General features: G+C 41.3%; 2 protein-coding genes and 3 long non-coding RNA genes across 7 annotated transcripts in view; 1 reads left to right on the top strand and 4 right to left on the bottom strand.

The window, feature by feature from the left end:
• LOC120572686 (dynein heavy chain 2, axonemal-like) overlaps positions 1-26,562 on the bottom strand; it is a 102,324-nt gene extending 75,762 nt beyond the window's left edge. Inside the window, exons 1-21 of one of the 3 annotated variants that reach the window (XM_039822041.1) lie at positions 26,325-26,562; positions 20,317-20,413; positions 19,997-20,161; positions 19,470-19,698; positions 17,823-17,933; positions 17,325-17,563; positions 16,893-17,084; positions 14,361-14,518; positions 13,664-13,751; positions 12,974-13,179; positions 12,333-12,462; positions 11,822-12,004; positions 8,044-8,258; positions 7,635-7,781; positions 7,072-7,228; positions 6,607-6,716; positions 4,925-5,054; positions 4,380-4,568; positions 1,017-1,161; positions 589-781; positions 1-182 (exon numbers count right to left, since the gene is read on the bottom strand). The exon at positions 1-182 is cut by the window's left edge and continues 19 nt beyond it. In XM_039822041.1, the coding sequence (XP_039677975.1) occupies positions 1-182; positions 589-781; positions 1,017-1,161; positions 4,380-4,568; positions 4,925-5,054; positions 6,607-6,716; positions 7,072-7,228; positions 7,635-7,781; positions 8,044-8,258; positions 11,822-12,004; positions 12,333-12,462; positions 12,974-13,179; positions 13,664-13,751; positions 14,361-14,518; positions 16,893-17,084; positions 17,325-17,563; positions 17,823-17,933; positions 19,470-19,698; positions 19,997-20,161; positions 20,317-20,403 (3,256 nt within the window). In that variant the 5' untranslated portion in view covers positions 20,404-20,413; positions 26,325-26,562. Of the gene's footprint in view, positions 183-588; positions 782-1,016; positions 1,162-4,379; positions 4,569-4,924; positions 5,055-6,606; positions 6,717-7,071; positions 7,229-7,634; positions 7,782-8,043; positions 8,259-11,821; positions 12,005-12,332; positions 12,463-12,973; positions 13,180-13,663; positions 13,752-14,360; positions 14,519-16,892; positions 17,085-17,324; positions 17,564-17,822; positions 17,934-19,469; positions 19,699-19,996; positions 20,162-20,316; positions 20,414-20,873; positions 21,104-24,838; positions 24,866-26,324 lie in introns of those variants that run through there. The other 2 variants (XM_039822042.1, XM_039822044.1) reach the window with 2 other exon arrangements.
• Positions 26,563-44,079: 17,517 nt separating this feature from the next.
• LOC120572687 (dynein heavy chain 2, axonemal-like) lies at positions 44,080-73,983 on the bottom strand. Its single transcript, XM_039822045.1, has 4 exons — positions 73,969-73,983; positions 70,082-70,282; positions 66,720-66,788; positions 44,080-44,103 (listed from the first exon to the last, which is right to left on the bottom strand). Exons 1-4 carry the CDS (start codon positions 73,976-73,978, stop codon positions 44,090-44,092), a joined length of 294 nt encoding a protein of 97 aa, XP_039677979.1. The 5' UTR covers positions 73,979-73,983; the 3' UTR covers positions 44,080-44,089.
• On the bottom strand, positions 51,844-55,569 carry LOC120572691. Its single transcript, XR_005641472.1, has 3 exons — positions 55,530-55,569; positions 54,459-54,546; positions 51,844-51,928 (listed from the first exon to the last, which is right to left on the bottom strand). It is a non-coding gene; the product is annotated as an uncharacterized LOC120572691 (long non-coding RNA).
• A 1,917-nt stretch (positions 73,984-75,900) lies between the features above and the next one.
• LOC120572689 lies at positions 75,901-128,517 on the bottom strand. The gene is made up of 8 exons (XR_005641469.1): positions 128,426-128,517; positions 126,868-126,994; positions 125,609-125,714; positions 120,368-120,509; positions 95,267-95,419; positions 91,739-91,851; positions 85,055-85,191; positions 75,901-76,018 (listed from the first exon to the last, which is right to left on the bottom strand). It is a non-coding gene; the product is annotated as an uncharacterized LOC120572689 (long non-coding RNA).
• On the top strand, positions 110,522-130,277 carry LOC120572688. The gene is made up of 6 exons (XR_005641468.1): positions 110,522-110,632; positions 116,186-116,285; positions 117,051-117,201; positions 119,615-119,739; positions 126,898-127,017; positions 128,405-130,277. It is a non-coding gene; the product is annotated as an uncharacterized LOC120572688 (long non-coding RNA).
• Positions 130,278-144,179: the final 13,902 nt, after the last annotated feature.

Below are 144,179 nucleotides of genomic sequence, written 5' to 3'. Positions count from 1 at the left end.
GGGAGGCATGAAGTTCTTTAAGGCGGGTGCTAGCCATGTGGCTGAGCAGCTGAGTGAACTTGGTTTGCCACTCACTGCAGAGCTGCGCCAAGGAGGACTTGAGTGGTGAACAGTCCAGCATGACAAACCGGATGTTAAATACTGTCTCTTCCTGTTGAACACTGGAGGCCTTTTCTGTGTACCTGTGGTTCAACAATGGACAGGACACAGAAATGCAGAAGAGGGAGATTAATGCGTCTACACACTTCTTTATGGTAAACAACAACTTTTAAAGAATGTCTTACCACAAAATTAAAGAAAAGTTTACTTGGGGAATGGAAACAAATAAAAAACAGACACAATTAGAATGTAGGTCTGTAGTATGTGTATTTTAAACAGATTCAGCCACAAGGAACTACAATTTGCTTGCAAGCTGAAAAAGTTGGTAGTTTCCCCTTTTATAGCGTACATTGGCTGTAGTCTGCTGTAATGCATGCCACTTATAATGTACTCCAATGCTTTTGCAGAAAAAATAAATGCTTCATAGAAAGTTCCTAAACAGTTTAATTGAAGAATGATGTTTAGAAATTAGTTTTGATTGCACCGTGCCTGTGTATGTCTGCATCAAAAGTAGTGACTGGTGGGTTTAGTCTCCGGTAACGTTGTATAAAGGAGTCCTGGTTGTTTTCCCAGATATCCCTGTATTTGTCCCAGGTCTTCAGATAGGCCTGCAGGTGGCTTTCATTGGCTGTCATCCCTGTAGAAATTGCAGCCTGAATCTTCCTTATCTCCTCGTCTTGCTCTGAAATAACAAAGAGGACAAGGGTGAAAACACGGACAAGAAAGACATGGTCGCATATACAGTACATATACAACAGTTTAGTAATCCCTGTCCAAAATTCTGTAATTTCCCTACAAATCAGGTCTACATTTGCTCATCACCCAGTAAGGACAAATTGCATGTGCACACTGGTACTCTTTCTTGGGAAATGTAGATTCTTAAAATGAAAGATGATGTTTAAAAAAACAGATCTAACCTATGTTGATGTATATGGGGTTACCCTGTGACCGTTTGCAGGAGAGAACTTCAGGCAGTCGTTTAAATTCTGAAATGGTTTTGATGAGCTGAGGCATAATGTTCACAATCTGAGCAAGCTTTCCAAGCGTCGGTGAAAACTCGACCTGTCAAAACAAACAAACACAACAGACACACACACACACAGAGAACATATCCATACATGAAATCACGTACACATGATGATCAGCAAATACAACAAAAGCACACTATAACATAAGTACACACACACACACACACACACACACACACACACACACACACACACACACACACACACACACACACACACACACACACACACACACACACACACCAGGGTGGCTACAGGTATAAACAAGTTAAATTTAAGACTTTTTAAGACCACTTCTAAATGAAATTTAAGACTTGAATGCGGTGCGTTTGTAATTATGTTCAACGAGACACTGAACCAGACAACCAAAAGCAAACAACTTGACTTGCATGTACATTATTGGTTAAATGACCATGTCCAGTCAAGAATATATGGAGCAGTTCATGGGCCATGCAACAGCACAGGATCTACTTCAGCATTTCAAAGTAAGTGTGCCATAAATATATTTATTAACTAACCTCTTGTATGTTGTGTATCATATAGTTAAGCTTTACTGATTTGTCAAGTGAATAACAACTATGGATAGGGCACTACATGTTAATTAGACAAATTAAAATGAATGAATTAAAAACAGCCAAATTGAGTTTTAGAATGGTATTAGAGTCTGCTGTGCTGCTCATAAAAACAGCCCCACATCATCACATACCCTTCACCATACCTAGAGATTGGCATGGTTTTATTTCAGTTAGCCTCATAGCTGGTTTGATTGATTGAGAGATGATTTTATTGAAAGTGGCCCATCTCCAGGTATGGTGAAGGGTATGTCAGGATGTGGGGCTATTTTAATTCTAAAGGCCAAGGGAACTTTATCAGGATGCATTGTATCTGTAGCCCCCTGTATTTTAAGGAAGGGCATTTATTTATTTACGATGCATTATTTATTCACAAAGAAAATTGGTGTCTTAAAGATTGGACTTTTCCTACTTTTTTTAATTAAGGAATTAAGATCAATTTCCAAAAGATGATTTTTGTATTCCTCTTTTTAGTCAACTTATCATGGGTTCATAAACTTATGAGCACCACTTGTCATTTAACCAATAAAGCACATGCAAGTCCAGTTGTTTGCTTTTGGTTGTCTGGTTAAGTGTCTTGTCGAACATAATTACAAACGCACCGCATTTTTGGACTAAGGTGATGAGTTATTTTTTGATATGGCGCCAGTCCAAATTTAGCGTAACGTATCTTTCTTGTCCTTTCCACAGGTAAATGACTGTACAAGCCCCAAATCTGGAAACATTGCTTTGAACACTTCTTCAATCCCGTCATTATACCTGTAGGAATTGTGGCTTGTCACAGTCCTCAGCACCCAAATCACCTCTGCTCGGAGTGTTGGCATAGAGCCACAAATTGCTCGGCGGTCAGCTGGCATTGTTGGCTGTGGATTTCCCATCATAACATCCAGCGTTGTAGCGTTGACATCATTGCTAGCGGTAGAAATGGTGTAGCAGAAACTAGCAATTATGGGCTGCTGGCGAGCCTTTAAGTAGTACGTAGTTTACCAAGTTTGAAATTCTTCCGACGCATAACGCAGTTCACTTCATAAACATTCCCAGGCACCGACCTTAACCAATAATACTCGTTCTTTTCAAGCAATTTGTAATTGAACTTCCATTTCCCCATCTTTCTAGGTGGCTATCAACCATTGCTGTATTACCTGTATGCGGCGAAATTGCAAATCCCACTGACAATGGCCACGCCAAGACCCGCCCACGAAGCAGCTCGATTGGTAGGGGTAAGGCATTTTTACCTCGGTTAAGGTTAAGGTTGGGATAGCCGATTGGTCAGGGGATAGGTCATGTACAAATGGGGTTACCTTGCGTAAAAAATATTTGACCTGGCTGGCAGAACAGACTGCCTGCATTTTCGCGGTTGCATGACACAAACATATTTAAGACCTATCCTATCTGAATTTAAGACAATTTAATACTTTTTAAGGCCTTATTTTTAGGAAAAGTGATTTAAGACTTTTTAAGACTTTTTAAGGACCCGCGGCCACCCTGACACACACACACACACACACACACACACACACACACACACACTTGTCAAGCCAATTTAAATACTGCACATGTGTATTTGTAAGTGTGATAAACTATAAGTGCACCAAAACACAAGTCATACCATAAACACACAGCAGAGGCTTACACTACTGTAAGTGCACAGTGAAGACCATGCTTTAGAGTGTGGCATGTGTACCTGTGTGTGTGTTTGAGTTTATTATCACAGTCACAGGTTGTAATTTGTCCTAATGCTTGATTGCTGCATGTGGGCATATGTGTTTTATGCTGTTTGATCAGGAGAGGACAGCTACTGTATTCTTCCAGTATGGGTGTTGTCCTGTCTGCATGGGAATCTCAATTTGACCAACATGCAGTAACAGTACGTTTCCACAGGCAGTGTTTTTCAACTGTAACTCAAGATTTCAAGCGGAGTTGTGTCACCACAACATGATGCCGATGGTTGGTGTACACGTTTTGCAGACAATGAGTTGTTGGTGTTGAAATGCGTTTTCTATCACTTTATATCTGGCCTAAAACAACAGTTTGGTACGTTTTATACTCCAGTCACACACTTTGCTGCTTAAAAAGTTGTGTTTAGTTTAGTTCAAATAATGTTATATTATTAGCAACAAGCTAGTTGTCATTGCTACAATGCTAATGTTACTACAATGCTAGCTACTACTACTAAAACAAATACACTCAAACCCACCAACTGCCTGGACAACCTTTTCCCAAGCTAGCTGTTAACATCTCTGTAGTATCATAAAGTAGGCTATAGGAAAAATCACAATCTTTTGCAACTCAAGAGTCAACTTTGGGAGAGCGGTGAACATCTGGGAACTTCTCCCAATCAAACTGCCAACTAGGCAGCGCGATCATATATACGAATCACGATTCACCTCAAATGTTTTCAGAAACACTCCACGGCTATGATTGATTGTTTTCCTTATGCCAATAGAAGCACTAGGAGAAGGCAGAAGAACTGTCCCATGTAGTAATGTCAGGATATCTTGACAGTTTCAGCAAATATGACAAAATTATTTTTTTATAAAATTTACCAACTGAACATTTAAACTAGCAGCACAATGATACTTGTTGTATGTCAGCATATGGAGACATATTCTAACATATATGACCATACTTTATACTTAGTATCACATGACCCAATTGGATTAAGAGGGGTTGATTGTACCTTTGGTGTGGTTTGGGGAGTTGTCTGCCGCAGTGCTACCAGGACTTTGAACAACGGATTGGGCGATGTCTTGCTGTCTCCATTAATGGCCCTGGATAGCTTCTTCATGGAGCGCTTGATGTTGTTTCTTAGAGCTTCCTCTACCATGTGGTCCACTTTCTCGGTGTAGGTCACCCAGTGCTCCTGGACCTTAAAAACCATGGTAAAAATGTACACACATTACATGTAGGCTGCATCTGTTATCAAATAAAAAATGCAAAAGGCTTAATAAATCTGTGTCTCAATGTTTTTGCAAGAAGTAGGTCCTTGAGTGAGTTTTATTCCAGACATTTTCAATTCAATTCACCTTTTTTTTTTTTTTTTTACTAGTTTAACTACTAGTTGAACAATATATGTGGGTCGTTACTATTTTATCCAGCATTTTTGTACTGCTTTAAACTTCATCTCTAGAAAAAGAGGTGAACTACTGGCCATTTAACAGTTGCAAGAGAAACACCTGTCTAAACCAACCTCTACCAATACTGAAGGAGAAACAAAGCACAGACCTCAGCTCCATCATTAGAGAAGGTGTTATGGATGCGGGTCATAATATCAGCAATTCTCTGGTGTGCTGAGTGCAGTATTTGGAGCTGGCTCTGCTGGTGACTCTTCTGGTCATCCTCAAACTCCAGGTTCCTAAGAATTACAACAAGAGAAACACCCATGATGCAACCAACAAAGGAAACAAATATGCATTACTTGGAACCAAGATATAATTAAGAAGCAACCCATGTACATCGCATTAGACAATGTCAAGAAGTGGAGATACTTCCTCAGTGAGCTCAGCAATGTGGTAAGACTGGTCTGTAAAATTATTTGTTGGTTTTCTAGACAATAACCTTTACATCTGAACTGAGGGAATAGAGATTTCAAAGAACAAAAGCATAGATGAAATGTGAACATGTCTCCACTGAGTACAAGAATAAATGAATAAGAAGAATACAGTGATATGGTGGTGTTATGTTTAAATCTTTACCCACTGTTTATGAATATGCATTTTAAATAAATATACTTAATTTTAAATGTATGAACCATGTCATAAGAAGTGACATAAAAAAATGAAACAAAATATCTGCACACTTAATATTCTTTATAGGGCTGCACAATTAATCGAATTTTAATCACGATCACGATTTTCGCTTCCCACGATCAAATTTGCGTGATCGAGCGATATTTAAAATGCGTCATTCCGTTCATAGAACAGTTTTTGCAAAGCCAATCTAGCGCTCCATAAACCACTGTTTGATCACATGTCTCCATGAGCCAATCAGAGCTGTTCCCTGCCTGCACCGCGCAGCTTAGTTTCTAGATGTAGACAGTCACAGAGGACAGAGTAACGTGAGGAATATTCCACAACAGGTAGCAGTCGGTCATCATAAGCCGGTAACAATGTTTACCAGTTTACCAGTAAACGCAACGTTTTGTCCCGTCTGTGTTGTTTTTCAGACAACAGCAGTGACCAGTGCTAGTTTGTGTCTTTTAGCTCATAGCTTTAGCAGCAGACTGTTGGACGTCCCGCTGTTGGAATCCTACAGTGAAATACAGACACACTACACTGTTTAGCAGTCAGCATTTTAGCCGTGTTTAATCCAGTTACTACTGTGGCTAACGGTAGGCTAACGTTAGCTGCTGTATAACGTGTTATTAGTGTCTACTAGCGTGACATTCAGCGATGTTTATGTTGCCTCTAACGTGGGTTTCGGAGCATCAGAGCGCAACGCAGACATGTAAGTGGCAGTGTAATGAGCCACAGAAATCCGTGTAGCTATTTCGTCTGGTAGATACCGGGCACCATATGCGCCGTTAACGTGAACAGAAAATTGCGTTGCCTGTATCTTTCACGGCAAACATGCATCTGTGGAAAGCGGTCGCACAACAGCTGAAATGGCATACTCCTTCACAGTATCCTTCAATAAAGGAGGAATGTAGCACAATATGGATGTATTAGTAGGAATGTAGCACAATATGGATGTAAAAGCAGTTATAATTATATAATTATGTGACAATACAATTTTGTTTTGGCTAAAATCAACAAATAATCGTGATAATTAATCGTGATCTCAATATTGATCAAAATAATCGTGATTATCATTTTGGCCATAATCGTGCAGCCCTAATTCTTTATTTTGTGTATTTACTGCATAAGGCAACGCATGCAATGAGGAAGTAATCACATATGTGTTGTTACCTGTACACAGTCTTCCCATCCAGTCTAACCAGCAATGTTTCACTGATTTGGCGACAGAGGTTGGAAATGTTTAGATTAGATACTTTGTATCCATCAACTATCAACTGGACCTGGAGTGTAATGAGAGAAGAGGAGACACTCAATGACTGTAGTCCAATGTGGTTTGCCTACTGAACCAAGAATAGGTTACAGATCTGTTGAGGAGACTTTTAGTTACTTTTGTCCTGTTCTGGAACATACTGCCTGATGATCTAAGAGAACTGTCTCCATGTTCAAAAACCAAACTGAAAACAACTTTTCAATCAGGGGATTAAATCCATACTTTAATCCAAACTCTACATTCACCCACTTTTCTGCCACCAGTCTAAATCTCAAAAGACAGTGAGGAAAATAAAGGTTAATACAGTTAACAAAAACAAATGTACACCTGCCCATATCAGGAAGGGATGAACTTTGTGTTACAACCTTGTCAACATGCAGGAGACATTCACGGATGAAGACGTTAGAAGCTCCTTTAGAAAACCATAGGAGCTTGGTCAGCCCCGGCTGAATCTTCTTATCCATGAAACGAATTCGCTCCCGAAACAGATCAAACTCGTCAGGAGACAGCATTCCAATGATCCTTGTACACACACATACATTTACACACACACACACACACACACACACACACACAGGTTGGAAGGGCATTAAGTAAATATTAGTGAATTTGGTTTAGCGGATGAGTACTACTGGAACTGGCAAATTATCTACAATGACAGCCAGAACACTGTGTGAGTTTGTCAATGTGTGTGTTCATGTGTGTTTTCATTTCAAATACCCTGTGAAGTCCTATATTACAAGCTAAGAAACGAAACTTCTAAAAGTTTTACAGACTTGGCTTCATGATAAAACACACATCGGTATTTATGGTAAGCAAAGTATCTTCCAAAAAATTAATTCTGATGATATATGATATTATGAAATCGCTGTTCATTGTTCTATGCAGGTTTATTTTCCTCATCTGTGCGTGTGTGCATGTGTCAGACCTGTTGTAGTCCCTGATCAGCAGTAGTGCTCTCTCCCTCAGGCCTCTGAGGTCCTCCCTGTCCTGGTAAATGTCAGACACACATGAGGGGATCTCAAACTTTAGTCGATCCCAGTAGTGGATCTCAGAGAACAGGTTCAACAGGTTGCTGGACAAGAAAAAACATAAAAACACAACATAAATAATGAACACATGTATGTGTACACATGAATTTGTGTCTTTGTTGTTTCTACTGAGTGTATTCATTCCTCCTCTGTGAGCATGGATACAAAGTTAACTTACTGTATTGGTATAGGTTTTTGTGTGTCACAAGTACACAGAAAACAGTATGTAAGGCAGTGTTTGAATGTATAAATATACAATTTAATGTGAATGCCTTGTGTCTTCTGTATTCTGTTTGTGTCACCCACTTGTCAAAGTTGATGTCAAGCTTGGCGGTCTTGTCCTTGCAGCGCACCAAGAGTGGCTGCTCCAGTCTTTTAAGGTACTGTCCGTCCAGGTTCTGGATCCACTCATTGAAGTTCTTCCTCACCATCTCATCCAAAACCTGAATCATCTGGCCAAAGGTAATAACTACCTGCTTGCGGCTGTATGACTCCGGCATGAAGTGGGCCTTCTGAAGCACCTGGTGCGGAAGGAAAGGGGAGAAAAAAGCCGGGTTTTATTTTTAAAAATACTAGGTTTTGACACCTAAATTTCAGAAGGCTCTGGCTTGAAAATGGTTTGAGATAGAGACAAAGTGTAAATGAAACAAATATTCAGAATGACCTAACGCAGCGGTTCTCAGTGTGGGGCGCGCCCCACTGGTGGGGAATAGAGACGTGACAGGTGGGGCGCGCCAAACGGGAGGAAATGTTCCTTTTTTTTTTGCACAATGCATTCGTTCTAACTTCTGACTTTTAGAAGCTGGATATATAATTTGTTGCGTGTAAATATAAATGTGGATAATGTTAGTGATAGTGACATGCTTGCTACAGTTGCGTTTCTACAGATGAATCGGCGAAAACACGTTTTATTTCTCTGATTCACGGCTTTGTTCTAGCGCCGCTGGGCCTCCCTCTCTTCAGTCTCTCTCTATCTCTCTCCACCATATAACGCTCTCTCTCTTCAGTCTCTCTCTATGTCTCTCCACCATATAACGCTCTCTCTCTTCAGTCTCTCTCTATGTCTCTCCACCATATAACAGCTCTCTCTTCTGTCTCTCTCTATGTCTCTCCACCATATAACGCTCTCTCTCTCTTCAGTTCTCTCTATGTCTCTCCACCATATAACGCTCTCTCTCTTCAGTCTCTCTCTATGTCTCTCCACCATATAACGCTCTCTCTCTTCAGTCTCTCTCTATCTCGCTCCACCATATAACGCTCTCTCTCTCCAGTCTCTCTCTATCTCGCTCCACCATATAACGCCACCATGCTTTCGGGCAGTTGTTGAGGCTCCTCCGATGAGGATTTTAAAATGAATGCGCTGTCGATATCGTCTGTAACAGACGCGATGGAGGAATCTACACATCTCAGTTCTCCAGCGGCAGCCACCTGATGTAAACAAATTCAACCCAAGCGTTCTTTGGTGACGTGGTTGATTCTGTTACTGTTGATCATCTGTCCGACAATCTGATTGGTCCGAACAGATCCTGTTCGGGCAATAATTGCTTCTCAACGGAGCGAGTCCAGACCGAACTTCCCGACCTCGAATTTTGTGGGCGGGGCTAAGTTCGGCTGGCATCCAGGCTACATAACCACTGAAAACTGTCAAAAAAATCTAACCAGAAATGTGCTGATTGATCGTTGTTTTGGTACATTAAACCACGTTATAAAGCCCATGAGAACCGTTGGGAGTCAACCCACAGCCGCTGCACTGCCCTGCTGAAAATGTGAAGCAGAAACGCCTTAGATGTCAGATAACGTCCATAATAATTGGACTTTGGGTTCGATTTTCTGAAAGTTTTCAGTGGTTATGAGGAGCAATATGAGAGAGAAATTTGGTAATCACTGATCATTGTTTAAGTACATTAAATAATGTTTTTATTCATTAGTAAGCTACAGGACAGCGTCTTTCAAACATGACCTGCGCGAAAGAGAAGAAAAAAATAATGAATGCGTCATTGTACCCAGCACTTCTGGAAATGTACTTCCAAATGCGTCTTTGTCCCCAGCACATTTCAAACCAAACTGATGGCCATGGATTTACCCGTGACTCAATCTGGAAAATAATTCAATTTCGTATTTTTGACCCTCTGAATTTACCGTTGGATAAACCTAGGCATGATACAGGACAGCTTATGACGCTCCAGGCTGCAGCCATACCCGCCTCCACTAGACTAGAGAGTGACTGCACGTGTGTGTGTGTGTGTGTGTGTGTGTGTGTGTGTGTGTGACTATAAATGCAGCGCGTGTGAGAGCAAACCGTCCTTATAGCTTATTACACCGATCACCCCCGAAATTGTGCAATGCAAAACAGGCTCATTGCAGCCACTAATACAGGGAGAATAGACCTTTCTTGCCAAATGGATTTCTGTTCCTTTTTTTAACAGATTGCAAAGTGGCACTTTTATTTCTTTTAAATTTTTGAACTTGATACAAATTTTGACACAGCTGCACTTTTATTTTCTTTATTTTTGAACTTGCTGTTATTTGATGTAGATAGTTAGTTGCATTTCGATACAACTTGTTACTTCAATAAATTGGAACATTTTAAGCTTGTTGCGTATTTCATTAGCATTGTGTTGGGGCGATGGGGGCAGTTGGGGCTTGAAAATTCCCCCTTGTCCAAAGTGGGGAATGACCGAAAAAGTTTGAGAACCACTGACCTAACGTTTATCTAGGGAGTACATTTTTCCATCTAATTTGCATATTATGACGTCATATCGCGGCGGCCATATTGGATTATGTAAATTCCATGAAATACCTGATATTTTCAGAGAGAGTTGAATTTATTTCATCAGATTTACCCCCCTCCATCCATTTGTTATGTTGTCCACATATCAAATGAACAGGGAAAAAGTAAATTGTAAGCCAACAGTCGTAAACTACAACTATTACTATGCCACAAAACTCATGTAAACAGTTGCCGTTTTTTTAGGGGTTTTTTTGGACGGGGGAGGGGCTCACGGCAGCACCCGCTGCTCGTTGAGCACAGTAATTGTAGAGTGATACGTGCTTTCACGAGTCTCCAAACACCACAAAAGTTTCCAATAACACCAGAAAAAGTTGCTAGTCGCTTTTGACAAAAAAAGTCAAGTTTGGATGGGATTTCGTCGGACATTTTGCATTGAAGCATGATGTATTTCTGAGCTAAGGTCTAAGTAGTGGAGTGCTGTGTGTCTCCTCTCTGCTCTGACTGCAGGATGGGACTGCTGCGCGAGGCTACTGAGAGACTGACCGCCTGTGAGGCCTTTGGACGGGGGAGGGGCTCACGGCAGCACCCGCTGCTTGTTGGGCACAGTAATTGCAGAGTGACGCCCTATTCGGAGAAAATAGCTGATTGATTCAATACCGCGTCGTGTCCCTAATTATTTTGTGTAAGAGTGAAGAATCATTTACATTTAGCCTACACCCGCTCTGTAAGCCAGGGCAAGAACGGTGGCGAATAAGTGATTTAATGCAGCCTGGACGCGGAGTGGTGTGTGTCTCATCTCTGCTCTGACGGCAGGCTGGGGTGCTGCGCGAGGCTACTGAGAGACTGACCGCCTACGGGCTTTGGACGAGGGAGGGGCTCACGGCAGCACCTACACAGTAATTGTAGAGTGATACGTGCTTTCACGGGTCTCCAAACCTCCTCAAAAGTCTCCAATAACACCAGAAAAAGTCGCTAGTCACTTTTGACAAAAAAAGTCAAGTTTGGATGGGATTTCCTCAAACATTTTGCATTGAAGCATGATGTATTTCTGAGCTAAGGTCTAAGTACAGGATGTCTGCCAACTAGTGGAGGGGAGTATGAATGACATATAACACTCTATTCAGAGAAAACAGCGACTTTGGCGCTTAAAGGGTTAAAGGAGGGTTCAGTAAGACCATTATCTGTTTACCACAAACGGTTAAAATCCAACCAAAGCAGAACCAGAGTTCTTACTACACATCTTACTATACGTACTTACATACTACTTTGCACACTGCTTATGCGATGGCGTTAAGTAACTGGTGTGTACCAGGACAAAAAGGAATAGATTACCGTGTAATCTAATGGACTTACCTCCGTGGGACTCTCTAAGCGATGTTTGAGGGCTCTCATCCAGTGGGCCTGGCCTGCTATCCGGGGCATATGGTCAGGAGAAGACCAGGTCTTCTGGTTCAGCTCCTTGTTGGCCATTTTGAGCTCCTTGTTCAACATGTTGTACACTTCCTCCATCTTCTCCTCTATGGTGCGCTTAAAGGCCTGGGATGGATATTGGATGGAAGTGAATGAGTAGATGAATTGTATGGGAGTAGAAGAAGAAAACAAGACAGATGCATGAAAGTGATAGAAGAGCCAGTTCTCTATAACCTTAGCAGAAGAAACTTTACTTTGGTGTGGGTTAGTCATAGAAAAAACGCAGAGACCACAGGTATCCAACAATTAACCTATATAGCTATATGAACTGTAAAGTTTTAATATGGGCGAGATAATGTGTTCCATTCAGTAATGTATGTTTAATAAGTGGTGTAAAAGCAACTTGAGGACTTGAATGTATGTATGTGGGTTTGTGTGCGTTTGTAGGAGACACCTCTCGAGTAGACATAGGCCTAAAAATGTCCAGAAGCCGAACTCCTTCCTCTACAGTGTTCACAGTCTTGAACACTGAATTGATCAGGTTCTGCATCTTCATTTGCAGTTCCTTTATCAATGTACGAAACCTGTGAGTACACACACACAAACAAACAGAGAACATATCCACACATGAAATCACGTACACATGATGATCAGCAAATAAATACAACAAAAGCACATTATAACAGAAGCGCAACCGCACAAACACGCACACACACACCAAGTTCAACAGTAAAATCATTCTCAGGATGAGTCCTGGGCTCAATCATATCTCTCAATTCCTTCTGATCAGGACCAACATCAGCCTCTCTCCCTATGTTTCACCTCAGCTCATGTGAGTGGTCATTAAGGAAGCTCTGCCCGACTCCACCTGCTGATTCTGTATTCTTCCTCCGAATAATTAATGTATTCAGCCTCTCTTACCCCTTGCACCTATTTTTGCCTGGCTGCATCTGATTTAACACCTTTGGTTGCAAAAATGTGCCGATCATGCCCACTTATGTTTGCGTCCAGAGGTTTTTCTTGCATTTGCGATATGTACTTTCATACTATTATATTTAGTCTTAGTTTGAATGTGTTAAAGAGCAATATACCTACTTGTTGAATTCATTGCACCATGTAGTGCTTTCAACATCAAGAATGCCCTTGTCAAGAGAGTGCAGGTTTTGAAGGCCACGGTGGAATTTGCCCTCTATCTCCAGGAGGAGGCGGGTGAATTCTGGTCCCTGACAACCGCTGAAGCATGGCAGAGCCCTCTGCTGGCCATCCTCCCAACGGGCAAACTGATACTGGCAGTCACATACCTGACAGAAAGCAAGAGAAAATATGCAATGCATGCATTGCAATGCGACTTCACTCCAATCCTTGATATTATATACCTAATTCCAACCCAGCATTTGTCATGACGCAACACTTGTGAATTGTTTTTGTAATGGAGATAAAGAAACAATGACTAACTGCATTGTTGTTTAACTGTTAAGGCAGTGAAAACAAAGTGACATAACCTCGAAACCCACAAAATAAGTAGCCTTAATACCTTTAAAGAAGCTAAAGATTCTGATAAAGGAAGCAACTGTGACTGAATAAGATCCATTTTAGAAGCAACTCAAAGGACAGGATAGCACCATGCTGCATCAATTCCATTTTCTAAACACTGCCTGATAATCATGTACGTAATCTATTTAGTATCATTTCTTTCAACAGCATGAATTTACAGAGTTGTAATGTGCAAAAGTGTTTCTGTACATGCGTTAATGTCTCTGCATGTGTGAGTGAGGGAAAATTCACCTCAAGCAGCTCTCTGAACCTCTGAATGAAAACATCAACCAATACAAATATGCTGGTTTGGTCCAGGACCCAGCCCGTTTGAGAATATCTGATGTAAAAACAGAGGGGGGGATAAGAAACAGACAAAGAAGAGGACAGAGAAAGGAGGAAGGGTTAGAGAGTCAGAAATGAAGAGTCAGATAAGGACCTCAGTATTTTGTAACTATGTCTACAGCGGTCAATTATAGTAAAGTGTTCAAAAACAAAAATCAGGTTGTTACAGTAGCAAACAGCCATCCATTCAGGCTGAGCTCTAATGACACAGGACATCTATGATCTGCTTACGAGAAACCCTCTAAATCTATCCGGTTGTCTGGGATTGGTTTGCTTACCGTTGAAGCAAGTTGAAGCATGGTGAAACTGCCTTTTATGTATATGCACCACATATCTGGAACAAACTTCCAAAAAAGTCTTGTCTTCTTTGTTTTTTGACAATGCTCTTAAAGGGTGTATTTATTTCTGCATCGAAACCACAAGATATATTGCCCAACTTTACAACTTTGCTTTAACTAAATATCAATTCAATTTTACACTAAACCCATATATTCAATACCCAATACATTCACTTTTGATAATTTAAGACTTAAGACTTTTAAAATCCCCATGGGTACCCAGATGACAGTGTGTTGAGTCCCTACACAGGTGAGATTTCGCCTACTTGTGGTGAATCTGTGAGGCCTGCAGGTAAATTTCCTTCCAGGCCAGGCAGCACTGGATACAATCGCTGAGGTCTTTCTTGCTGGATAACACATAGCCCTTAAAGATCCTGTCCAGAGAGATGCTTTGGAAGCACAGGTTGATGATCTCATTACTCATCTGCAAAACAACAGAAAACAAACACTTTGGGTGACCAAGTTGCAGACACTCATTGTAGCGTTCACTACGTCACGGGTGTTCAACAGCAATGTAACGCAGGTTAATAGGTGGGAGGGACTCACCTGATTGAAGTACGGGCCAGTCAAGAGTTGAAACGCGGACCAGTAAGATCACAAAAGGAAAAAAGACGATGTGTTAGAATCCAGAAATGAAATGAGCCACGGGCTATAAACGGGAGCGAGTACTAGTTTCGACATGTTGTCTCGTCAGGAGAGATGCGCCACCGGTAAGCTGCTGTTTCTCTACATTGATCTGCGGTTTAAGTTTGTTTGTCTGTTGCGCTACTGCAGTGCGCGAGTTGTATGCTTGATAACTGTTACGTTGGTCACACTGATAAAACCTTATTTGCGGTCTGATGTTTAGCGCTGTCGGCTCGATAGTATCCGTGACTATATTCCAGTAAATGTTTGAAATTGGTGCGTTTCACTGTCACACAAGCTGCTTCCTGGTTGCGGTGCTGGATGGGAAATGTAGTCAATCGCTTTACATTGGTAATGGATTGCTGTGCACAGCGTCGTTATCTGAAACTACACTCACTGGTTTCACTTTAGACCAACATACACCTGTGTGGTTTTGGGCTACTGGTTTAATGTGTAACACTGATATTGATGTGCATTTCTGTGTTTAGATATATGTGCTTTGTTCAGTCATTTAGTTTAAACACTATGTATATTATAATATTAATAATATTAAGTACTGCCTAGATTGAAATTTATATTCTGTTTATATTTGTATATTATTCAGAATATGGTATATTATGTATGTGGCTAATATTGATGTTTACACCATAGCCTTTCTATTTCTACAGGTTTATAACCTGCTATTTGTGGACTAAACAACTGTATGTGGACAATCAATCAGTGTAAATAAAAAACCACAACGAGTCATAACAACGTGTCCTCTCCTGATGCCCCGTTTGGTGGGGAGATTCTTAAAGAACCGACCACTCATATTCACATTTACTATTAAGTGACCTAAGTAAACAACCGTAATGAAAGTAACAGGGAGACAGAGCAAGGATAGCCTGGATGCCAGCTGAACTTAGCCCCGCCCACAAAATTTGAGGTCGGGAAGTTCGGTCTGGACTTGATCCGTCGTGGAGCAACTATGCTCAAACCAGAGCTGTTCGGACCAATCAAATGGTCAGGGCGGGCTTTATACAATGATGGACAGATGATCAACAGTAATGTAATCAACCACGTCACCAAAGAGCGCTTGGGTTGAATTTGTTTACAACAAAGATGGCTGCCATCGCGTCTGTTATAGAAGATATCGACAGCGCATTAATTTTAAAAGAGGAACAGAGAACCGCGATTACATATGTATACACACTGCCACACCCGTCCGCACGACACGGAAAGCATTTTTCTGTCCGAGCCCGGCCCGCGTCTGACAGAGTAGTAACCAAACCCAGCCCGAGCCCGACAGGCATTAAAGGTGCTCTAAGTGATGTTACGTGTTTTTTAGGCTACAACATTTTTCGTCACAATACAGCAAACATCTCCTCACTATCCGCTAGCTGCCTGTCCCCTGAACACACTGTAAAAAAACGTGGTCTCTGTAGACAGCCCAGGCTCCACAAACGGCAACAAAAACAAACTGCGCCAACCTGCACCACGAACCATAACAAACAGTGTTCCAGCCAATAACCGACAAGAAGGAGCTGGTTGAGCCATCTCTGCAGCAGCGTTAGCACGTAGGCTACTTCCACAATCCGTATTCATGACTCAACTCATGGTTCATGGCGCAGTTTGTTTTTGTTGCCGTTTGTGGAGCCTGGGCTGTCTACAGAGACCGCGTTTTTTTACAGTGAGTTCATGGGACAGGCAGCTAGCAGATAGTGTGGAGAGGTTTGCTGTATGTGACAAAAAATTTTGTAGCCTAAAAAACGTGTCACATCACCTAGAGCAGTGGTTCCCAACCTTTTTTCCTTGGCGCCCCCCCTACTCATGTCTAAGAAAAGCTTTTTTCTCATACTAATGACACATGTACGTTTGTTTGTTTGGAAAGCCCACTTTTATTAAGCAACTGTAGGAAGGCATTCGGAAATGTCAACAGATGAGCACATTAGGGCACACGGGGCAACAAGCTCACGTTAACACAGGCGCGCACCTACATAATAAGCTTTTTAAAACTTAAAACGTTCAATGCCTTATCGCGCTGATGTGACCGAGCCCGACCCGAACCCGAACATCATTTCTAAATATCTGTCCGAACCCGGCCCGTCGGGTACCGACGGGCCATGACGGGCTCGGTTCGGGTATCCATCCTCTACACACCTCCCAATTACTTTGATGCCGTAAAAAGCAGGTACCTTGCGAAAGAGACCAAGGATCCTCTCACTGGTGTTGTAGTGAGATGAGTTGACCCAGATGATGCGAATGAGACTGACAATGTGTCGCAGCTTAGGAGCAAGTTGGCTAGGCTTGAGCTGGGCAAGCTCTTCACACGGCTCCTTCAGTATGGACAGGTAGGACAAGTTTGATTGGGCCTGCAGAAGGCAATCCTGGGCAGTACACACACACACACAAAGGAAAGATGATATTATGAATTATTATTATTTATCTTTTTTATAATGCTTTAGTCATGGTAACAAAATATTTAATGTCAACATTTTCTAACTTTCTAGCTCGGAAGCTAGTATTGTTACTGCAGTAATGTTGCAATAATGAGCAGCACCAGTGAGTAGCACTCCAGTAAGTAAGAATTGATCAAGAGGGGATTCTTGATTTGAGACTTTTAGTACCTGTATTCCCTTGGTCAGTTTGCTGAAGCGCTGTACATAGAGAGACTTGGAGAGCTGAAGGATGTTCTGGATGTGCCTGACCCCTGGCTTTTGCAGCTGCTGGCTGATGTTCAACAGCTTGGCAGAGTGACTCTGCCTGAAGGCTATCTCGTGCAGTGGGCCACAGTTGTCCCTCATCTTCATTATTTCTTTAGCATTCAGTAGCTCCTTGATCTGATCTGTCCAGTGGATCATAACAGCTAAAAACAGGAACAGGAAAAAAAAACAGAAGGACGTAGGGAGAAAAGAAGAGCAACGGTTGGAATAATATGAAAACTACTAAGTATGGGGGCGCCCTGCTAGTTCACCTGGTTGAGTGTGCGCCCCATATACCAAGGCTCAGAATCGCAAAAGATTATGAGACAGAAAGCCGATGCTGCAGTTTTTATGGAGTTTTAAACAGAAACTTACCACACTCACCCACCCAACATACACATATACAGAGCTCCCCAGACTTACTCTCCATTCTTTGTACGAGCTTCTTGTCCTTGCTGGCCTCCTCAGGGCAGCGCTGTAGGCCTTCCATTGGGATGTAGAGAACGGTGTTGCCCACCTTCTTATACACATCATCTGTTGAAAAATAAAATATTACATTACAAAATTCAGCAAGTTATGTTGGCCATCCTGTGAACACTGCCCCAGTTGACTTCAAATGTGTCTTGTACTTTTCATGATTCCTACTGCATAGTGCAACCTGTATACCAGGGCTTATAAAAATACCTTTGTCCTCCATGTACATACATATGCTGTAAACCCACCATTTGCAGTCACAGAGGAGCTTTACTGTTTTACTGTTAATCTCACATAGCCAGACCTATCTCCACAGCGCAGTGTCAGTGCTAGATTAGGGTCTAGCTGCACCCATTATCATTCTCTTATAGTGGAAAAACGCTTTGGCTTGTTTGTATTTCTTTAAAACAATCACATTTGTCTTGGGCGGCGCTAAGTCCAGGATGCAGCCAGAGTACCCTTGACAAAATAATATCGGGAGGGAACTTGTTTTTGGGGAACATTTGCATGTGGGGAGGCGAGCCCTGACATTAAAATTGGCAAATCCCTACAAAAGAGATTACATACATATTTTTGAATATTTTTACTACCATTCACAGAAAGAATCAAGCAGGCCTGCCTTATTGCTCAATCCAAATCTTCGTCAACATTTGCCATTTTTAGCATCTAGGTTGCTAGCTCGGAGGTTGTTGTTTTTGTTTCCCATAGCAAAGTAGATTTTTAAGAAATGGTAACACGCAGATAGCAGAAGAGGAGGAGAATGCCAATGGAGGCTTATACCCACATTCTACATCCATGAAATTTCCCTTTTGTAGGGGTACAGTTTTTGTTAACCATCTGTAAACAGAAACCAGGGTAAATACTTCCATACCACACCAAGTGCAAACAACCTACATAAAGTAATTTTTCTCAAAACCATCTTTAGGCTCCAGGCTGAAGTAGTCTAGTTTTAAATAGTCTACATGAGAAGTTGTTTTTATTTATTAATTCATTAATTTTGGGCAGCAGTAGCTCAGTCAGTGGGGACATGGCTTGGGAACCGGAGGGTCGCCAGTTCAAGTATGAAGTGTGGACTGGTAGCTAGGGAGTTGCAAGTTTGCCTCCTGGGCACTGCTGAGGAGCCCTTGATCAAGGTTCAGAACCAAACCGAAGCCCCCTCACCCTGACATCACTCCATTGTGCATGTATGTATTCGGCCATGTTTTAAAAATAGATTTTTTTTGGCTTTTATTGCCTTTACGGATTAAAACGGGGAGAGAGTTGGGGAATGACATGCAGCAAAGGGCCGCAGGTCTGGACTGAACCCGCAGCCGCTGCAACAAGGACTGAGTCTCTGTACATGGGGCGCATGCTTAACCAGGTGAGCTAACCAGGCGCCCCTGTATTCAGCCATGTTTGTGTATAATGTGTAAAATAACAGAGTGAAAAAATTCTTCTTCTAATGGAAGCTATACTGTACAGGTTGATAGAGTTTTACAGAGTGAAATCTCTGGGCCTTTACTGATGGAGTGGAGTCAAGACTTATTTTAGAACTACTACCTTGTATGATCTTGTTTAACAGTTAACAGTCTCTCTCTTTCCCTCTGAGGTACCCACCTGTGAGGTTTGCAAGAAAGCAGTGCATGTTGTTGACATAGTTGTCCTTGATGCTCTTCTCCCTCCAGGCGCTGAGGGCAACTGGGGGGGCATGCAAACAGGTCATGTCATGAAGCAGCCTTTGGGTGGGGTCGCCCCGCACTGTGCCAAACTGTACGGCCACCTCAAACGTCTCTGCTGTGATTATGGCTCCTGGCATGCGGCTAAAATAGGACAGCTGCTCTACCACCTGTCCCCATAAAAGATTTTAGTTAGGTGTGGTGGTAAAGAGGAGAGATGACAAATACAGGGAAGGAGCTGGATTTTAAAAATTAAACATGCTGTAAAGGAGAAGACAAGAGCACTCTAGCTTTTCAAAAAAAAGGTGGACAATGATGCTTTTTAGGAATGTGAAAAAGGCATTCAAACTGATTCAACCCATGGATGTATAAGCATTTCAAACACCTCTCTCTGACAGCATAGTGTTTATTAATCTATCTAATCTAAAACTGGTAAAAGATGAAAGTGGGGAGGAGAGTGTGCTTTACCGGTAAGGGCATTGAGTACTCCACCCGCAGCCTGGCGTAGGTGTCCATGTAGACCACCACGGCTGAGATAGCTGTGTCCACAATAAATTGATCCAAAGCCCTCTCATTCTCCTCTGTCCACATTTCTCTGGTTACACCAGAAAGAGCCACACAACGGATAAACAACTTCCATGGAGAGAGATGAAAGGAGGGGTCCAAGGAGAAAAGAAGAGAGGGAAGAGTGAGGTACCGTTAGTTATTTAGCAGGTAAATATCTTTGCACACCCCAGAGACCAAAGTAAAATTAAAATGAAATATTACAATCAATGACCCAGCTTTACCAGACGAATGGTCTTATAGTATTCCTCGTCCATTGCTGCCAAAGCTTGCATCTCAAAGCTTTCTTCTTTATGTCGTTGCCGAAGCATGTAACGTTAACTTTAGGCACAGAGAAAACACACAAGACATAGCTAACACGTTAACGTTACGAAAATGCAGTGACACACACACAGACACCAATTCATGATTTTAAACTTTAACATTTAACTGTCATTACTTATAAACTAACTTTATCTAAATTAGTATAACAACCATTGTATACAGCTTGGAATATAGATTAATGGTATAACGTTACAACGTTGGAGGAAACGTTAATTTGCTCTTGGGTAACGTTATAGACTAGCTAGCTTAAAACAATGTAGCCAGCTAGCTAACGTTTAGCAACTAGGTTAGCTAGGTAACGACAGGTTAACTCAACTGTCAACGTTACTGACCACCCCGAAGCCGTTAAGATCTTGCGAGCTAAAACTGCCAAAGATCAATATTTACTCTATTTAGCTACTTGTAAAAAAAATGTTTAAAATGTAATTTTTTACGATATCTAGCTACGTTACTTTACTTTTCTGTTACGTGTCCTTTACCATCCCTTCAGTCAAACCTGTGGTTTAGTGTGTATGTCTCCATAGAAACATTTGGTTGCCTAGGTAACTGCGGAGTAGGGTTGGGTCAGAGCCGTTGGGCTAGTGCTCTTTATATACAGATAGGGCGCTACGTTGGGCTAGTGTTGGGCTGTCCTTGTTCGCCATCCAGTGGCAGAATGATAAAATGCTGCAGGGATACAAGGGGAAAGACGTGTGGATATTTTTTTTTTTTTACCATTACTGTACATTTTAGAAAACAAATGCAACACTCCTCTCACACTACCGAACCGTTATTCAGAAATACAGCTGCCTAAATTAAAGTTAATTTAATACTTAGCAGATGTATGGCGGAAGTAGGCCTATGCTTTATAGCCTATTAAGAGATCTTAACTTCCATTTTCACTATGAGTTTATCTTACCTTTTATGAGCAATCCAAAATCTGCTATGGAGGTATAGGCCTAAATCTCTGTTAAAACTGCTGAACTACTGAATTTACTAAACACATAGCTAGGCCTAATATCCTACTAAAGCTTAGGAAATGTTGATGTGTTCGCCCATGGGCAAGGCATGACAGATAGACTTATCACTGATCTGGCATCTCTGCAGAATCACATTGCCTTTCTAAATTATTTGATTGCACAGCTCTTTTACCTCCTCTTATGTACACATCTAATAAAAAGTAGCCCTTTGGCTTCCATAATAAAACAGTAGATCCAGTTGCTCTAATTTAGTGCTAATGTAGTGTAAGTAGCCAAAAAAAATAAAAATGCTCCACGTGCACACACTTCTTATTCTGTTGCTTACTCAGATTTATTTTCGGACATTATATGCCCCTCCTCGATCACTGCCACCACACTGTACAACTAGCCCAAATTCCATGAAGCAATTGGCTTATTCGATGGAGAACAAATGGACCCCAGGTTTTACCCATTATACAGTAACAATAGTAGTAACTTAGAGCTAAAAGTCACTTAAAGAATCAAAAATTGTTCTTTGAAAATGTATAGTCATATTCCCATGTCCCTGTCTTTCCCCTAAAAACCTGAAACCGGAGCATGAGCATGTTGGGTAAAATTGGGTCAGTTCACTTGGCTCCTCGAGGTGCCTGAGGCAGCCAGTAAACTGCAGATTGGTTTAACTTCCGTGATGAAGCATTCAGTTGGAGTCTCATAACTTTTTCAATCGGGCGATAAACCATTTTCCAGTGAAGCCACAAAAAACATTTGCAAACAGGGGTCTACAGATCTAGTTTTAAGAGGTCTGTTAAATGAAAATGTTTGTAACTCACTGACTTTGACCGAATCACTGACATTAACTAAATATTTCCATAATCTTTTAAAAAGCAGGAATTTTTAGATAAACCCATACAGTTCTAAGTTGATAAGCAGACAGTAGGAGTTGACATCCAATGACCTAAAGAACAGATTATTTACATGGATGGGAAAGGGGATATTAAAATTAGACATCCACATGCTGGACACCCCTCTAACAAAGTGCTAAAAGAATTGCAGATTTGTATTACTCTGGCACTTTTCAAAAAGCATATTAGCCACAAAACAAACAGTATTCTTGTACTGGGATACACAATTATTATTCATGTATTAGACATGAAAGTGAATTATTACCCAATTATAAATAACATCTAAAAAACACACCGCATTCACAATCTAGTTAATTTCAGATGAATCTTTTATGCATAAAAAACACTTTCCAAGACTGATATTTTCGTTATAACCAGAATAACAACCAGCCTATTTGAATTTGAATTCAGCATTTTGCTACATGTCTCCCACCCAACAACATTTTCAGCAAATTAAAATATTCCTCTGTAATTATTTAAAATGACCAGTAACATAATTGGTTTGAAAGTGGAATAGAGGTGTGCAGGTGGGACAGAATAGGTGCACAGCCTGGACTAAGGTTCTGAAGATACACAAAAATATTAGATGCAAATACATGCATACAGCCATAATCTCTAGTGGTTATGCCATATAACCACTAACCATACAGCAGAGCCTTGTGAAGAAACCAGATAGAAAATGGCCAGAGACAGAGAGGCAGGCAGACCAAAATTAAAACCATTAGTCTGTGAGCTCAGAACTAATGACAGGCTGCCATGCCAAAGAGGGAGAAGAGAGGGATGAAGGGATGGAGGGATAAATAAGGACAGAAAGTCTATGAGGGGCTGTTGCTGCTTAGACCAGATGAGTCTGAAGATATACAGCATCACTTAGTAAAATAAGAAAAGATGGGGGAGTTGATGAGAGCCACAAGTATTTGTAGAAAGAAATTTTAGAGAGACAGAGGAACAGAGAGTTGTCTATTTTTTTCAGTTGGTCAATAGAATAGAGAAGCTCAGTTGAAGGCAGCAGCACTAATAGCTGTCCAATATTGCTATAAAAGGAAACACACACACACACACACACACACACACACACACACACACACACACACACACACACACACACACACACACACACACACACACCCACACACACACACACACACACACACACACACACACACACACACACACACACACACACACACACACACAATCCAGCAGTAATAAGCCGCTGTCTAAAGCACAATGAGCTTAGGGTCTTTTTAGGAAAGTGGAGCAGGCCTTGGAAGGTTTACTTTGCTTATTACACTACGATAAGTCTATAGACGGTGGCTTTGTTCAGCCACAGAGGGCCAAGGTATGTTTCACCTGATGAAAAGCTACTCATAAATACACACACACACACACACACACACACACACACACACACACACACACACACACACACACACACACACACACACACACACACACACAATCATTCATGCACAGCCCATAACGAGGCCAGAATCAGACATTTAAAAAAAACACAAACCGCCCTGCTCAGTTGACCAACACACACACACACACACACACACACACACACACACACACACACACACACACACACACACACACACACACACACACACACTCCACCTAGTCATACACTACACCCCCACACACACAGAGTTACACACACTAACTCACACAATTATACACACACATTTGAAGCCAGAATCTTGTTTAGCCCCTTGACCCAGGCTGACAGCACCCTGTGTTCTCTCCCCACTGTAAAGAGAGGTCCAGTGATAATGAAGCCAGAATGGAGTGTTTGGACAGAATTACAGCTGGAATGCTGCCAGAGTCACATCACTGTGTGTGTGTGTGTGTGTGTGTGTGTGTGTGTGTGTGTGTGTGTGTCTGGAGTTGAACAGAGGAGAACAATACGTGTGTGTCTGTGCAGCCAGGCAGAGTGATAGATAAATACACCTTTAATAACAGACCGTTGAGTCAGTACAGAGACAGGCCTGCAGCTTTTTGGCTGGCTGAAGGGAGCAGAATAGATTAGTGTTGATCAGATTGCAATCACAAAGATCAGCCCTAAATATTTAGGAATAACAAACTGTGTAAGTGAATGCTAAATGGTGGTACACCAGATCAAATGTTTGTATTTACATAAAGTGTTAATGATCAGGTAGGTAGTGTGTTGAAAAAAAAACCCCACACAAACAGAAAAGGGTGTAGCTGTAAATTAAGCTGTAACTCATGTTTTGCTACCACTTTAAAAGTATTGTTTCTTTATACTTTTACTCCTGACTCAGCATTTTGTCTTGTTTTTTTCAAGAATACTCATTCTCCAAAGAGTATCTGTCTCAATATTATTGATCCAAGCACTTCTTCAGTCTGTCTGTGTCTACCCACTTTATGAAGTGAGAAAAAAGGAAGGCAGCAAGTAAAGGAGTAGTATCACTATGAGAAGTTGAGAATTACACATTGTGATTTGAAAATTAATTAAAACACAAAAGCAGCAGAAACCTTGAATGAACTTGTTTTGGAAGGTGATGTTGTTAAAATGTGCCCATGCCTTGTGTGAGTTTGTAATGAGGGTATGGCACCTTTGATGACTTTTCCAGCTCCATCAGGGATGAACTAAAACACACACACACACACACACACACACACACACAGTCAGTTGCTAATCTGTCATCTTAACCCCTATTTATAGTGGCAATTTGGTTGCTACCATGTCTCACGCTGCCACTCTGGTAACAGTTCTGAGACACATAAACATATCCAACACTATTCCATATTTGCTGGATTATTAATGTTGTTTACTTGTGTTTATGTAAACAGACCTTGTCCATAAATCTTCACATTTCTTATCTTACTTGACAGCATGCACACACATAAAGACAACCTTCAAACATTCTGAACTTACACTTACCTGAAAACACAAATATATGTTCGCAAAGTTCCAATTTGATATTTGCTTCAGCAGCCTCTTCATTACCCATTCATAAAAAACAACAAAAGCTCAGGCATAGAGATAGTGATCCCCACCAGAACAAAGACACCCATCTACACTTTTATCTGTTAAAAAGAGCAGGTAAAATGTAGAAAATATCGACCTACCTACCTAAGCCTCTATAGCTGTCTTACACTCTTCACGTAAAGAGCACACAGTTGTCTACATCCTCCTTGGCCAATACAGCAAGTTAGCAGCAAATACATCTGTGATACATGAAAAATTTGTGGATGACACCAATATATTTTTGGATCTAGATATCATTTTACCTGGATGACTGAGAATCACATTTCGTCATTATTTATTTTGTTCCGGTAAAAATACATAATATAGTGGAATGAAAAGTTGCCAGGGTTCCATCCAAATATTATGGTGTACATTACAAGGTGTTTTTAGTGTTTTGGAAGCGGAGTTATTCATACGGTTTCACACCTTGATCATTTCGTGACAACATGAAGAAAAAAATTCTGAAAACCTCAATTCATCTGGCTTTTTGAAAATAACAAGTAGCATTGTATCTACTTTACCACCAGAATGCCCCAGCCTTAAATGTTTTGATAGTGGTTGGTTAGAAATAAAGGGGATACGGGTGCCTGTGCGCATTCGTGTAAGTGATTAAATGAAAAAAAGCATAGACTTAGTGTTCCTGTCAGTGTTCATCAGGGTGCCACTGTGTCTATATTTACCAGGTTGTAATAATCAGAGAGTCCACTTGGTGGTGCTGGCACTCTGTGACCATGAGGAGCTTCAGCAGGGAGTTGAAGTGGCCTCTGTCAGCTGTTGTGCAGCCGCAGTGCACTTCCTCAGAATTCTTTTTTTTTTTAAATCCGTGGACTGTGTGCATTTAGACATAAATACATACTTCCATTTATCTAAATTGAAGCAATGTACATTTTAAATATAGAATCTTTATACTGATAATTTATATTGTAGCATAGTTTAAGTTTTAAAGCCAGTTCATAATTTCCTCTGTATACATGGGGTGCCCATATTTTCTGACTTGAAGAGGGACTAGATGTAGTATCACATACATATACAAATGACATCATGCCCAAGTATGTGGGTGTGTGTCTTACCTGAAGAAAGGCTGGTTTACAGCAGCATCACAGAAGTAGTCATTGATGTATGTGGTTAGAAGACGTCTGTCCCAGTCATCTGTTACATGACCTCCATAGTTGACCCCAGCGATGAGGTACTTCAGTGCATCCCAGGGAATCTCCTCATACTCATCCAGGTACAGACTCCGCAGACTCTCACTCACCTAGGGTAGCATCACGGCGATAATATTAACAGACTGACTTTGAAATGCAAGATACAGAGCAAGAGCAAATAAAAATATCTGCTGCAGAAAAAGGACAGAAACAGTAAAGATAGAATGAGATGAAGACATTTTAACAAAAGCCATGTGTAGGATTTAGTGTCATACATTTGAAGTAGATTGCCATTATCCATTAGCCTAACTGGCCCTCACTCTGCCAGGGTATAAAATGGCCTTTCTGCTTGAGTTAAGTCTATATTGTGTTTTAGAGCAGATTAATGACAAAGAAAGAATCAGCCACACATAAGTTCCAATCAATCAAGACCGGCAGAACCACATCACAGTCGGCACTCAATCATTGAGCAGTTCCACGAACATCTTCACTGCGCTGGATGGCATTTTATCCAGTCTGTGATGGCACATATGCCAATATCTGTCACTGTTTAACTGTTTCCTTCAGTATCAGATGAGGTCTCAGACCTCAAAGTCAGAATCGTTGAAGCCATAGACAATGTTCCAGCCCAGCTGTAGAAATATAGTATCTTCCTTTCCAGCATGTCAGTGGTCATATTCATGCATGTTGGCTTTCACACCCTGACAGTGATGGGAGCAGTCTTAATACTATGGGGAAAGTTTTGTTTGGGATTGCTTTTCTCCCTTTCCATAAATGTACAGGTTTGAATTTAGATTGTCACATGTTCATATGGATTTTTATGGGCCTCAAGACATAGAACCACATGTATAGGAGGAAGTAGTCCATTCTGATAGATATTTCCTACTTGACCAAATGAGCTACCCTACTTGTATCTACCTTTATAGAGGAAGAAGGCCATTCTGATAATTTCCTACCTGACAGAATGAGCTAACCGACTTTTAGCTACCTTTATAGAGGAAGTAGGCCATTCTGATAGATATTTCCTACCTGACAGAATGAGCTTCTCTACTCTTAACCCAATTTATAGAGGAAGTAGTCTATTATCATAGATATTTCCTACCCGACAAAATAAGCTACTTTTTTTCATACCTTGCCTAATCTTCTTGTGATGCTGTGGTCATTAGGACTGACACTTGTGCTGCTGCGTTTTTCCATAGGTCTTGCTGTAGAGAGCTCAAGCATAACTATGTCTAAAAAATACGCCAACCACTGTTTTATACAAAGTGAGCGTGTGTGTGGGGGGGGAGCCAGTGTTGAGCTATCATTTTCTTGGTCGCGGTTGAACCAGCTAGCCAAATTTTCTTCTGTCTCCCAAGCAGGTGGAATTTAGAGTCATCATTAAGTAACAAAACAATCGGGTCAGTAAGAATTCAACATCCTATCACATCAGATATAATTGATATAAATAATAGTTGTTTTATTCCAAAACTCGTGCACCTGTTCACACTCCCAGACCATGTGCAGGAAAGTTCCAGTTTGTTCAGGTTGGCAGATGCAAGTGCAATAGGGAGTAGGAATGACTTTAGAGACGTATCTCTTCTGAGGAGTCCAATATGTCCTATGGCATATGTTGAAGTGGATCTGCTGGTGATTTGGGTTCTTGGAACAGTGGGAAATGTCCCAAACTGTCTCCCAATTAATTACGTTCCCCTCCAGGCTCAGCTCTCGCTCCCATTTCTTTACTATTGGGAGTTCTCCTACAGATACTTGCATCAGTTTAGCATAAATCCTGGACACTAATCCTCTCACTGGAGAATAAACAAGCCATTTAATGATTGGGTGCATCTCAAGACTGTTCCCCCATGGTACTCCATAACATTTTAGGGCTGATCTTAAGCGAAGATAAAGGAAGAAGGATGTCTTAGGGACCTCAAAGCTAGCTCTCAGGTCTTCAAATTGATTGAGCTAAATTCGTTAAAGATCTTAAGAATTTTTGGGACAGAGTCCTCAAGGTCAGAGATGTGCAGCAAAATATCATCTGCAAATAACGATATTGAATTGTTATTGGATTTAATCTGGACATTACATATTTTATTTTGCCTTATGGCTTAGGCTAACCGTTCAAGAGAGATTGCAAATAGCATGGGAGATAGTGGGCATCCCTGTCGCGAGCCCCGTGCGACGGGGAATGGCTATGAATGTAGGCCATTGGTTGAGACTATGGCTGTGGGACTCGCATATGAAGTACATACCATGTAATGAATTTGGCTCCCAAACCAAGCCTTTCCATTACTTGCCACAAGTAGTTCCACTCTAGGCGGTCAAAAGCCTTTTCCGCGTCCAGTGATAAAACTGCTGCCGTTGTTTGAAGGTTTTTGGCTTCTTCTATTACATGGAATAATCTGCGTACATTGTCTGCAGCATGACACTTTTGGTATAAACTCTGATTGGTCGGGGTGGACTAGCTTCTCAATAAAGCGTTCTAGGCGTAGTGCCAAGATTTTCGAATAGAGCTTAATATCCATCCCAATTAGGCTGATGGGCCTGTAGTTTGAACACTCTGTAGGATCTTTCCCCTTTTTGTTTTTGTGTTGTGATGAAAGGTGCCCCTCTCTATGGCCAAGGTTAAAGTTTGTAAAATTGTAGGTCCTAGTATGTCAAAATATTGTAGTAGAAGTTCTGATGGAATTCCGTCCAACCCCGGTGTTTTCCCTTTCTTAGCTGTTTTTAACGCTGATTTAAGTTCCTCTAACATTATAGGTTGACCCAGTTGTTCTGCTTCCTCTGGGTCAAGAAGAGGCAGGTTTAGCTCTTTCAGGAACTTTTGGCACTGTGTGTGGCATCCGGATTGCAGGAGGATTCATACAACTTTGAATAAAAGGATTGGAAAGTGGCTGTGATATCTTTAGGATTTGTTGAGAATCCTCTGTCTGTGCGGATGCTGTTGATAGCAGCTCTGGATTCGCTTTGTTTTAATTTCAAAGCAAGCAATTTTGCTTGTTTTGCAACCATTAAAATAGTAATTTTGCCTCACTCTGTGCATTATGAATTCAGCTCTCCTTCTTAGAAAATCATTTAGCTCTGCTCGATTTGTGACTAAAAGAGTATGTGTAGATTTAGAAAAAGACACCTTTAAAGACTGTTCTAATGATTTACAACGTTCTTCCAACTCCGCAATCCTTGCCTCTCTCTTTTCCTTCAAATTGACCGCAAAGGAAGATGTGAAATCTCTAATAAATCCTTTAGTGGCTTGCCAAATGTATGCTGGGTCCGAAACTGAGTCAGTATTGATTGATATAAACTCTGCCAACTTGGCTCTAAACTCTGTATCAAAAGCTATGTTTTGGAGAAGGGAATTATTAAATTGCCATCTCCTAGACCTTTTCTCCTAACATATCACAACAGAATGTGGTTATCAGCGCATTGTGATCAGACAGAATTGCTGGTTCTATTGCTATCGTGTGGAACATTGCCTTAAGCTCACTCTAGCACAAAATATAATCAATGCAGGAGTGGGTGAGGTGAGGTGTGGAAAAGAAGGTGTAATCCTTGCTAGTAGGATTGTGCATCCTCCGTATGTCTGTAAAATGGTGGGATTCCACAACTGCTTTAAACATGTCCGATATGTGTTTTTGGGCTTTTGTGTGATTGACCCCTGATCTATCCTGATTTAAATCAAGTACTGCATTCATGTCTCCCCCTATAATTAGTGAATATTCATTGAGAGAGAGCAATTCATTGGTTAGGCGTGGGAAGAAACTTTCATCATATGTAGACGGTGCATACACCGAGAGAAAGGCTATTTTCCTACTCCTTATCGTGGTACATATATAAGATATCCTGCCTGAAGAGTCTTTACTGCTTTTGAGTGCAGATTTCCGCGATAGCAACACAATGGAGCCCTTGGTTTTGGTGTAGTCACCAGATGAGGCAGCAACCTTAAAGTATTTATTTTGTAGATGATTTACATCTCTTTTACGTAAGTGTGACTCTTGTATATACCGCAGACCCCCTACTCTATTTGTAAGATGCGTGACCACATCAAACGCAGTTTGCGCAAAACTCCAGCTCAAAACTACACCTCCTGTCTTAAGTCACAGGTTAATTGAAACAGGTCTAGTGAATTCTTATGTTAAACATGAACAAAATTATAAACACCTTCAAACAATGTCTGGACTAAGCTGTGTGAGAAACCGACCAATCTAGTTGGAGCAACAAGCAGACTATGAGCTGAACAGACCGCATTCCCTCATGTTCTTTCAGTCTAGCTTAAATGTTAACAAACATAGACTGTAAACTGACCAGCTAGCACTTTTCATGTATTTTGTAAGTGTAAGTGTCCCTTTAAAGCTTAGTTATGAAACTTACATAGCGCATCCTCAGGATTCATCATGTTCCCCTTTTTTTCAGCCCGATTACATGTCCTCAAAAATATACTGTAGATTGTAGACTGAATAGCCAGCATTCATAATTCCTTACAGTCTGGTTAGATGCCCCTTCAATGGTTGGTTTTCAAAACTTACACACAGCGTCCAGCAAATACCGTTAGTCCACAGGTGCTGAGTCCTCCAGTATAATAAGTATCCCAGCATCGAAAGCAACGTCCCACTGTTGCTCTCCGGTTCCTTGCGGCGCGGGATGGTCCACGCATCCTCCTCCTCTTCTAATTCCAGCCAGAAAACACCGGGCTCCAAGTCCGAGTTGTGTTCAGCGTGCATTGCCAGCTCGTGTTATATCCCTTCAGGCAGCCGAAGCTGCTGGATCTTGAAAAGAAAGGCTCTTTTACAGAGTTTTTTTTAAATTGAAAATTATTTAAATTTAACAATATATAAACGTTTTAAAGTACTTAAATATATAATAAGTAAATCTAAGTCACCTAACACATAACTACAATAAATAACAGTTACACTATTAACAAGTAACAACAAAATAAATGTTAAGTTGGTATGCCAACCAGCTTCAAACTTTAGCAATTATTTTGCAGAAAAATGACCATATTTGCCTTCTCTGGCAAGATACTACACCTCTCCTGATTTTTACGCCCGTTTCGGAGCGTGTACAAAAAGCCGTCTATCAGCAGTAGAGTGCATGTCCAAGAATAGCGCGGACACGCGCTTCACACCGCGCCACTCGGCAGAAAAGGGAGAAATAAAAAAAAGATTCTGCCGCTGTCTGGAGCGATAGAGGGAAAATATTTCAGTCTGAACCAAAATGAGGAACCGAAATTTGCGTTCAAATCCGGTCCGAATACTACCGTTTGCGTAGGAACCGGTTCCATAGTGGAACCGGGTTTCGGTACCCAACCCTACTCAGGGCCCATTTTTCTGGCTGCAGTGGGACCACACTGGCCCCAAAAGGACATGCTTGGTAGTAGTCCATTCTGATAGATATTTCCTACCTGTCAGAATGAGCTATCCTACTTTTAACTACATTTATTGGAGGTATTAGTCCATTTTGATAGATATTTCCTACCTGACAAAATGAGGTACACTAATTTTAACTACATATATAGAGAAAGTAGGCCATTCTGATAGATATTTCCTACCTGACAGAATGAGCTACTGTACTTTTAACTACATTTATAGAGGAAGTAGGCCATTCTGATAATTTCCCACCTGACAGAATGAGCTACTCTACTCTTTACCACATTTATCAAGGAAGTAGTCCATTCTGAGAGATATTTCTTACCTGACAGAATGAGCTACCCTACTTTTAACTACATTAATAGGAGGTAGTGGTCCATTATGATTGATTTTTAAAACCTGATCGATTGAGCTACTCTACTTTTAACTACAGTTAAAAGTAGTACTACTACTTATAGAGAAAGTAGTCCATACCTGTGTGTTGTTTTAATTTAAACGATTAGGAAAACGTTTGTATGCAGAAGCATGTTTCATTAAATAAGTATACAACTTTTAGAATCAGTGTTCTGTAACATAACAGTAAGGGATGATTTATTGTTACATGGTAGTAGCTATGGAGTTGGCAGTTGGTTGTGTGCCATTTGTACCCAGGCCGTTGCGACTGTTATGCACCTAAGGCAAAGAAAGGAAGACATGGAAGGGTAAAAATGAATCAAAGTAAAGACAATAAAAATTGACTTCCCCAAACAAACAAATTGCTTGATGTATAACAGTGACATTTCCCTAGTTGCAGAGAGGCGTGTCTGAAAGGCAACAAAGCATAGAAACTGACAGCCAGGCCTCCACTGGTATAATAAATAGCTGCAAATCATGCCGATGAGCATGAGCAAGCAGGGAAACAGTGGGGTCGATACAGTGAGTGAAAGATTCATCTGAATAAACCAAATCAATCAAATATTCATCAAGGATTTTGTGCACTTTGTCAAGCGCAAATGACACTGGAACACTTGTGGGAGAAAAAACAACAACACTGCTAAGCAACAGAACAAATCAGAGACAGAGGAACCAAAGCAAAGATAGTGTCTTACCGTTCTTGAAGCCCTCTATCGTGCTCTTGGCAATGGGGACCTGTCCCTGACCCAGAGAGAGAGCATGGAAGTGCTTGCTCATACCAGAGGACTCAGCCAGCTGCATGTGGGGTCCACCCCAGGAGAACAAGGATCAGAGGGGTCCTGCTGGTGAATGGGGATAGGACAGAGAGAGTAGAGTCAGTGAAAATAGGTGAGCCAACAAGATGTAACTCACTTCACCCATAATTGAAACAATATCATAGGCTTTATGAAATTCAAAACAAAATTAGTTCTCAATTTAAACTCAACAGCTGAGAATTACAGCACAATTGCGACATCGCCTCAGTCTCTGGTTGCCATCTTAGCCATCAAATAGGTGCTTATGGTGGAATGTGGGTGGGCTCAGTCAGAAACAGAGAGAAAGAGAGAGAGAGAGAGAGAGAGAGAGAGAGAGAGAGAGGCAGTCACATGGATAGAAGACATAAGAAGTGACAGGGATAGATGGGATAACAGCTGACACTCACAGCTTGTAGAGCAGTAGAAAACAGGCGGCAACAATAAACAATGACACAGAAGGGGCTCTCAACATCTTCTGCAGCTTATTACAGCTATTCTCCCAATTACCAAGGAGGAGGAGCAACAAAGAAAGAGAGGGCAAGCGAGCAATTACAGAGAAGAAACTAAGTAACTAACTAACTGTTACGTGCCGTGTTTTGTTTTGTTTTGTTTTGCTGTGTTGTCTGCCTGTGTGTGTGATTCTCTTCAGGTGTGTGCTGGTGATGTCACTCCTGCAGCTGATCAGGGAAGGTGTTAACTGGTTGTGCCAAGCCAGAGTGAGGGTGAAGTTTCAGTGCAAGCCAGCAGAGCGAGCAGAGTTTGCCGTATGAGCAGTGTGAGTACAGAAGTGTTGCCCTGAGAAGCTATGAAAACCTGAATTGAGCCACTGACAAAGAGCCAGTAATCTTCTTCCTTGTGGAGGTTGCTTTCAGTTGCTTTGTGTTGCGGTTGTCCAATAAATTACCTTATTTACCATTTGTCTAGATCTCCCGGGTTTATTATTTTAAATTGTTTGCGTCCCCCACCCCTAGACAAATTAGGGACGTAACAGTTTTTTACTCTTATTATTACAGAGAAGAAACTAAGTAACTAACTAAAGGTCAGGGAATACATACTATAAGGAAGGTAAGGAGAAAGAGAAATAGGTAAGACAGTAGGGCTTATTATATGTTATCATTAAGAATATGTAGAGTGAAACTTTCCTTAAACTTGCTGAGTTAATACAAGTCATGAATCATGACCCTACATCATTAAATGAGTTACATAAACACTAGACTCAACTCTAAACTGAGGGGAGAAGAAATCTTGGCAGTAGCAAAATCCTCCTGTGATCACATTAATATTGAGCACAACTTTGTCAATTTGAATTCCCACTGATGGAATAAAGCAACGGAAGTGAGTGACAGATATCTACATACGGACACACTCTTCTCCCTTCAGTCAAGCAGCTATGAATAGATCCTCAGTTGTCAGAAAAAGCAGAGGAGAATACATGTATTCATCACCAGGGTATACTATATACACACTGGCAGGGGGCTGTTTTTTCAATCAAATACAGAAAGCATACAGCTGTTCTCAATTGTCAAGCAAAAACCTTGAAACTTTTCAGTACACAGCAGGAAACGCATGATCAAGACACCAACACACACAAGCTGCCTTTCTCAAGCACTCATACACCGGGGAGCAGTTTCACAAAGCAGAATATATAAATCCAGGATAACCAATAAAGCAAGGCTTGACCTAGTCTAATCTGTGCAGCCTGGATAGGTGTGTTTCACGACGGCCAAGCCAGGCTGAGGAGGAGACTAGGTCGAGCCAGGATGAAGTAATTTGGATAGATGCACGTTCACGGCTTTCCTTAACAGACCGCGAGGTCGATCACAGATTTACTGATGCTAAAATGGAGAATACGCATTGTACATACTTTATACCGAGTGAGCAGCAGCTTCTTGTGGAAGTATGATAACATGAAACATATTATTTGTTTAAAATAATAAAGAAACACGGCAGACCGACTGAATGCGTAAGTAGCCTAAATATATACAGTACTAATATTAACTGACCACTGCTCTGAATTGAAACCGTCATAATCACACCATTCAAGGATTAGGCTACTAATCATTTGCACAAATTAACAGTTGTACTCTTTGCCTTAAAAGTAAGCAGAAGATAATTTTACCATGAAGATCAATTTTCTACAATGATATGCGTAAATATCTCTTTCACTGATTCTCTCTCATGGGCTTAAATATAAATTACCTAAGTCATATTAACTTCCACTGCTCGTTTTTAATGCAAAGTGAACTATTCATTTTGCAAATGACAAGTGACTCACTGAATACTACTCAGTTAAGAGTAGTAGTTCGTAAATGTATATTCAACTCAATCATTTGCCATTCTTTTTCTCAGTTTATTTTTTATTTTTTACATATTACATGCTTTGCTCCCTCGTACGTCTATATGGACATAGAAAAGAAAGACACTGAAGAAATTGGACTCTAAAATCTAGAAACTATAAAGATAATTAAGTGACAAATTCCATGCACACTATAAAAATGAATGTAACAGAGTATATTCATCATTTTCTTCCGCCCAAGCTAAATATAAGGTCAAAAACCATTGTCCTCTGAGTGAAGAGAAAAGGCTCCAGGATTAAATAAATCCTGGCTGTTAGCCTGGTCAGGAGCAGGCTAGCTGCACAGAATAAATCTCCATGGTGCCTCTGCTTTTGTGAAACCGAGTCAAGGCCAAATTAAGCCAGGATAACTGGTAAATCCTGGCTTAATCCGCTATCTAGGTTTTGTGAAATAGCCCCCAGCTTTATACCTGTCTTGCAGCAGCAGTAAAACAATAAAAAACTCCAACAACACATAAAACCTGGTGGTAAAGCAAAGTTTCTCAGGGTTTGAGGGAAGTGGATAGAAATGTACATGTAAGTATAAATTGGGCAGCTCATCCAGCTCTATGATAGAAATCCATTGGCACAAAAAGCAAGATATATAAAAGTTATCTTCTAATGGCTGTGACACATACTACTTCAGAAAAAAACAGTGTAAATGAAGGGGGTGTCTTTGAGGGGAAGCATAACTTCTTCACATATCTACATTTGAATTTACAGTGGAATTCCTTTTGGGGCATTAAGCATGTTCCAATGAAATGTTTGTCCTGTTGGATTATCTCAAATCAAATAAGATGAAAGCAAGATGTTTGTGTGTGTTTTGTGTTTTCTTACAAGTCCTCCTTCAGAGGAAGAAGCTGGACTCAAACATGTTGAGTTGGCACACATCCTGGGCCAGATTATCCTTATATGGTATTGGGCGAGTGCCCAGGGGCACCAGCCAAGTTGCAGTGCTGAGGGGGCACCAAATGATTGAGACAACGACTAAACTTTTAAAATATTTGTGGGGCTGCATCAGTCTGGCCTGGCAGCCCTGACTCTCCGGGCACAGGTCTGGCTCAAAGCCAGCAGCCATGCCAGTTGCGTTCCAAGAGCAAACCTGACTAAAAACACACTATGGGCACAACATTAAATCAAACGTGAAATTGTAAGGAAAAAAAGTATGTAAGAATAACTGCCAATCTATGGTCTTTATACCCATATCATATTTGACTGGTTTACATGTAAAGTAGGAGGAGGGGGCACTTTGAGTGTGGTCACCCTTGGGCACCACACTGATTAATCCTGGCCTACATGCATCTGGAAGCTAAAGAGCAGCTTGAGGACCTCCAACCAGATGCATAACTATCGGTAAGCAGGGTAAGCGGTGCTTACGGGCCCGGACCAATCAGGGGCCCGCATCACTGGAAGATATTGATTGACAGCCGGGGCCCCCTATCACATTTTCTTTACTCGCGACAGCAGTCCCACGTGTAGCCACTGACCAAGCAGGAGTGAGAACGGGTCAAAAACATTTCAGACCGTCCTGCCAACCTGGATACTTTTTTACATTAATGTACACTGTAACGATTTTTCACTATAAAGTCAGCGGCTGCTGTTTCAATACTGTCGGCTCTCTGCAGCAGACGGGGCTGCTGCTCCATTCCCCCCGCGACTGATGCGCGCGCACATACACACACACACAATCACACATGATGGATGCAGGAACCTACAGGATGACCTAAATTGAGGACAGCTATGCTCGTTATTGTAAGTGCAATGATAAGTTAAAGTCCAATAAGTACTTTATCAAACCATATGAATGTGTGTATGTGTGGCCAGGATAGGAAATTAACTAACAATGTAAAGATCAACAAGCCACTGACAGTGACATATATGTTCATATTTGATTCATTCAATAAATTATTATTTTTTGTCTTAAATACACCAGCCATTTTCATATTATACCAACATTTGCAGCATCCTGAGCCTTTTTGGTAAGGTTCCTAGGAAATCTCAGCCCAGAGTAATTAATTAATAGTAATAATTATTATTCTCCCCAAAACAAGTTTCCTTTCTATTTTTAAAGAACTATCCAAAAAAATTGCTACTTTTTTTTGCAACTTTCACTGTCTTCTGCAACTTCATTGCAAAAAAAATACAAAAGACATTGCAACTTTTATCGCAATTTTTTACAAAAGCTCCCGTGAAATCAGGCATTTTGGGCCGGAACAATCTCAAAAAAAGGCCGCGAAATCCTGGAAGGACTGCCCTTGTGCGTTTTTTCATGTGTTATGGTGCGCATTCAACAGTGATCTTCTGTTGTTGTGGTGCGCGTAGGCTACTCCTGATTTTGTCAGTCATCTCATCTCTTATATGCTGTGTCTCTATGATCCTATCCTGTCCTATTCATGGTAGCCTACTCGTGGACATTGCGCCGTCATCACGTACTGTAGTAGGGGGGCTGCATTGATAATCCTGCATAGGGGCCCGGTGTTGGCTCGTTACGCCACTGCCTCCAACAGACCATGGCACGTGTATCTGCAGAAGATGAATACACACACCGTGTTACATACAGTAATGCCAAAGAATCACTATATATCTCCTACGTCAGTGTCACAACCTGGGGGGCAGGAACCCTACAACAGCAATCTGAGCAGGTAAATTAATGTAAAAAAAAAAAAAAAAAACATAATCCTGTTAGTATTCTCCTTTAATCATTGCTTTTTTTTAATCAGGCCTCTAAAAATTATTCAAATAAAACCAAGAATAAAAATCAATTGGTTGAAGTATACATAACTCACTGACATATGCAACCAGTAATAAGGGGTCTCCAACTAGACATTTCTTCATTTTAAGGGGTGACAAGCCAAAAAAGGTTGGGAACCAGTGTCCTAGAATGACATGTACCTCTTCTAAAGGAATATTTTATTCCGCTTACGATAGCTCTAAACATACACTGAATGTTCTGTAACTGTAAAGGCACATTATACAGTGTTTCCAAGATCAAAGGATTCAAGTTATGCTCCACATTTCTAAGGTTATATCTGAAACTTCTTAATTTCCTATTACCTCTTTTTCTCCCTACAGAGTTAAAGGTGCAGTAGGGTAAGCCTTATAAAACTAACTTTCTGTCATATTTGGTGAAACTGATCCTATGTTCGAGTAGAACTACATGAAGCAGGTCATTTTAAAAAGAAAATCTGGCTCCTCTGGCACCACCTACAGCCTGTAGTGTAATTTGCAAAAAGCCACAGCTCCCTGTTCAGATGCACCAATCAGGGCCAGGGGGTGTGTCTAACTGCGTGTCAATCACTGCTCATGCACACGCATTCATTCTACCTAAACCTTTTAGGTTTTCAATTTTGACTGCTTATATTACGGTATATTTGGTAGTTTATTTTTTCATGACCAAACCTAAGGCTAAATCAACCAAACTGAACACAGCTACACAACCCAGTGCAATACAAACCACCCCAAAGAAAAGGTAAACTAAATATAAATATTTAATAATACCACAATTAAATAACCCAAACCAAACCAAGGCAAATCTAATCCAGGGTCTAGTCACAAAACAATTACTGCCTGATACCGAAATTTCCCCCAGACATGTACTGTAGATACTAGTGGAGCATGTAGTGCTATAACTCAAGTGCATGTATTGTACATGCAGTTTGGACATTAGTATTGCCTAGGGTCTACTGGCCAAAGCTTTCCCTGTAATTTTAAGAACACGCTGACTTAGAACAAAGTCGGAGCTAAAAGTTTGATCCCAGCAGAGAGCTTAGGAGAGGTTGAGAGAGGGTAAAGAAAGAAAGGTAGAGAGGCAGAGAAAAGAAACAAAGGGGAAGCAGCTAATAGTTTGGAGGATCTAGGAATAAAACATTTATAGGGTAAAATAAGGTTCCTTTAGTCCATCCGTCAGCATTGCTGCAGTGGAAATTAGTCTTTGCTCGAGTCTACTTCATACAGAGTGCACTCCTACAATACCCAGTTGTGTTAAATAGTTATTCTCTTTGGAATCTTTGGTCTGTATTATTGGGTTGCAGACCTTGCATGTCCTTTTCATTTTGTGTCAATATTTCCTACTGTTTTAAGTCTGTATAACAATTCACAAGTGAATTACTATTTTATATTGTCTATACAGTCTATAAAAAAGAGTGCAATGTACAACTCTGTAGCAGAGCACCATGTGAGTACAGAGTCTTCATTTGTCTTGACATATACATTTATGTATTACAAATTTATTATGAAATGTTTCCTGGTCCTTCTTCAGCTCTCCCCTTTCTCTTTGTCTCTGTCTTTAGCTTTTTAAACTAGTTATTTACTGACCTCAGCACTCCTTTTCATTTCAATTAGTCCCCCTTTCCACACCTTTCTCTTCTCTCATCCCTCTTCCTTCTATATACGTCCTCCTGCTATGGCTCCATGCCATCCCCCACCCTCTGTCCTCCTTCACTTATTTGTCTATTTTTCCCCCTCCTCCCTCACCTCATTTCTCTTCTTTTCTTAAATGCTCATCCCTCTTCCCCCTTCATCTTTCCCTGTCCCATCTCCTACTGCCTCTTACTAAGATCGTCATCTCCCTATACTCCCCCACTTTGTCCCATCTTCCTCTGTATCTCCCCGCATCAATCAAATACAATTCAAAGCTACAGACAAATCATCAGCATCACTATCAGAACCGTTCCCAGAATCAAACTTCAGAGCTGCCACATAGCCGAAGTATAAGATGCAGCGTTTGGAAGAATTAACAAATACCATCAATTATGCTGCTCTCTACCTAATCCACACATATTCATAAATAACGTGCTTTATCATTCTCTGCTTATCTGACGCACAAACATAAACACACACACACACACACACACACACACACACACACACACACACACACACACACACAGAGTTGACTCATTGTTAATATCAATATATAAAAATGATTGACATAGAAAGAAATACAAATGTTCTATCCTCTTTGCATCCAGTTACCACTTATTAATCTTTGTAGCAATAACTGTGATGTCACAGTCAGCACTAGTGTGTAATAGTGGCCGCATATATATTTGAGCATATTTAGTAACTGTTCTAGACCAGCACTGCAGGGAAAAATATAACCAAATCATATGCATATATACATGAAATAATTATGAGATTACCAAAAATATAACATTTAACAAGCATTTAACTACCCAGATAAGTCATCCACACATTTTTTTTAAGGATTGGATAATATCCTGACGAGGCTCATTACATCTACCCTGTAGAACCTCTCCTCCCCCACTTCCTTCTCCTGCTTTTCTTTCTACTTATTTGCGCAACCTTTTCTCTTCTTCTGCCCTCTTCTGGTCCTCTCTGAAACTTTTTTCAATCCCTTCATTTTCTCCTTCCCTCTTTGCCTTCTAGAGCTGCAAAGATGAATTAATTAATTGTCAACTATTAAATGAATCACCAACTATTTTGATAATCTAATAATCGGTTTGGTCATATTCTATGAAAACATTATCTGATTGCAGCTTTTTAAAAGTGAATATTTTCTAGGTTCTTCACTCCACAGTGACAGTAAACTGAATATCTTGGAGATGTGCACAAAACAAGACATTTGAGAAAGTCACCTTGGGCATTTATCACAATTTTGACATTTTATAGACCAAACAACTAACTGATTAAAAAAAGAAAATAATCAACTGTTGTCAAATTGTTAGTTTCAGCTATACTCCCTTCATCCTCACACCTCACCTCTGTGGTAGCAAGCTGATCTTAATGATGGGGGGTTTGTTGTTTACATATGTTTTAAACATATGTACAATGGTGACAAAAAGAATAATTGTAAAATGCCTTTTACTACTGTGTTTGCTTAAGTACTGAAAAAGTCAAGTATATTGAGTTTACCAGAAAGAGCTGAAATGAGGTATAATCCATAGTTATAGGGTGATGTAAAGCACAGCAGGGTTTGTCTCTGTGTGTTCATTTTCATAATCACATGAATTGGCTTGGACTTTTCCCATTGGTAAAAAAAACTTAAGCATTTATTTATACTTTGGGTAAATGTGTTCTTAAAATGAATTTTGTTGTACTTTATGAGAATTGAGGTTATACTTGTACCACAATGGATGGGTATATAGATGAACAAATACACAGAAAGGGTTATTGATTATCATCGTCAGAAGGAACAGACGACTCGGCTATTAGACAAATACATCACTCTGAAACGCTGCAGTCGCAATCTATAACTGCCACAACTCAATTGTCCCTAAATGTCACACTGTGGCTACATTGTTAACTGGCAGCTGAATGAAGTGGGAGCAATGAAGCAGAGCAAGGTCCTAGAGAGAATGAAAGGGCAGAAAGACCAAAGAGGAAGAAACTGTCTGAAAGGCACCCACTAGGAAGAAATTGGCCAGAGAAAAGAAAGTAGAGAGAGGCGAGGTTTTGTGGAGACGGACCTTTTGAAAAGAAGGTGGTGTAAGAGAACGACGTTGACCTAAAGATCGGGATGGAAAAATAGTTAGGTGACTTACTAACTCATTCTCCTTTGCCCTCTCACTCTCGCTCTTTGATAGTCCAGCCACCTCTCTCTCTCTCTCTCTCTCGCTCTCTCTCTCTCTCTCTCTCTCTCTCTCGCTCTCAGACGACACATTCAGGACCTAAAGGAATATGTACATACTGTAGTACTTCAGGGTCCAGGGTTGTTTTGCGTTTGTTACCTAAACAGCAACAGCATCAGAAAAGTTCAATTAAGATGTAGTTTCTAATGTTAAGAGACCAGTAAATCAATTTGAGAGTGACAGAAGAGTTCAATCTTTAATTTTGGTAGTCGGATGACACCTTTCTTTACATTTGGATCCCAGTTTGTGCCTTTAAAGTGTCCTGTTTCCTTGCCCCACACTCAGTAATCAAAAATCTGTCATGCATAAGGCCATCACATTCAGCAATTTACCTCAAGCAAACTAATGCTTAAATTATTGGAAATTACACTATGTTACACAAATTGTAAAATCTTTAAACCAACCATTTTAAAATTCAGAATTTCGTAATGAGCTAATTTGATACAATGAGGCATTTGTTATTTTGATTGAGCTCTTATTTTATTTAAATAAACTGCTCCATGTAAATGCAGCTACCAACTAGAGAGGAAATAAAAATGACCATAATGCACTTCACTGCAATGCAATTAACAGCATAAGGCAATCTGGTTTCCATTATAAATGTGTCTATACAGGCTCATGTTCTCATGCCTGGCAACATGTTTTCAATACATTGATTACTTTCCTCAACCTGTTAATGTTTGAGGCTAAACTGCTTTACAGAGAGAGAGTGTGGTGAAAGAACATGGGAGGTAACTAGTGGCAGAGGCAACTTTAGTGATTGCCTAGAGTGGCAAACGGAGGAATGGTGCCCCCCTGATTATATCAATGGATTTAAGCTGCAGCAGTTTCCGTTCCCTGTACAAAGCATTCTGTAAACACTCTCAACTGCTCCAAGTTTTCTATTTGTTGCTACCTGCTGGGTAGCAAAGCAACATTTAAAGCTTGCAAGAAATGCATAGGAAGTCGATGGAAATATGCAGCCAGAGGCAAACATATGTATATATTTGGCCTACAGGGGACAAAAATTGAGTTGTACACGTCATGAAAAACAATGGGGGAATGCTACTTGGGTCTGACTGTAATGTAACACAAAGCAGTCTACATAAAGGGAATGGATTTCCCAACAGTTTAATGGCATAGCCATGATAATAAAGGCTTTTCAACTTGTGCATGTACATTTAACACACGCTCATTGACACTATCAACCAGTAGCAACAATGGGAAGAGAAATTTCACTTTGCATACTATTTTAATGCAGGCATAAGGGATGAAGTGATATCAAGATAGAACATTGCTGCTTTTAAAAAGCTGCTTCCACTCCACACATACAGTACACTTAGATAAATGTTTCCCTATTACAACTGTGGAACCCATTCATAACTAAGTATATTAATTCATTCATTCCTCATTCCATTCAATCTCAACTAACTTCTTGTTGAAATGTTAAGTCGTCACCCAGTATCCTCTGTGTACACCTTACCTGTGCTGCTAAATGTACAACACTCGATGAAAACAGTCATCAACTGCAACAAATTAAAAAAAAATAATAATAAATACAAATACCAAAATGTGTTTTGTATAGTTAGATTCTAGTCCATGTCTAATTTGAATAGAATTCCCTGCATTTCCTTGATTTTGCTACAGAAATGCAACTTTGCAACAGTATAGAGACAGATCAATAGTAATGTATAGATCAGCTAAGCCAAGACTTACTGTTTTCATCTCCACTTCAGAGCTTGGCCTTGAAGGTCCATCATCAGCTGCCATCTTGAAAGGGGAAAACGCAACATATAGTAACATAATAAAAGCAACTTCTGTTTGTGTATAACACTGAGTACAAAATAGCAATACATGAAAAACAAAGCTGAATGTAGCACAATGATTTCACGAAAAACACACTGCACAGAGAAAAGCTATACAAGTCATATAATAATAAAAGCTAAAAATGTTTTGTTCACTTCTCCTACTTGCTGTCACTCAGAAGGACAGAATATTAGAGTATATATGTGGAGGACTCTGCACCTCTGTTTGCTTCGCTGATAACAGTTAAGTCATATTGTCATCAACAAATGCAGGAAGGCCAAAGTCGCACAGAGTGCAACAAGGGGATGTTCTGTTTGCTCAGTCAATAGACTTAAATGTACTGTCCGGTGAATAGTAGAGAATGTGTTAGAGGGCAGGCCCTGAATGCTCCAGTCCCTCACCGCCGTGGCCTTAGACAGGAAACTGAACTCTGGAGAAGTTGGGATCTTTATCTTAACGTACCTAAGGAGAGGGCAGACAGAGAGAGCACCAGTTACTGTACATAGGTGTGTTTGCATGTATGTGTTATTTACCGTATGATCTGACTGGTTCTGGCTGATTCTGGATTCAAGACAACATATTGTCTTTGTCAAAGTTTAAGAACATTTTCATTACGTTTACCTCACAATACATTTCAAGGGCACACAGACCAGGGGAAATATTCTTTTTTCGCTGTTACTTTCTTTTATAACTATCAGTTTGATTAATTTCCTAATCTGAGAAATGTTTTCTTGTTTTGTGACCTTCCTTGTGATTTCCCCAAATCATCGAGCTGCTTTGTGTTTTATGTCTTTTTATCTGTTTTTTCCAACGGCTCTACCGTTACAGGACTGTGATCATCAAGATGAAAATTTTGCTCAGTGAGTCAGAGGGGAGACATTTCACCTGTACGCTAGCAACCTTCATTATACTTGACAGCACTCAAGATAATTATTTTCCACAAATCACATATCTTCCTTTGTAAGCAGCATCAAATTAAAAAATGAACTTAAGGGAGGTATTATTGTGAATGTGTGATTTTGAATCTTAATTTCTTTATAGGGAATTTTCACCTGCTGTAATCCTCTTTGAAAAGCCACAATAACAAATATGTATTGCCAAATGAAAATGAGTGTGGTTCCAATCCACAGACATGGGGCGAGGAAAGAAGCACTTTAAAAGATTCAAAAGTGTTAGGTGTCAAACACAAGCAGAACAAGACAAACATGGCATCTGGGAGGTGTGTAAAGAGAAAGGCATAACATTAAGGGTAACTGGAGCGCTACTCATAAAAAATGCATTGGGACTTAAATGCTTTTAAATCTCTTGTTTTGTTGTTTTTCATAAACTGACAGATCAGTTCTTCCTAAATGATTGGAACTGGGTAAAGCTTATACAATTGCACCAATATTCCAAAGCACAACTCACATTTACAACAACAATTGCATAGGTGAAGAGGAGTTCGATGAAAGCAATCCTAATCATTCAGCTGACAAATTTGCTTCTACTCCTACAGAGATAATGGCCTCAATTAAATAATTCAACCAATCTATGGAAATGAATATAGCAAAAAAATAAACCCAAGGTTGAAAATAATACAATTGATCCTTTAGGTAACAAGATAAAGAAAATACAGTAGTTCACCCTTGTTTCTCTCTATATGTGGTGTGACTGTACACAATCTGTAGGTTGTACTCATTGCTCATTTCTAGGGTAATTTAGGGCTCCCATTTTCTCTGTTTCTTTGCCACAGCTCCCAATCTTCTCTCTGCCAGGGCCAAATGGCTCTGTCTCCCTGCATCTCTCCTTTAATTTCCTTCCCTTATTCATCCCATCATCCTGCTGCTGTCTCTCCCCCAGCTGGCTCTTGGCCTCCGCCCAGGTGGGCTCTTTGCCCTGGAGGATCATGATGGCCTGGACAGCCATGGGACTTGTTCATGCTCTTTTTATTCAGAGACTTCATACTAGATGAAAAAAGGACAGAAAAAAGGTGAAGGGATGAGGATTTACTTCTTGCTGAGTCGGATTCTAATTTATGAAGTTTGTTTTGGTAAAAAAGAAGGCCAGATACTTAGAGATTAATAAAATCAGCTGGCCATATTTTAGCTTCTTTGACTACCTCTGAAAAGGAGAATCCTTTTGCGATTCATGATTGTATCTGTAAGACTTGTCTTTCTGAATTTTGAAAGGATTCTCCTTAAACATGAGACAAACACTCACAGATTTGAAGAGATAAAAAGTTAAGGAAACACTTAAGTTATTACAATTCATCCTGTGGGGAACATGAATGCCCATGTATCCATCCAGCAGTTATTGAGACATTTCACTCAAAAACTGCATTTGTCAATCTCATTGTGGCGCTAGAGGAGAAGTCAGCCGATCACCAAACATGTGATCACTACTTTATGAGCAGCACATGATAGTTCTTCATAGTAACCAATGCAATGCTGTGCAAGGATATATTTTTTGTCTTGTCATATTGTTTAAAAAACATAATCGTCTTTCTCTAAGTTTGCCACAAAGGTCATAGGGTGTTTGATTAAAAAAGTAGAACAGCCAAAGGTTGCGAAAACAACTGACACCAAGGATTTCATGTAAAGGCTACAACATGGCAAGGTACTATCCAAGTCTTATCTTCTGCTGCTTGTTAGCTGTCTTCAGCTGTACAATGACAGACAGGTACTCGTCAATGTCTCTGGAACTCAGCCACCTGCTTCTTGCTCTCCAGCTGTACAGACATGGCCTCTACCTTCTCCCGTGTGTCACTGATCCTAAAAAAGCTGAAAGGCAGCTTGTTCGCCTGCTCCCCCAACTCAGTGCATTTCTCTACGAGCAACTTAGAAAGACACACTCTCTCTCTCTCTCTCTCACTCACTCACTCACTCACTCTCTCTCACACACACAAACACACACAGACGAGTGACAAAGTGGTTGTTATAGACACAGGTGTCTGGTAAATTGAATAGACAGACAGAGACACTTTAAGGAGAGATTTTCTGTGATTTTTTTTTTTCAAGTCTGTCATACAATTATATTAAATGAAATACTTACATGCCCAGATGTTTGTTGAAAGAGTTATTGGTTGCTGTAATTATTCCTCGTGTCCATACTGGCCGTGTAGTGATCCATTCCAAGCAGAAAATAAATGGAGAAGCAGAGCAGAGGCAATGTGCTCTTCTTTAACATAATGAAAAAGTAATTAAATAATTCTAAGCATTATTGATGCAACTGACATCAACCTACTGACATTAAAACTGAAGTCCAGCTGGTCAATATCAAAGCTAACATTTTGGGAAATACGCATATTCACTTCTTTGCTGAGAGAAAGATTGATACCACTCTCATGTCAAAATCAAATCAAATCAAATCAAATGTATTTGTCACATACACAATCATACACAGTACAATGTGCAGTGAAATTCATTGTGTACGTGTTCCGTCTCAATAAAAACAATAAAATCCATAAAAATAGTAAAATATACAACACGAGAAAATGAGGTGGTGGGTGGGGTATGGGCTGAAATATGTGCCACCAGAAACTGAATGTGAATCATTTATATTTGAATTTGAATTGCTAAACTTGAATTATTGCATTGAAAAACTGAATTTGAATAGTATAATTTGAAATTGAATTTATTCGTTTGTAACTGAAGTCCAATAAAATGTGATCCTCACTGAAAATTCAACTCTCTATATATCTTCACATTCAGTTCTCACAATTCAGAACAGGTAGATTATATTATCTATGAGTCTCCGGGTCAAGGCGAGGCAAGCACTTCTTCCTCGTTTCATGGTGGGTACTGTGTATCTGCGCCACTGAACTCTACCTATCGATCTGCGCTCGATTGCTCTTCCTTCATCCTCCAACTACCCGGATGTCTGTCACAGTAACTTGAAATTGAATTTTGAGAACTGAATGTGAAGATATATAGAGAGTTGAATTTTCAGTGAGGATAACATTTTATTGGACTTCAGTTACAAACGAATAAATTCAATTTCAAATTTCAAACGATTCAGATTCAGTTTTTCAATGCAATGATTCAAATTAAACAATACAATTTCAAATTATATGATTCAAATTCAGTTTTTCAATGCAATAATTCAAGTTTAGCAATTCAAATTCAAATATAAATGATTCAAATTCAGTTTCTGGTGGCACATATTTCAGCCCATAGTAGGGGGCTAGTCACAGTTCTCATTGAGCAGATGGACAGCCTGAGGGAAGAAGCTCCTTCTTGAAGGGTGAGTAACAGTGATCCAGGGTTCTCTCTCCTCTGGTGGGGCATGTGATGTGCTGTCAAAGGTCAGGTCTGACTCTCTTCAGGTTAGCACTGTTAAAATCCCCGGCTACGATGACAGCTGCATCCCGATGTTCAGCCTAGTGGTTTACGAGAGACTCCTCCCCTCGGCTTTCCGGACTCTCTCGTTCTGTCCATGCGGTGAACTGAGAGGTGATCCGCTGGTTGAATTGCATGGTCCAGTATCGAGGGTGTTAGCCATGTCTCAGTGAGGCAGATGATGTTGCAGTCTTGCAACATCCCTGCAAGTCCCTCTGGTATTTAATTCTGGCTCTGAGCTCGTCCAGCTTGTTTTCTATTGATTTGATGTTAGCTAGCAGGATGCTGGGCAGTAGTGGTGTGCGGTGTGCCCTGTTCCTCAGCCTGTTTCTGATGCCTGCCCGTTCACCTCTAGGCCTTCTCTGTGACCTGTTGCTAGTGCATCCGTTGTTGTTATTGGCTTTCCTCATGATCTCACTGGGCCAGGTTGGATTGGGAGTAAAACTTTCAGGGAGACGGCATGAGTCCTGTATATTTAAAAGTGTCTTTTTGTTGTATATAGATGACAGGTTTGATTAGTAGATTTAGTAAAAAAGACGGAGCAGGTACTACGGCTGCTGCACTCACCGGCAATATCTGTGTGTTAAATGTGATGCGTTTTTCCAACACTGCGTCGTGTTATGAACGTTGGGAAAACGTTACAAGACAGCCCAAGCTAAATCACGCATTGTGGAAAAGGGCTACAAAACCCTAATTTCAAATGAGGTCTGGTCGAGAGGCTTGCGAATGCAATTAAAGTCGGGTCATGTTTAATGGGCACGAAAATGAAAGCCTCCTGATGTGGAAAGCTGAAAAAAATCTCTCTGTTCCTGTTCAGCCATGTTCAGGTTACTGCCTTCACTCCAGACAGCACTCCTCTCCCAATCCCCTCTCTCTCTCCTCTCTCATTCAAAGGCTGCTGCACTCAGGTTGGCTCGCCTGGAGGCTCTGATGAGCCAGATGCATTTATTTATACGTAAGGCTCTTAAAGGCCTCATCATGTCAGAGGAAGGATGATGAGACTCTAGTCACACTGAGGTAAGAAACACCAGCCACTAAAACATTAGATCAGAACACCAGGAGGACATCATTGGGCGACTCACAGAAGCAGCCTGGTGCAGTTGACTAACACTGGGTACAGAAGGAGGCGGCTCCTGTTAGCAACACTAATTACAATCCCCATTACAGCCCTGTGAACACAGTCTGTTAAATGGTACAGGTAGGGATGAGGTTAATGTCTTACTTAAGGATTCTTAGGGTACCCAATTCAAAAGCACCACCTACAAATGTGGTAAAGCAGACTATGTGAGTCAGTGAGTTTAGCTGGTTAATTGGTGTAGCAGGACTCTCTGAGCTTTGGAATTGTGATATGGATCCTGCTAGCAGCTAGTGGTCAGAGGGCCAGGACGCCTCGTTACCCAGAGAATGGTGATTAGCTCTGTGTAATGGTGCCTGTCAGTCCAATTAGCGGTATTATGTGTGACCAGTACCCTATGCCACTAATTACAACCGGGCCGCGAGTGAATCAGAAAAAAGTCAGAGGGAAAGAGGTTTCCTGTGAGAAAGCATGTGTGTGTGTGAGACTGTGACATGAAGGAAGGAGAATGAAAAAATGTGTGTGTGTGTGTGTGTGTGTGTGTGTGTGTGTGTGTGTGTGCGCGCGCAGACAGATGACCCTCTCTGCCACAGCATCTACCCTGTCATTTCCAATTACAGCAAGCCTCAGGTCTTTGCAACAGCATCACCCAGCTTAGACCTCATTTGCTCGACACCAAGCGTCAATCAGCCATTAACACACCGATTCATGGTGGGACACGACCCACTGTCCTTAATGTAATATTAGGAGCTGCTGAGAGGAACTGTAGGGGCATAATTACATGTATCTGAGGGATGTAACGCCACAGTGCATTTCAATTGAGTCAACATTAAATGGGCATTATTATTACAGTGGACCCAATGAACAAAATGCATTAAGGAACATTAAGGAGCAGTGCTCCAAATATAGAAATTCTGCAAATACTAAAACATGCACAAAAGGCTAAATCGAAGTTGAAATATAGTATGCAGCAGAAGGTTCAACGAACCTGTTTTCACTTAGAAACGGGTGCTTCATTTTGTACAGCGCTGAAAACCATCACAAGTTTACAAAATTCCACAAAAAATACTGCTTTACATGACAGCTTATTCTCTGCAATTTAACATGTTTATCTGAATAAGGAAAAGGCTCAGTTCTGTTGTCTAACGTCATCCTATTCTCTGTAACAATCTTTCGTACCATGCTAAACACCCTTTCTGAACTTGCATTGCTATGGGGAATGCATAGTAAAGCCTTCATAAGTTTAGGCAGCGCACCGTCTCTGTCGTAGCGTCCATCATCCGTCTCTGTTTTTTTTTCTTTTTTTTCCCCGCGTTGTCACATCATCTGACCTCACACACTAACCTCGCAACAACTGCCACCTACAGCACCTGTAGTAGGCTACTGCAGGTGGCAGTTATCGCGAGGCTAGTGACAGAGCTCAGATTGGGAATGTTTTTTTACTCCGCTCAGGCCCGGGGTATTATTATTTTTTAATAACGCAGGTTAAAATACGGGAGATTTACGGGAAAATACTAATACGGGAGGACGGCGGGAAAGAAGAGTAAAATACGGGACTTTCCCGGCCAAAACGGGATACTTCACAGGTATGATACAGACTAACTTTTGAACATGAATGTACAACTGGTAAAATTTACTATTTAAATGGTATAAACAATTACAGTATGTTTTTCAGTGTGTGTTGTAGATCAGTTGCTCATCACAACCAGAGCCTACTTCATCACAACATGGCAATGTGACGTGCGTCCCTCCTTGCAACCCACCAGAGAAAAATCAGCTTTTGAGTGTGTGCTTTTTTTCGTGCTGCTGGTTTTTTTACCCCTATGTACTGGTGAAGTAGAGTTGTTTACTTGTGAGTTTTACTAGATCATAAAAGTGCTCCACAATGTATCAGAAATATACAATACCTGCATGTAAGCCCTTGTTGTTAAGGCAACAATTCACATCAGCAGCAGCGAGAGGAAAGCTGAAGTGCCGTTAAGTGCAGAGGCTCTTCAGCCTAGAAGCACTGAAATGTGATTCATACTGTGCTCTTTTTCATAAACCTGTGTGTCGACGGCTTGGAAGCTGGTGTATGTGCACAGTGAGTACTATAGCCAAACACATTAGCAGATGAAATTTTCTGCTCTAATTATGGTTGTACAGACACGGCTATTCATCTGTGTTAATGTACTCATGAAGGACTACAGGTCAGAACAGTGTGAAACAAGAGAGAACAGCATACTCAAAGAGATGAGAAGGTAAGGGCAGGGAGGAGAAAAAGGGGAGGCAGGAAAATATTGTGTACAAGCCAGTCCTGTATTTGTTTTATTTTATTTTTTAAGTGTTAATCTATCATTAAAAAAAAGAGAATAGGAAATAATGGAAATGTCATCTATATTAATATTCCATTCATATTCTCATTTTATATATATATATATATATATATATATATATATATATATATATATATATATATATATATATATATATATATTTTTGGACTGAATTCAGGGAGGAATCGGTGAAGTTAATTTAATGTTTTCAGAGTTGCATCAAGATGCAACTGTGCAATGTAATGCAATTATGTATATTCACAATATTTGTTTCTATGCAATGTAATGTATGCATGCAATGCATTTGTAATCAAGCCAATAAAACCAAAGCATTACACTAAGACTTAATTACACTTTTGTGCAAATGTGCCATCAAAAGGCATTGCACCCTGATGCTCCCCCATGGCGACGGGCCCTGTACCAACTGATACAGGACAAGAAACAATGTCAGAATCTACCTGAAGGGCTCTCCCACTGGTCTCACACCGAGGACTATGCTCAGGTTGTTCCTGACTCGCTCCATCAGGTAGCTGAACAGGGAGTCAGAAGTCTCTCCACCATATTGTCTTTGCATTGTATATCTAGAGGTATGAAGACAACAGAAACATGCTATAGAAATTAGTATTAATATATTTTTCTAAAGGATCTCACTAAACCCAGACCCAGTATGCTGCTGGTGGACCTAACGGTAGAAAAAATACAGCATCAGCTGTGTATAAAACTAAGCTGTAAAACATTTCAACCCATGATATGTAGCTCACCGTGTCAAGATTAGTCACACCTGTTGTTTTTAGCACTTCGAACTGTTCACTGCTTTTAATTCAAGGGGGTGGTACCGGCTTTGACTCCAGTACACTTTTTCCTGCTTCCTACGTTACATCCAACTTTACATGACTGCTGGATATACCAAACAAACTTTTCTTCACTTTCCAGGAGCACAAGCGGATAGCATACAGGAACATCGCAACTGTTGTGTAAGTTTGCCTCTAACTTTCACCACTTATAACTTTTGACATTAATACCGCCGTTTAAAAAAAGCAAATCATACGCCTATTACCAGGGTACCTGTAATGTTACACCTATAACGTATAGCTCCCTCACAAAAACCTAAAACCTGGCCAATATATTTATTACAGCCAATAGATTACTACAATCACAATAAAGTACTCAACAGGGGGAACAAACTTTGACACAACACCAAACACTTTAATGTATGTAACAGTCTTTCCCCTAGGTTGACTGCAGCAATTTAATTTTTTTTTGGCAACACTGTACAGTATTGGGGGGGGAGTTCAACAGCTTTGACTTTGACTGTTTTGGGTTAGTAGTAGTCTATACAGTGGAGTTGCATATGAAGTGCTTTGGGGTCCTTCTGTAAGTAATTTTGGGGTACAATTGCTTTTGAAGAATTCTACAAGCAGCACTACCACAGGCCAAGCAATCAGCCCGTTCCAAACAGGCACATTTTCAACAGGCACTGTACTAGATCTTGTTGATTTAGTGTGATTGTTATTTTTAACTTGTAAATGACCTGTTGATGCAGATGATCTGACAGTTAAACAAAGGCTGTATCAAACTAATCGATCGGACTGCAGAGGCTGACTTTCAGTTACAGTTTTTAGACACAGACAGTCTGAGAGGAAGTGTCTCGAATGACAATTTGATTCTTGCATATTTGTATTGTTTACTCTGTGGCCTTCGTAACTCACAATAATATTGTTGCTGCCAAGTGACAACCCTACTGTTAAAATTCAGAATTATTCAAGTAGCAAGTACTTGTCGAGTCAAACTCTTGGAAGTGTCAATCCAAATGAATAGAAACTTTATAAATTGGGCTTTAGGGCTAAAAGACCTTGGATAAGTAATTCCATGCAACTTAAACCAAATTGCTCTCGGTAGTGGGTACAATCTCAACCTGACACTTGTTGATTGTTGATTATGTAAAAAAGAATAAAGAAAAAAGTGCTTCTGGATGTCTGTTGGCAAGGACAGAAAAATCACCTTCTGAAATGCAGCTGACTGAAGAGGATGAGAGGAACTAACTGTACAAAGGCAGAGGTAATTCATCAAAATGGTAATTAAGGTCATTAAGTCAGGGGCCAAACTTCTTTATCCTGTTATTCCTTCAAATAACTGAGGAAGTCATTAACTACAAATTGTGTCTATTGTCTATTAAGCAGGTCTTTCATGGATCTTTCAGATTGGAGAATACATTTATGGGCTTTGGACGGTCTGCATCTTGCTTTTACACTACTGAAATGTCTTTGAGCCATTACTCTAACTGCTCTACTGGAGCTTGTCACCTTCAATAGCAGAAAAGTAGTATGAGGTACAGTAGTTCTCTGTTGTGGATACAAACAAGCTGCTCCTGCTGTACTCCTACTGTACAGCAGGAGTATGCTCCATCAACCTTTCCTGGATAAATAAGATTTGAAGGAAAACAGAAAGCCTGCTTATCTCAAAGAGATGAATAAATACAAATTACCTCTGTCTTCCCATACAAAATGTCACTTTGTTGATATTGGAGTCTTGAACAAAGATGCCGTTGGAAGGGAGCTACTTTTAGCAGGGGACCGAATATGAGATGACAGCAAATAACTGTGACAAATGGCGTCTGTGTAAAGTGTTCTATTTAGTGGAGATCAGCAACATAAGGGCGGCAGTCTGAGACAATTAATATTTAATGTTCAGACAGTTACAGCAATATAATTCACTACAATTATGCGCAAATTAATGTATTTTACTCAGTCTGAGGCACAACAATCTCTATGCTTCTGCTATATTGTAGTGCCGGTGATCATTCCACTTTCTTTGCAGAGAAAACTACTGCAGTGCAATATGTGGTGAAGAAGCAGCAGCGTTAAGAATGTGCGAGTGGAGCCATGGTCTTTTAACAGAAGACTGATTAAAGGTATATAAGCCCATGGTTCGATCTTATCTGATTTCATTTCCGTCTGTGGTTCCAGTTTTCCTTGTTTTAATTTCTTAAGAGGTTAGGGTGATTTCCTGAGTTGAAGGCATCAGATGTAGTCATGACATAAGTGAATGTGCAACACTGATGTAGTACCAGTGTGTGTGTGTGTGTGTGTGTGTGTGTGTGGGGGTTCTCACCTTGTCTGAACTGCATGGTGACTACTACTTGGAATAACTGGTGCTCAGATAGAGGTGGAATTTCTTAAGACAGGCTCTGTCTGCCCGACTGAGGGGTAAACACACACACACACACACACACACACACACACACACACACACACACACACACACACACACACACACACACACACACACACACACACACACACACACACACACGTGGATAAATAAACACTTGTTTTTGGCCTGTTTTTGACCTGGTTTTACCATCTGTCCTGAGTGATCCAATCACAAGTGGAAAGCTCTAAGTAAGTGTCTCTCACCTGGTAGTAGAATGTCTCCAAATGCAACCTGAGTGACCACTTCTGATTAGACCTCACTTCCCCGCTCTACTTATATGCATCTAGGCCCTCAGAGAAGGCCTAATATATTCTAAAAAATAATATTTAAAAAGTCGTCAGTTGTAAATTTATTTTATCAATTCATAATTTGACAATCAACATCTAAACAAAGTATTTTTAAGGAAATAACCCCCTGCCTATTCAGTTTGTGTTGGAATGTGAAGAGATAAATGAACTGTTGACCTATCAGAATTTTGCTGTCTCTGCAGTTGCTAGGAAGAAAATGCGATGCTTTCAGCTCTGTGATTGGTACTATGAATTTACAGAGGGCCAAGCAATAGTTTTCAATGTCAGTCAAATTGACCAATCATATCTTCACTCTAAATCACAAGCTAGCACTGCCAATATACTAGCTAGCTAGCCTGTTGGTTCACGATGGAAGCCAGAAGTAACGCTTTTGCTGGTGAGGAGGACCATAGCTATGAAGAGGACATTGTTGCGAATTTGTTATCCCTGCCCAGACCAGCTCCAAATGTGGTCTGAGTGATTGGATCTCAATACGTCCTGAGTGCATTTACACTTGAGCTGTCCACTTGTGATTCGATCACTCAGATCAAAACAAAACGGTCTTCACACACAGATACAGCAAGCATGCTGTTGAAAATATGGAAAGTAAACTAAACACTTGCACACTGATTCATTATCTTGGAAATGTACTTCCGTTGATGCAGACTAGGGTCTTACTAACATTGGAGGTGGCTGTGGCTCAGAGGTAGAACGGGTTGGCCCTCAACCACAAGATTGGTGGTTTGATCCCAGGCTCCTCCGGGCCACATGTCAAAGTGTCCTTGAGGGTGTCCACTGCTCCTTAGGATGGGTTAATGCAGAGTCTGTAGTCACTACATTGTACTGTACGATTGTATGTGACGAATAATACAGTTTCTTTCTCCTTATCATCAAAGACACTATATTATTTAGCATGCGATAAAATCTGCAAACAGTTTTGATTAACTGCCAAATTCCTTAAAGGGATACTTCACCGATTTAGCATTCAGCTTTGTATCAGTAGAAACCCGATAGTATTTCTGAATGACCGTGCCTCCCTCCCTCATGTCCCCCTGAGACGAGAGATTTCTGCATTTGGGGCCTGGAAAAAATCTTCCGATGACGTAAAATGACGATTTTTGCGTCATTGGAAGATTTTTGGGCCAGAGGCAAAGGACTACAGCCAGTAGTAGGATCTACTTCCGTATGTTTTCAACACGCACACAGGGGGTTGGACTGCCGAGTCTGGCCGAGGTATTCCGAATGAAAACGACTGTCAGCCATCTTGAATCTTCGCTAAACAGGCTTTCGGTTTTCAGCAGAAAACATTTACAACAATTATCTGCATTCAAACTACCGGACGTGTGTACCACCGGGATACATCGGTACAGATCGGAGAATATGGAGGAAACGTTATTACAGACGCAATACTCGGCACACTACGTGAGCTTCGCCTGCACGGAGACCAGCGCTGTCGCTCAATTGCCGCTCCGGCTAGGGGACATCCTCATCGGCTAGGTGGAAAGCTAACGCTAGCTGTCCACCTGTCCCAGCCATCCTGCTTGCAAGTGTCTGCTCATTAAACAACAAGCTGGACTACATCCTCCTTCAACGAAAATCCCAACGCGTGAGTTCAGTGACTGCTGTGTTTTTGTTGTTGTGGAAACATGCCTGAACAACAGTGTACCGGAACCGGGACTATCCAGCTACCAGGCTGCTCTCGCGCCCGTGGAGGTGGGCTGTGTTAAACGGACTGGTGTAGAAATAAAATCCAACTAGCTACTGCTAACTGCTGGTGGAGCTTGTGACTGTTAAATGCCGACCATTCGACATTCCACGGTAATTCACGGCTGTGTTTATACTCTGTGTTTAGCTACACCAATGCTAGTGTACCGTTAGCTGAACTTTACGGATCTTGCTTGCAAGTGTCCGCTCATTTAGACCACAAACTGGACTACATCCAACTTCAATGACACTCCCAACGTGAGTTCAGAGACTGCCGTGTTTTTGTTGTTGTGGAAACCTGCCTGAATAGTGTACCGGACTGTCCAGCTACCAGGCCTGCTAGCCCTCCGAGCTAGAGATGCTCTGTCGCCAGGTAAAAGAGGTGGGCTGTGTTAACACCGAGTGGCGCAGAAATGTGGTGATTTGTATCCATTTAACTGCTAACTGCTGGTGGAGTTTGTGACTGTTAAATGCCGACCATTCTACATTACACACTAATTCACGGCTGTGTTTATGCTCGGTGTTTACAGCCCACCAAGCGCTAATGCTAGTATGCGTTAGCTGAACTTTACGGAGCCTATAAAGTGTGTGTACTAAATGTAGCCTGTTTCGTATGTCGTTTTTATATAATGTCGTTTTTATATAATGTCGTTTTTATATAATGTCGTTTTTATATCTGTTAAATGTGTAACACCACTTGAGTCACGATGAAACGTTGTTCTTTTTCTAACTTCGTTCGGTGTTTCACTATGGGAATCGCCTCGGCGTGACCAACTAAGGAAGCTCCAATGACACCACGTCTGTCCATGACAGACAGGTCGAACTGTGCTAGGGCCACGCCCCCTCATATAATCACAGTCGACCGGCTCCTTGCAAATCATTCTCGCTTTCTTCGTGGAAGAAAACTATAAGCTCCCTCAGCGCTTCTGGGCTAGCTTGGTTGGTTATCTGCTAACAGTTCACAGACGGACCGTTAAGGACTACGTCGCCGAACGCAGTTCCCGACCCAGTCTGGATTCGCTGAGTAAGTACTTCGCAAGAAGTTTTACCTTGTGGTTACACACTTGAAGCAGTGTCCCCGTCAAGGCGAACTGCTTCTTCTTTGGCTAGTCGGTATTTGTTTATCGCTAGCTAGCTGTGTAACTCATTTACCCTCTGGCTAACGCGTTACGGCGAGCCTCCCTGGGTTCTTTTGTTAGCATTTGTTTGTTAGCCGAACCCGGTACCGGAGTGAGCTAACGTGTTACGACGAGCTAACTCTTACGGTACACTGATAACGTTGGCTCGGGCTAAACCCCGTGTGCTAATCTTGTCGACAGGCTAACGTGTTACGACACGCCTGCTAAGGTTGTTTATTTACGCCGATCTTCTTCCTTTCCAGTACCATGTCTTCAGCAGCGGCCCCCGCCAAAGGGCCGGAACCGAAGGCTATTGAGGCTGTATCCCGCCTGTGCCCCGCGTCATGCGGGGCATCCATCTCGGGCAGGGACCCTCACCCGATGTGCATAGCCTGCATGAGCATTAAACACGCTCAGGCAGCGCTGGCTGACCCCCAGTCGTGCGCCCACTGCGCGTCAATGACGGAGAAGATACTGGAAAGGCGGCTGAGAGTGGCCGTGGCCAACAGTCATGACCCATGTCTGTCGGGAACCACCCCAAAAGCCACAAGCAGTACCCATCAGCCGCGAGCTACACCTAGCTGGGCGGACATGATGGACGAGGAGTCCTCTGCCATGCCTCCACTTTTCGAGGACCTCCTCGAAGTGGAACCGGGCGGCGAGGACGCAGAGGGTGATGCCATCTCTGATATCCTCGACATGGATGGGATGGAGGACGAGGAGGAGGACTCCACATTCCCCATTCCACAGTCAAGGCCTCCTAGTGCAACCGACACTGCTCCCCCAGTGGACAGCAGCTTGTACGAGGTCTGTAAGCGGGCCGCGGCCAAATTGGGAATACAATGGCCGGCAGCTCAGGACCCCGAGGGGGAGGAGAGAGACCTATACGACGGCAAGAGGCTCCCACCTGCCCAGCCGCCTGCCAAACAGCTTCTGCCGGCGGTGCCTGCCTGCATGAAGGAAATGAGCCGGTACTGGTCCAGCCCATTTAAGAGTAGGCTCCCGACTAAGGGCTGCTCTAAGCTGGAGATTCACGGGATGGAGGCACTGGGGCTGACCGAACCCCCAGTGGTGGAGCCTTCAGTGGCTCATCACCTCCACCCAAACCGCCGCTCTCTCTCAGCTTCCCACAGCATTCCTCTGCCTAACAAAATGGAGCGCCTCACCGCCTCCATGTTTCAGAGGATGTACAGGTATGCAGCGCAGTCTGTGTGCTCTCTAAACGCAATGACTCTGCTGGCTGCGTACCAGGCTGAAATCCTTGAGGAGATGGGCCGTCAGCTGGACTCAGGGGCTCCTAACCCGGTCCTCTGGGACGAAATCTGTGTGGTCAACGACCTGGTGCTGCGCTCCTCACGGGGTGCGGTGCAGGGCTGCGGCCGTGTAATGGGGCTCGCAGTCGCAGGTGAGAGGGCCTTGTGGCTGAACCTGTCGGGCCTGAGTGACACACAGAAAGCAGAGGTTATGGACGCAACATACGACCCCACCAAAGGTCTGTTTGGCCCAGCTTTGGAGAAGATGAGAGAGGCCAGCACCCTCAGGAAACAAGAGGGTGAAGCCTTTGACCTCTGTCTACCCCGAAAACACACACCCCGGCCCCAGCAGGGTCAGAGGGGTGGCTTTGCCGCAGCGGCAGCGAAGGCAAAGCAAGGGGCTGCAAAGCCACATAGACAAGCCGCTGGTCAGCAGACTAGCCAGCAGTCTCGGTCGGACAATCCCAAGCCGTGGGGGAAACACTCCTTCGCGGCTGTGGCGGCAAAGAGCCGCAACTCCCACCCCGGTGAGGGGAAGAAAAAGCGGCCGTCCTAACCCCCCCAGCTTCTCCCTCCACCCCTTCTACAAAGAGGAGGAAGGTTGGAGAGGTAGAGCAGAGCCCCGAGGTTTGTGGTTCAGGGCCCCTGGTGTTTCACAGTTCTCCAGGAGGCCCCTCTCAGTTTCTCTCCCTCCTCATCCAAGAGGAGAAGAGTCAGGGGCAGAAGGTGTTCCAGTGTCACCAAGCACTTTCACCATGTTCACAGTGTCACCAAGCACCATGTTCAAAGAGGCAAATAAAGCCTGCATTCTCGCATCCAGGCGCAGAGCCAAGGGCGAAATGCTACCCTCAAAACAAAATAAAAATAAAACACAAAACACTGACCTGCCAGGTCCCTGCAGGGGGAGCTCACGCTCCTCCCAGGGCAGACCGCTCCCTCCAGCCCAGGGAGGTGACGTCACTGCAGTGCGGCTCCAGGGGCCCCCTCTCTGCTCAAGCGGACCGGTGGCGCGCATGCGCAGTTCACCCGTGGGTTTTATCCACTGTTTGTCAGGGTTACAGGCTACAGTTTGCTATGAAACCACCCAGATTCAACGGTGTGTTAGTTTCAGTGACGAAAGGGGATGCAGCACAAGTCCTAGAGGACGAAATAACATCCCTATTGAACAAACGGGCCATCAGGGCGGTGCCGAGCGAGGAATCGCATCAGGGGTTTTACTCCCGCTACTTCCTCATTCCAAAAAAAGGGGGCGCATCACTTCGCCCGATTTTAGATCTCCGTGTGTTAAACAGACACCTACGAAAATACACGTTCAGGATGTTAACACACAAAGTGCTCTGTCGTTCAATCCGCCCAGGGGATTGGTTTGTGACGATAGATCTTTCAGATGCATATTTCCACATAGCCATATATCCCGCACACAGAAAATTTCTGAGGTTTGCGTATCGGGGCAGAGCCTACGAATACCAAGCCATCCCATTCGGGCTGTCGTTAGCACCGAGGGTGTTCACCAGGTGTGTGGAGCGCCCTGTCACCGTTAAGGAACAGCGGTATCAGAATATTTTCGTACATAGACGACTATCTGATCTGCTCCCACTCCCGGGAGCAGGCAGTCAGAGATTCCACTACGGTGATAACTCATCTCACGGATTTGGGGTTCAACATAAACTGGGCAAAGAGCCGAGTGGAACCCACGCAATGTACGGAGTATTTGGGTCTGAAAATAAACTCCCTCTCCTACCGCGTCACGCTATCGGAGGGGAGATTGGCGTCTCTGGGGCAGTGTCTCTCTCTTTTCCGGCTGAGCAAAGCCGTGCCGTTCAGACTGTGCCTACGCCTTCGCGCTGCTGTTTGCATGCGTCAGTAGTGTCTGTGGTACATTTAGGGCTGTTAATGATGAGGATTTTGAGTTTCGCGTTGAGTTGCAGCTTTACATCTGTGCCTACCCCGCCATCTCAACCGGAGGGTGAAAAATACCCTGCGTCGTGCGCAGCCCTCCGCTCATGGAGACACACGGCGGCGCTCGCATCGGGCGTCCCGCTAGGGGCGGTGTCATCCAGAGTAACCATGACAACGGACGCTTCCCTGTCAGGATGGGGAGCGACACTGTTGGGGAGAACAGTGAATGGCACATGGAGCCGGAGATTGGCCCAGGCTCACATAAATGTCTTGGAGCTTATGGCGGTGTTTCTGGCTCTGAAACATTTTCTGCACTTTCTCCAAGGTTGTCATGTGTTAGTGAAAACAGACAACTCCACCGTGGTTGCGTACATCAACCGCCAGGGCGGCACTCGCTCTCTGCAGCTGCACACGTTGGCCCGCACAGTGCTTTTGTGGAGCAGCGGGAGACTGCTGTCTCTTCGAGCAACACACGTGCCAGGCGTTCTAAACAGGGGTGCAGATCTCCTGTCACGGGGAAACCCTCTGTACGGGGAATGGACTCTCCACCCACAGGTGGTGGGACAGATCTGGCAGAGATACGGTCAGGCAGCCGTAGATCTCTTCGCCTCGCAGGAAAACACGCAGTGTCCAATGTTCTTCTCTCTGGCAGACAAAAATGCACCGCTGGGTGTGGATGCTCTAGCCCACCCGTGGCCAAACGTGCTGCTCTATGCATTTCCCCCCCTCAGTCTGATCTCCCCCACCCTGGCGAGGGTGAGAGTTCAGGGCCTGTCGCTAATACTGATAGCGCCGCGGTGGTCGTCCAAGCATTGGGTGGCAGAGATAATGCAGCTCCTGGCGGGAGAACCATGGCCTCTCCCCATTCGCAGAGACCTTCTCTCCCAAGCGGGCGGGGAGATCTACCACCCTCACCCAGACCGCGTGGCGCTCTGGGCTTGGCCCGTGAGAGGTGGAACCTGAATGCATCAGGCCTGCCAGAACGGGTCATTGATACAATTCAAAGCGCAAGAGCCGCGTCCACCCGCTCTCTTTACAGCGGAAAGTGGCGGGTTTTTGAGGAGTGGTGCGAACATAGGGGTACCATCCCTTACCAGTGTTCTGTGGTGGACCTGCTATGTTTCCTGCAGTACCTGATGGATAAAAGGAAAGCTTTCTCCACAATTAAGGTGTACTTGGCTGCTGTTTCAGCTTGCCACGTGGGTTTTGGGGATAAGCCGGCAGGGCAACATCCCTTGGTTTGTCGCTTCAAAAAGGCACGCCGCAAGCTCCCAGTTTCCAGGCCCCTGGTTCCTCTGTGGGATTTGTCGGTCGTGTTGGACGCCCTCTCTCATCACCCATTCGAGCCTATGGAGGCAGTGGGGATGAAGTTTGTGTCTCTTAAAACGGTTTTGCTCTTGGCTTTAACCACTGCAAAGCGAGTAAGTGACTTGCAGGCTTGGTCGGTTCAGCCTACCTGTCTACAGTTTGCCCCAGGGCTCTCCAAAGTCTGTTTGCGGCCCAACCCAGCATTTGTGCCTAAGGTGGTGGAGTCAGCCTACAGGTGTCCCTCAGTGGAGCTCTTGGCCTTCCACCCGCCTCCTTTCTCCTCAGGAGAGGAGCAAAGACTTCACATGCTGTGCCCTGTCCGGGCTCTGCACATATATGTGAGTCAGACGGCTGGGTTCAGAAAGGCGGATCAGCTGTTCGTGTCCTGGGCTACTCCCCACAAGGGTAAGCCATTGTCCCGCCAGAGGCTGTCCCACTGGATTGTGGAGGCCATATCGTTGGCCTATGAGTGTAAAGGTTTACAGGCCCCACAGGGTCTGAGAGCTCATTCCACAAGGGGCATGGCCGCTTCATGGGCCCTTTTTAGGGGTGTGTCAGTGAAGGAAATTTGTGCGGCAGCGAGCTGGGCTACACCTCACACTTTTGTGAGGTTTTACAGGCTCGATGTTTCCGGACCGTCCTTGGCACAGGCTGAGCTGGGGGTTACGGGCGCCGGGGTTAGGGTTGACTCTCGGTTCAATTTTATTTGGCCTTCGGAGATCTCAGGCAATCCGGGAGTGGTCTATATCTCCCATAGTGAAACACCGAACGAAGTTAGAAAAAGAACTTTAGGTTACTTAACGTAACCCCGGTTCTTTGATAACAGAGTGAGGTGTTTCACCAACACGTCCCTCCTTGCATAGACACGGAAAGAAACCTATCTGGAATGATTTGCAAGGAGCCGGTCGACTGTGATTATATGAGGGGGCGTGGCCCTAGCACAGTTCGACCTGTCTGTCATGGACAGACGTGGTGTCATTGGAGCTTCCTTAGTTGGTCACGCCGAGGCGATTCCCATAGTGAAACACCTCACTCTGTTATCAAAGAACCGGGGTTACGTTAAGTAACCTAAAGTTTCGTGTATATGGTTGAAATGACAATAAAACACGCTTGAGTTGAGTTGAATGCCTCTGTCGGTCTGTCAAGCGGTAGGCGTGGCTTGGGAGTGGACTCAAAGCAGCGAAGCAGGTGCATTCTGGGATTTGGTGTTTTTCATCCATATAAGACCAAAACACATTTTCTGGCTTTTCTCGGCCTAGAAGGCACCAATTTCAATTTTTTTTCACATTTCTACTACATAAGTGACCCAATTTAAAGATATATTCAGCTTTCCAGCGGTGAAATATTCCTTTAATTTTTCCACAATCAGTGGATCTGAATAGCATTGTCACCAACCTTCCACTCTCTGTCCCCAAAAATGGTTCAGATAGTGTTAATGGATTTTCCATTCACACCCACACAAACCCACAATACCCACATCTACATACAAACTAAATGTACTATAACAGAAATGTACTGTACACAAAAGCCATCAGTGGAGTGTTGATCCATGTTGTTTCTATAGTAATGTACTGCTATTGATTTGCCGTGGCGTGTGGTAAAGTGTCAGATTGTCAGCAGTGTGTAGAGAGCTGAGGCTGGTGCTGAGAGGCCTTCTCTCTTTTAACTAGAGGGTAGCTCTTAGCTGCACCTCATGCTGTGTTTTTCAAAGGAGCTTCTAACTGGGCCTGAATCATAAAACTGGCAACAGTGAACACAGCAAAGACACATCAAAGTACAGCAGATGAGGACCTCTTATATTGATTGTGGTAATGTGCTAGATTTACTGGACACAATGTGATGTGTGGAACTGACGCTGTGGATTGATGAATCAGGGAAATTTTCTGCACTGCGTGCCCATTTAAACATGAATGAGAGTGTGTGTGGATGTGACGCACTGTGTTCGATGGAGTCTCGAAAGCGCACCAGCATCTCCAGCTGTATACATCAATCTGTCAGTCAAGATAGTACAATTGATAGATTCTGCAAGTCCACCACGGTCCTCGCGGACGGTCGCTATTGGTCACGGCTAAAGACCGCGGGTGCAGCTCATCCAGTTAATAGGGCAATAGCTTCAATTGAACCAATCAAACTGATTGTTTACCGTACATGGACAGTTGGCTAGCGAGAACATAAGAGAGATGCAGGAAGCAACTGACCTGGTACTTTCTAGCTACTAATTATACCAAGTCAATAAATTAGAACAAAGTACTGATCCAGGCTGATTAATGATCACCTACACATGTGCATGAGAATGGCACTGACTCCATTTAAGCCAAGATTCAAACTACTGGCAGGGGAGACACAGACAGGAAGTAGAAAAAATGAAGAGAAAAAGGTCTGCTCAAGCTCTGTTTGCACTTTTTCTAAAATAGGCCCTTTTTAAACTATTTTATTGAGAAGATTCTGTTTTGTATTCTTTTACTTGAAAATGTCATTGTGCAAGGACTAATTTTATTGATGCTAAATATAGCAATTTGTTTTCCATACAAGTTTAATGTGTCTGTTTGTTTTATGACTTTATTTGAGAGACGTCGCAATTTAGACATTAATGAGGACCATAGGAGAAATGTTTTGTAACTGCACCTCTTGAATTTTAATACCAGGTTCGGCTTCGTCCGCTCCTTTTCGGACAGACTGAACATATCGTTTGTAACACTTTATAGATATTGTTTTTTCATTTGGTGTGTTGCTACACACTTATTGTGTTTTTATATTTATTTTATCGTTATTTTTTGTTCGAAATAATATTAAAGAAATAACTGAATACCCCTGCTCTAATCCCTCATCTTATCTGTGAGGCCATTATTGTGTGTTCAGTAATAAATATACCAGGTATTGGCGGTTGAATCAGAGCAGGATTTCATTTAGGCAGTCAGGCCGAATGCAACTCTGTTTCTGATTTAGGCTGATAAAGTGCATTTATTTTTGCATTAAGATCTTGCCTAGTGCTTTTTTGGAATGATAAAAAATGTGAAAGTAAAAGAAAGGGGGAAAGCAGATGCAATCAATAATATGCCAATGAGATATAAATGCCAAAGAGGCCGATATGAAATTCTCCCCTCAAGACAAACAACCAAACAAACGGAAATGCTATATTGACACCACAACCAAAATTACAATGAAAAAACCAAGAGAATATCAACAGTATCCATAAAACTAAAGAAATGATAATTACTTGTATATCACTAAAAAGAGTCACAGAATATAAATATCTTGGCATTTGGATTGACGAAAAGCTCTCCTTCAAATTTCACATTGATAATCCTGTGTGCAGACTATTTCTACAGAAACAAAAGCATCTTTCCCATATTTGTAGGAAAAGGGTTGTTGAGTTTTCATGTCTGTCTTGGACTATGGTGATGTGATTTATAGACACGCATCATCTTCAACTCTTAAATCTCTGGACTCAGTCTATCACTCTGTCTTGAGATTCATATCCGGTCATGCCTATGGAACACATCATTGTATTTTATATGAAATTTTTGGGTGGTCTTCTCTCCAAGAAAGAATAGATGCTCACTGGTTTCTCTTTATCTATAAAGCCCTTGTTGGAACACTACCATACAGAACTTCTCTGTTACTTAGAGGAACATTATCAGACTCGCTCTGCTTACTGGCTTTTACTTCATGTTCCACAAGCTCTGTCTGAACTTGGAAAAACTGCTTTAAGTTTTAGTGCACCTGATGCCTGGAACGAATTACAGCGCTTCCTCAAAATCAACTAAATTGTGCCTCTTGGACAATTTAGAGATCTGGTTTTAAAGCTGCAAACTTTTACTTGCAAAAACAATCTAACATTTACAAAAAAATTATAATCATCTCTCTAGTTGATAACAAGAAGCTTTTCTCAGACACATTATTGTCTCTGCGAGAATAACAATCAATGCTGTATTTTAAGACAGCAAAAATATTATGCACAATTAACACCTAGTATTAGCCTGTGTTAACTGGAGCTAAAGACAGGTTAACACCCATTGGATCTGATAGTGGACTTACATATTTGTTTTTCTTACACAGATTGAAAAAAAGCATCCTAAATTCTAATTGGTAGGCCTTCAAATACATAGAAAAAGGCAGATGAGCATTAGTTTATACCATTTTCTGCCTCTTAATTAATATTGATTTGACCATGACAATGTAAGCTATAATTATGTAAAAAAATATATAATTACTTGCAATGGATTTCAATTGAGCCATAATATTTCGCTGACTAATTGTCCATGAAAAATGTCAACCCAGTACTAATGTATTCTCTATATACTGATCTATAACTGTGTTGAAAGCCTCCCATGAAAATCATGCTCATATCAAGATGTGTTATTGTAGTGGGAGAAAATGTGTAATCTATGCTTATGCTGTAGAGTGGATAATAATGAGGCGATTACCCACAACGATAGATAGGACTGCAGTGCTCACACAGTATGGATATTCAAATATCCAGCTGATAATATCACAAGTCTGGAGGGAAAAGCAAGTGGAAAGAGCAGTAAGACAACTTGATTGAGCAAGTGGGAGAAGAAAAATACACACAAAAGAGATACTGGTTACCTGAAGCACTAATGGATCCTGTCTGAGGATGATGTTTTTTGGGAAGCCTGGGTGAACTCTCAGCAGACTCTGAAAACACCCACAGGGAGATAGGGAGGTTGACAGACAATTAAAACAGATACATAGTTGAGTTTATCCTCATTGAAATGTGAATAATATCACTGTGAATGGTAAACTAAAGAGCAAACTGAAATCTTGGAACTGGAAGTTTAACGTAATGTATACTAGCACTGGAAAGCAGTAGAATGTGTGTAAATGTAGATCCATGCTTGATGTTGATGACAAAACCCATTGGGACCTAACTTGGTCTAATGGGTCCTGCTCGGGCTGAGGATTGAGAAAATCAGCTTTCAGTCAGACTTACAGTAGCCACTAAAGATACTGGTCCTGGCTTTGGTATTAAGGGTTATTGGCTGGCCGGCGAACTGCAGTTATTATCTACAGCAATGTTTCTTTAAGTGCTCTCCATTCCCCACACCACACTCTGTACCTTTGGAGACAGAACCTTTAGTGTTGCAGCCCCATCCCTCTGGAACACCCTCCCTGCAGATATTTGAATTGCTACATCCATGGACATTTAAAAAAAAACCTGAAACACCACTTGTTTACCACAGCCTACAACCTCCCTTAGTATAGCCACTGTAATTCTGTAAAGTGTCCTTGAGTTTCATGAAAGGCGCTATATAAATACAATGAATTAATTTTCCCCTGGTATATTCTCCATCTGGTAAGAGTTTCTGATCTACAGTATGTCAAAGGGTTGTAGGACATTTGGTGTCTCAAAACCATACATAGCCACCACAGAAGGAAAATTCATTCACCCCTTTACCTCATGATTCAGTAGAAGAAAAAGTTCCGAAAACAAGTTATTAGAAATGTTGCTGCTTTTAGCCCTTCATATAAGTACAATTACTGTAAAATACATTAACATAATTTTACTGAATAAAACAACATGATGAATAAGAGCACATCATTTTTGAATTTGGAGGGCTGGAAGCAGAAAGATTTCTTGTAGCTTTTAGTTTAATGAGGCAAAGTGGTTTGAGAAGTTCAAACCTAAAATAAAAATTGAAAAAGATTTGTCTGGTGGGTCTAGGCTGGAGTGGGAAGAAAACAAGTTGGAACAGCATAATACAGTTTTAATGTGGCCTGAATCTCCAGTGGACTTCTTGTCCTCCTTAATCCCATGTAGCTTTTGTTTGATCATGGTACCGTAGATCCGCCTGATCTGGGACTCCTGCACGTGGGGAGAGGACAGGTCTGTTTAGGTTTTGTTCATCTTGTAAATTACATGGATTTCAATGTTATACTGGAAAAGTACAATAAAGCAAGAACAGGAAATGCATTAGGAAGGGCATACGTACATCAATGAAAGATGAAGGAGAGTAACAAATCCATTTCATGTTGTCCACTTCACATATTCAAGAGGCCAGGCAACTCTATAATTATATCCTGAATGCAATATGGCTAAAAAGCAAATTTATCTGGTTTCTTTGTGGCAGTAGAATTAGCAGGAACGAGATGAGATGAGAAGAGTGGAGAGAGGGAGAAGCGAACAAATAAAGGAGCTGAAAACCAGAAGTGAGAAAGGAGAGAGCCTGTGACAAGTGGCGGAAGTAAAGAGACCAGGAAAGGTTGAAAGGAGCACAACAACAGAGATGAAAGACCGCCAGAAAATGAAAAGAAAGACTAAAAAGAGACACAAGGTGTGCTGGAGAGTGGAGAAAGAAACGAGTGGAGAGAGCAAGGAAAGTATAAAAAAGCCAAATGAAAAAAGAAGAAGAAAGAAACAAAGAAACAAAAAGAGATTGAGGAAATCTAAAAAGGTGAGATGGGGGAAACATTTTCAGTCAGCCTTTCAGTCAATCATAATCTCCTGGGTGCTGGATATGAGAGAGAGAGTGTGCAATTTTGCAGTGGTTATCATTATCATCACAGCTATAATCATAATCAGGGTAATTCCAGTGTGGGGAGATGGAAAGGCGGATGGAAAAGGGTGATGGAGGAGGATAAAATGTCAGATAGGAGGAACAAGGAAATTACTGGCTGTAACCATGGTGAAATGCACAGGAATAGGGTTGGTGGATGAGAGTAGCGAAGAACAGGGGGTGTAGAAAACTAAAATGATTGCTAAAGAGATTGCTAAAATGATTATGATGCTCTTTTAATTAAATTAGTCACAATTACCTGTTTACAAAGCCCGGGCTGATAACAATAAAGTTAGTTTTCAGGGCACCACAATGCAATGGCAACGTAACAAAAGAATAACATAATGAGGATGTTTGTTCAGCTACAGCAAAGAAAGAGGTCTAAAACCCTTTCAATTCAATGACCCTGTTGAAACAACCCTTTTATTTCGCATTATTATTACAAAGAAAATAAAATTATTTATCAAACAATACTGGAGAACTTCCAAGGCCTTGACATTTTACGTAATGTAATGAAGCATACAGCTATAGTACAATAGGGCGTACGAAGTGTAACAGTGAAAACACACCGGGCGTGTAAGCGTCGTGTGTAGCTGCATAACGCACCTATTTTTATTTTGGCGCCCATGTTATCCAGTCCGTCTGTTCATAACGGGCGCGGAAGGGCCGTGCCGGCCCGTGCGCTGCAGCGATCGTTTCGGTGTCACCTCTATTTCTTGCGCGAGACGTGAGCAAATGTGCCAGGCAGGTAATTACATACAGGAAGACCACAGTGCAGCTGGATACTTTACAAAAATAAAACACATTTCAAAATAAAACACCTAGGTTCATGGTAATTTTGGTCAGAGAGAGTGACACACACACACACACACACACACACACACACAGCCACATATAGGCAACAATTACCACAGTTTTCCCCACTCATCCTGTCTCTTTCTATTGGGGGAGAGAGAGAGAGAGAGGGAGAGAGAGAGAGAGAGAGAGAGAGAGAGAGGAGAGAGAGACACAAGAGAGAGAGAGAGAGAGAGAGAGAGAGAGAGAGAGAGAGGAGAAGGATCGCTTTTTGACCGGTGCGGAGAAATATGCGTCCGGTATGAGTGGCCAGGCGCGTGATCAGGCACGTATCAACGCTTTGCTGGTTATACGAAGCCGGTGTGTTTTCACTGTTAAGTTCATATTAACCAGAAATGTGAGTCCTTTCTCCACCAGGGGGCCCCACGGACAGGAAACATCAGGATAGTAAAGATACAGAACATTTTAATTGGAAGTATAATTGTAATATCAGTAAGACACACACTGAAAAAGAAAGTTAAAAGTAATTATGGGGAGAGGGGCACTAAGGAGGCAGAAAAGTGATAATTTCTAACAGTAAGCTCACACACACCTACACACAGACCTCACTTGCCCCCTCACCAACATGCTCTCTCTTACCATGGTTGTTGAAACAGAAGCCGTAGTCCAGCGGTGGCTGGGAGCCAAAGTGGTCAGGTGCAGGTATGTTAAGGTCATCCAGGCAGCTCAGCTGGTGTTTCCTGCCTGCTGGCACTAGCACGCCTTTGGTTCTCTTCTCTTTGTGGCTCTCCACCATGACCTGGATGTTATTAGAAGTGATCTGGACATTGGTTGGAGACACTAAAGGAAAGACAAAAAGATTCATAGAGAAACAGATTAGTCTATGATGATAAGTGCTGATTAAGATTTACATATTAGCATATTACTGAAATAACTGCAGAAACTAGTCCCTCCATCGAGGGACTTGTTCCTAAATATTAACATCTACCAACTACTAGGTGTAACTGCTCCATAAAAGACTGGTGAGAAACTTCACCTCACTATGGAAAATAACACTCTACTCACTATTTGGTCAGCTTAGAGTGAATAGAAGAGGGAAATTGGACAGCTTTCATTCATTCATATTTCTCTTTTTTTATGATCTAAAATGTTTCTTAGTAGACCTAATTACTTTGCACTTTAAGTGAAACTAACTAGTAGTTACTAAGAACTTTGCAAGACCTTTACACACCACATGTTCATGTAATTTTTTGTAGATTTGTTTGGCTTTTATTGCCTTTATTGATAGGAAAGATTAAGTCAGGAAAATGGGAAAGAGGGGGAATGACATGCAGCCGCAGGTCACAACCGAACCCACGGCAGCTGCGACAAGGACTGAGCCTTTGTGCATAGGTACGCTCAACCAGGTGGGCTAACCAGGCGCACAGATGTAATACATCTTTGACATCAACTTATGAAGACAGCTGCTAGTGACAATGAATTATGGGTTGAAGTTAGTAGTTTGGACACTATCCTCCTGATACATTTTCACAAAACAGGTGTGTGACACATTGCACAGCTAAAAACGATGTATATTGTTGTATACTGTATGTCAGTAAATATAACTCAGTCCTCCAGGAAGTGAACAAATTTTGAGGTGTACAAGAGGGACTGATAATTATAGATGCATTATGACAACAGATTTGTTCTATTTTTGCAATATTAGAATGCATTTAACAAACCAATATTTGTTGACCAAATATATGAATACCAAATTACCATAACAACAGTGAGACATTAGAACTAAAACTAAGTGAATTCAAACTCATTTTAAGAGAGCCACAAAAGAACAGCATTTAATCCATGAGGCATCAAATTGTTTAGTTACACTAAAATATCACTAGATTGAAGTCATTTGTCAGATCAACTACAGTAAACAACCAAAAGATTTTCACAGAGCTAACACAGTTCTGAAAATCTATTGAGACCATACCATACAGTATCTCCAAAATCTCTATTAAAATAATACTTTAGGGTGTCAGAGTTCCTAAAAAGCCACACAGAATATCCATTTTCAGAAACAAATAGAGGCTTTGGAGTAAGGTATTAAAATGGGTGAGAATAAAAGAGTGAGGGGGAAGGAGATGGACTGATATGGGCAAAATGATTCAAGCCAGGTGAAATGCATCAAATTGGAGAAGATAAGGGGAGAATAAGAGAAATTGAGCTATTAAAAGAGGTGCATGACTGAGGAAAAAAAACGTAAGGAAGAGGGAGAGTGAAGCACTCATGGAGGCTAGAGAGAGAAGATGAATAGACGTTCGGATGAACAGAAGGAAGGATGAAGGATTGAAAGTTGGAAAAGGCAGATAGAGAAAGAGAGAGAGAGAGAGAGAGAGAGAGAGAGAGAGAGAAAGCAGGTGTAAGATTCATGGAGAGCACTTATCCCGAAATAAATATGAATCCGTGGCAGGAAATGAGACAGATGCAGAAAAGAGAGGAGGGAAAAATGGAAGGGAGAGAGCTGCCAGGTTAGAATGACTCTTGCTCAGAGTAGTTGCCTGGGAAAGTTTGGTGGTAATGGTGATGGATGTGGAGGAGGAAGGTGGGGGGCCATGCGGTGGGGGTTGTGGTGACGAATGGTGATGATGGTGATGGTGGTAAAGGTGTGTGGGGGGGGTTGATGAGTGCCTCCATCATCCCTGGCTCTCTAATAGCTTCATCAGAGCTGTCCAGCACTGACATGACTCAGTCTAATTGCGGCGCCTTAGAGCAACGCTTCACTTTTACTCTAATTGTAGTGAAGCCGAGATGGAGGCTATTCAAAGTCGTCACGTGGTCGGATGGAGGCAGATGCTCTCTCTCACAAACACACACACACACACACACAAAGAGAAGTAGCACACGCACACCTAACACCTGTACTCATTCAACGTAGCATGGCTGCATCTCATGCTGCGAGTGAGGGCAGCTTGTCCAAAGTTATATTTAGCTGACAGGTGAGATGTGTGTGCTAGCCTGTGCATACAGTACGTGGGTGAAGTTTTGTGCGTGTGTATCCATAGATTTGTCCATGACTGTGTGTGAGTTGCCTGTTTGACACTGAATACTGTCCATCTAGTGGAACTATTGGAAAGACCAGGACAAGGCTCTACTTACAAAAAGTTTTTTCAAAGATTTATTTCAGCAATTTAGTATTAGTATTTAGTATAAATTATAAAGTAGGGGGACTCAAAAGATATAAATAAAAAAAATAGATTAAAAGCAAACAGACTTTTAGTCCCAAGTATTTGTAACGCTCCAAAAGCACTGGATCCTAAATTTCCCATAATGCATCCAATACCTGCTTGGTAAATGCCAACATGTTTCAAACCCCATGTCCCAAATTTGTAACACAGGCTTTCTGTTATATGTTTATTTTTCAACTAACTCAGTATCCAGCTGGGCTAGTCCCGATGACATCATGAGGTAACACCGTAAAGTGAAATACCACCTAAATTTGTAATTACAATATGTTATTCACATGGCCTGGAAAAAGTTAAATTAATATTTGTGAACATGAGCTACTCTCTCTGAAAGCCAGAAAGCAGAGAACTAAGTCTCGAACTTCATACTTCATCAAGTATAAAGTATGGACTTTTTTATATCCAAATGAGCTTTATTCTATTGTAGTATTCTAGTCCTGAAACCAAAAATGTTCCCGTATACTTAAAACATCCCACTTTATACTTGATGAAAACACTAATTTAAGTCTTAGCAAAGCCATTTAAAAAAATTATTATATACTGTGCAGGGTTTACGTCCATGTTTGCTTTTAGTAGTCTTCTAGGATACAGAGAAATATAAAAAGTGTTGCAGATATTAGCAATACAATATTATCACACCATATGTACAGTGCATCTTCCATTTCAATATAGAAACTCAATATGGTTGGACTGCAGCAACTGTTGCTTGTTGGTTTTTTAAAGTGACATTTTTCACACTGTTTAGGCTAAACGTTCTCTGATAAGCAGTCAGTAGAGTAACTAGACTGACAAACGGGGGAAATGGATGAAAGGATGAACAGAAAGTGGGATGAGATGAGACGGGAAGGATAAGAGGGGAGGGATGAAAGCATGACAGGAGAGAGAAAGACGGAAGAGATACGGGATGAAGGGTAAGAATAGAGAGACAGATGAAAGCATGAGGGGGTAACAGGGATGACAGGGATGAAGTGAGATAGGTAACATGTAATGAGAAAAAAGGAAAAGATAACGGGAGAAGAGACAGGAGGGTGAGGAGAGAAAAAAGAAGAGAAGGATAAAAAATAATAGCAATCTACACAACTAGACAGAAAATATCTTAACATAAAAGTAAAGTAAGTCAAATATGGCATCACTGATACATTTATGGAGATGAGGTTGTGACTGTGGGCGAGCAAGTCTGGCAGCAGGTGGCCGTCAGCTTGTACGGTTTATAGTGCCAGGTGCACATATACACACACACAGACTCACACATTACATGTACACCACCTGAGGTCAGGTACACAAGGCCAGACAGTTACTCACTTGGCCGCATAGCACCAGCTCTTTGGCAGCGTTGGTGGGTAAAATAGTGTTCTGAAAGAGTTCAGTATGAAAGAGTTCAATGCATAAAATGTCGGTGCCTGTTAAGAGAGGCAATTTCAATTTGTTGGACAAACAGGCAGCAGGAAAGTTATACATTATTCCCAGCCTGTGGTGTGTTTACAGGTGCTATTTTACACTTTAGTAACATTTAGTAGCAGCTGTGAGAATCTTAAAAACATGGCTTCTTGTGTCTTTCTGCACCCCCAATTAAAGGAGGGAAAGTACACACATTCATAGAAATGTAATCCATAAACATCACCGAAACAAAATGTGTGACAAAGATTATTTTCCATCTTGTCTCACTGTCTGCAGTGCTAGGCAGCCATGGAATACAAAAATATATATACTGTACAAAGCATGAAACCTACAGTAAATGAGCAGGTGTGCCAGTAGTACAGGTGGTACAACCGAGTAACATTAGCATACATTTGGAGTCGTGTTTCTTACCCTTATAATTATTATTATATTCCTGTAGATGTAGTTATTTGACCCACTGTTAATATGAAAATATTGATTATACCAGCTTTAAGTAGTGCTTGCAGTGTTTCAGCAATGTGAATCATACTGCAAGAGCCTTGCAAATAGAGCACCTCATGTTGAGAGAAAAGTACAAATCGAAAATGTTTTAACATACCTTTGTTGAACTGCCAAAGTATGCAGACTTCTACTAACCCGCTGATGGGATCAAAGACACACAACACATGGAAACAAAGAAATGCATTGCTATGAAGCAAAAAAAGTATCTCCTTACATGCTCTGCTTTACTTAACTTCTCTCCAAGTTTTCAACTAAAGAAAGCGTGTAGACAGTGATGAGAGTGACAAATATAGCATAAGGTGGACGACAAACATTTGATGTTCATGTTATTTCCACTTCACAGACATAACAAGGAAAAGCAATTCAGGAGTGGGAGAGAGTTTCAACATTTTATGCTCCTGATTCAGTTATATGAAATTCCATCTAGGTAGCAGACAGAGATGTCTCCACAGACCAAATTAAAGTTCAAGTCCTGAATTTTATATATGAATTTTATATATATATATATATACACACATATATATATATATATATACTGTTAATATGTTAATAATATGTATTAATATGGCCTAGACTTTAGCTCTTAGGAAGGCCAAACATTATCCTCAAAAATCACATGGAAATACCTCATAGATTATTTAACTTTTTCTTTTTTTACTTTTATAACCATAATGATATCAATTATACCAGAATTTACTGTGTCTACTGTGGTCCGTTCACATTCACAACCAAAAAGAAATTGCAATTGTGCAGTAAACTATAGTTTATTTATTAGTTCACCAGGGGCTGTGCTTTGTTACAGTAAATGCACCAGATTATGGGGACAAAGTTAAATGTTTACCTGCGAGAGTGCAAGACTAATGGCTGCGCTGTCGTTTAATTTAACAAGGAATGGCACAGCTGTTTTTAACAATGGCTGCTCATTTATGTGGATACATTGTTATTGTGGAGTGATTTTGTAAGGCAGGTTAAGTTTGATTTAATTCTCCCTCCATCATTTAATCATGTTAAACACACAAACATGGAGGTGATTTGTTGGCTGTCACTTTGTTCCATTTCTAATGTGCGCCAGACTGTCAGCTAAATGGATCAAGCCACTTGGATGTTCCGGCTCCTTTTCCGTTTTAAGCTATTAATCCTGGCCTGTCTTTGTGCTTCTGCCTTGTCGGATTTTCAAGACAGAAACCAAAACAGCTTCAGTTTGTTTCCTTTGGAGAACTTTTAGTGGCTGGCCACAGTGCCCAGAAGAAAACAACTTGTAGTCAGTGTATAAAATGATATGAAACCTGGCACTTGACATAGTATTTAGTGGTCAGGTTTCCTTTTCACCTGTTCAGGCATGAGATTTCCCTCTGATGATGAGTGTGGGAACCTGGTTGTCATCCATGACAGAGTTGTCATATCCTCAGTGTGTCTACAGTTCCGTCAATCCACTTCTAATCTGGTTCCTCATCTAAAGAATTAAAAGGAGAAGCAGAGTGTGTGTGTGGCAGAAGTGAGAAAAAGTACAAACACCAGTAATGATTACGCCTCAATACACTTTGTGCGAGCAGTTATAAAAGACTACCTCACATCACTGTCCCACCCAAACAAATTATCAAATTTGCCTCATACATCTTTATGTATAAATGTTTTTTTTTATTTATATTTTACAGTATGTGTACTATTCTTTGACCCTTGTACTTCTTAGTAATGGTCACTTGCAATGTTGGTAATCTAGGAATTACTAAACTGTCAATTAAGTTTTTAAAATGTCAATAACTTAACATTTTGAAGCATCTTCACAGTACTGTTGCAAACTTTGGACCTCTACAAATGCAAACTTTTTGTTCAAACATGGCATGACATTTCCATATTTTAATGCCACCCAACCAACAGGATCATAATGTTATAATAGGGACCCATTTTGTCCATGTTACATCACTTCATGCTCATTTATTAGTCCCTCACATTGGCATTTCCAGTGTGTTCCACTCCGAATCAAGTATAAGGACAAGTCAAAATAACTTTAAATGTGAATGAGACCGAAGCAACAACAGAGAGAGACAGACAGACATGCAGAGGAGGAAATGCAAACAAACGTTTGACAAGTAAAACTGTCACAAGGCTTCTGGGATTGAGCCTTTTGACAAATAAAGGTAGGAGGGAAAGATAAACAAGTCGAGCTGAAAGGAGGAGCAGTCAAGCGCTCAAGCAGGCATACGCAATCACACACCCACATACATTTATATATAGACTCATGCGTCTGCTGATGCAGCTGCACACGTTACTGATGGACAGATGCAATAAAAAAGCAGGAGGTACACTAAGGAGTCCAAACTACTTCACAAAACCTAAGAGAGTTAGAATTCAATAAAGGGGGAGGGGGAATGTATTGAGGGAAAAATGGAAGCAAATGAAAGGCGTTCCCATGAATGCGTATACACACACACACACACACACGCACGCACACACACGCCGACACACACACACGCTGCGCCACACACACACACACACACACACACACACACACACACACACACACACACACACACACAGAAGTGCCAGCAGGTGATAGAATGATTGATTTATAGATAGATTGGTGGTTGTGTCGCAGCTGTCAAAGCCATCTCATCCCAATGCACGGACTGCAATGCACAAACACAGCTGGAAGCAGGCAGAGGGGAACAGGTGATCAGAGTGAGAACAGTGCAGAGATAAATATCGAGTCACTGTGATAAGAGGTGGAAGGCATGAAAGGCAATGAATTTGAAGGAAGAGAAACCAGCGGAGCAATTAGAGGTGGGGAAATGGAACAGAGGAAAGGAGAGAGGAAATAAGGGACATTAAGGGGATGAATACGATGAATGGATGCAGTCAAAATGGATGGCTGTGTGTATGTGTGCAAAAAAGCTACAGAGTGTGTTTTCATTTGCTCTAGTGTAATGGTTACTATCAGCTTTTTAGTGTGTGGATGGTTATACCCATTGACTTATATATGGCCCAAATTTAAAGAAAGAACAATTTACTGTCTATTTCATAACACATGCTTTTATAACAATGCATTTTTGGGGGGATGTTTTTGATTGAAGAGGAAACAATAGATAGGTTATGTATGGTTATGTATATCCATGGTGTTGGCTGCTTCCTGGCACTTGTTTTTTTTAAAAGAAGCAGTATAGGAGTAGCAAGTAAAAACAAAAGTTTGAGTTATCAGTTTAACTGTAGTACATTCTATCATCAATGCATGATTATGTTGCTGCAAGCAATGTGGCTTAAAGGTCCAATATATAATATATTTACTGTAATAAATCCAAAAAGGACCCCAATGCATCATCAGATATTAAGGAAACATGCTAAGTTGAAATATTATCTTTTCTGACAACAATGCTAATGCCAGTATTTTCTCCTTTTGAAATTTCCGTTCCGTGACAGAATTTCTGTTTGTGTTTTGGCCTGTGTGTTGTTATCAACTGCCCAGTTTGTCAGCCAGGCCGACGTAACCCAGTGCGCTACAGCTGTAAGGTTAGTACAGCCATGAAAGCAGCAAACAAACGAACAGGATCAACAGAGATAAATTGTACCCGACAAAAAACGGCATGTTTCTAACAGTTGCGTGACCAGAGACGTAACAAACCCGTCTAGGTAAATATTGGAGATGTATTTGAAAGATGGAGACAGCTTAGAGGCCAAAAGGACGCCGAGTTGGCTAATTTCCTCCTGAACAGGTAATCATTAGCTTCAGGCTAATTTATCACAGCTACAATGGACGGGCATTTAATGTCATTTCAACATTCGTGTAGCTACTAACATTGAATTATATAACTAGAGTACCCGAGTTGGTTACTCACAAAAACAACTGAGACACAGCCAGTGAAGTGATCCCGACTGGTCCTGGCTAACGTCGCCATGCTAACCCTGCTAACTGCTAACGTTACCGGAGGACCAGGCAAGCTGGCCACGGCTGTTTACAACGTGTAGCCTGTTCAGTGGCCGTAGCCGACAACGGTGAGTTATTTGAAGCCATGAGATGGTTGGCGGCCTGCCCCCAGGTTGGAGAAGCAGGCAGGAGTACCGGCACGGAAGCTAAGCAATGTAATGCTGTGGAAGGGGGCACACAACAAATGTATTTTAGCGACCTAAAAAATCAATATCAGTTAAAGTGTATGCTATATTTAGAATATTTTCACTGCTTTACCTTGCCATCAGACAGCCCTTTCAGATGGGGAACTGAAGTCACACAATAACACTAACTAACCGATCGAAGCAGTGGTAGACCAGCAACTCCTGTGTTCTGGGATGTAAAATGTTTTTCTCAAGAGAGTCTGGTGGCTTTAAAGAGAGCATAGATGCATATAATGGCTTCAGTTCCCCATCGGAAAAGGCTGTCTGACGGAAAGGTAAAGTGGGTAAAATATTGTAATTATAGCATACATATAAACTGATTAGTTGGGCTTTTTTTTTTTTTGTCTAAAATACGTTTAGCTGCTGCCCCCTGTCCACAGCAGAACATTGCTTAGCTTCCATGCCGGTACTCCTGCCTGCTTCTCCAAACTGGGGGCGTGCCGACCGCCATCTACTGTAGGTCATACATGGACTATGGATAAGTACCTCATTCAACCCCGCTTCAAAAATCCAGAAGTGTTTGAGCCACACACATTAGAAAATTTCTAACATTACAAGCACTGCACATTTTTGTGACGTGACTAAGATTGAATTAAAAAACAACTCAATGGTGATGATTACATGGTTAATTGGTAAATTGTGGAATGAAAAGTGTGTAAAGCTAAATAATCTATAACAAGGCAGAATGGCCCTGTTATTTGTAGATGAGAGCTGGGATGAATGTTGACCTGCTGTATAGAAAGATACTGAAGTAGGGCTTGACACAATTTCATAGTCATAGACGGACAGAATTCGATTGTACATCATGTGTTTATACATGCACTGTCAATGTTTGTGGCTGTGCATCAAGATGAGTGTGGCGTCACTGTGAACAGTGATGAAAGGCGAGCAAACACGGTGAGAACACATTCATCAGAGTCAGAAAACTCCACCAACAGCAGCCAAGTAAACGTGGTCTAACAAACCAATCTGATAGCAGCTCAAAGAATGTCTACCAAACAAACTGAAACAAGAGGGAACAGAGAGATTAAATCTGCTGGATAAATGCTTGATGGAAAACAAAAACATGCATTACACAAGAGCAAGGCACATAAACACCACTTTTTTCTCAGTGGGCTCTTGGTTTGGTGTGAGCTTTTGAGCCCATCTGTGTATGGAGGCATGAGTGTGTGAGTGAATATTTGGCCATAGAAAAATATGTGTTTGTGAGTGGTGTCCCAGCAGGACAGCGCTGTGTGCCAGCACTATGCTGGTTGAGAGTCCTGGACAAAGGTCTTGCTGGGAGGGACGTTTCGACTAAATGAAAGAGAAAGGAAAATGAGAGAAAACTGTTCAGGTGCATCAAAAGAAAAGTGTTTGGGTGATGGAGAATGAGAGCAGAGGAAAAAAATAAGAGAGGACTAAGTGCAAGAATGGTAGGAAGAGCAGAAGAGGAAGAGAGAAAGGGGGATTTGGCCCTTTTCCGTGGGTCTTGGTATCTCCAGTGAGCAGCACTGGGCCTCAACAGACCACAGAGAGAGAGAGAGAGAGAGAGAGAGGTGGATCGGAAGGAAACACAGGAGGTAGTGGATGAGAAATGTCTTGTACTGGCTGGCTGGCTGTCAGACACCTGCCTGTGACTCACCAACCTCCTGCTACTCTCCCCCCCTCTGTCCAGTAGGGAGGAATGAGTTTGGGCAGAAAGAGAGGCTGTTAGGATAGAAAGGACTCCGGAGAAAGCAGTGGGGTTTCCAGGTAATGATGTGTGAGGGCTAAACACAGACACGTTTTCAGAGAGCGGGAGGAGGCAGATAGCTCTGATAGGAGAGAGATGCCTCCCCTTAACACACTCTCCAACTCCATTGTCAGGAGGTGATGGTGTGGATGTGCGTGTCTAAAGTACGGCAGATACTTCACTTCCAATTTCAGACTACATGCCACTTCTGTCTCAATCCATCTCTGTCTGCCTCTTTCCACCTTTTGAAAATCTTGAAATCTCTCAATCTTTTCAGAAGAGCTCATACAGTAGGTCTTTGCTCTTTAAAATGTCACTCTATGTTCCCCACAGCATTACTGGTTCACAGTAAACCAGTAAGAACACATCTCTATTTGAACTCTGTTCTCCTCTCGAACACACTGAAGCTCTGACCTCTTCCTTTTCAGCATTTCTTTGTGTGTTTTTTTTTTTTTTTTAAATAATAGAAAGAACATTGTGTTCATTTTCCATCCCAACAGCGCAGTTCTTATCTATTTCTCCAGCGCTAGGGATGTACCAGACAAGGAACGTGTGGGCACCAGACAAACCTTTGCCCAAGTGAGAACTAGCTTGGTGCTAGTTTTATGTTGTCCAGCAACTTTAAAATAACCTCAAAACAACAGCTTCAAAATCATTTTTTTTGCTACACTGACTTGTAATAGGGAGAATGGTGCCTCTGTTATTCGCCCTCTGTGTCCTGAACGCCTGTTCTTGCAGGTCTCGCTAGTTTTTGATCTTAAGTAATGTAATCATAACATATTTACGACAGCGGTGTAAAAGTGAAACTGTAGAGGCGCCAAATCGCAAAAAAATACCAATGTTGCGCAATGTTGCTTTAATACATCTTTTAAGTATTGAGTTAAGTCTTTTGATATTCACTGTCGTTCATCTCTGCTTTAGTCTCAACCACCTCCTGAGGGAAATACCTGGCTCTTCATTTGCTAAATGATCCACTGTGTTAGTTGCCAACGTTGTCTGTCTGCTCGGCTGGATAGATTGTGTACGGTGGGTTTATCACACAGACTGTATAAAAGAAATGGACGTAGCCACCGTGACTCCCCCATCATTGGTTTGTGGACTACAGTTTTGAAGCCTCGAGCTTGGCATTTTGGTCGTTGCCATCTTGGTTTGTTGGAGCCAGAATTGACCATATTTGTATGAGAGGGTGGAGTTAAGTTTAGGGTGACCAGATTTCCGGGAGCTGAAACCGGGACACTTTGCGCGTGACCGTAGTGCTTGTGCACACGCACACGGTTTTTAAACGTGAACATGTGCCAGCCCAGGTCAGACATAGACACAGACAGTAACTTCATTATTTTGATCGTAGGCTCCTCATCTAATAATAAGTGTTTTTTTCCGGTAAAATTAACAAAATTGCACCAACAGCCTTTTTCAGTTCAGTGTGAGATTTATGTTGAGATTTTTCTAAAAAAAGATTTTTTGAAGTGTTATTTATTCCAATAACACCAAAAGAATTAAAAAGATTTATTGAAAATTTTGAGCGTTAAACACTTCATTTCCTGCATTCTGGTGAATTTGTATGCACCTATTTCTACCTTTTTCTGAATCAATGTATGCTGCAAATATCTTTATGTGAAGAGAAACATAGATTACAATCCAAATATAAAAACATAATGGGATATATTGAAGTAAGGCTCTCAGGCATTCTGTATTGCTTTCAACTATTATTCTCCTGTAGATCGACTTTTCTAATTTTATATCTGAGTCAGCACACATTTAGCCTAGCATAATGTACTCCTCCGTACTGTTTTGCGTCTTTTGTTGTTAATGTATTAACAAACCCCTGAAAACTTTGTGCACATTCAAAATACAGTATATCTGTGTTCTCTGAGATTTGGAGGAGTCGTGATATTTTGAGAAAAATAAAGTTATAATAGGCTATTACAAGAATAAAGTCACTATATTTCAGAAAATAATCTATAGGCTACCTGCACCATAGTCTGCTGTGCATTACGTGATTGCTCTGCTGATACGGTAGATCTCAGACCTTCTGACAGACACAGAGCCCTGCTTGGGTGTCTGAATGAGACAAATAGTTTAGCTAGGGAAGTGACTAAATAATAATAAATAATGACCTGTAAGCCTCCAGGACGCTGAGGCGGGCAGGAAACATTGTAGCCGATCCCTCTCACCCCGGACATAAACCGTTTGAACCCCTCCCCTCTGCAGTCAGCCTCACCAACAAGGGCCCGGACCCCCACTGACACCGACTCTTAACCCCCCACCCCAACCCTAGTCACTACACTTGCACTAACCTTCATCCTGGACTCTCCATCTGCCCATCGCATATACTATATATTTTTTGCAAATATTGCAATCAACCCATTCAGCCTTTTTCCTTATGCAACAGTTACTTTGTGTATATATATATATATATTAGGGCTTTGACTCCGAACTTTGTTATTAGAATATAATTTGAATAAAAAAAAAAAAATAATGATATTCGAACAAATATTAGGCATCTCTTAATATTCACACCTGTTATGGGCATTATTTTTTGTAAATGTGTTTGCTTGTAAAGGTTGTTTTCAATTCAGATTCTGAGACTTTTTCACGCATTTCAAAATGGAACTACACGTCGCGGCGACACAAGTCACTCGGCCGTGGCTTGGTAGCGGTGCATTTCCCCCGACTCATTTCCTGGTTCTCCTTCTCCATAAACAACATGAAATCAAGGAGAGGGTTAACTTTTCCTGCTAAAGATGTCTCACCGTGGTCAGAAAGAACAGGGGAGACACTTTGTTCCTCTCACTATGACTCTAGAGTCGCTACTCGCTCTGAAGCTACCGGTAATCACCGTCACTCTCTCACTCTATTACACACACTCCCCACACACACACACGCCGGCTCGTATAAACATAAAGTATAAACATAAGACCACTTACGTAGGCTACGGTGAAAGCTCTGAACTTCGAAAGCATACGGTTTGTGTTTAATCTAGGGTCTGACTTTTAATAATATCAACAATTTTAATAATTGTGTTTTTCTTCTGAAAACAGTCTGCCTATTGACATTGACTGATACACTGCCCTCTGGTGGACAGAACATTTACAACTTAAGTTTGATAAAAATATAGGTCTTACTGAAGGCATTTAATGGTCAAAATATTATTAATAAATATTCAAATATATTCAAATATTAATAAACAAACAAACTTCGAATAGGATTTTTGGGCAAAAGCCCTAGTATATATCTGTTTTTCTGTATTTATTGTTCATTTCATATTAATATTTAATAAGTTTGTTTGTTTGTTTGTTTATGTATGCAGCTTTCACCAAGGCAAATTCAACATAAGTGTACTTATTGTGGCAATAAAACATTTTCTGATTCTGACAACATGCTGTATTGAAGAGGACTTAAAGCTAGCGATTGAGACCATAAACTCATTATGATATGTTAACTGAGGAAAGGGGTCTTTTTCTTATAGACTTTTATACAATCTGACTTCTTTTTGCAACCAGTGGGGTCACCGCCTGCTGGTCATTAGAACGAACGCAGGTTTAAGGCACTTCTGAAATTGGTTCACTTTTCAGACCCGGAGGCTCTTCTACCACTTTATACAGTCCATGATTTATCAGAGTTCATTAGAGAGCACTGCTGACTGCTGCAGCTATTTTGACTGCATCATATTAATAGGAGAGATGTTGGGCGCCTGGGTAGCTCTCCTGGTAGAGCGCGTGCCAATATACAGTGGCTTAGTCCTTGATGCAGCGGCCACAGGTTCGATTCTGACCTGCGGCTCTTTGCTGCATGTCATTCCCCTCTCTCCCCTTTCATGTCTAAGCTGTCCTGACACAAATAAAGGCCTAAAATGCCATAAAAAAAATGTTTTTATTACTGTGTGCATTACAAGTAACTGAGTGGGCTCTCGACTGGCCTATAACGGCTACCACTGTACCACAGGCATTTCACACATGCACAATTCAGCACGGACCTACTGAAAATCCCATCATCTCCAAGCCTCTACAGCAGATGTAGAGGCATCTACACACAAGCGGAAAAATGAACACCACCTCTTTTTTTTATGTGTAGCAGTGTGTGTATTGAATGGTAAACTTGCTCAGTGTGGAAAAAAACATTTTGGAGCTACACTATTGTGTTCTGGATCAAATCAATCCATTTTCACAGCAGCTTTTCTAGCACAGCCTACAAGCATGACAAGGAAATGCTACTGAACCAGTAGCCCACTTTTCTGCTTTTTTTTCCTACTCGGATTCTGAATAGAGGATAATAGTCATGACAACAAAAGCCCTGTGGGGCTAGTGCCAAAATCAAACTGTTATCCCTGTGTGCATAGAAAAACAAAAAAAATTAAGTTCTATAGACGATAATTTTAGATGCACTGATTACACAGTGGAAGGCTGGGACTAATGCAATAAAGCTGGATAAATGTGTGTGAACATAAGGTGCCTGCCACAGATTTCATTTTATTTCCTCCTGTAAAGTGTAAACTCATTTTCACTGTTTTCTACTAATCATTGCTTTATGCAACTAAATAAGAGAAAGGAGAGCCTAAATTGAGTTTATACAGTATATGCGAATGGGGTACTGCCACTACAAGTAGTGTTGGCTCAGTTAGACTACATAAGGTGTAATGTGAACAGCGCTGTGTGTTTCTAGTATCTGTACCTGTGCAGGCTGATCTCATGAGGGAAGAAAGCACTCAGTCAGTTCACTCACTGGTGGAGAGGTCGTTTTCTCCATATAGCTGTCCAAGACTCATTGTCACAGAATTCAGGGGATACTTCCATTGTACCACTGAGGATCTAGGAAAATATAGGATGGAAAAAAAAGTGGCGACAGCAATGAGGGAACAGAGATAAAATACTAATAACAGTCTAGAAACAGATGAAATTGTTATTGTGCACATAATGATACAAATGCTCATTACTGGCTGATCATATCACAAATGTCTTTATTGTTTGTCAGCTATCAAGGTTTGCGCGACAAAAAATTTAAATATATTATAATTAGAATTACACAGTTGCTTTTCCATGAACATCTGCTCCATTTTATGAGAAGGTGGAAGGGGGTGTGCATCTGACACTTCAAGTGACAAAGAAATGATGACACGGTAACATTGTGCAAAACAAAAGCAGTGCACAGAGAGAGAGAGAGAGAGAGAGAAGAGAGAGTCAAAGGTGTAGAGACGTACACAAATGTGGAATCACATCGCTGATGTTTTTTAAGGTTTGAATGACAAAAAATATAATGTGCTATAATTTTACAGCAGCTGTTTGAGGAAAATCTGCTCTGCTTTGTCTGCAAGTTGCACTGCGTGGGGATCATTAGTGACAAAAACATGAGATCAGGGTAGAAAAAGTTGTTATAGAACTGAGGAAAGCTACAAAGACAAATATTAAAGGCGTAGTCAGATTTATAATAATACATTGTTTTTTCAGATCATATCGCCGATTACTCGCTTCAAATGAAGAAAAAAAAAGACAATTCAGGAACAGATGCTTTACTTTATTAGCAGGTTGCCGTATGTTCCTGTAAGATTTTTTTAATATCTGCTGTTGCTGGAGTAGATAATATTGCAAACAAGGACATCACATAATACCTGCAATTACAGATGATGTGATGACACAAAGAATGGAAATATGACAAGGTGCAAGTATAATTTCTTTAATTATGTGAGATTCAAAATGTTTTGGTGCTCAGTGTATAATTTGATGTGCCTACACTGCTTCCAGCTGTATCAGATCAAATCCTAGAAATGGGTTTAAGGGAGGAAGAAAGTCAGTCTATGACAAGGCTTGTCTTGATATTGCAGTTACCTTTATTTTTAACAAGTAGTTTAGCATGTGTTTTCATGTTCCCAGAGGCGAAAAAAAATGAATACAGAAGAAAATGACTGGTCTGAGGATGCAGTGCCTTTTAAAATGTGCATATGTGTGTGCGCACCTGTGCACAGGTGTATGTCTGTGTGGGTGCACGTGTACACACATGCACATGTGGGTGGGACAGGTTCGGGAATAGAAGGTATCTAAGCAGAGACAGAGGCAGGAGAGAGGAAGAGAGGGAGATGGATAATGAGAACCAGGGGGAGGTGATGCTGGCATGGGGAGAGGAAAATAGAGAACAGAAATAGACATGCAAAGAGCAAGGTGTTGAGTCAGAAAGTGAAAGAAGAGATGGCAGGCATAGAAGGAGGAAGGGAGAGAGAAAAAAGGTGAAAGGAGAAAGGAAGTAAGAGGAGTGAAAATGCTTAAGATAGATGGAGGGACAGAGAGAGAAGGGATGAAATTAGGAAAAAAGAGATGAAGAGTATAAATAAATAAATAGAAAAGAGAGCAGGAAAGAGAGAGAGAGAGAGAGAAAATATAGAGAAAATGGTTAGAGAATAAAAAAGGAAGCGTTACTAAGAAGAAGATGTAGGGAGTAATAAGACAGAGATAAAGGGAGAAAGAGATACAAATAGACATGTGAGGTTGAGTCACACTGGGAACCTAGAACAGCTGAAAGCATACAGAATTACAGCATGAGCACACACACACACACACACACACACACACACACACACACACACACACACACACACACACACACACACACACAATCCCTTTGCATAGTAGCTTTGTGATGTAGGGATGCTAAGAGAGAAGAGACAAAGATGGAGGTGGAGGTTAAGCAGGTGAAACATGACATGCACATAAGTGATGAGCACTTAACTTGCATCCTCAATGTATACAAACAAGCACACCCACACATTTTTTAAATTCCTATTTATAACAGGATCTGGAGTTTCAAGAGTGACACGGAGAGTGAAGACAAAGACAGAGATGAAGAAGAGGAGGAGACAGTGATGATGGCTGTGGCGGGATGAGGAGAGTTAGACCACAGTGTGTGTGTCTGTGTGTTTATGCCCTAGAGAGGCATCAGCCAGTAAGCCAGGGTGACAGCAAACGGCATAATTCTGTCTGACACACCGCCACAAACATATTGTCACTAGAAAGCACCGGTGAGCAGCCGCAGTTTGCGCTGCCTGCCCTGCCTGAGTGTAAGGGTTTCTGTGTGTTTGTGTCAATAGATTCATACAAGACCGGTGCATACAGTGAGCATATAAGTACATGTACAGCTTACATTTGTTTATTTGTGTGTGACGATTGGTAAAGTGTATCTGCCTGTACAATATCTCTGGGGTCCATTTAAAACCCTGCAAAGCATTACTGTCATCCAGTCAAGTGTATCTGTGTGTGACTTGATTGTCTCAGGGCCCAAATAGACAAAACAGTCAGATAAAGCTGGATCAACATATGTGACTATCATACCAGGGAAGAATAAAAACAAATCATGGGAAGACGGAAGGGACGGAAGAAGGTGAAGTGAAAGAAAGCATCAAAGAGAGATATTATATGGGAGTGGAAAGAGACAAAAGAGAGACAAAACAGTACAATATAGTCAGGAAGTACAATGAGATAAATACTACATTCATGTTTCATGTGATGAAGATGCTAACATCCTTACAGTAAAGCTGAAATTCAGCATGTTAAGCTCAGGGTCAGTTTTTCATTTCAAATCCAAAGTGCTGACTTCCAGAACCAACACAACAATAACAATGTGCCACTGTCACTGCTTTGGCTGCATTACTGAAAGTTTGTGAACATTTCACAGGTGTACCACATCGTCTGAGTGCATGCTATTGGACTACAATAAAGGAAGCTCTCTTTTTTATAGAAACCCAGAGACACCATAGAGCAAACGCTCATCTTCCACTGAAAGTGAGATGTTAAAGAGTCACTGATATAGTGCAAAACAACAAAAATCTTCATGTATGCATTACATGTAGGCTTTAACCAGTCCATTTAGTTTAAGGAGAATTGCAGAAACTCTTCCTCCAACTGTAACATCCCATGGTATATAGCATGACACTTGGAGGCGCATTCTTGTCTCGAGTTCAGTCACTCACTGTATGTCAGGGTGGGCCACTTCCTCATCTGTCTCTCTCACTTAGACTTTCTTAGACTCCATGTCAACAAGATGATTCGCATTGGTGCTTTAATCCTCCTCACTTGGCCCACCCGATCCATTTAAAACACTCACAAATACTTGCACACACATAGTGCTCAACTCCCTTGAAGCGTAAAGGGTGGTAGAAAGCTAAGGAGCTCTTAAAAGTCATTAGAGGGGGAAAGGCCCACTGCAGATGATGAGATACACTCAATTAAACAGGATAGGGTTCTACTGTGCCCAAGGGAGCCATGGTAAACCAGTAGGAAGAGAAAACCATGAGAGAGAGAAGATTTGTATTATCTGTGGTATATGTGAGAGAGTGTGTGTGTGTGTGTGTGTGTGTGTGTGTGTGTGTGTGTGTGTGTGTGTGTGTGTGTGTGTGTGTGTGTGTGTGTGTGTGTGTGTGAGAGAGCAATAGGGTTGACAGATACATCTGAATGTTTGGCAGTCTGTGTATGATTTGTGTCAAGTGTGTGTGCTGGATGAGCTAAAGCCCCCCGGGGACAGCCGGTGTGATCATATGTTGACGACGCATCCTGATAGGTGTGATAAATGCTCCGACACGTCTGTGTCAAAGCGAAGGGTGTGTAATTTCTTGAAAGGGCCCCTAAGGGACGGATGTTGTGATTTTCATAGTAAATGAGAAATGGATGGACAGTGTAAGACAGAAAGAAAGAGACAGAGGATCATGGGAATACAAGCCGATAAAAACAAAAGACTATTAGTCAAACAGACAGATGCATACTCCCAGCTAATAACAGAAGGATGTAATCTACGGTAAATCTGTGCGGCAGAGTGGACGCTGATCAACACTGAATGTGTATGGTTATTGTAAAATGATATGTACTGTCTGATATTGTGTTCCACTGTCTACGTGACATCCTGGTGACCTTGTGCCATGCTTCAATATGTTGGAAAACCCTGAAATTGTTCCACAAAATGATTACTTCATATTTGTACTAAGAAAAGAAAGCGTGTCTGACTCTGAGTTTGGCGGGGCGTAGTGCCACGATATGTCCATAGACGGGCGAACCAGCCAAATACCCAATTACAAGTCAAAGTCAGGAAATGTACTTACAGTGAAATATCAAAAGCAAAAGTACTCCATTCAGAAAGATGTCCTCTGTGAGTGTTACCATTATATTCGATTATCATTACCCATGCAGCAGTTTGTTGAGGTGGAGCTGATTTCTAACTGTAATTAATTATTTTCCTTATAGATTAATCTCCTGATTATTTTCTGAAGAAATCAATTTGATTGTTTTAAAATTTAAAAATTGATGACACTTTCACATGGTTTCAGTTCTACGTGTATGTATTCTTAGGTACAGTGGTTTCATTTATACAAGGCATCATATTTTATACACTCTGTTTTGTAGGTGTATCTTAATTTGTAAAGTAACTAAAGTTGTCAGATAAATGTAGTGCAGTAGGAAGTACAATATTTCCCTCTGAAATGTTATGGAGTAGAAGGAGAAAGTAGCATGGAAAGAAAATGCTCAAGTAAAGTACAAGTACCTGAAATTTGTACTTAAGTACAGTACTTGAAGAAAAGCACTTAGTTACTTTCCACCACTGCACACAGCAGGAAAATAGAACAGGTTTTCATGAACATTTTCCAAAAGGATCCCAGGTGGTAAGTTTATTCTCTGTTTAAAATCTATTACAGCTTGTGTCCTGTGGAGACCCACCAGCAAAAAGCCCACTATCTATTTCTGGATCCAGCCCGAGTGAAAGAAAGAGGTCAGCTCTCAGTGAAGCCGAGGTCACACATTGTATGAAGCCGAGGTCACACATTGTATTTTCAAGAACTTGTTGTTTCCCCCCAGGCAGAAATCTTTCTGTAAAAAAAAATAAATCATTTTGGTGATTGTAATAAATAGTCAGCCACCACAATGCACTTCATACTGGCCTGGTGCCTATTTGTGTACTTTTAACATCAACTGGCAAACTTGGGAGGCATTATAAAGGTCATACCTTGAGAAAGAAAGTGTGGTTGAAATGTCTTTCGTATGAAACATGTTTACCTGAGGTGAACTCTTATTTTTGTAGTGACCATTGTCAGCTAGATATATCACTAAATAGAATGAAACACACAAACAAGTATTTGGACCCTAGAAACGTTAAGAGAGGAATCTTCAGACAAGCAAACCAAAGAGAGAGCAGGGGAGGACTGAAAGAGAAAGAAGAAAAAGACAAAGACAAAGGGTTAGAATGAAGACTGCGTGAAAAAATGAATGGTACAGATGGTGACTGAGGTATAAAAGTGACTGCAGACACTGAGAGGCGGCTGCCTGACAGTGAGCCAGACAAAAAGACAGGAGGAGTTGCACCACACAGCAGGTGGGGTTCAGCCGCTCCCAGAGCCTCCGCACAGAGAGAGGAAAGACGTCTCCGGGAGCACATTCTGATCGAGGTGGAAATGAGTAACCAGTGGAGCCTGTCAGAGCAGATGGCTGAGAATCCATTAGCTAATAGCGGAGGAGCCTCCCAGCTAAACTAATGACGCCCTCATTACTACGCTGCACGCATATCCGCCCAGCCAATGGACTCTGGCTGGGCCTTTGTCTGGACCAGGATGCACAAACACACACAGATACATAGACACTAGTACATGCATAGGCACAAAAGTATACAGACACGGTCACACACACAATTAAAACCTGCGTTCCCTCGTACATACTCCAGGAAGTGCATGCAAACACACATACACAGCAGTGACGTGACGTATGCAGGGAGGGGGCCACATTTGGTGAGAGAGAGAAAAAGGCAAAAATGTGTGGACTGAGAGACTATCCCATCCATCTATCCATCCTCCTGCACACATGACTGCCACTTCAAAATTTGCCATCTGCTTTTCACAGCACGGAGAGATGAGAAATGAAGCAGAGATGAAAAACGCAATAGCACAGCTGCATAAATAATTTTGCCTGTGTGTGCTCTGCATGTGATAATGCACAGCTATTCATTCACCTTTCTGGTATCACCTGTGTTTATGAACACACTCGGGCACATGGTGATGCAGAAACACAAGTCGGTGCACTACAAGCTTAAGAAGCAGCCACATAGCCAGACAGGCAAAGAGACAAGGACAAAAGTTAGACAGATGATGCAGTGACAGCAGTGGTGTCTAAGAGTTATCTAACTCTATTGAGCATTCCAGTTGCAGCAATGGTAAGAGCTGTTTATGTTATTACTACATCCGAACTGCGTTTCATTTTGCATCTCCCTACTCAGAAGACGATTCACCTTCTTGGTATTTTGCAGTCAAAGAGGAAATAACACTGGCATACAGTCAGAACACAACAACACCCTAGTTCTGTGCAGGAGCTCGTCTCCTGAGCTAGATCAGTTTACCTTGCGATAGTCCATAATTGATGTTTCATCAGGGAACACTGCACAACTTGCAGTGGCAGGTCAGTAGAGGTCAGCTTAGCAATGTCCATGTCCTTCATAGCCATTAGCAGGATCTGAGGACAGAAAGACAGAAAGATACGGGCTGAGTCAAACATAATTTCACTTCCCGATGTTTGTTCAGAGATTGGTGCATTTGTAAGACCAGCAGGGAGGTGAGTGCAGCTACTGTAGGTCTGAAGGTGCTGGTTCACCTACATTACAGGCAGGACACTAAAGGAGAGACGACAGCACAGCTTGGGTTCACATTCCTACTAATACAGTCATAGCAACTGCCTGCTATTCCCATGTAAGTTTGTCCTAGACCACTCAGCCATCAGAGCAACCCCAGAGAGAGAGAAAGTTGACAGCAGCTTGCATGACTAATATTACTTTGAAATGCAAGCTAATAGGCTTTTAGACAATGGCGACATTTTAGGGGAAAAACAGAGAAATGTGACAACGGTGTCTGTTATTAGTAAATGATTGGCTCACATTGCCCTGGAGAACCTGAAGAAAAGATTTTGTTACAGGTACAAAATGATGAGATCTTTTAAAGTTTGCTGTTTCATGCCATCCCCCCACCCCCCCACCCCCCCTTGGATACATTTTTGATCACAGCTAGATCCCCTGTGGGGCGTTAGACACACATTTTCAAGTGTCAAGCCTTCATCTATATAGTCACTGTCTCATCAGCTTCCTGTATGAGTGAGGGTGCACAATTGTGTATGTTAGTGTGTGTGTGTGTGTGTGTGTGTGTGTGTGTGTGTGTGTGTGTGTGTGTGTGTGTGTGTGTGTGTGTGTTAGAGCTGGGAAATATATCCACATTACTGATGATTATTTATCAAAAATCTCATTGTGTAAATATTTTGTGAAATACCCTATAATATCGTTGCTGTATCGATATCGAGGTATTTGGTCAAAAATATCATGATATTTGATTTTCTCCATATCACCCAGCACTAGTGTGTGTGTGTGTGTGTGTGTGTGTGTGTGTGTGTGTGTGTGTGTGTGTGTGTGTGTGTGTGCGGGCCACTTTCCCAACAGAGCCTGGAGGACAAGTAAAAGCAGAGAGGGGGAGACTGTAGTCCTGCTATAGAGAGTCTGACTGGCAAAAGAAGAGAATATGAGGTCAGGTAAGAAGTAAGTAGAGGTGCACACTGCTTTCTGAAGGTGCCAATTGCCTGGGAGACCTTTCCTTGGTCTGTGAGATAGAAGCACGCAATCTGAATGACGGGGTTAGCCAAGGCAGTCTGGTGGAAAAGCTGGGTAACGCACAACAGTTGGTGAATCTTTTTTTTTAGTATACTTGGGAGATGTTTCTTTTATATTTGGTTTGCTACTGTATATACACATTTGTACATTCTTTCCTTTGTATTTTTTTTTTATTTTTGAATAGTTGTTCTTGTATTGTAGCCTATTTATTATTTCTTGTATACTCTGTATGTGTGCTGTGTGTCTTGTGTTTTGCTGCTGTAGCACTGAAATTTTCCAATTTGGGATCAATAAACTCTATCTAATCTAATCTATTGCATATAGCTTTACTGGCTAACTTGCATGATATAGACATACATTATCCCCAGTGTTATAACTAATATGAGAATGGGATAGATTTAGTGGATGAGGAAGTACGAGGCTCTGGTGCTGTGCTCCAAGCTACCTGGTCTTAGTGTGACTGGTGGGGAAAGCTGTGTCCTCAGCAGTAGGTTGAGTGCATTCTCAATGGCTACTGAGCTCTGCCATGGCTGTGCCTTGTCACCAAATCTGTTTGTGTTTTTAATACACAGCAGAAGAGTGCAGAGTGTCCAGTTTGTGACCTCAGCATTGCATCTCTGCCCCTTGCTGATGATTCGGTCCTGCTGGATTTGTCAGGCTGCGACCATCAGTGTGCACTGGATCAGCTGAATTTGAAACAGGGGGGATGACAGTTGGCACCTTCCAAGTCCAAGAACACAACAGTGTTCCTATTAATGGTGGATTGTCTCCAGGGTTCCCTGCAGCACTTTGCAGTTAAGGTGGCTGCCTAAGCAAGACATGGCTGGCGCCTTAACTATGTCGTCAAAAAATAAAAAAAGAGAGCGGAGCTCTGACGTGCACGCACACACGCGCGCACACGCACGCAGGCAGAGGTGCAGGCAAACTACGTGGGCTCTGCAGTTTTGTTGAAGTCACAGTGAGTCACAGCAATGCCTATAAAGTGGTTTCAAGTGTGGTTTTTCAAAACTTCACACAGACACCATTTGCTGCGATATGATATTAATGGAGAGGCTAAAGCGGTCGCGGTTCTGTTGATGTTGAAATGGATTTTAAAACATATGGTATCGAACGATGCCCAGCCCTACTCCCTCAATAGTTAAATGTAGTACAGAGTCGTCCCCGACCGGTGACGGCAAACCCCACCCTACCACCTTAACTAACAAATGTTCTGCGGGAAACCCTGGTCTCTATTGGTTGGTAGGGAGGATTTGCGACAAAATAAATGCAGTACCTGCAGTCAAGCAGATGCTTTATTGAACTTTTTTAGTGAAAGAGGAGCTAAGCTTCTCTCACCTCTGGCAACACATTTTGGGTAATGACCAAAAGAATGAAATAATGGATACAAGCAGCTGTGATTAGTTTCTATTACAGGATGTCTGTGCATACCTTTCAGGCCAAAGTATTTCCTACACAATTTCTCAAACGCAGACTGTTTGAACTATGCAAAGTTGATTCAAAGTTTATTGTGCTGTTGTTGCATTCCACAATGTTGTTGCAGCTAAACCAAAATTACCAGCACAATTCAAGTGTCAGCTTTAGTTTCAAGCTTTGCAGTGAGGCAAGAACAAGAACTTTAAGAATAGTCTTTAAAAATGGTGCTTGTTCTTGCATTTGCACTTCTGTTCACGCATTCACAACTGTCATGGCACCCTGGGTTGAAGTCTTGTTGAATGACAAAGATGGTTAATTTCACAGGTACATAAGAGCAGTCATTGACATGACAGCCTATGTTTTGCTGGAAGCAATTCCTTTTGATGGTTTTGAGGGCTTTTGGAGTAATAAAACATTTAGGGGAAAAGCATTTTCAATTAATAGATTAAGGCTTCATGCCAAACAGCAGATTTGCCAGCTCACTGATTGCAACTCAAATTAACCCAAAAGATCAACAAATTTTTTGCAGTTTTTGACCTCTGGAGAACAGCCTTTTCCCAGCTTATGGGAAACATAAACTTAAGATCTTTTTTATTAAAATTGGTACAGAAAGCCTGGAATGGAACAAAGGAGTTGGTACTGTTGACCAAAACCTGCCCAGCCTATTAAAGGCTGACCTCCATCAGTATGTCACATTACATAATACAAAAGTATTACATTGTCAAAGTTTGCTTTATTTTGATTGCATGAGTAAATTCCTCCTTAAGAGACAACCCTTATTACCCTCATGCATACTGATGGAGGTTGTAAAGTGCCTGTAGCAAATGTTTAAACCCCCATTACATGTGAAAAAGAGTGACTGACCTCTTTATTAGAAGCACTGAGAAAAAGAGCACAGTTTCTTTCCAGCGTGATGGAGCGAGGAGGTGACGGCACGCAGGCCAAATCAAAACGGTCCCGTTTAGACAGCTGCAGCACCGCCGGGGAGTGCAGGGTGAACACCGTCTTAGCCAGGAGCTAAGGAGTAGAGAGACAGGTGAAGGAGAACATGAGAGAAGGATGAGGACGCAAATAGAAACACACAAACATAGACAGAAAAAGGAGACTCAAGAGAGACAAAGAATAAGTATGGAAGGAGAAGGGTGAATTATACTTTGCAGTATAAACCAGAGATGAGCCAGGGTGACTGAGAAGGGCAGTGTGCCAGTAAAGCATGTCATGAAACATAAATCCATCAATTTCCATTCCCTGCCTCGGTGGACTTCAAAGACAGGTGTCAAATCATGCATCCATTCAGGCATCTAGCTAGCTTGCATTGCAGCATCAAGAGTATAATGTGAGCTGAGCATGGGAAGTACAAGTCTGTCTGGGCAGTATGTGGACATCCACTCAGAATGTCCCAGCTTGTAGTTGTGTAAGCCCTATTTTTGGCAGTTTGGGTGTTTATACAGCATGTACATGCTCGGTTGTGTAAAGAATTACAATGGCTTTACGTGTATTGTTTTTTTTTCCACAAATACTTGGAATAACAGTTTTTAAACACTACTTTTGTTATTAAACATTACAATATCACTAAATATTCTGGTGATGTAAACAGTTTATTTGTATGTGTACCTGAGGATGGGGTAAAAAGAGAGACAGGGAGTACTTTATGTGTGAGTGAAAAAGAAGAAACCTTTCTCTGACACATATTTCAATCAGTATGCAGGACTCCTGGGTCACCAATGTCAGTTTGCTTTCATCAAAACCTGCTCCACGCAGCTCATGAGACACAGCAATGTGCACAGACACACAATACATGCACACACATACACACACAGCACAGCTGTCACACTAGGCAGCGCAGATGATGGGCTTGTGGGAGGCAAATCCACCTCTGTTCTGTTCCTGCTCAGAAGAGTAGTCAGAAAGACTCCCAAACCAGGCCAAAGCACGCTGAAGTAGGCCAGCCCTGGGACCAAAGTGTCCTGCAGTGCCATGTAGGTTTTTTCTACCAACAAGGACTAAATTCTTTTGTCAGGATCTGGCAACTAGTTAAAGATGGGTGCGTGTATTAAAAGTGTATTTGAGAGTTTGTGCATAAGAATACTTATATCCTAGTGAATACTAGACTGATCTCAAGGTAAACTTTGGAGCCTAAAATAATGAGTATAATTTAGGTTTTAGTAAGGTTTACGGATGAGGTTAAAACTGGGATAAGGTTTAGCTTCAGGAAATAATTTGGCATGTAGTGGTGAGAATTAACATTTGGCTCAATAAAAGAAGGCTTGGTAGCCTTGTTGGAGGAGCCCATAAATAATAATCAGGCTCATACACCACATTATTCAGCAACATCGGGTATTGAGTGGCTGTGTTGTTTCAGTCTTAATCTGTTGTTGTTTGCACTGCTGCTTGGTTATCACTCCTAATTCTCTATCTGGCACATAATTACGGCTCCCAACAGGATCCAGCATGGCAGGACTGATGCCATGCTAGTATTCAGCCTAGTACATGTGTGTCTATGTCTGTGTGTGCATGTGAATGGGTCTGTGAGTAGCAGAGAGACTGCTGTTTTGCTAAAGTTTTTGGCTGTGTGGGCGACACACAGTTGGATTGAGCTGAAGTCTCCAGGGAGCAAAATAGGTGTTCATGTTCGGGTGCAAGACAGAATTAGGATCTTGTTAAACACATGCTGGTAAAGAGGCACACATACCACCATTACCTCTTCTCATCACAGTGCAAAAAGCAAATACAGTACGTACACACACACACAGCCGCTCCCTAGTGAGTCAGCAGTAATCCTGCTCCAGCTCTGGTCCCAGAGAATCATGTGTCTGTCTGTGGTAATCACCACACATACACACACACATATTAATCCTCTCACACCTTGGCCCTGCACCAAACTCTACATTGACACTGATCCCAGACCAACGCTTACTGCTTAAAGGAGTTTAAAATCAGTGGGCGAAAGAGATGAATCAACACCCACCACTGATCTATGTTCAGCTGAGACTCCAGCCGCTCCAAATATTCTAATGGGATGGCACATTTCCTGTTCAGAATCACTTTAATGATGACGTGATATCGGTTGGGACAATGGCAGTTCAGACATTTGTTTGGTAAAAACCCTATTAGAATATATAAAAAAATATGTAAATCTATAAAAAAAAGTCCCCAAGTCTTTAACTTTGACATAAAAAGGCAGGCAGGGTATTTTTAATTGAATCCATCAGATTGATTTGATGATACTGCATCTCTATCAGTGTAGAAGAACTCAATCTCATCTGCTGATTGCCTGAGCTCTTCACATAAAAGAAGCGGGAATGTTTCATTAAGGCCGTGATAATTCAACAAGATATACTTTAGAAATCAGAGCGTATTCAGAACTGTGTACAGGGTAAAAATAGCACCTAGACGAAATTAATTAAAAGGATACATCCACTATACAGGCAAGACCTTGTTATTGAGAAGTGAGAGAGTTGAAGTGACGTTTCCTTACAGTTACATAGAGTATTGTTATCTCTCTGTGTGTTTGTGAATAAATGGCAAGGCTTTGTTGCTGGCCTACAACCAGCAGACCAATCCTGGCTAAACAAGTCCATACTCTCAGCATTGTTCCAGCAGTCAACGAGGAGCACAGAATCACCATGGCACACGCCACAAGTCAGTGTCAGTTAAAATGATTCTTTACTTGTAACTACATACTATATTAACTTGCAATGATAAGCTGACTTCGACAAAAAGAAGTTTGGTATAATGAATTACACAGTCTCTTCTCGTTGCACCACTGCATGCTTAGAGGCTTCAAGCCAGCAATCTGCAGCACCTTATTATTAAACATAAAAAATACAGTATTGGTTGGCCAAACAAAAAAACACTAAAAAACATACTTGCATATTTTTGACGAAACGCAAAAGCGATTTTCAGGGGAATGTAGCCATGTTTTCCTTCATTAAGATTAAACAAATGCCAGAATAACAAATGGAATACAATGTATTATGTGTTCAATCTAAATTCAAAAGCATCCCTACTACTGTACATACTGACCAGTATCTGATTTTAACTATCATACTCATCAATCGATCATTATCTCACTTTCATAATCAATTATTTTTCCGGTCATATATATTCAAGTCAATCTCATCCTTCTTCGTACCTGTGGCAGACCAGAGTGACTGCATTCTGGCGGGCTCCCCAGCACGAACAGATATTGTTTATTGCGATTACTGCAATACTGTACCGAGCACAGCAACTCGTCTACCTAATAATAGCACTAATGCTTTTGACAGTGTGAAGGTGTTAACTGGTGATTATACTGACAATGCTAATGCTTTGTTTCTGTCTGCCAAAATGTAATTTACTAATTATAAATGACACTAATCACAGTACAAATCTGTATCGGATCTTCAGAGTGGGAAAGTGTTAGAGTTAGTGTTTGATAATCAATACTGACACAGAGACCCTGTTACAAAAACTGTCATACTACTTTATAGTAGTTATTTGCCTGACAGACTGTATTGACACAAACAAGTGGGGTTAATTCATTGACTGTTATGTGACAGGCTGATTGATCTGTTTAAGTATATGTTGGTCATTGCATACACTGACACCTGTTAGCAAATAGAGTGATGACCTAGATAAATGTAGCCATATGCAAAGTACGCGTTGATCTACCGACTTCAACATGGCCCTCATGGATTTCTATGAATGTTGCTCACTTAAACCACATTCCATTCTATGTTGCACAGCCTATATGCATTAGTGTCTCTTTTCCTGGCCCCACCTGCTTGTCCCATATAACTTCACATTGAAATGAGAAAAATAGCTGTTCTAGGCTCTAGGAAAGTTTGATGTATATCAAATGTAGCTAATTAGCCTGTTATCCTCTGTCTGTCGACACAAATTGCCCTGTGGGACAAATAAAAAATTGATTGACTGAATTGAGGATAATAACAAGTTAGGTTGGGCAGGCATCCGTTATCGCCTTTTTAACACGAAACCTTTTGATGTAGCATGTATTCTCAATGTTGACTGCTGCTTTGACTAAAAAGAGCATCCGGACATGTTATTGCCAATAGGTTGACCCTCCAAAAAAAAAAATGCTAATGTTAACAAGACGGCAGAGTCAGACTGAATAAATTAAGTGGCAATGAAAAGGCTATTCAGTCAGTCAAAATATCAGCCTAGCAATCCCCTACTCCATCCTGTTGGAAGAGCAAACAAAATAGGAAATGGGCAAGTAGAGTGGATGTTTTTCTGGCCTCCTTCCAACTCAAAACCTCATCTCTTGCTGCCGTTAGACAGGCCAGCAACGTAATGAGTGTTGGTGGTGAGAAAGGCTGATAATATGGGGGACAAATGTGAAGCAGAGAGAGGGTGTTAGTGCTCCAGCATTTTTTTTTTAAGTGTTTCTTTCACTGCCACAAATTGTTATTCACCTGCACCATCTTGTTTAATCACACCATTGATTTTGGCTTTTAAATTTCATTAAATAGCAGTGGTGGAAAGTAACACAGAGAAGTTTTAACATCCATTTCCGCTGCTTGTGCATCATCCCATTGACAATGACATCTAAATGAACATTAACAACTACTTTCAGAGGTATCAATTTTCGTTTTTGCAATTGGTGCTTTTTCTACAATTGTTATTCATTTCTTTTACCTTTATAATCTTTTCTAACTTTCCTCCTTCAGTGCATTCCTTTTTACCGATACATTCCACCATTTTTAAGTCATAGCTATTAACGTTATTACAGCCTGCATTGGCCAGCTTCCACAGATGCCCTTTAAACAGCACGAAACGTCTCCTAATTATAAAAGTTAGTTTGTTTTCTCACAGAATGTGATGCTAGTTTCCAAAATGTAGGCTTTATTTTGTTCTTTACAATGTCAAGTACTTCACATCTGTCAGGGAAAACAAAATCCACATTTAGTGGGAATGGAAAGATGTAATATTAAGGGATGAGGATTTGTAATTTAAACAAAATCATTGTGAATTGTACAACAGGCTATATAAAACGAAAAGAACAGGGATGAGAAATACTGGATGTGAAATTGGATTAAAAATAAGAAAATCCATTTGAATTGCTTCAACATGCATTTTGTATGACCTTTAAAGACAGTGACACGAGCATATCATTGCATCATTCTCAGTCAGTTTTGTCAAAATGCAAAAGCAGAATGAGAGAAGAAAAAAAATAAAGAAAAAAACATGTCCCTATCCTGGCCAATCTCTGATAAATGTGTCTCTTGTCTTGTTCTGACTTAATAGCGGTCATTCAGAAATGCTCTTGAAATGCACACAAAACTAAATGGGTTGTATTTACCACCATAACCGTCTCTATTGTGTTCATTACCACCAATGTCATCATAATTACGCTCAGCTCTCATATCATAACACCACCCTCATCAGTGGCATCAGCTCTCTGAACTGGCATTTTTGTCTTTTGTTCTATTTAGTTCAGGCCTTGAACAGATAAAGAGCAGCTGATCTTAACTTACTGGTCCATCCCCGTCTCATTCTTAAGATCTCATACTTCAAATAATACATGATCAGAGTGCTTTGTTGATAAGCAGAAGGATAGTGAAGGGGGGTTAAACAAGGGTCACATTTGGCCCATAGTTTCTACTTTGGATGCGTCAGTGCTAGCGCCTCAAAAGTCCTTTTCTGAGATACTTGATTACATCTTAATAAATGGCATCCATCAGGTGAATATTATGTACTTGTGTCTGAGTCCTCCTGCTGATTTAGTGTCACAGCCCAGTTCACCCTGAATACCTGATTCATCATGATGTAAGATGCTGAAATGGGGCTAGATCAGCAGTCTGACACACTCAATAAATGTAGCCTTCAGGTGGAAAATCTGATAAAGCCTGGCATATGAGATTTTTAAACCCTGTTAGAAAAAGAGCAGAGGGTACAGTTCAGTATGAAAAGATGATTTTTCTTAAATTTAGTAATAAATGCAATTGGGTTAGCATAATTTATTAATTTCCAATTCAAGTAAACCTGTTTAAAACTGAGCTTAACATCACCATCCTGATTGTTTGTATACGGAATATGCTCCTGTCATTATTGTAATTGTGTTCTTAAACCTTTTGTTTTTTGAAAATATGACTTCTGAAGACTTCACAAGAGTCGGGGCCATGGAGGTTTTCCAAGAAAAGGTATTGTTATCAAAGTCTTATCTTGTGAGCAGGTGCTCCCTGATGTCCTTTCCTTAAATAATGTTCTGAAAGGATGAAGAAAGGGAGGAGAAGGATGACAGCCAGAGATTGAGGTAGGGTTGTGGAAATAAAGAAAAAAAAGGAAACCAAATTATTAAAGAACGACAGGAAGAAAATGGAGGTAAGAAAGCTAAAACCAGCAGGCTGTCACAGCGATCAGACGGGAAAACATTAGTTCAATGTGTGCTGGTGTTTCTGGAACACTTGAGACCATTGTCCTGTTCATACATTAGAACCAGATTAACAAAGGTGATGAACAATTGTGCTTCAGGACACTGCTGGGCAGATTATAGAGGGGCTAACAGAATGTTAAGGGGATTAACAGAGTCTGCTGGTTGTAACATGTGTAAATATTTTGTTCATGTTGGGTGCAGTGATATTGCATTATGGATTACCTCAAACACAACCCCAACAATCCACAAACTAATAAAAAGGAATACATGGTTTCAAAATGACATAGGTACAGCAGAGCATCCTTTTTAGCAGTGCCACAGAATCCATATGAACCACACCTACTATTTGTTCCTGCAGGTAACAACCCAGCTATTTACTGTACATGCAGTACTCCTTTCACATGCTGGAGAGAGAAGGATAGAAAAAGGGTACAAGGCAGAAAGATGATTGGCTATTGGCGTATATCATAAACTGCATGAAATATTGAAAACAGTAGTAGAGTATGTATGGTGTGTTGTGTGTGTGTGTGTGTGTGTGTGTGTGTGTGTAGTACAGTATGTGTAGTGTGACTGCTGAGTATAGGTTGTCCTAAAACATTAAAGTATAATAGCTGTGCATACAGTGTTTTGTCAAGGTATTTAATCTTTTATTTGATAATTTAAACATGTACATACCCAAATAAAAAGACAATAGTATAAAGGTTTTTAAGTAGTAAAGAAAAGGGGGAAATAGGGAGCAAGTAAGAGACAAAGAGAGAGCAAACCAGAGAGAATGACAGACAGACAATCATCAGGCACTAAGGTAGCGGGCATGCTCAGATAACCTCAAGCCAGCTGCCATAGCTTCAGGCAGGGACTCTCACCACCCCATGAGCACAAGCGGCTCCTCGCTGGTTTGGAGACAGAGCTCCTCTGTAAATGTCTATTGTTTTTGACACTGGCTTCCCTGACACATGTGTTTCCATGTCTAGTCGGTTTAAAATTCTCATTTAAATTCTTGGACAGCAAAATGGACATAAAACGTAAACAAATTACATTACTTAAGCACAAGACCGTTTGCCCTGCATTGCATTTACATCCTGAAAGACACTTGGTGATGTTCATGGTCAGGCCGACTTCCAATAAATGTGGAAAGCATGACTGACCTATGAATCCCCATTAGTGCATGTTAATTGAAAAAGCTTAAGGGACAAGGGAACAAAAATGTCCTGATCCGGGCATTTTTCAATGGATCAGTAGCTGCTATGTTAAGCCAGATCAAAATCTGATCCTTTATTTACTGCATTCTACTGTGTTCTCAGCCTGCTAGTTGCACCGCAGCTCAATGGTGCAAAATGCACAGTTTTCCTTATCTCCAACATTAATTATCATTAGCAAGCTCACTAATTGACATAATTCCGTGAGTAACTTACCAGGCTAAACGTTAAACTTGAGTTGACTTAAAGTGCTCTTTGCATCTGTTGTCTGTACTTGATTTCAGTCTTTTATTTATATTGTATTTAAGTTTAATATTTTTGGAACCAGGATATCCACTATTTCGACCGAGTACCTGTAGCTTGTGAAAAACAAGGTGTGTCAGATGAAGTACGCTACAGCTGTTAAAGTAAGCTGTAAGTAAAAGAATTGGATGCAGTATCGGCAGGTACCCAACATTAAAGGACTATGATTGGAAAAGGTGCCAGAAAAATGTAATCAGGACATCCCTACACTACGATAAAAACAAAAGAAAAACTGATCGTGGAAGAGAGGGTATTTTGTACAGTAGAGGGCAGCGACAGTATGAGCACAGGCAGGCTATTCAGTTGAGTGGCTTGTAAAGCAGTATTTCTTTTTGATTCTCTGAAAATAATTAAGACACACTGATTATTAAAAAAAAGAGTGCTGTATTGCACTCTGTTCACAGTAGAAATAACCACAGATGTATAGTAATGAAGTAGAACTACTTCACTACTGTACTTAAGTACTAAAAGGCTGTATCTGTACTCTACTGGAGTATTATTTTTTTCTCCTACTTCCACTTTTACTTCAGTACATATTTTTGATGAGTTTAATACTTTTACTCCGATACATTTTTTATGTGCTGCATCGTTACTCGTTACAATTATGATACGAATCATTCCAAACCCACATTATTACTGCCAGAGCGGTAGATGGCTCTGTCACCAGCTTGGATGAAGCTGGCTCATCATTGAGCGACTCAAGCGATCAAGCTGTCTTTGAGTGACCGTGGCAGTGAGGCTGAGGAAGGAGACCACCCCTGGCCCTATTTAAGAGTCCATGTTTTCATTTGTCAGAGTGAAAGACAATTCATAGAGAATGAAGTGCCTACTCTGCCTCCCGAAAGATTGCAAAATAATGGCCTTCAAAAATTCAACGTCGAATTTGAAGAAACATATCAAGGTAAGTTACAAATATAATGCACAAATGGCAGCTTGAGCTACCAGTAAGTGCTAGCTAACTAGCTACCCGCGGTTCATGACATGCTGCGGTGTTGTACATTCCTGTCCTTGTACTGCTACTACAGCCAAAAGGAATTGTGATTGTCCTTTAGGCTAAACATTTGAAATTATATAAACAATATGATATTCAAACTTTTGACTGCTTTCTTTAATAACTACATAACACAATACTTAGTACGTAGTACATTTTAAAATAAACTACTTGCAATACTTAAGTACAAAAAATGTTGAATACTTTAGTACTTCCACTTAAGTCTGGGTCTCTAGTACTTTATACATGTCTGGAAATAACTGATTTAAAAGATGCATGATCAGACTCAAGTTTACTCTAAAGGAATGTTTCAGATGGAATACAGAATATGTGTATGCATATCAAAGCGCACACACACAAACACACACACACACACACACACACAGTGTAAGCCTTGCAACCGAAGCCTGACAAAATAAATGCTCTGCACATTCAAAGAGCACATCCTAACAAAGAGGTGTGAAATACTGTGCAGAGGGACTGTGGGCTATAAGGAGGGGTGGCTCCCACAAAACAACACACACACACACACACACACACACACACACACACAACACACACACACAAGGAAGGGAACATAGTGATGCAGCACCGGTCCTCTCCTCCCTGCTTGGCGTGCCTGGAAACCATGGCAGCAGTGTCTCACGGTACTGCAGCCGTCGCCATGCCAACAGTGGCAGCAGCTTTCTGTGGGGATCAGACTTGCTGGGTGACACCTGATGAATACACGGACACACACACACACACACGGTGCCACTTAAAGGAAAAGGGAACAAAGAAAAGTGTGCACGGTGAGATTTACACAGGTGGGTAAAAACACATGCTGAGATGCATGAGGACATGCACATGTGAGCACAAACAGGCAGCAGGACACACACACACACACACACTTTCAGCAGGTGTATAGAAAGGCAACCTTTCTTTTATCCCTCTCTTCTAATGTAGTTCTTAGTCTGCATGCTCCACTCTGTCTATCTAATTAGGGAGCCTGCCTGAGTCTGGCTGTCTGCATGGGGGCACACACGCACGCACGCATGCACGCACGCACACACGCTTGCACGCACATTCACAAACACATCTTCATCTTTCTCTTAACAAAAATCACACGTCTAGTGCACACAAATGACAAGAGCACCCTATCTCTCTCCACACGCATAGAGACACACACATATCCAGAGTCACAAAAAAAACACACACACACACACACACACACACACACACACACACACACACACACACACACACACACACACACACACACACACACACACACACACACACACACACACACACACACACACACACACACACACACACACACACACACACATCCACTACGCACATATTAATAATAACCAGGTCTCCAATGTCAATTTGAGCTCTCAAGGACTGTGGCTGCTGAGCGAGGCAGAGGCCACAGAGAGAGAGAGAGGGAAGAGTAATGGCATAATACATTCAGGTTCTTATTCATGCTGATTCTCCCGCTGGGTGCACAGACTCATTTACCTAACCAATACATTTCAGACAGGGCAAAGAGGACACAGAGGTAGGGCCGGGTGAGTGTGTGCGTTCGCGGGTGAATGATAGCCTGCTATTGCCCTTTATGTGCTCTTAAACGTGATTTTTGTGTCAGAGAGAAAAAGCTTTGCGTACAGTATGTATTAGGCTCAAGAAAAAGATAGCGGTCACTGAGTCAGAGCAGAGTACGTAGCCAAGCTTTGCCATGCCATTGAATACCAACTGTCTGCATCTGATAGAGAAGAAAGAAGCCATAAAAAGACAGCCAAGGAAAGGAGAAAAAAAGAGAGGCCCTTGAGTTGATGAGGTTGAGAAATCTGGTACTTGACTCCCAATGTGTGCTAAGCATGAAGGGAGGAGAATGAAATCTCCCTTTCTTCATCTATCGCTACGTTCCTGAAGGCTGCCTGTGTTCATTCAGTCAGCCATATACTTGAGCATAAACACATATACATACAGTATACAGCACACCTATACTGTACTATACCTATACATGTGTACATACATGGAGTGTAAATGGTTGCAAAACAATAATATATATATATACACACACACATATTAAAAGAGAATTCCTGTTTAATACTGCTTGGATCTCATTCATCACAAAGTCATTTGCTGAGACCTGGGAACACAGTAACAGCGCTCATGTGATCATAGAAGTTGTTAATAAACCCCAAGGTCAGCCAATCTTATAAGAGTTTAGAGTCTGGAGTGGGCAATATGGATACAATCCTCATTCACGGTATATGTAATTTAATATTGTGATATTGATATCAATTGTGATATAATCTTTATGGGATAGTTCGGATTTTTTGAAGTGGGGCTGTAGTTATCCTCCACCATATTTTCACCGCTTTACCTTGCCGTCAGACAGCCCTTTGCGAAGGGGAACTGAAGCCGTTATATCGCTCTATTCAAAGCCACTGGACTCCTTTGACAAAACCGTATTACAGTATTTTACCTCGCAGAACAGAGGAGCTGCGACCGCTGCCTCAAGTGGTTCATTTGTTTGTTAGTTTTGTAAGTTTCCAACTCTTTTAAAACACCAAAGTCACACAATAACACAAACTAACGGATCGAGGCAGCGCCAGACCAGCATCTCCCGTGTTTTGCGATGTAAAATTACTGTTTTTGTCAAAGGAGCGTGGTGGCTTTGAAGAGAGCATAGATAAGCGCTTCAGTTTCCTGTCTGACGGCCAGATAAAGCAGTGAAAATATTTTGAACATTGTGTACACTTCAATTGATTTTTGAGATGGGCCTTTTAGGTAGATGAAATACACTTTACTGTGTCCCTGTCCATAGTCAGTTGATCAGTTGAGGATCGGATGTAAATTATGATTATTGATTTGCAATATTCTCTTTGTATGGCCTAATACACCCAGAGATATTAAAGGGCGCCTGGAAACATAACCATTAACCCAGCCTGACACTCTCTCTCTCTCACACACACACACACACACACACACAAAATTGCCATAACTGCCACAGCGACAACTCTGAGACGCTGAAACCACAACCTTATTGACCCAGAACCCTCTCTCTGCACATGTGGATAGCTTAATCTGTTCTGCTTCAAACACACACACACACACACACATTCATAGACCTCATGTAGTGTAATGCACTTATCGATCTGGATACTTTAGCACACCAGGCCAAGGTGTGGCCTGCTGGCCCATAACACTGGCTTCATGGCTGAATTTAGCCAAGAGGCAAAGCAATAGCACACACACACACACACACGCACACACGCACGCAGACACGCAAGCAGATGTCCAATGAAAAACAGTCATTACTGCCATGCTGTTTAGCCTGCTGTGTGTGTGTGTGTGTGTGTGTGTGACTTTTCCATCACACAGAAAGGCTTAGATTGTTTCACACGAGCACTGCTGCATTATCTGCTCAAGGTCTTCTGTTGTCTTCTGTTCTGCATGTCAGTAATGTCGCAAGGCAAACATTTCGGTTTCTGTCCTGTTCCTCTGGTTGGTGTTTTGGGTCTTTTAGACGTTTAAAGAGTAATGATATTTTTTAAGGTTTCCTGCCCAATATGTATTTGTTACTTCTGAAAATGTGTTCTGTGTGTGTGTGTATGTGTGGCACCTGCCTGAGGGCATGTTTGCACAGCAAGGTGTGCTGATCCACTGCAGGGATTTTTTTGTGGTGTGAGGAACAGGTGAGAGATGAGAAAAGGGAGTTGATAAGATGCCCTCCCTGCGCTCACATAACAACAGAATCACATCCTAATAGACGCACAAACTTACACACTGTTTGCATGAGTGGGAAAACGAGCTAGAGCAAACACTGTTCAACATATTTTGCCATTCTAGCACAAGAAAAAAAAAAATGCTGCTGTGCTGAACATTCACTCGAGCAAAATACACAATCCCGCATTTGTTTAAAAGTCTCCGTTTTCCAAAGTTGCCAGTCTGGCATGAGTTAAAAATCAGAGAAATATGCAGCAGATAATTGGGAACATATCCGCACAGCACACTGTTTATATGAGCCAATGTTTTTGTGCATTATGCATCCAAGTGCTCTGAGCATATTTGACAGCATCTAGAACATATGAGAAAGTATGTTCCACTGGAAGTATGCAGCCTGCTGCCACCAAGTCAATATGTGGATACGTAATGTGTGTATGTTCTGGAGATTAGGCAGATAGTGTACTATGTGTGTGTTTTTGTATAGGTTTGTGTTTTTGGGGTGAGAAGCCACTGTTACCACCACAATGTGTGAGTCTGTCCCAATGTGCTCTAAATATCTTTTACAACCCCAGAATTCTTTTTCTACTTAGAACAATGTCTGTGCCAATATATTACACACACACACACACACACACACACACACACACACACACACACACACACACACACACACACACACACACACACAACTGCAATAATGTCTTGTTATTATAGAATAAGGTAACAAATACAAGAAAATAATTTTTTTTGGACCTTTTAATATTCTGTTTTTGATTAAATCCACTACTGACCTATAAACCCATGATTACAATAGAAGATAATTTTGAGTTATTTTAGAAAACATGAATGGTTTGGAGGCATTTACATATTTACACTGATATATATTGACACATGTATCCTTTAGTGCAGTTCAGATGTTTAATTTAGGAAAGTAAGTAGTTGAGGCACTCAAGTATTGGTTTGCACAATGACAGGTTTGTTTCCGTCTGTCTTTGTCCAAATATTATGAGATCAAACAAGATGCTTATCTGTTGGACCCTTTTTCCTTTATTCAATCAGTTTTGTCTAGTTCCTATTGTTTTGCTCAAAAGTTGGCACAAGTCTGGTTCTGCTTCTTTGTTTCTTCTTTCACCACTGTTTTTTGTTGAATCTGTGTTGGCATGATTTGCAAAGACAATGTGCTTTAACTCGACAATTTGGGACTATTTTTTTTAAATCATGATCTCTGGTGGGTTTAGCCATGGGGTGATAAATTACTGATCAAACGTGTGACATGACCTCAGGTATATCCATCATCCGTCATTTTTTATTTTCTGATTATTATATTTACCTTTACGATATGTTCCACCTATTGTTAGTTTTTCTGAAGAATTTATTTTGAAACGTTTCATTTGTTTTATTTTCTGTTGCTTTTACTCGTGCTCCCTGTCCTCCACTCTTGGCTCCACAATCCCTCTGCCTCTTTCCCCCTCCCTGCCTCCCTCCACCGTGTTTACTGTGGGCCAGTGCCTGACTGTAGTCTTCCCCCCTCTGCCCAATCAGTGGCGCTGGCTAGGGCTGCTAATTGAATTGGGCTGGAGGTCTAATTCTAATGTGCAGCAGATGGCCGGGGCATTCCTGCATACGACCAGCCGCGGGCCGCCACTCTGTTCCACACTGCTCTGCCCGGGGTAATGTAAACCACCACGGAGAGAAGAGGACAGAGAAGAGCGACACACCCCTAACTCAGTCACCTTGAGGTTACACACAAACGTGCAAGGTCTCTGATTTTTTTCCTCAATTGCATTCCCTGAGTAGACTGCGATTGAGCCACAAGCAAATCATTCACACACGTCATATATGCTCCATATATATATATAGCCTCGTATAAACTGACGCATAGAGACAACCGTGGAGTTCAGCCACTTTGTGTGACACATAAACAGGCATCTAAACATACACAGCAAATTATCTGCTTCCACTATCTTTGTCACGCATCAGTGGATTCAAGCATCACTGGATGGCAGTGTTGAGCTGCACTGAGCGTTCTGGATCTGGTGATGCTGGTGAACAAGGTTCCACTGAAGACATAATAAAGACACAAATCAATGACCATAATTCGGAGAGAGACTCAGCCTGGGTTAGAGTAATAATTTCCCTGGTTTCTGGTGCTGCATTGGAAAGTAAACACTGTAAGTACGATATCACAACAGACAGAGCGGGAAGGAAGGAGGAATAGAGGGAGGTAGATAGATAGAGGAAGAAATCGAGAGATATAAAGGCAGAGGGGTGGAGAACTGCAGAAAGAAAGAAGGGGATCAAATCTGAGCTGCTAATGTAATAACAGCCAAACACAGAGATGGGGAAAAATTGCTTCTCACAATGGCCACTATCACCAGCTATCAAGTGCAACAGGGACGAGGCATCAGGGAGAGTGTGTGTGTGTGTGTGTGTGTGTGTAATAGAGTGTGTATGTGTGCGCACGAGCAAACACAGCGTACTTTATGCTTGCGCGGGGCTGCGCTTACTGTTTTGAGATGACTCCCCAGAGTGCAGCCTGAGTGCTGTGAGGAAGATTATGAGTAAGATAGAAAGCACACATGAATTTGGGCTTTGTTGTGTGGCAAGATGATAAAAGATGGAACTCTTTGTCAGAGCGGGTAAGTGTATGTTTTGCGAGTAAATGACTGACAACACAAAACAGCCATTTGGGCTGTGGGTGTGACAGTAGCTCTTTGTACAAAGATCTTAGATTTGTAAGCAAGTGTGTTTATACATTTTTGCCCAAATGTATGAGCACAAGTAGTTATTTAGATGCTTTTCAGATCTCTATGGCTGTTCTGTGTGTTTGTGCGGCGGTCTGGGAAAAGTCAGAGATAAATGGCTGAGACAGTGGGCGGTAATTGAAGGTGATTTGGGTAGTGCAAAGTGCTATACTGCATTTCTCTTATAGACAATGCAGCTTCATCTGCAGAGCTAACAGACAGACAAGATTCAAAGCCTAAATCCAGTGCTCGAATAACTACAGCAACAGCAACTCCCTGCAGTATAGTCTCTCGGAATGTGTTGTTGAATCACTGGCCCTAATGATGCTGCATCTTGTGATACTTGGAAACAGGTATGTCCTGCGTTGAGGGCTTTGCGTGATCTGTGCATTTGTGTTAAAAAGGTTAGCCTCTGTGCACTTTGTAGCTAGCTAAGCTTCTGTGAGTGTGAAAGAACCTCACAATAAGATTATTATCATCTAAGGGATGGCAATGTCAGTTGGTTGGGTGGGTCCACTACTTTCTCCCAGACTTAACCCCGGCTTGTGTCTCTGATGTATTTACATTTGAGTCACCGAGGTAAGCATTTGTTTTGTTGAAAAGTCCAAAAGTCACAACTCGGGAAATGCTTAAAAATCCTTTCTAGCATGCACCAGATGGTTAGAAGAGTCGGAGGATTTTGGAAATGCCTTTAGAGCAGCAGTAAGTGTTGCTAAGCCACCTTCTGGGTTTTTCCAAACAAATCCGGGTATATATATGTTCAGAGAAATGGATGCTTAGCTCTTCTACTTGAATTGAAATACACAGACGGCTAGTTTTAACAACTATCCGGTGGATTGCCATGAAATTTGGCGCAGACATTAATATTTTCCAGAGGCTAAATTATAATAACTTTTGTGTTACCCTGAATTTTAATCTAGAGCTATGAGGTGAAATATCAGCAACAGCAGCAAGTATCAGATACTTGTTTGGTCTGACCAATAGTAATAGTAAAAAAGAAAAAAAAACAGAGCAACAAATCCTCACAATTGAGATGTTTTGCATTTTTTTGCGGAATTGGCATGTTTCACACGCTCTCATGCCACATGCCGTTTTCTCATGCAGAGAAAAAATATATATATAACTGATAATGTAATATGTAGTGAGTATCGCTTACTGTTTGTAAACAAACAGCATTCTCGTGGGTCATAAATGATGATTTAGAGGGATTACTTTTGTATTAGTCTTTACATTGTTTTTTAGTAACATACTGCATATTAGGCTATCTATAACTGGATATGTACATGCGCACACATACATACAGATTGCACCTGGGCATGGGGATCAGACAGAACGGTCTGTCCTGAGGGTACACCAAGCCAGAAGTTTTAAGATGGCTGTAAAGGGAGTCACCAGTGTAAAAAAAAGGCCTTTGGTATAGTACTACTAACTGTCAAAACAGACTTTAGCTTGACCGCTTTATTCTGCCTAGCTGGCATTAATGCCATAACCACTGGTTGAAAAATCAGCATTATCATGTTCTAGAACAAAGTTATTGTTGTACAAACTAATATAATATGTTGGCAAATTCATGTTTCTGTTCATGCAGCTATAATAGCATGTGTCATCTCAGGAATCCATTTCATCAAATAAAAAGGATGGAAAAGCATTATAAACCACCAAACAGAATTCAGTGAGTTAGCACTGACTACAGACTGAACATTTGACTGAAAGTAAGGAATTGCTGATTGACAATATTCTCCAGATGCCCATTAGCAGGATGATAAATTTAAGGATGTTTTCACACTCGGCCAGCTTCAACTTTTTAAGTGAACTCTTTAAGCGATTAATCAGCATTATCTAGGATATGATGTCTGGAGGTTGGCAAGTATGCTGATCAACCATACTTAATCATCATCGACCATAATTGACTTGGCGTTTCATTTATAAATGCTTTAAAATTCTGAATTTGGCTGCTGAACTATGTAAACAAAATTCGTGGGGGTTGAGGAGTGATGCCCTCAACCCCTGCGGTGGGTAATGTAACAAAAGGCATACTCATAAAATGCACGGATACAATTTTTTACTCCAAACTAAACTGGAAAGTTGGCAGCCCTGATATAGTGTATGAAAGATGCTTTTGTGTAAACCTTTAAGGCTAAGACAAGAAGGGTCTTTGATTGATGTTGTACAATGTATTGTGTGGTGCAAAATAGAGTTTAGATTTAGGCCAAAGTAACAAATGTGTACAAAAAGTTACACAAGTTAGGCTACAGTTACAAAATGCAACAGGTGTCATGCACGGAGTCTCCTCCTCTCGCACACATCACACCGGGCCTTCTGGGCTGTATTGTTGAGCTTAAGTGCAACATGGAGGTTGAAGATGTAAAGAAAAACAGGAAAATTAACTTTGAGCAAGTTTGGAGGAAAGTCGGAGGTATGGAACCATTTTAAACAAGTTGTGGGCAGTGACAACTTGGCTTTGTCGAGTGAATTAAGTGCGGCACGCTGCTCGCCTATGACAGGAAAAAAACGAGGAGGTTGAACAGACACATAAAGCAGGCTTGCCATGGCAGAAAAGATGATAGTCAGCCTTCAACGTCCTCTTTTGTTACTTCTCTAAGCATACCCCTGAGGGCGAGGCAAGCCCCTCACAGAGAAATGCGTTGTTTTTTTTTACGTTTCTTCTTTCGGATCCATTTGCAATCCATTCCATTCTGAATAAACAAACAACGCAGTTTACAGGCTTCGTACTTGTTGCATTATTCATTAAGATAATTCTAAACAGATTTCTGCAGTTCAACAACTCGGAATTGTAGTTGAGAACGTCAGTTATGACGGCCCACGTATTAAAGTGTCGGGTTTAAATCGGGCTCATAATTCCAGTTAAGGTTTTGGGCTGGGCCGGGCTCAGACACAACGTGCACGGGCTCGGGTTGGGTCGGGCTTGATTTCTTGGGCCCGATCTAAGCTCTAGTGCAGAATCCTGGTTTAGTTACACACTGTATCTTTATAGTTTTGTATTGTATTGAGCTAACCTATGATTTCCATCCTTACTCACCTGCTTATTCTATTTCATACTCTCAGAGACACTCACACTGAAGTCTCTAGTCAGCATAAAAAGCAGTGATGTCTCTTTCTCCTCTCCTCAATAATCACCACCAGCTTGGAGAAACACACACAGTTATATCTCCAGTGTGTGTTGACATGCAGGCGATAATGTCTCAGTGTGTGTCTTACTCATATTGTCCATAGTATCATCATTAATCATTTCTCCTCTGCCCAGGCATGGCCATCAGTTATTGAAAGGTGCAATAATTTGGAATTGATTTAGTCCCCTCCACATGGAGCCTGGCTCCGAATATAAATGCTCCTTTGGCAAGACAGAAGAATGAAAGCTAATGATAAAGGGCTGTCAGCATCTGAAGCTCTACAATTCTGTAAATAACTGTGAGAGGTGTCTCTTACCTTCTCTCTCTTTCTCTTATTGTTTATTTCTGTCCTTCTCTTTTTGCCGACAGAACAACTAGGAGGCAAGGCTGTAGGGAAATTGTTCCTGTTGTGTGCGTTTACTTGTTTGTGAGTCAGTTTGGAAGACGAGGAGGAGAGAGGAGAAAACCTGATGGATGGAATCTCTGCCCTCCTACGCAAAACCCCATAACAAGGATACAGATTTAGGAGAGAGCGTGAGAGAGACAGTCACAGAAACCTTGAAAGATAGTTAGAGAGAGACAATGGCAGACAGAGCTCCGAGCTGAAGAGCAGACTACTAAGTCTCTAAAAATGGAGAAAACATTTACATGCAAGGGTTAAGAGACCTACCTAAAGCTGTTCTCTCTCTTTTCCCCTTCCCCCTTTAAACTCCTCCTAATGATTTAAAGGTCCCATATCTTCCGTACCCTTCCGTATCGTTGTGATGTCACAAATATATATATATATATCTCCCTCTGAAATCAGGGAGCCCAGATGTGGAAGACCTGGAAACACTTACCAATCAGAGCAGAGTGGGCTTTTTTGGGAGGGGGGCTAAAAGAGACAGGCGCTAAAACGAAGCATTTCAGACAGAGGGTGAATACAGGTATATTCAGAGAGACAGTATGAGAAGAATTATATTTTTTGAACATAAAAGCATATAAACATGCTCTAGCAGAAACCAAAAATACAAGTATGAACCTGAAAATTATAATAATAATATGGGACCTTTAACATATCCATGCCATATCAGTTGGCATCAGGATCATTTCAAGGAAAATATAAAGTAAAGATGGAATTATACATCTATTATGTTATAGCATGCATGCTGCCGATTAAGTGTATTACAATAATGTTATATTTACATTTTGCATGTGATTTGTTTACAACAAAGTTTTGTGGAAGCAGTGACGATATCTTCCAGCCAAAGAGTAGCTAAATGAACAGTGTGATAGCGGCAATGGAGCATTTCAGAAGCTATTGATGCCTGTCAACTATGGCATACCGTTATCAATTCCAATTATTTTGTTATCACTTCCAAATGTGAATTGGCTCTTGATATCGAACCTGTCCTTTTCCACTTCTCTCTGCTTTTCTCATCCAGTGCTGCCTAATCTTTGCCTCCCTCAGCCACCCTCTCTGTTCTGCACATGCATACACAAAACACAAGTGTGGTAAACCCTTGTCTCTCTTCAATAATTCCATGCAAACAAAGTATTTTTAGATTGTTGTGTGGAACCAAAACCTTTTATTTGGATTTTAACTGGCTGATGCTTGTTCCGTAAAACAACTTCTTCTGTCTTAACTGTGAGGAGACCTAAAGTGAGAGAAAAAGATGTATTCAGGCATTTACAACAGTAGTTCTGCCTGCCTATAGACAATAGAGCATGAGACATTTATTTTCCTCAACAGAAGAGACAAACAGGCTGTTATTACAGACAGGGCTTTATCCCTAATTCCTGTAAATCTGATCATGTTTATGTAGGATGCCTCCCTGATGTTGGTTTTGCCCCCATTTGCCATGTTAATTTATTACTGCTGCTGTTTGTTGTTAATGCAAATTCAACACTTCCTCCATCTGTTTCAAATTACAGCCCTTTCAGCACCTCAGAGAACATTATCCTTTCTCTTGGCCGGAAGGCTTTTATTGTGAAACATCTACAGGATATGTTGACTTTGATTTATAGCAGTTTTACAGCAGCTACGAGTATGAGAATGAATAATTGAATGATATTAATCTTTGAGAGAGAATAGCTGGAAACTCAGATTCAGGTACATAGTAACCAATATGGCATGACTATATTTTTGTACTGATGGATCTAATGCCATGGAGTGTACACAGCATTTTATTAATCAAGTTAAATAATGGCTTTTATTTGGGAAATTATGGTACAGTATCTGTCTGTGATCATTCTCTTCTCTATCTCCATTTCCCTACCTTCTTACTTTTCTTTCTTGATTAGCTTTCTCCAACACTCATCTCGCTCTTGTCTGCAGTTTTTGTGTGTGTATGTGTGGCAGCGGTCTGGCGGAGGCTGGAAAGCAGGTGGGCGAGAGGAGTTGAAATGACACCTGGTAACAGGCTGACAGCCCCAAGGTGAGCTGTGACACTTTTATCCCTGACATCTCAACCTTCTATCCTCACCATCATGAACTTTTAGACTCACACAGACACCAACAACTACCATGCATATACAGTACACACTGAAGCAATTGACACAATACAGCAGAATCTCCCTGAAGGAAACAGAAAACATCACTTGTGAAGAATATTCTATGCCCTACGATTTATCACTTTACCTGAGCCTCCCATTGGGCAGGTGTTTTGTTTCTGTGGTTTCTGGTGGTTGAGCTGATACAATTGTGCATAAAGTACAATCAAAGTTCATAATGTGTATTTCTGGTACAGCTGAGGGTACAGATGTTTATATATAATATATGCAACACCTCCTAAAGTTTAACCTCTCCCACTACATCCAAAAAATTTTTTTGGTTTAGTTAGACATTAGGTAGTTGCAAGGAGGATTAGTTTGTGCAGAGAGATCTATATGCAACAAGTAAACCAAACACATCTTTTTTTGGACTTTGTCTCTAAGATGCCAGCAAGAACAAAATCCCACACTTCACTCATATTGTGTAAAAAGTTGAAATATGTCCATTAACCAATGCTAAACGCTCTATAAAACAATTGCCATAAAAACCTAACCATGTCCCAGATGCGACAGATGCCTTGTTGCTGACAAGCTGTGGAGTCAACCATTGTAAAGCCCACAGATTTTAAAAGTTGCAGGTTATCAGAACTCTTAAAAGCTCAAGCTTTTGTACTTTAATCCCCTCTCGTTTTCTCTTTCACTTCATCCAGTACCTCAGAGCCAGTCAGCTACGCTAATACAGCAATGGTATCAACATAAACACTCCCAAGAACCGGCACGTCTCTCAGTGGACTAGCACCCCAAGGCGCTCCACTCCATCAGCCTGAGAAATGGACCCTCCTGCTGTTTACTCCTACCCAGGTATTGCGATTGTTCTTTTCTGCTTATTGGATTCATTTTCTATATGGATGATGTACATAGCCGAATGTAATGGTGCAAAACCTTCAGCTTCCACACAGACATGCACAACTCACAGCAGTCAGCACCAATTACCCACAACCCAGCCAGCCACTGAAACACATGAAAGTTATGGTTCAATTAGGAAAGAGGGTAAAAATAATCTAATCCATAAATTAGCTAAAGTCAATTAGGACAACTCACCAATTAAGGACAAATCTGTTACTTGAGGGCACAGCTATAATGAGGTTGCGGGAGGAGCCACGCTGAGACTGTGTCCTTGCTTGTTTGTGTCACGCTCACCAAACACAGAGCTTTGACCATGTTTTTGATGTGGAATTAGACTGCAAATTGAATTCTGTGGGGACCAAGCCCATGTCAGGCCACATGAGGAAGCAGGAGACACAGAGTGAGAGACACAGAAGGAGGAAAAGAGGGAGAGAGAATGAGAGAGAGTGCGTGCATTTGTGTGACTATTTATAGATGCTGTGTCAGTCTGATTACAGTAGATGTAGAAGCTTGTGTGTTCTGTGGTACAGACTGGCCGCCATTTACGTAACGAACGTACGACAGAAAACAAGCATGGGGGGACATGCGCTCTCCCTCACAGCTCACGGTTGCCTGGCTCTGACTCATGAAAAAAACACGAGTAAAATAAAAGACACTGCATAAACTCCGCTACCGTGTGTTTATTTAAATATAGGTATACCATGTAGGCTTAAGAGATTGCAATATAAGCCTGTATATTACTATTAGTACTATAGCATACATATGTCAAGGATGTATAAATTAAATAAACTTCAGCTGGAGTCCGATTTACCACGGCAACACTGTTGACCGCATCAGCGCCCTCTTTCCATTCCGCATTCTTTCTACAGCCTTTAATAACAGTTTTCAGGCTGCTAAATAGTACACACGTTAGTGCAAATGAAGCTGAGATATCAGGGTTTCAATCTCCACCTCTGAAAAGTGCCGCTTCTCAGCTGGATTACGTCTCGCCATGTCATAAATTGTGGGGGCGAGGCCTCAAAACCGAGAATATATTGGGGCGTGATATTTAAATTACGATTGTTTCCAGCGCTTACGCTCTGATTGATGTGATATGAATGTTTCATGAATCACACGTGAAGCCTGTCGTAAGATGATTTCTGCGTTCATATCTGGGCTCGGTTTCTACGCTAGGTTGATAAATGAGGGCCACTAACTCATTTCATCTTACTTAGTGCTGGCAAAAACCCCAGTGTATTATTGATGGGCAGGATTATTTATAGATATGCTTTTCATTTAAAAAAGAAAAAACTTGAAAGAAATGATTACCCAAAGCATTAAAAATCAACACAAATACTTTCAATTAATCCTTGAGAGGAGATTAACACCAAACCAATCACCTGATTATCAACCCATTCTTCCAACACCGCCTCTATCATGAAACTTGATCTTTAAAGCTGATTGACCTTTGACCCCCTGACCCAGCCATGCCTTTGAGTCTCTCTTCTCACCTCAGCCAGTAGAGACCCTCGCGTTTGTAGGGTGCACTGTCAAGGACCAGCCTCATGGCCTTCCTTGGCAATTCCCTCAAGACGCTTCAATACCAAAGCCACGGTGTAGTGTTAAGAAACGGACAAGATCTCTCAAAGGAGAGAGCAATGTTTCTTTTTTTCTTCTTCGAGACCAACAGTAACTTTTTTATGATGATATGAGGCGGCACTAGAGGCAGGAAACTATTGATCTTAGCAACTATTGAGTGCTGCATCTTGCGCACATCAAGAGACCAAGAACCTTTTAGAAACAAGCGTTATGATGACAGCATGTACTGGGGTTGCTTTTATGTGTTCCCTCGTCTATCTCTCCTCCCTCTACATTACATGACTTGTCAGTGAACCGTGGTAAGCTTTGTGGGAGTGAGTGGGGATTACTGGGAGGTCTGCATGAAAACACCTTTGACACCTCCCTAGGCCAAGGTTATTCACACACTAAATCTGCACTATTGTAACCTCTGTGAGTGCTGGGCTGCGTGACGGGCATGTGGAGAGGGAGCAAGGGGCAGCACTGATGCTGACACTGGTTGACAGGCAGACAGGGCTGCTCAACGAGCTGGTTCTGCTGCCCCAGGACAGAAGGCCTGGAGGCAGAGAGGAAGGAAGCCATGGAGCCAGTCAGCCTGTTCCCCCCCTCCGTCCCAGCCCCACTTTTGGTCTGTAGGAAATTAAGCCTTGTCTCCATTTCCCCCACCGCTTGCCTGCCTGAGCTCCAGACCTGATCCACACAGGCCCTTGGAGATGTTGGGGAATAAGCTGATGAGCTGCTGCCAGAGGCTATGGGTTACAAGGCTACATGAGCCGCCATAGCTACTTAACCCTTTCTGTTCCCCTGCCAGCAGGGCCACAAGCCCGTACCTGAGGTGATGACCACATGGACCTCAGCACCTGGCAGCCATTCATCATTCCCAGCAGCACTGCAGCCTTTGATACCCTGATATGGTTCTGATGGTGTATGCAAGAGGTACAGGCTCACATACACATACATGCAAGCAAAGACCAGGGTTGTGGGATAAATCCAATTTGAAAGGATATCAATTTTGCCCTCTGACCCCTGGAACCATAACAAGAGTCTCATGTGGCTGACCCGGGAGAGCGGGACTGTACTGACAGATAGCAAGGTCAAATGAATAACTTAGCCATGGAGAATTCAAACACTAATGCTGGTGACCTTTTTATCGTGGGTGAGAAGAGAGATGAAGACGAATGAGGAAAGAAGAAGGGTGAAAATTTGGAATGGAAACACAAGTTTCAAATCATAGCAGGCAAAAATCTAAAATTAGTTAAACAAAAGGCAGCTGCACAGCCCACATCTGCACTTATCTGCATTACAGCAGCTGTCTCCTTATGTTAACCATTGTATTTTAGGATGCCTATTGTCAGCTGGCCCGGGGACTAATGCTGGAAATTAGCCGTAGAGGCTAACTGATCCTTTTACTGTATAGTTAATTAAGGGGGACTGTCCACGATATTATAAACTAATAAACAACAATAAACTAAACTCATTTTTCAGAAGAAAGGTGAGTGTCAGAATGAAGCTGGAAGAGCAAGACAAAGTCAACTGAGAGCCAGTGTAGAGGAAGAGACTGGACCTGTTCTATGGAGAGCTCCAGAGATCTCACAGATCCTGTCAGCAAACTTGTCGAGTCCCAGTGATATGATGTTCACCAGGTTGAATGCACTGCCGGGTTTGGTCAAAGGAGCACCGTAGCTCATCGCAGATCTGTACAGTTCCTGAAAGAAGGGGGCATTGGATATATAATCAAAAGCAAAGAATGCATACTGTATAAACTCAAGTCCACAGGGCATCCATGAAATAATGTATAAAAGTATTTGTTAATCAAAGCTTCCTGTGATGGCCCTGCCCCAGTATGAGTAGATAACCAGTCCTTCCAGAAAAATGAGTTTTTTTGTGATAATTGTGGGCAAAAATCCTTGATTATGCGGCACGTTTCTTAAAAAATGCGATGGAATATGCGGGATATTTATGCAATTTTATGCGATGAAATTTCGGGAACTTGCAAAAATTGCGGGAACTTTTGGTTTTTGGTTTGGTTTGGTTTGATGAAAGAGAGAAAAAAAAAGTGATTCCTCCAGCACCCTGCTTTTTGATGTTCACGTCGCGTAATTATGTCACTCCATAACGTTCCCATGGCAACCCGGAAAAATGGCTGCTCTTGTGTGAAGTAAACGCAAAATTTTTCAACTCTCTGCTAAGATATATGTAGGGCTGGGTATTGTTCAAAATCTTTCGATCCGGTGCCAATTTCGATACCTCAGTTTCAATGCCGGTTCCTAACGATACGGTTTTAAAATCCATTTCAACATCAACAAAAATACATTAAACGCAAAGCTTTTATTTTCCACCTTAATTGTTAATCAAAACAGTTATCAAAATTTAAAAAATCGGGTAAAACTGCTCACTCAAGTGCCTTGCTTTGCAAGCTCAGCCTGTCAGTCAGTCATCAGGGCAGAGAAACCACCGTTCTGCCTGCTTTTCTAAGAGGAAGTGTAACGTCAACAGCACAGCGACCGCTTTCGGCTCGCCATTAATATCATATCGCAGCAAACGCTTTCTGCGTGAAGTTTTGAAAAACTGTAACCACACTTGAAACCACTTTATCGGCATCGCCGTGACTCACTGTGATTTCAACAAAACTATAGACAGTTTACTCAGTCGGCACCTCTCCGTGTGTGTATGTGTGTCGGTCGGAGCTCCGCTCTGTGTCAATATGCAGAGAGGACAGCTTGCGCTTATTTTTTTTTTTGGTGCCATAAAAGTATCGACGTTTGATACCCAGCCCTAGATATATGTGACTTTTTTGCAACAAAAATGCGGGGATTATGAAATCATGCAAGCCCCGCATATTTTGCGCAGAAATCTGCAATTTATGCAGCGAAAGTGCGGCGTATTTAAAAAAATGTGGCCCCAGCATAAATATGCAGACTTTGGCTGATTATGCATTGAATTATGTGATCGCATAATCACGTTTTTCTGGAGGGACTGGATAACTTCTAAAATAACATTACAATACAATTAGGCTAAGATATCTCCTGCTTCCTTTTACCTGGCTCAAAAGGCTGGATACGCTAACACAGGCTTTTCCAGTGTTAGAAAGAAATCTCGGAACCATTTATGTGTTAGTGTAGTAGTGTTCTGTGACTGCGGGAAAAATCAAGCCCAGGCAGAGGCCTTACCATGGGCCTTACTAAAAACTATACAAAAATGGCATTAGTCTCGTTTGCTGTTACAGCTCATTTAAAGGTGCTCTAAGTGATGTGACGCGTTTTTTAGGCTACAGCATTTTTTGTCACATACACAGCAAACATCTCGTCCGTATCCGCTAGCTGCCGGTCCCCTGAACTAGGGCTGGGCGATAAAACGATAACGATATGTATCGCGATAGACACGTAATCAATATCAATAGAAAATGCGGTCGATAAAACGTTCGATAACTTGTTTTTCTTCTTCGGAAGAAACCAGAAGTTGCAAAGCAAGTTTGGTTGCATGAACAAAGGCACTCACTCTCTGGTAACCTAGCAACGTAGGGAGTGACACTCTAACAGCCAATCATGTAACAGTATCATGTTTGGTTGCGCCACATTGCTGTCTCGTTTTGGATTCTACAATAACAGAACCGGCGGCGTGGAGCGATAAGTGGAAAGTGAGTGCCGCAGCGAGCGAGGAAATTGTTGATAAAACAGGAAAAGTCAGTATGGCAGTTTTGGGGATTTTATAAGTCTGACCGTCGTCTCCACCAACACTACCGCAAACTTGTTTTACCACCTTAGCCGCGCTCACACTTTGGAGCACAGCCGTATTCGCCAGCAACGTCCAACATCTGCAGCTGCTACACCGCACAAGCAGCAGACCGCCATGGAGAGGTACTCTGCATCAGCGCCTTACTAAACGCTACAAAGAAATAACGGAGGCAGACGTGCTGAGCGCTGTCCAGAAGACAGGTTACCAACCTAGCACTAAACCTGCAGAAAATAGTTCTTCTCAGGTTTCAGGTTTCTCTATGTTTATATTTAACACTTTGCACCATTTTATTACACCTTATTAAGCAGTTCTTACTTATTCTTTCTTCACTGTGATTTTAGACTTTTTACATTTTTTTTAAAACGTCTTTTTACAGACGTTTACATTTTAATTATTTTAGTGATTTCCATGGTTGTGTTGACATTTCTGCTTTTATAACTGAGGGTATTATAATCAGAGGAAGGTTAAGTTTAAAATAAAAATGTTTAAATTTAATATATTTTTCTCCTGGTCCTTATTTTAAATAGGTCATAAAAAATATCAATAATTATCGATATCGACCGATATGAAACACTTATATCGTGATACAGTTTTCAGCCATATCGCCCAGCCCTACCCTGAACACACTGTAAAAAGATGCGGTCTCTGTAGACAGCCCAGGCTCCACAAACGCCAACAAAAACAAACTGCCCCACGAACCATAACAAACTGTGTTCCAGTCAATAACAGACAAGAAGGAGCTGGATGAGTCATGAATACGGATTGTGGAAGTAGCCTACGTGCTAACGCTGCTGCAGTGATGACTCAACCAGCTCCTTCTTGTCGGTTATTGGCTGGAAGACGGTTTCTTATGGTTCGTGGTGCAGGTTGGCGCAGTTTGTTTTTGTTGCCGTTTGTGGAGCCTGGGCTGTCTACAGAGACCACGTTTTTTTAACAGTGTGTTCAGGGGACAGGCAGCTAGCGGATAGTGAGATGTTTGCTGTATGTGACGAAAAATGTTGTAGCCTAAAACGTGTCACATCACTTAGAGCACCTTTAAGACCATTGTATGAAACATGACAGAGCTTCAGAAACATTAAAAAGTTACATATGGTCACTTTAAGTGTTAAGCGTTAAATGTTGCAGCAACCACTTTTAATGAACTGAAGGCAGCAACACTGTCAATGTACACTATTAGTAGTGATGTATTTGGAACTAAAATAGCAGATCTGGGTCTTGTTTGGACAGCGACAACCCAAGACCAAATGTGGGTGAACACAGGTTTGTTATACTCTCAGAGATGGGGTCCATTTGTGATAAAGTGGTATTAATGACGCAGCAGGCCACAGAGGTAACGGTAATGTATTAAAAAAGGGAATGTTTATGGATCATGAATTGCTTATCCTGTGTAAAAACCAAAGTATACAAAACTAGGCCATTTTTGAAATGCTTACATTTGAAAAGAGACATATCTGGGCTTGACAGGTGTATCACTCTGCTCGGAGCTCTGTACGGGAGCATCATTAGCACACAAACTGACATCTGGCACTGAGAGGAGAGGGATTGAGGGTGAAATAAAGAGGGAGGAGACGGAGCAGAATCTGTGCCAACTATCACCCTCTGGCTGTTCTCCACCGTTTTAATCACAGTAACAGTGCTCTCACTCTGCAACCCCTTAGAGACCCAGGTACCTTAGCCACACTTGACATTAACCACAAGGCGAATACACCCATGTTTAATACAGACAAGACTCCTTGCCATCTTCCTCAATGTGTTTCTTTCTCTTTCATTACCCTCACCGATTACCATAACAACCAGAGGACACACTGAGCAAAGAGATGATGAAAGATGCATTTTCTATCCCTATTTTCTTTTACTTTCTTCATTTTTTTTCTACCTTGACTTTTTCGTGGCGAAGCTTAAGATCTTATCCTCTGTTTATTTTCATTTATTCCGTGAGTGCAGTGAGCTCAGGAAGGTTCTTTCAAAAAGTTACATCACTGATGATAAGACCCATCGCCAACGACCGATCATATTTGGTTGCCTTTGGCTTCTTGTCAAAACAAGTCGAGTCTTTTTGGCAATTCCAGAGCCAATTCTGACAAAATGGACAGGATGAGCCAGGACAAAGATGATGGTATTAAAAAAAGTGGGAGATTTGTCTTTAGAAGCAATGTGTATGCTTTCCAATGTGGTGTCACTTTCCCACAGTGACAGAGTGCACTAAAGGTATGGATTGTCCTCTGGTAATGGAGCTACAGACATTGATGGGGGAAACGAGACTGAGCGAAAGACCTCGGATAGAAGGCAGCAGAACAAACATAAAGAGCAGATTGGACTAACAACAGTAATAATTGTATTCTGTGGGACTTGGTCATTTGCCAGATCATCATTATCCCTTAACAGCATCACCAGCCGTTATGGCGTAGCTCTGTGCAGAAGAATCACACCCAGCATTTCAAATGAGTAATCTAAAGTTTGAAGACAATACATTGCAAGGTAGAATGAGGTATTTGGACTAAAATGATTATAATAAGACAAATTAATAGACATTTTAGTTCCAATCATTATCCATGTCTCATTGCTGAGGGATGATCCTCTTGAATTGGTCAATCATGATCTTGGAGAAATCTATTATATCACACTCCTTATCCTGCAATCAGACAAATATCAGGTCGTCTCTACTGTGTGATGTTTATGTTAGAACTGCTGAGGTGTTTATTTGGGCAGAGCTGTGCATTTTGTAATATTAGCACCACATTTTGTGCATCCTGAGGGGAGGCCAAAAAATGTTTTAGCTGTCACTGTAAAAATGTGTTGTAGGCAGACTCTCTGTGGGTCAAAAGCTAAAAATATTTCTAATGATGTCCCCTAAGAGTCTGCTAACTTTGTATCCATTATAAACACAAAATGTAATTCTCTCTCTTTTCTACAGAGACCTCGATCAAAGTACAAGTTTAAGATTCGTCTGTACTGAGCAAATTAATTATTTTGGCATTTATGTTGTATTTACATGAAACAAAACCTAACTTGACCCAGGTAATGTACGACCATCATCTGCAGAAATCTAGTGAACTCCGTGTGAACTCACCTTTAGTTCTCTCTGGTGTTATTTTTTTTTTAACATGTCCTGTGCTGTGCTCTCCTTGCTCTCCGTCTGTAGTGTAGCAAAGTCACCAACCTTCCAGATGTTCCATCTACATATGCACGCACGCAGACAGGCAGGCGCGCGCACACACACACACACACACACACACACACACACACACACACACACACACACACACACACACACACACACACACACACACACACACACACACACACACACACACACACACGTCGAAAAGGTCAATGATAGCATGTTTTCTGCAATACACTTAGGACTGTTACAAGGCCAGCGTTCACAACACAAAACTATTCCTTCACAACCCATAGCTAATACATTTATGCAGCTATTGTTAAGCCACAAACTCACTGCTATGCTACACTGCACAATAAATGGAAATTCAGCAGGGAACTGAGCTGATCAACCAAGAAGCATGATGGAATAAAACTCAAACAAACATCAACCTCTTCTGTTGTATTGTGCATTACATATTAGCACAAGGAGGTCTCCAGGTACAACAGACTGAAATTGGCTCCAAAATACATTAAACATTTAGAAAAGACATTGTACATTGTACTGTACAATGCTTACTTGGCTATGGCTAGGAAAAAATGCCACTTGATTGTAACTATAACCTTGGTTTGTAGAGTAATGGAACAATCAAGGCGACATCCTAATATTTAATTAACAATACTGTGAATCAGTGTATCTTTTCTAAACCAGCCATTCTTTTACACTTCATAAAGGTCAGACTGGAGTCTATTGACTGAAAGGAAAGCCAGCAAATGTTTAATTGTCATGAGGATTCTGTGAAAAAACTGACATTATATGTTTTCATAAAAGTAGTGTTACATGTGATGTGATAAGCAGGATGAGGGTTCTATAAAGTTAAGGCAGAAAACACAATTGGACTGTCACTGGCATAGTTGATGTGTTTTTTGTTTTGTTTTGTGTTGTGTCATTGGACTGTGACTGTTTACTGTTCACTCACACTAACTATATACCCACAGTCTAAAAGGTTTAAATGTAAAAACTAAGGCCAGGAAGGAGAGAAAAACAAAGCACGGGTAGAACTGCTCACATCTTGCCTGATTCACACGTTGGTCACACACTTTGCACAGTTTTCTTCTTTGGATTAATTGCTTATTCTGTTGGAGGTCTGTTGAAGTGTGAATTATGTCAGGTCATTTCAGGACAAAAATGCAGTATGTTAGGATTACGAACTCAGTGGTGAAACACACCTTCCCCAGCATTTGTCTTGTTTTTTACAGGTCGATCTCGAAGAAGCCCAGGCCATGGAGGATGGTGCTCTCCTCCAGTTTGCTGCAGAGTCCCGCTATCCTGTACGGCTGTGCATCTCAACCAGACCTAAACATGCACATTTGACACATGTAAGCAGGTGCACACATACATACAGACCCAGATGTGGTGCAAAAATAAATAACACGCCTTCTGTATCTAAAAGAGTCAGCAAGAATACACACATACTTTTGCATGTGTTGTGAAAATAGAAACACAAATTAGCAGAGTAGAGGGAGCGAGATGGTGCAAAAATAACTAATATCATAACTCATCTTAATGAAGTCACACCCCTACTTCATGCACACAGACACACACAAACACACTCCGACTGATCTGACACATTACATGTGCTTGCGACATTAAGCCAAGCCGCTAATTTAAGACCTCTGTGACAACGTGCTTAGCGAGAGTTGCAACGTAATTAAACAGTGGAGGAGCTTGAACATTGTGAGTGGAGATGGTTATCTATGTGATGTTTAGTCTAAATGGCAGCCATGTTGCTGAATGTGTGTGTGTGTGTGTGGGGAGGAAGGAAAGTGGCAAGAGTTAGCTCTTTGGTGTGAGGAAAAGAGTGGAAGGAAAAAAGGGAGTGGAAGAGTGGTGAAATCGAACATGGAGGAGAACTACAGTGAGGCAAAGTGTGAGTTGTGAGGGTACAGTGGAAGTGGTGGTGGGAGGTGGAGATTAAAGGAGAAAAGGTCAGGGGTGGAAACACAAGAGGAGATGTGGGGAAAGTAAAAGACTAATAAAGCCAGAGGAGAGATACGCAAGAAAGTAGGAGCTGGCTCGATGGCCCAGGTATCCTCTTTGGCCCTCTGCTCGGGCCAGGAGCCACCCGCACACCCACGCACCGAGGGCTCCCATGGCCCTGCTCACTTGTACGACAGCTTTGATTTACGGGATATTTGATCTTTACAGCTTTCCCTCTCCTCCCATCTACTCGTAGTCTGGACCCACAGTCACTGCTTGGTGGTGAGGACCCAGTGAGAGAGAGAGAGAGAGACAGAGAGACACACACACACACACACACACACACACACAGACACACACACACAGAGCACATATCTGCTTTCACTTAGGCCCTTTACGGTATTGCACTTTGCTGTTCTTATTGTTGTTGGAAGCTGGCCTACGCTGAAGTGAGTGGGGCCCTAATGAGGAACCAATAACTCGCAGTAGCTATTAGAGATGTTAATGTAACTCATATATGATTAGCCACTTTATCTTAATTGAGGGAGCTGTATGTGGAGGGTAGAAAGACAAGAAGAGTAGCAGAGAATCAAAGCGAGAAGGAAGGGTCGGGGTGAACGAGATGGATAGAGTGAGGAAAATGGAAAAAAAGAAGACAAACAGACAGTGTAGGACATTGCTAATGATTAGAGTATGAGAAGGTGAACATTTGATGAGACTGTATTACTATTAAACTGTCGCAGAATTCTCTCTTTTTCTGTTTGTGTGTGTGTGTGCCCTTCACAGAGGCACAGTGATGAGGCTGACCTAAATGACTGGGATATTATTGGGAGAGTGAGAGAGGGAGACCTCTGGTGAATACTGATGAAGCTTGGCACAAAGCTGCCTCCTGGCCTCATTAACCTGCCGAAGACTGCCTTTGTTTTCCTCTGCAATGCTCCAAACACTTCCTACATCCTGTCCGAAAGGAGTTTCGGAAGTCACGCCGTGGACAGAGAAGAGGCAGCCTTCAAGAAGCTCAGGGGTGGCAGCATGAGCAGGACCAGCACACTGTGTGTTGGGAAAAGAAAAGAAGAAGAAAAGTTTGTCAAAATGTCACAGGAAAAGGGAGACTTATTAAGAGGAAATTAAGCAGTAAAGTGTGTGAATTAAGTAAAAAAAAAAAAAAAAGTAAAAAACATGTTTGTAAAGAGTTTTTAAATGTGTTGAAAAGTGCCAGATGGAGAAAGGGGAAAAGTCAGCTATTTTGCAATACAACACAAAAACATGGCTCATACAGTCTCCCGCCGCACTTGCAACAACTAAAGAAGAAGGAGGTGGAGGCGAGGACAGAGAGTGAGGAAGTGGAGCGAAAGGATGAGAACAAGGTAAAGCAAAAGTAGGACGGGAGGTTTGTGCTCTTTCATATCCCTTGGCACAGCACGTCGTTGTTTTGTTAGTTGACGTGTGTGCAGTGTGATGCCCGTGTGCGCGTTCGTACGTGTCTTTGTATGTGTGTGTGTGTGTTAGCGCAGGAGATTTCAATTTCATCTTTAATGGAAACAGCAAATAGGGGAACAAATAAAATGCAAAGGAGAAGAGCAAATCCTCCCTGCAGAGGCCCAGTCAGAATGGATGATGAGGCCGACATGAAGCAAACATTCTGCTGTTCACAAAACAAGGTGGGTATGAGGATAGGGGAGGCAGCGACAGGAGACACAGGGGGAAACTGAGGTGAAGAGGGAGGAGGAAAAAGCAGCCTGGAGGAGGGTGAGGGAAAGAGGAGGAACGATGGGGAGTACCCAGAAACAGGAGGAGGAAATAGAAGAGCAAAAAGGAGAAGGCAGAGAGGGAGTGAGGCGGGATGAAGGGACGGGGGATCAGTCATGGTGTGTCTTCCAGTCAGATTCGGCCCTTATACTGTGGAAGGGAGTAGCCGTGTAGTCAGAAATCATCAGGAGCAGGAACAGATTAGATACAGGCTATTGGTTCTGATGAGGCCTCGTATAGATCAGTAATGGCTCAGTAGGGACAGAGGGAAAAAGAGTGGGAGAGACAGAGCAGCAGTAAGGTGCTGGCTTTCAGTACTGGTAGCACTAGGAGTATAGATTCCCTGTATGCATATGGAAATGATTTTATATTGTAAAAGGAAGTTGTTGGTAGGTCCAATTCTACAGAACAAATATCTGTGAAAATTATGTGTGTATTATGTGGAATACACCAGTTAAATAAGTTAAATGTGATAGTATTTCACCATATGTGTAAATCTTGTTAGTTACGCCTTTTCCTGTTAATCCACTTGACAGTAGGATGAAAACAGAGGGACAGCGAGAGCAGATGAAGGAAGAGGGAAGTGGAGGGCTGGCGGCGGAGAGAGATGCCTCAGCCTGCTGCTCTGCCATGCAGGGACGTGACCACCCACCGGGCCAGTCAAGGCTGAGGCCTTGCATCATATCAGAGGTGCAGATAGACACCCAGCCGAGTCATCTGGTCTTTGGGGGATGGGACAGATGGACACATACAAACGTGCGAGTGCACTCGCACAGGCACACCACATAGACATGGGCAGAACATAGAACCATGCTTCATAAAAGATTAGAAACATTTCTGTGTGATCGTGTGTGCCACGCACGCACACACGCACGCACGCACGCACGCACCCACAGGTACTTTTAATGAAAGTTTTCAGAGTCTTTGTTAATTTTTCTTTAATTAATTCAAAGTCACTTTTGCAATGGATAATGTGTTGAAATGTAATAAATATGTGAGATTAATGTCATATCTGCAGGTTGGGCTGATTTAATATTCTGGCAAAGGACTACAGGATGGAAATAAGTCAATCTTGGCTAACCAATTTTGTTTTAATGTTGATTAATGTGCACTGACCTTCACAAATTAATACAAATGCGAATACAAAAAGAGACATACACACACACAAAAATATACCCATTCATACAGTATATCAAGCAAACATGAATTCCAACAATGTACAAACACTTTTTAGAGACAACATAGACAGGTGAAAAATTCAGGGAGAAACCAAACCAAACAAGTGGATAAATGGAGGTCTCTGAATCCGTTTAAGAGAATAAAAAAGATGTCAGTCACGTGTCTTAGTCTTCACAGTCAGCACATATCAACCCCATTAAACACCTACAGGAGATTATGTGACCATGTGCTCTCAATCACCATCATTAAAACACCAAATCAGGAAATATCTTTTATAAGAATTCTGGTTAGGTTATCCCTCCTGTCCATGCAAAGGAGCATTGAAGCTGTTCTGGAGGCTTTTGGTGGACCAATATCTTTCTATGACACAGGTTTTTCCTTTAATTTATCACCACTGTACGTATATAGTGAGATAGTGTCTGACCTGTGATCTGGATCTTCTTTTTGAAGAGGAGATGATGAGGCTGCTCTTGAACTTTTATGTTCTCTAGTATGAGGCAGCTGTCAATCAACACCTGCTGGAGCCACATCGACTCCCAGCACATCCTGCTCCTGTGGGGAGACAAGTTGCAGGATTGAAATCATGATATGAATGATGAGGATGTTTTTCTAATATATACCGTACCCATGACTTGCACTAATGTGTTTTCAGTGTTGCCTCACGTGTACAAACATAAATTTCATTATTTCACTTCAGCGGGGTTAAAATGTCCTTCAAAAGCGTGTTCCTGATTAGCATTAAGGGGAAAATATGTCATGTTTATACAACAACTTCTTGGGTGACATCTTTCTTTTTATCAAAAAGCAAATTAATAATTTCCCTCCCTGCATCCCTGCACAATTACAACCATCAGCAGCACAAAGTATGACAGGCATTTTAATTTGCACTATGTACAGTAGATAATAGTGATTAAAGGCGCCTAACGGCGAGATGTTCAGAATGTTCATGATGTTAACAGAAAATGAAGTCAACATTCAGTACTATTTAACAAACTGTAACCTACGTAAAGGACCTCATATGCATGTGTGAATACATTGTACTAATCAGTGAGATGCTTGCAGTCTGTTCCACAGGGACTTCATATTTGCCCAGGATAGCAATCTGTTCATGGATGAGAGGAGTCTGAGCCTCTGTCTAAGCCAAATCTCCCTGGAGAGTCTCCAAGAGCTTCAGGCTCTCACCAAGCTCCACCAGTGTCTGGAGGGGTGACTCTCACTTGTTCTGAACTAACATGGAGTGGCTTGCCTGCTTGCATTAGTCAGCTCAGCTTTTGAAAATGTAACATAGCCCAGGCATAGTGACACTCTCCATTTTACTCTTCTGTGATCATTTTAGATATTTCCAGAAAGGGTTATACCAGGTTTTGTTGGAAAATACGAGCTTATGTGGAATATTTTCTGCTGCTCACGGTGTCATCTTCTTATTACAAATGAAAGTGTATCAACTGATTAACATCACAAACACACACAAACACACACACACACACATATACATATATATATATATATGGTCTGCCCCTAGTTTTCAAAAAAGTTAAGATTGGTGATTATCTTGCGGTGTATCATACAACAACGCAGCTGACAGCACCAGTATTGAGTCTTCCTGGTGAACCCCATTTGCCTTTTCTGTGTACATGGGTATGGAGCCGAGGATAGAGAAAACAGAGCTGCTTAAAGGAGATATTATGCTCATTATCAAGTTCTTACATGTATCTGGGGTTTTACTAGAACATGTTTACATGCTTAAATGTTCAAAAAACATATTTTTCCTCATACTGACTGTCTGAATATACCTGTAGTCATCCTCTGAAACGCTCCGTTTTGGCGCCTGTCTCTTTAAGCCCCCATTATGTGTGCAAGGTAGGATTTGCTGGAGAGCTGTGGTATAAGACTGCACCAGTTTTTAGCAAGGTGTACCTAATAAACTGTCATATGTAGAGTGTAGAGGCCACCACCCTTTTCAAGTCTTGGCCTAAAATCTAATTAAATCTAGGCTCTTAAGGCATTTTAAGAGTTTACATGCTGTGACCTTTTAGTAGCACAGACAGTCTGGAGCAATGTCAAACAAATTTGGTTACTTACTTGTTCAAACATCAGTGTGTACTCTTGTACTTTGTCAAGAAACAACCACCTACTGTACTGTGTGAGTGAGTTTGTTGACAAAATGGAAATTTAAATAACCTAATTTAAAAGGAACCAAGTCATAAAGACAACCACCTGTACTATCCTGCAATCATGTATAATAGCATCAATACCAAAAAACACAACAAGGAGCAATACAATGCAAACTTCATTTGTGCAATGGAAGAAATCTGATTAGTTTTATTGATGGAAGACTATTATCGACATGGGTGTGAAACCCAAAGTGCTGAGACAGGCTACTGTGTGTACACACGCAGAACAGTGTTGACACTACAGCCATTTACATACCAATGTCTTTGACAAATCCATAAGGCAATAATGCATACTTGCACTGTGGATACATAGTATGCGTATGTGTGCTTAATGTTTGCACAGATTGTATGACTGGACCTAAATCTATAGATTCCACTGAGGTCACAAGGACAGTGTTGTTTGCTTTAGTCTCCCTGATGCCTCTGTGCCTAACTCATCATTTCTTCTTTGCTTTTCACCACTAACTCTCACTTTCTCTCTTTTCTGAATCATTACACATACTGCATGCTTCAAAGTGTTGGAAAGCTCCCTGATAGCTCACCTACGGAATCATACAAACATTTTTGTAATGTCCTGAAACTGAAATTCTGAGATCTACAACATCTACTTTATCATTCATTTTGACTGCTCGACTGCTTTCCATGACGAGCTCTGCATATAAACACAGTGTTCTTTTTGATTCAAACTTGAATCAATCTCCACCTTTTTAAACTTGCACTGCAGGTGTTCAACACACAGCAGGAAATACTGAATGGACAACATTGGAATTGACATTTCAGAGTTTATTTGCCCATTTTCATTCTGACAAACCATGTTGCAAAATTACTTTTACTACCTCAAATCTCTGTTTGCACAAAATAGCTCATATATTATCAATAATACACAGAGTTTAGGTGGTTTGTGATGTAGTACTGATGTCCTATGTTTGTAGAACTTAATGTTTATAGGAATTTCAGTCATCATTTTGCATTCTAATGCAGCACACCACAGCCAGGGTTTACACCACACACTTAAGTTTCAAAGCTGCTTTTATTACTTTAATCAAGTAAACATATTTTTCAAAGAGACCAAAAGGTCAACCTAGAGCACAAACCTAACTTTTTTACTTCCATTTTTTGTCTCAAGCTGTGTCCCCTTTTAGGGGTTAGGGTCTCCAAAGCGGCCCACAATGACGTGCCTTCAGAGGACATGAAACTCAGCTAAGCATGCTTGTCTAGCATGCTCCCTATTTTACACCATCTACAACAATTAACACTGTGCTCCTTTTTAACTTGTGAAGTCGAAATATTTCAAGTTTTTGGTCAGAAAGTTTAAGTACCAGTGGTAAAGTGAAACCATGATTAGTGAGTTTACAGTAGGAGCTGTGATATTTTACAAATGATGGACATTTGGCAAATAGTGAATAATGTTAGGGGTGGGAATCAGCAGAGGCCCCACGATACGATATTATCACGATACTTATGTCACGGTACAATATTATTGCGATTTTAACCATATTGCGATATTCTGCGATATATTGCAATTCATTACCTTTTTTCCAACTTCAAAACATCTGTTTTGTCTATTAAAAAAGTGTATCTGGTTTGTTCATCTCACTTCAATTTTCCATCTAGTGGACTGAAAAAGGAATTATCTTTAATCTTATTATTCTAGTACTAAAAGGTTAAATTGTCATGTGCAATTTCTATAACAAAAGATCGATACTTGGCATCCGTGTATCAATACAGTATTGCCACGGAAAATATCGCGATACTATCCTGCATCGATTCCCCCCACCCCACCCCTAAATAATGGTTATAGTAAAATTTGCAGATCCATACATTATTTACACCCTGCAGTTGCTTTTTTATTGGTTTAGTATATCTGGTACATCTACCAGTGATCGATGACCATCTGGACAAATACACATGGACATGTGATTTTGCAAGTTAATAAGGATCATTCCAACACAATTAACCAAGTTGCAACAAAATATTAGGTGTGTTGAATGTGTCCTTCAATAAACAGCCTGCATCACTTGGCGACATATGGAGACTTTGAAGAGGGACAGACCTTTTTGGCCTCCCATGACATACTTAGTCTAGAAATGTGAGCTTTGGAGGATCCAGAATATTCTTTTGTAACATTACCTCTAAAAAAGTGGCAGGAAAAACAAAAAAGGAAGGGGAGAACATGTTATGGCAAGTAACGCACGCACGCACACACGCACGCACACACACACGCACGCACGCACGCACGCACACACACACACAGAGACATCTGAAGCTTTGGTTAAAATAGATAGGTGGATGGACAGATGAGAAATGAGAAGAGAGATACAGAGAAAGTGGCATGAAGAAGAGGGTAATGCTCAGGTTTTTAGAATGGGGGGGTGTAAAGACTTGCGGATCAATTAAAGAAAGGATGAGCTGGCTAGGTTTGCAGAGGCCATGGAGTGAATATTTTGGAGAGAAAGAGGAGGAGAACTGACTGAAGATGAGATCGTCTGGAATCTGGATCGCGCCTAAGGAATTTTTCTAACTACATTTTCAACCTGATTTTAACTTTGCGATTTTATGTGTCTGGCGCATTTTGCTCTGTTAAATTCACTAGATTTAATCAAACCAGCCATGATTCAACCTCAATTGCTATTCAGTCACAGTAGAAAACAGTTATCTGACTTAAATGTGTATAATGCAAACACATGCTAAAGGGGATAAGCCCAAAGATACAAAGATACCTGATGCAGAGAAGATGTGGTCAGAAGGGTTGTTAAACCAGAAACAAGAAGATACTTAAGTAAAAGATAGGCCTACCTATGTGTTGACTTAAATGACTTTTGAAAAATCTGCTGAATTAAAAAGAGCATTCACATGCAGCTGTGAAATGGCTGCAGAAAGAATACAAAGAAAACAAAAATATAGAAAGAATGATATGGAAAACGTGAAAAGCAGAGTTAAGAGTCCTCTGGAGAGCGATGAAATGGGAAAAGAGAAACTGCAAAAGGGATTGCAGGGAATGATTGGTCAAATATGTGTTCTACACATTCCAATAATGCTGACTACAGTTAGCCATTAATCAATTTTTCTCTTACTTTTAGTTTTTTTTGTCTTCTTTTTGTTATCATTTCCAAACAAACACATGTTGGAAATGGTTTTGTAAAGGCATTGCTATCACAAAACAAACAGCAGTTTGTCTTTTTGGATTCTATTCAAAGGTTTATAAAAGTCATGAACGAATGTTAACATGTCCCCAAGTGATTCTAGGGAATATGGTATTGACAGTTATGAGCTAGGTTTTTAAATACAGACCATCCAGCTCTCTACATGAAAGCTAGTAAAGAGACTTTTTATGATGTGGGTTTGTTTTTAACACCAGAGTGAAACGGAGTTTTTGGATCTGGAGAAAACTGTCTTGATGTGTGGATCATTGTTGTAACAAATACATTTGCAAACTGTATTCAAGCTCCCAATCCTTTACTGCAATGTTACATGAAGACTATATTGATTAAAACCCTGCAGCTTGGATTCAGTGAGCGAATTCATTTTATTATTATTCTTTTATTATTATTATTATTATTATTATTCTTTTATTCAGTACCCAGCCACAAGAACCTAGATCTGCACACTGGTACTCTCTTGTGGAAAATGTAGTTTCCTTAAGGAAAAGTTCTTAAAGTGAATAATGTCTTCCAAGTAATTTTCTAACCAGGGAGCCATTTACAGATAAGCTGAACCAGCTTTTTGCATGTGAGGGAGAACTGGACATGTGGACATAGACAGACACCTACACCCACGGCGATTTCATCTATCACACAGAACCATTGACATTAATATTAACCTCCATGGGATCAATGCATTCAGCCTTGAGGCAGCAGGACTACTTGAACAAGTCTCTGCTTCTTTTTTTTTCTCTACAAAACAAAAAGTCAAATCCAAACTACGGCTCCTATCTCGGACAACAGCATTGATTTTTGTGACATAAAGACTCATCAGGTTCACTCTTCTCTAAGCCAATATTGTTTTATCAAGACCAGCCTGTCCAGAGCACTGAACACTAAGCTGAGTTAATACGTTGTGATATGTGCTATTGTCTCTTTAATGCAGGTTAAAGTCATACAACATGCATAAGGCATGACTCACATGTCAACCACGATTTACATCCAACAGCGCTTTCTGTGATCTATGATGCCATCTCACTTTGTGAAGTATTACTGTATGGGTGAGTGTCTGCGTTTGCATGTGTACAAGACATTTTCCAAGTGTTGTGTACGTGTTTCTAGGCTGTGTGACAAGGACAAATGGTTATTCTCCTATCCTATCATGCTGTATACAAGGTGTTGCCCTGTCTGCATGGGATTTTCAATGTGACTTAGACCTTGGAACTGCAACAAAGCTGGGACATCACACAGGGAAGATAGATGACTTTGTTCAGCGCAAAAATATGAAATTCTTCCCTTTGTATACGTGTGCTTGTTTGTGTCTGAGAAAGAATAATATTAGTAGAACTCCACCGTCTGAAGGAAATGTTAGACCAAGATAAATAAACCCCTCCGCATGCCTTTATTGCATATTGTTATTTTGTATTCCTTATGCAAAACTTCCCTGCTGCGTGGACTATGTGTATGATAATGTGCCAGCATGTCTGGCATCATATCTACAAAACACAACACTGCACATGTTGTGTAAGCATGTCTATGTGTTTGCACCCGCTGTCATGTCTATACAATTATCTTAAAAATGTGGAACCAAATAGTTTATTATTTTCCTGGACTCAAACTTTTCCTGGAGGAGAGATGGTTCAAACTGACGCCTGGGAAGATGTCCACTTCCCTTTTCATCCTCTACTCATCTCAACATCTCCTGGATATCATAAATTTTCTCATTAAATCGTTGTGGAAAATAACATCTAATTATCAGTTAAATGAGACTCGTTCAACAATTCTATAATTTCCTTTTCAAAAGCAAGGCCATGTGTCAGAGCTAATTAAGCTTCACAGTAAATCTAGGACACCTGGTAGGGTTTACAGTAATTTGCTTATCTTAACTGTTCCAGAATCAATAGAAAGCATGGCTTATTGCTAAATGAACCTTGGTCTGTTGACAAATTTGTCCATCTTAGGTCAAGTTCATCACGTTGGAAAGGAAACTGCTGCTTTGGAAAATGAGTTCAAATAATAGAAAGGTAGAAGAAGAAATATTTCATGATGGGTTGTCAAATCACTGATAAACATGTCAGTGTTTAAAAAAAGAAAATAGTAGAGGTAGGTAGATAAAAAGACTGATTGTGAAGCATATTGTGTGTTTTTTGAGTATCCCCTGGCCCAGCTGGAGGTGTTAGTTACCGTTCGGGTCTTGGGGGCTCTCTGGTGCAGTGGTGCGAGGATCCTGAAGACATGCAGTCCCCTTTCTCTGTGAGGCTCATCCATTGCTGCTGGAGCTTAACACACAGCGAGGGAAAGGACAGAGAGCCAACTCATTAGATACAGCTGCATACTTAGTTGGCTAAACCTCTTACAATCCTCTTGGAGTGGCTGAGAAAAGACAAGTAATCCTTAACGACACTAGGAAAATTTATTATCTGCATTATCCTGATTTTTTTTGGACTGCACTCCAAACAGCTGGTAGAAGCCTTGTTGTTGGCATCCATCTGGGGCACTGCTCTACTATGTCATTCCTCAAAACAGTCAAGACTGTTTAGTGTAGTGTAACCACCATACACAAAAAAAAAAAACACAAACAGAACAGCGTTTGCTGTAACGGCTTTGTAGGCAGCAGGGCACGAAGGAATTTCTGAGCTAGATTAACATTGGTGAGCACACTGTTTGGAAATGGTTCTGCTGGTGAGCCTCTTGGTGGTCCTCAAAGCTACAACTCTTCTGGAATAATAGCAGGGAAAATTCCCATGATGAAAACCAATAAAACCAGTGTGAATCACGTGCAAACAATGTGCACTGCCTCAGACAACAGAAATGCTATTGCTATAGCTAATGTTATAAATCTAGTCTAGAAATGCAGAGTCATTTCAGTGAGAGCAGGGCTGTAACAAATGTTACAATCACTCTCCTAAAAAGGTTTCTGAGTCGTTTACCTTTGCCTCTCACAACAAAGAAAAGAGAAAGCAAGGTGAAGAATAAACTGCTCTGCTGTAATATTTAATACAACAGCCACTTTGAAAATGAAAAACCTACTGTCTGACGTCACTGTATTGTGCTGTTGGTAGCCACCAATCTACTTTGATACACATAATATACAATGGAGTGTAAAACCTACACACATTAGGCATCTGATGTAGTGAATAGGACATTGTTAAGTAACTGGACATAATCGTGCTATCCACTGAACAGCAACAATTAACGGATCTGGTGAAAAAGGTCAGACCCACTATAAGAGTGTGTATACTATATGGGGATGAGGAGAGAAGAGGAATTTGGGAAGCACAAAGAACACCCCTCAAAGGCCTCGTTCTTATTCTTCAAACATCCCCTCTTCTCTATTTCTCAGTCCCTCACTCCCTTCCTCCCTGCCTCTCCTTGCAGTTCTGCAGATCAGAGAGGAGCTCATTACATAGGGATATCATGACTCTAACATCTCAAATACAACAAGAGGGCCTCATATCCTCTGTCTCACTCTCTGCTTTGAATTACTGCAGACATGCCTTATCCAGACAGCATCAGGCCAACATACATTCAACACTTTCCTATTCAAATTGTGGGAGTAGAGAGCACATTCCCACCGAGATTCAACATGGTGCTGTCTCTCAACTCTTCCTTTACAAATTTGTCTCGAGACAGTATTTCTCTCTCTCTCTCTCTCTTACTTGCCGTCTGCACTGCTGGACCTAATTCCTAAGGGAAGTAATTTAGCTCTCACTCAAAATTCCAGATCCAAGTGCCAATCTCCAGATTTTATGGCTTTCATGGGGATAAGGCACAGCATGCAGAGTAAGCCTCTGCAAGGAATTTTGTTGGTGAGGAAAGAGGGTGACTATTCTGAGCCAGTTTAGATCTCTTTTGCAGATTCCCTCTATCTCTCTCACGCTCTGTCTGTGTACCTAGAAACGCACTGCAAGGCTTTTGACTTTGGCCTCCACAGATCTTGACATTGGCTTGATGTCAGCCTGATCTTAAACCCTTGGGGAGGAGCGCAGTGGCAATCCCTGCCAATGTGCATTAAGTTTTCATTAGGCATGCTCAACCTGCCGCGGCTCCAGCTGCCCCCTGGCAACTCATCCCAAGGCTTTTATTATTGTTTTTGAGCTGTAGGCCAACAGCAGCCCATGTACGGAAGCTCAACAGTGTCTATGTGCATGCATGTACTGTATCTATATGTGTTTATGTGTCTGTCATATCTAATAAACTTTCCATTCTAACAGTTAATGACTATCCCTCCCTGATAAAACGTTAAATGAGTGCAGATGAAAAGATAAACATATTCACATGCTTACATTTAAGCACACACGCTTGAACTGACACACATACATGTACTACGCACAGGATTCCCTCTGGTCATAACTATGTGCTGTGAGGAAAGTCAGCACAGCATTTATCTTTCCATTTTATGACCTTTGTGGAGCCTCACACCAGATTCCCCCCAAACAGCCTATGCATCACAGCCTGGACTGCGGCCAGGCTGCTTCACTGCTGCCTTTATTTCAAACATAGGCCAGAAAATGCAGATGACAGAATGATGACAGCTAAGCAGCCATAAAAACATAGGAGAGTGTGGGTGAGTGAGTGACTGAATGAAAGAGGTAATTAAAAAAAGGGGAGACGGGTAAGAGACCACAATAAGAGCAGAGCAAGAATGTAAATACAGGTGAGGAAGACAGAAATATTATGTGAAAGAGTAATGGAGGCAAAGTGAAACTCTGTCCGAACTGTGTTACTACAGAGCTACAGCTACTCTTGAACTTGTGTCCTCAGCTTGGTCAGACACATACAGTTCAATGCACGATGACTTGACCTAAATTCATCAGCTCTGCTTTATCTTTAGCAGTAAAATCTGCTGGGATTAAATCTGCAGACTGCAGTCTATATGGGCCCTTCAACAATACCTGCATTCCCAACCTGACATATAAGACGATAAATGCTTAATGTAATATGCCTAATGTGTAATTCAGTGTGATCTACATCAAATGAGCCTTCCTAGTATAAAACACTTGGCTCCCATTTTATAATGCCATTGTTTTTGTTTAGCATATTGAAACCAATATCCCTCATTAGGCCCATGTCTTCACAGTAAACTAGACCTAATCAAGTTGTCCCACTTGTTTATTGAACACAAGCAGCAACAGACGCTGCCTCACACACATCTTTGTGTTGCTATACTTAAGAGAACCACTGTTAGAAATTTCAACCAGCCCCTAGACTTTAATACAAACCTTGTTTTTTATGGAGAGCATGAGAAATTCTTTATTCTTTAAAAAACATTTATGTATCCATGGAAGGTTAACTACGCACAAGGTTAACTACGAACAGTGATGACCTACTTTACATTCATAAAGTTGCACACACATTCCCCTGAAAGCTGTTGAATACAACCACAGTTTTTACCAGATGCACACTTCGAAGATTCCAAGAACAAACATAATTTCTGACCTCTAAAGCAGACCTATTGCAGCAAATAGGATTCAGGTGCTTTGCTCAACTTACAGGCTATACTTGCCCTAAATGCCAAAAGACACAAAAAGACAATGGTTCATACGGTGACAATATTACTGTACACGTCCTTATTAGCAACACATTCACTCACTCACTCACTCATTGAATGAGTATAATTGGAGCAAGACAAGATTATCTCATAACTAAAACTGATAAGACAGCAAGTGTGTCTCTGTGTCTGTCAATGTGTGTGTATCTGGGGCTTCACTTTGCTAAAAAAACCATGTAAGATATTGTATTGCCAGCTGAGAGAAGAAAAATGTTTAATGGGAAATGTTTGAGGACTGGGCATTCCCACAAACCATTAGAAAAATGATGCCTTTTCTCGTTGTTATGTAAAAACGTATTCATCAAATGTCACAAAGGGGATCACTGTTTCCTTTATGAAGAAATGTCAGTCAAAAGTCTTCTGGCATTAGCAGTGTTTGTGCATTCACTTGACCTTAGACTGGGGCTCTTCTTGGGTTATGAACATTCACGTCATGCATGGCTAGCCAGATTTGGGCTCTCGCTCTCTCTCTCTCACACACACAAAAAAAAAGCTCTTTCGCTTGCTACATGGAGGTCTAATTTTCAGATGAGTGTGTGCAGAGCTTAGCCTCAGCTCTATATATATCTATATATATAGATATATATCTATATCTATATATCTATATCTATATCTATATCTATATATATGAGATCTCTGCTATCACTTGCATTGTGCTTTCTGAAAACACTATTGCCTTCGCGTGATGAGGGTGTTAGCTAATGTGTAGGTGAAGTTTGCTTTTTTTAGTGTTTATTCGGGGGTTGTCATCCGCTCTCCTGCTCTCCCATATTGCTTGTTTTGTTAAATTTCCATTTACAAAATGTTTGTGATTATAGAAGGGGCAGGGTGGATTGTTGAGGTACAGTATAACCATGCATGCAGTCTGCCACCGTGGGCTTTTGGATACCTCCCCCAGGAGTCGACAAAGTCAGACAGTTTCAAATCAGTGTATAAGCCAAGACATATCATTTTCTTGTAAGGATATAGTTAATCATGTACAGCAGCTAAAGTATTAATGATGATGCTGATTTAACATATGTAGCATTACCTAAAGCTACCTATTAGTCACAACAGTTGTGTGTTAATGCACGTATGAAGATTGTTATAATGCTACTAATGCCAATAATTCTGATGCCTAAAGTAACAAAACACCAGGACAAGGACTTATATTCCAATACTGATGCATTAGACCTCCTAATACAGCATGTTTATATTCAGTTCAGTGTTGTGTACTGTATACAGTATCTGTCAGAGCTTACCAATAGAAGTGCTCTCGCTCTGACCCTCCCTCCCTGAGGATATTCTTGGTCTCAGACATGAAGTGAGCCTTCTGAAGCACCTGGAGGGGAAGCAAAGGGACAAGGGACATAGGTCAAAGAAGGAGGGATTCAGTTAAGACCATAAACAGAACTGTTCCAGCTCTACAAACAAAGCATGTTCACAGTATTATGCTTTCATCAAAACTGTTGTCGATTACATTAAAGTAAATATGAAGAAGCCACAAAGCCAATGAAAAGCAGGCTCTTTAGAACAACAAGCACTGCCTGGCTCCTTTTCTAGCAGAACACAGTGCTTTCAAGTTAAAAGTAGTTTATCTTTTTAGGAGGGCAAACTAAAGCTTTGATTTGTAGCCAACACCTGATTGGGCCTGACCCATTGCCAAGGGTACAGGACCAACTGGACTCAATCTTATTTTAAATGCTTCAGGCTTAATCAAGTTTGGATTCATGTTATTCTTTTTTTCCTTAAATAGTAGCACATGAAGCAACGGCTTGCAACAACATCGTCAATCTACCTCCGTGGCCGTACCAGCACTATGTGTGATATTTAATTGCTGTGGGTTAACATGCATGTAGCCAACACAGATAAATGCATAAAACTAAAGGACCAGGACGATTTGATCTGTTCTCACAAAAGGGAATGTCTGAGTTATGGATCAACATTGACACATTACTGTCAAGCATGGACAAAAGACGAGTGTGTGTGTTTTAATGTTGATTGTGGAAAAAGCTGTAGCCATCAAATCTGCACATATTGCACATATTTTGACTGTATAGTTGTCAGCAGACTAATGAAGAGGAAATAAGTGTAATGACAACCAGATTAAAAATAGCAAAACTAACAGTTAAAAGGCTGGGAGTAGTTGTTATTCTAATGAAGCCGCTGTGTGGTGGTGGGAGCATCTGGGAGGGCAGAACTACAGATTCTGTTGCTTCTGTACAGTAAGTGACAACAATGGAAGCATCGCCAGACAGTCAGTTGAATAAAAAATATGAAAGACAAAACAAAAACAAATGAGTGGCACACATAAACATCCCATCATTGCAGTAAAATCAGCTTTTAATGAGGTGTAGCAACCAACGTTTCCATAAACATGTGTTTAACAGAGAGAGAAAAAAATGTGTTGAAGACACGTTGTTAGTTTCTGTGCCTCTTAAAAAGCTCTATTTATCAACACATGTTCTAGATCTCATCTCGTTGTCTAGTCTCTTATGGCATCAGTTATGTAATGCACTGAGATTTCCTTACAGTTATCGCAATGTCATCGCATGCCATTTGTTCCTGGAGGTGTTGTGTAATCTAGTTAAACAGATGCCAATCTATTGAATCCGATTACACTTTTACTATTGAAGACAAACTTGTCTCAGTGCTTAAAACACTACCTAACTACCAAACTATGTACTGTGTCATGACCTTCAAAAAGAAAAAGAAAAGCAGAGGTGTAAAGTACCGTCTGAGAGAGGATCAGTACCTGGGGCTTTATTTCTTAATCATAAGAAGGTAGT

This window comes from Perca fluviatilis, chromosome 14 (genome assembly GCF_010015445.1).
Source record: "Perca fluviatilis chromosome 14, GENO_Pfluv_1.0, whole genome shotgun sequence".
Lineage (NCBI taxonomy): Eukaryota > Metazoa > Chordata > Actinopteri > Perciformes > Percidae > Perca > Perca fluviatilis.
The sequence above is the reverse complement of the archived record's forward strand: the minus strand, read 5'-3'. Positions and strand labels throughout refer to the sequence as shown.

Coding starts and splice junctions, on each gene's coding strand:
- LOC120572687 (XM_039822045.1), bottom strand. Junction 66,789..70,081: donor CTTCTGTTTCAACAACCATG/GTAAGAGAGAGC, acceptor GGGTGTTTTCAG/AGTCTGCTGAGAGTTCACCC.